We start from the raw sequence: 121,896 nt of genomic DNA, 5'->3' as shown, positions 1-121,896 counted from the left end.
GGCTTGGTGTTGGTCTGAGTATACCAACAACAGACAGAACTGTAGAGTAGTTTGTATAGCTTAGCTTCATCTTCTCAATGAGAGAAGTGGGTGACTGACTGACACTGGCTGTCCTCCAACTACCAAAGATCCCAATCCCCACCCTACCAAAGATCCCAATCCCCACCCTACCAAAGATCCCAATCCCCACCCTACCAAAGATCCCAATCCCCACCCTACCAAAGATCCCAATCCCCACCCTACCAAAGATCCCAATCCCCACCCTACCCCCTAAAAAAGAAAAAGGAAATGTTTTGCTATTCTTCCATAACCTTTCATCTGAGTTGGTGGTTTGTTGAAGCTTGTTATCCAAGCTGTATAGGTAACTGTATGTCATAAAAGCAGTACAGTACAGTACACGCATACTCAGGTCTAAAGGTGAGCAAAAAATACTTATTTTATGCTAATACAATTGCTTAGAGGAAGATACTTTATTTAACAAGTAATACAAAAAAATCTAAAAAAGATAGGGGTAAAAAATATTGGCACCCCTCTTTTCAATACTCAAGCACCCTCCCCTTGTGAGGATAACCACACTGTCTTTTTCTGAAATGTTTTATGAGATTGGAGAACATATTGGGAGGGATCTTAGACCACTCCTCCATACAGAATCTTTCCAGATCCTTGATATCCTTCATCTGCTCTTATGGACTTGCCCTCTTCAATTCAAACCACAGGTTTTCAATCGGGTTCAAGTCCCGAGAAATATAATATAGCTCAGTATTTGTGTTATTTATTGTATACAGTCTTTTTTGCTCATCTTTAACAAGGGTGCCAATCATTTTTGACCTGACTGTACATATAGTGCATACATACTGTATGTACATCCAGGCATTTGTGTAATAAGAATTAAGAAGAAGAAGGAAAAAAGGAAAGAAATCCTCAAAAGTTTTGCACAAAATGGAGTTTCGATATCATGTGAAGAAAAACTACTCACCAAATCAGAAAATACAATCTCACAAACTGGGCCCAGCTAACACAATTAGTTTATCTTCTAATGGGTCTCATGACTGACCCTGGCTGGCACTGATGGTATGTGGTAGTAGCCTACATGTTGTGTTGTGCCCCTGCCAAGCCAACCACTGAACTTCCACCCATATGTTGTAGCCTGATTCTCTATCGCAGCCTGTAGGAGCTGCTGGTGGGGCCACGAGGTGGGCTGAGCCACAGGAATGAACTGGATAGGCCTGGTTACACCAGGCAGGCCATCATATAATTTTCAGTAGAAATCCACACCATCACCATATAGGATTATAACATTCAGAGCTCAGCGAGCGAGCAAGGCTTAGACCAAGGCAACTGAGGGTTTGTTGATTGACTGATTGAACGACTGACTGGTTCGGTACCAAAGAGGCTGTTTCTGGGCTCCACACCTCCTCATATACCGCCAAGCCCCTCATCTGTAGCTTTACTGTTTCCCGACGCGTCGTGGTTAGTGGAGTTCCGGGGGTGGAACAGGGCCCTGGTCTCTTCCTCCTGGGTGGGGTACGTTTGACCTCTGAACTGTCCTGAAGTGAAGTACCCCCCTTCACCTGGCTCCACCCGCCAACGAGTCCCAGTCCGCCCCTCGCCCCCTTGCCCCTCCCCCGTGAGGATGCTGCCTAGCAGTAGGCTACTCTGGGTCTCCGCCCCCAAGCCCGGCTCACAGTCTGTGTGCTCATGGATTATGGGTATTCTCTGGCTGAGCTCGCCACAGCAGCCCTGTCCGGAGCAGGCGTCTGAGTCTGCAGCGTGGTGTGCGTACTGCACGTTCACGGCATAATCCTCGTTATAGCGCCCCCCTGTTGCCCGGTGGACCTTCATCTCCTTGTAGAAGAAGCAGGGCAGGCCCCCGTAACTCACCTGCTCCGACGGAGCCAACAGGTGCTCCCCCTGGCCGTAAAAGTTCTGCTGATGCTGAGAGGCGGAGCTCTGCTGATGGAACTCCGCCCCCCTGTGACAGCCACGCCCCGAGGAGGCCAGAGACCCCGCCGTGTCCGAGTCCTGCCCCTGCTGGCCTATGCACTCCATGTTGGGTGGGAGTACCTCAAAACAGCAGCTACACGCCCCTGCTCCTACTCCCCCCAGGCCATGATTCCCCCCCATCTCCTCCCCTGTCTGCCCCCCCTTCCCCCTGTCAGCGGCTCCCTCTAGAGGGCCGGCTGAGGTAGTGCTAGTGGTGCTGGTGTCCCTGGGTTGCTCCAGTGACGAGCGGCTGCTGTAGTTGGGCTCCAGACTGCAGCTGGAGAGCTGGTCCCCCGAGCCGAACCCACAGGCTCCTGGAGGAGGCTGTGGCTGCAGGTTGCAGCCATCTTGGCCCCCCGAGGGAGCTGGGGTTAGGGAGTCCTCGGCTGTGGAGGGACAGGTGGAGGCCCCTGCGGCTGTGGCCCCTGGCTCCCCTTGCGAACCCCTGCAGGGGCTCTTACTGCGGTAGACGTAGGGGTCGTAGTCAGAGCTCAGGGAGCTGCGGAAGGTAGAACAGGAGCCGTACACCCCCTGGTTGCTTACCTCGGTGCAGTCCAGCATAGAATCACTGGATGAACAGTGGCACTGGCCCGAACTGCTGCTGCTGCTGTCGCTGCCCGGACAGTCGGCCAGGTAACCGCTGCACACAGAGTGGTGGCCATGGTAACAGCCCAGGCCTGAGGCACCGCTCCCTGCCTCCCCTATCCTGGAGCTGGTAGCGGGGGCCATGTGGACCACCGTGGGGTAGAGCAGACCCCCCTGGAAGGCCCTGCTGTGGTGGCCCTTGTGGGGCCCGGCGCCCCCAGCCACCCCCACTACGCCTGCAGCCCCCTCACCCTGCTGGGGGAAGGTCAGGCCCTGGAAGTAGTAGTGTTGGTACATGGTCTCATACTGCGAGTAGCAGGCAGCACGCGAGAAGCTGCGCCCATGGAATTTGGGCCTCTTGAAGGCTCCATGGTGGGGCCCGGACTGCTGGTGCTGGGGGTAGGTGGGGGGGTTGAGGCCCAGGCCGCGGTGTTGGTGTTCCAGGCCACAGTGGTGGGGGTTGAGGGAGTGGTCCAGGTGCACGGTAGTGTGGGGGTGGTAGCCCCGGAGGAAGGCCCCGGCGTGGGCAGACTGGGGAGGGTACAGGCCCTGGGGGTCTGGGTGGTGGTCCACAGTGAGCATTGTGATGGGGTTACCATGGGGGTCCATGGAGGTGCGGGTGGGGTAGGTAGTCACCTGCCCAGCACGGTGCACCCTGCCTGGGTAGTGGACGGGCAGGACTACCCTCTGCTGCCGGCTGTGGACGGGATTGCCATCCATGCAGACAGGGCCGGGGTTTCCCTTCTTTTGCTCTGAGAAGAGGGGTGTGAAAGAGGGAGATTGTTTGATTAAGGTTAACCTAGAGAGTCAAAGAAGAGTCTTTCAAAGGTTAGCTTTGTTACAGTTAAAGTTTCATGTGCTGTAATATTTACTTTATTTAATGAAAAGGGTATTTTATATCAACTGCATTTTGCTTTTACTGTTTTAGTGGGTTGTGTAGTCTAACAAAAGTGCTGACTGAAAACTCTTATTAGAGAGCCACAGGTGCTCCCCCGCTGGCATCCTGTTCCCCATATAGTACACTACTTTTGACCAGGGCCCATGGGGAATAGTGTGCCATTTGGGATGCAGCCAGTGTGTACCAACTCACCGATAATGTTGTGTCTACAGTGAGGGCAGGTGTGGTGCTGGAGGAGCCAAGGGTCCACACACTTCTTATGGAACCTGTGGGCACAGGGGATGACCCGCAGCTCCTGTTGAGGGGAAGGAGAGGAGGAGAAGAGGAGGAGGAGGAAACAGGGGAAGAGGAGGAGAGGGGGAAGAAGAAGAGTTAAGCTTAGTTAAGGCTTATGATATCGAAGGACATTATTGCCGTTTGATGGATGAATGGCCAACAGGTGGCAGCAAAGCAGCAAGAAGGTTTCTCTTCTCACCGGTGTCACATTATACATCAGTATACAGCTACACTGAACAAATCCAACCTCACAATCAAACCCAAGACTACACTACTCATCATGGCAGCACAGAACCCTCAAACTACACCAGTCACCCTTATTCTCAAACCTGACACCATGCCGTTGGCCGAGCCAGAGAGAGCCTTATACAGAACACAGCAAGACTCACTGACACAAAGAAGGATCATTATTATTCAGTTCTTGGACAGAGATAGCTCAAGTTTTTCCCTCTGTCTCTCTCGCCGTTTCCCTCTCTCTCTCTCTCTCTCCCCCCTCTCCTTCTCTCCCTTCCTCTCTCACTGCCCCTTAGCATGACTCATCTCCTGTTTGGGCTCTATCCCTCCCATCTTTTGTCTTACTTCACTGCTCAAACCCCTTTGATGCCATTCAGCCTTTTATATCACTACTATGCTTTGTTGTGTGTTTTCTTCCCCTGGTTTCCCAAGACGACACATAACACACTCACTGGCTGACTGGGTCCCCTGGGGGCCCGGGGCTCTGGGTTGGTCCCCTGACGTCCCCAGGCTGGGCCATGATTAGCAATGGTGTTACTGTAAACCTTCAAAGGTCCCAAATTAGGGTCTAGGAAACATCTTTCTACAGTGACTTCAGAAATTCAAGTCAGTTTGACCATGTGCCTTAAACTCACCCCTTTCAAATACCACTCCGATTAAAATGCCACTCTCTGACATAACAAAGTCTCTCACAACTTTTTTTATGAACGGTATTCAGTGTGTGTGTGTGTTCTCTCTCGCACCTCTCCGTCGATGTACTTCTCCAGGCAGATAGCGCAGTCGGAGGTGGAGCTACTGCTCAGGGAATCCGATGCCCCGCAGCTGCTCTCGCGCTGCCCTTTGACCTTGGCCTTGAACTTCCTGGTCTCCATCTTCTCCAGGGCCTGGATGGCCATCCTGTTCATAGAACTCTGGAGATGGGGATAGAGTGAGAAGAGAGAGGAGGGATAGAAATGGTCAGGCTGGGAATAATGGTACACAACAGGTACATAAAGAGAGGTACAGTATTGGTAGATAATGTTGGTAGACAGGTAGAATGTTGGTAGACAGGTACATAAAGACAGGTACAGTGTTGGTAGACAGGTACAGTGATGGTCATGTAGCCTACATAGAGTCAGCAATATGTTGAGGACAGTGTCCTTAGCATGCCCCAGTGTGAACTCAACTGGAAAGAGGTTTCGTAACGTGTGACAAACTGCTATTTTAATTAACACTTCAAGGAAGTCGACATGGCTCATCAGGAACACACACACACACGCAAACAGAAACACGTGTGCACACACTGGCAGGTTTCTCTATATTAATCCCAAACGCGGTCCCCTTGAGTGTGTTCCTCTGTCTAACACACACAACATACACAGACACACACAGGTATGCTGGCAGGATTTCACCTGCTACTGTGCTGCTCACCATCAAGGTTAATTAGATGTTAAAAACCTGTTTTGGAGACTGGTTTTTGTTCGGAATTTCAGATGACTGACGTGCCCAAAGTAAACTGCCTGTTACTCAGGCCCAGAAGCTAGGATATGCATATAGCATTGGTAGCATTGGATAGAAAACACTCTGAAGTTTCTAAAACTGTTAAAATAATGTCTGTGAGTATGACACAACTGATATGGCAGGCGAAAACCCGAGGAAAATCCGTGGATTATCTTTTTTTCAGGTCACAGGCCATTTCAGTGCTAGCCTATGGGAAATACAAATAGATAGGACCCAGATTGCAGTTCCTATGGCTTCCACTAGATGTCAACAGTCTTTAGAAAGGGTTTTAGGCTTGTTTTTTGAAAAATGAGCAAGTAGTTGGGAAGAACTACAAGGTGTCTCTCATTAGAAAAGTAGTCTTGTTGGCGTGTGAAGGAGGTGCGCACTCTTCGTTATTTATCTTCCCTATTGAACATAGTATTCTCCATCTTAAATATTATCATTTATTTAGATATTAGAGTACCTGAGGATTAATTAGAAACATCGTTTGACTTGTTTGGACGAACTTTACTGGTAACTTTTTGATTTCGTTTGTATGCATGTTGAACGAGTGGATTACTGAGATCATTGGCGCCAACTAAACAGATTTTTTTGGATATAAAGAAGGACTTTATCGAACAAAACGACCATTCATTGTGTAGCTGGGACCCTTGGAATTGCAAACAGAGGACGATCTTCAAAAGGTAAGTGATTTATTTAATCGCTATTTGTGATTTTGTGACGCCTGTGCTGGTTGAAAAAGTATTTTGGTGTGAGGCGCTGTCCTCAGATAATCGCATGGTATGCTTCCGCCGTAATGCCTCTTTGAAATCTGACAACGCGGTTGGATTAACAAGAAGTTAAGCTTTTAAATGATGTATGACACTTGTATTTTCATGAATTTTTAATATTACAATTTTTGTATTTTGAATTTCGCGCTCTGCAATTTCACTGGATGTTGTTGTAGGTGTCCCGCTAGCGGTCCATGCGCCAAAAGAGGTTAATCCGGACTCATGGACCACTCCAGGCCTACACTACAGTAACATCCTGTTCAGAACACATCCATCAGCATAGCATCTAATGTCTCCAACCCTAGGTGAACTAGCATTATGAGGACATGGTGGAGCACTCTGTGTGTGTGGACGTGTTAGATGTGGGGACCAGAAGTCCACAAAAAGTCAAATGCTATTTCTATGGTTTAGGGTTAAGGTTAGAATTAGTGTTAGGGTTAGAACTAGGTTTAGTTTTAGGGTTAGGAACTAGGGTTAGGTTTTTGGGTTAAGGTTAAGGTTAGGGCACAGGGTAGGGGTTAGGGAAAATAGGATTTTGAATGGGACTGAATTGTATGTCACCACAAGGTTAGCTGCGCAAGACTGTGTGTGTGTGTGTGTGTGTGTGTGTGTGTGTGTGTGTGTGTGTGCGCTCACCTGGCTTCTCCTCTGTTTTAGTTTGATCTTGATGAGCAGTATGAGGCAGACCAGAGATACCACTACGAAGAAGGCCAGGAAGATCCCCATGTCAAAGTACTCCGTAGGCTGCTGTAGGGAGGGAGACAGGGGGAGAAGGGTTTGTTAAATGATGTCTATACAGCCAAAGGCAGACATCTCACACACATGCTTGCATACACACGTGCAGGCACACAGGCATTGAAGCACAGAACTGGGCATAGATGCACCCCTGTCACCATCCATTGATAAAATGACTGTGTGAAAATTGTTGTGATATAACGAAGAATAGAGAGCGAGAGAGAGAGAGAATAAAGGAGAGGCTCAGATTTCTCTTGAAGAATGTCTTCCCATGTCTGTAACTGTTAGCTGTGGGACTAGACTCACTATGGTGCTTTGTGAAGTGTGTAGGGTTTAAATAAGAGTTATGATCAAAATATGGTTTGGCTAGTCCATTCACTTGCAGTTGTGCGCGCACACACACACACACACACACACACACACACACACACACACACACACACACACACACACACACACACACACACACACACACACACACACACACACACACACACACACACCTAGCATCTTCCCAGTAGTTCTGGTTTGGCTTGTCAGGCTCTTACCCTTGGTGGTCTGTGCTGGATTCTGGCACGGGCCACTTTCTGCTTGTTGACTATGTTCATCAGCTTAACAGCATCGACCCCCTTCACATAAACCACTGGCCTCTTCAGAGGGTCCTCCGCTACCTGGTTCAGCTGCAGGAAAGGAGAACACACAACAGGTCAGCTATACAGGAGAACACACACACACACACACACACACACACACACACACACACACACACACACACACACACACACACACACACACACACACACACACACACACACACACACACACAACAGGTCAGCTATACAGGAGAACACACACACACACACACACACACACACACACACACAACAGGTCAGCTATACAGGAGAACACACACACACACACACACACACAACAGGTCAGCTATACAGGAGAACCGGCCCACACCACATCGGCCTTCAGTACTGTAAATGAAGAATAAGAACTGTGTCCTATCATCATCATACTCTCTCATTTTATTTCCCATTGAGAAAATAACCTGTAGGATAGATAGAGAGTGATGTGGAAACTGTGGACTGCCTCCTGCACTGAGCTCCTCTTTCTCCAGTTTGCTGTCGGCCTCCCTCCCTTCCTGCCCTCTCTAGTCTCTCTAGTCCATGTGTCAAACTCATTCCACAGAGGGACGGGTGTCTGTGGGTTTTAATGAATTCAAGTCCCCATTTTAGTAAGGAACAACCCTCACCTGGTTGTCTAGGTCTTAATTGAAAGGATAAACCCAAAACCCACAGACACTAGGCCCTCCATGGAATGTGTTTGACACCCCTGTTCTAGACTGTCGGCCTCTCTCCGTCCCTTCCTGCCCTCTCTAGTCTGTTGTCCTCCCTCCCTCCCCTGTCAGCCTACCTCCCCCGTCTGCCTCCCTCGTCTGTCAGCCTCCCTCCCTCCCCCTGCTCTCTAGCCTCTCCAATCAGTCAGCCTCCCTCCCTTCCTTCCCTATCTGGTCTCTCTAGTCTCTCAGCCTCCCTCCCGGTCCTCTCTAGTCTCTCCATTCTGTCGGCTCCCCTACCTCCCTGTTCTCTCGTCTGTAATTTAGAAAGGCCAGGGGAAATACCAGGGATATTCACTTTTCAATCTCTTCCCGTCGTCATGTTACCAAGTGAAATATGCTCTCTCTGGTTACAGTATAGCAAATGGCAATTTCACATCTCTGCCTCTGCTTGTGTTCTTTCCCACTGCAATCTACAAAGTTAATCTACACTAGACTCTCAAAAGTGCCAACACTGCTAGCTGCATGTGCTTGAATTGAAGAACAAAGTGAATTTGAAAGATGAGATACTCAACCACTCGAAGTCAAATGGAACTTAAACAAAGTGCTTCTCTATTATCAAAAACCATCATGTTTAACTCTACATTAAATTAAAGCCTTCGTAAAAGTAAATAGATGATGTAAATGGCAAGAACAACTTAAAGAAGAGATGTTAAAAACGTTAACTTTCTAACCCTCTGTAACTCCTCCTCCCTGCCCCTCGGCCTTGTGGGTCGTGTCTGTACCGATTGGGCAGCTGCGACTGGAAACCCTCTTAGGGGAATTTAACCCCGCGGGCCACACTGCCTTTCATGTGGTCCCTTCTCAAGCCTTTTATCTCTGTGGGTCGCTGCTACACTGCTGCTGTAGCCTACAGCCTGGAGGCCTGAACACAGAGAAACCTGCATGTCCGGGCCTGGTGCTCTGGGCCTGGCTGAATACCACAGGAGAATTCTTCTCTCTGACAAAGCTGCTATCTACGCTGCACCGGTGGAGGCTAGAGGGTGGAGGAGAGACTTCTGTATTACAGGCAGGGAGCTCACCAGCCAACAACATAGAAACAGGAACTAGCTCAGGTAGAATGGAAGGAGAGAGAGAGAGAGACAGAGGGAGAGAAGGAGAAAGAAGTAGAAAGGGAAAAATCAGAGAGAGAAGAGAAAAAAAAGAGTCAGAACGAGAGAGAGATAAAAGCGAGAGAGACTCGGATTATTCGGGGTACTAGGGGATGAGGTAACGTGTTGGTGTGCAGTAGCAGCTCTAAACTACCTCTGCAATTATGAGCTCCACAGAGCACGGTCCTGGTTGAGTAAAACCCTAACCTGAATATCAATTTAACGTCTTTCTCACACAGTACACTGTTCTTAAGGCAGGCAGGGTAGGACTCAGTCTGCATCCTAAATGGCACCATATTCCCTATATAGTGCACTACTTTTGACGAGAGCTCTATGCACCATATAAGGAATAGAATGCCATTTGGGAAGGGGTCCTTAGGCTAGACTCAAAGCCCCTAATAGTTGAATGAGCCTGCTTTATCCACATGGGTTTGACCAGAAAGAAAAAAAGTATATTGTTGGGCAAACACACAACCTGCTTGTCATAGCAGGGCATGTCTCAGTCAGTTGACAGTGGTCTGTTAGGACAGAAGGTCTTTGGAAAGAGAAGAAGAATTTGGGTGTTTGAATGGAGAGGAATCTGTTTTTAACCTTAGCACGTTGGCTTAGCTACTCTGTTTCCTTCATTGAATAAGTGGAGACTTCGGATGCGAGTGCTGTGTGTGTGTGTGTATGTATGTATACTGACCTGATCGATGGCATCAGGGTTTTCGGACACGTCAAAGATGACAGCCGTCGCTCCCCTCTGAACCGCTCGCTTCGCCTGCAAGAAACAGAGAAAAACACAATCAGGAGATATGCATAAATCATTCAAATGAAGGCACTACTTTCACTCTCTACATTTGTTTACAAACATCACCTTGAACTCAAATAAGTACATCTGAAACGGAAATTGAAACCGAGAGCCAGACAGACAAGATCTTTTGAGGTAGAAAAATAGACGTGTTGGCACCAAAACATAATGCACGCGCATAAATGTGGCATGGAAGGCGATGTGTTGTTATGATTCTGAACGGACAAATAGCTAGCAACGATGACAAGAAGCTGCCTTGTGGGGAATCCTAGGTGGCTCGTTTCAGCGCGTTGTATCTTGTTATAGCTAGCTAACCAACAACTGTAACAATGTGATTGAAAGACAACAAGTGTGTGCAAATGTGTTTATGTTTTCAATAAACATTTGGAGACGAAATATAGTTTACATGTTGCCAATAGTCTAAGACAACCCAGTCTGTTTTACCCCATAGTTGCGCACTCGTCAGTATTGTTGCTTAAATAACAACCAAAGTGTGTTTACACTGAGTGTACAAAACATTAAGAACACCTTCCTGATATTGAGTTGCACGCCTCATTTCTTCAGAACAGCCTCAATTCGTCGGGACATGGACTCTACAAGGTGTTGAAAGCGTTCCAGAGGAATGCTGGCCCATGTTGACTCCAATGCTTCCCCCAGTTGTGTCAAGTTGGCTGGATGTCCTTTGGGTGGTTGACCATTCTTGATACACACGGGAAACTGTTGAGCGTAAAAAACCCAGCAGCGTTGCAGTTTTTGACACAAGCCGGAGCGCATGTCACCTACTACCATACCCCGTTCAAAGGCACTAAAATCTTTTGTCAAGCCCATTCACCCTCAATGATACATACACACATTCCATGTCTCAAGGCTTCAAAATCCTTCTTTAACCTGTCTCTTCCCTTTTGTCAACACTGATTACATTTACATTTTAGCAGATGCTCTTATCCAAAGCGACTTACAGTAGTGAACACATACATTTCATTTCATGCATTTTTTAACATTTTTGGTTTATTTTTTTTGTACTGGCCCCCCGTGGGAATCGAACCCACAACCCTGGCATTGCACACACCATGCTGGCAGTGCAAACACCATGTCCTACCAACTGAGCCACAGGGAAGGCGTGATTGATAGAAGTGGAATTAACATGTGACATCAATAAGGGATCATAGCTTTCACATGGATTTACCTGGTCAGCCTATGTCATAGAAAGAGCAGGTGTCCTTAATGTTTTTTAGACTCAGTTGTTTCAATGTATTTTCCCCCCAAACACATTGCACTCTCACTCCCAGCCACTGGAGGGGGTTGTGTGACTTTGAATGGCCTGACTCCAGCAGCAGCTAGGCCCAGCGGCTAGAGAGAGAGAGACCGAGAGAGAGACCGAGAGCGCGAGAGAGAGATGACCGAGGGAGTCGACCCCAGTCCATGGAGAGGTAAACAACACGATGATAACTTTGGAAGGATGAGCACATGTGGTCTGTCTCAACTTTCTTTCTTACTACATGGTGTAACGTGACACAGACCAGTATACCAAATGACAGCCTATTGCCTATGTAGTGCACTTCTTTTGTCCAGGGCCCAGGTCTCTGGTTAAAAGAAGTGCACTATAAAAGGGAATAGGGTGCCATTTAGGACACACTAAAGAGCTGCCTGTTTTGGTGGGATGGTGTTTTGGCCTGCCTGGCGACATCACCAGGTGGTGAATTAGTAAACAGACCAATAAGAAAAAAAGAGTTCCAAAATTCTCTGCCAGTAACAGCTCGTTTTCAGTTCTCTTTTAATTATTCATTTTGATATCTCACATTTGGGGTTCACTAAGGACGGCCTACTCTCGAAAGTATCAATCTAAAACACTCTGTTGGAGACAGACAGGCAAAGCGGCGAATGAGGTGACCCTCACAATTCCATCAAAGGAGCCACTTTCCTGCCCGCTGGTTATTCTCACTTCTCTTCCTCAACAGAAGTATCACTACTCTAGTTCTCCTCATATCGACTGGATACCGGTTGCCAGCTCACAAGTGAACCGTGAAGGGTATCGCTGCCGAGCATAGGTCTTCAGACCCTGTTGAGAGGTTGACTTCTAACCAGGTTTTTGATTTAAGTACAAATGTCTACTTCTCAGTCTCCGTTAGTAGCTAGTGTCACTGCTAGCTATTGAGACTCAGTTAGCCCATGTTGCAAGGCTTCGGCTAACTTGGCTAGCTTGCTGAGAGGCAAGCAAACCTCACTAGCATACCCTACCTGCAACACGGTAGCTTTGCTAGCTCCCTTCTATAGTCTAGTTAAGCTACGTTCACCCGTTGTGTTAGCTAGACCGACCCTCTCCACCCTCACGGAACCGTCGGTCACGGGAGCTTTTTTCTCTGAATGCTAACTCGGTCACTCGGTTTCCTTCAGCCAGCACTGAGCTAGCCACAGCATACCTTCACCATGAGGTGGCTGCTAGCTAGCTTACGCCCCACTAGCCTCGCAACTATAGCGTTACAGAGTGCACCCACGTTCTTGTGCTTGCGGCTTCATGATAGCGGGGAAAGATTCCCCCCCCCCCATGCATTAACTGCTTGGGTAGGGAACATGCCTAGGAGGCGCTCGAGGACCCCGAGTCCTGTAAGCACTGCAGATTGCTTACTACAGCAGGTCTGAAGAGGAGGCTGAAATGTGCTTTTATCTCGTTAGCCCCTCATGCCTCCGAGCCAAAAGCGACAGCTGAGGCTCAGCTCCCCGCAACCGAGCCCAGTTGGGGCAAGGTCACGGATACCCTCGACTCCCTCCTCTGACTGTCTGACGAAGTAGTGTCAGGGGAAAGCGAGTTAGGGGACAACGAGGATGACGATGGGATCAAGTCACGGAAATCCTTGAGATAGCACAGGAGTTGGGGACTGATGACCCCGTTCTCCCATCCTCCAGTGGAGTTTGGGCTCCTTAACCTGTCTGGGCTAGGGGGCAGTATTGAGAATTTTGGAAAAATATGTTCCCATTTTTAACTGCCTCCTACACCAACTCAGAAGCTAGAATATGCATATTATTGTTCAGGTTTGGATAGAAAACACTCTGAATTTTCTAAAACTGTTTGAATGGTGTCTGTGAGTATAACAGAACTCCTATGGCAGGCAAAAACCTGACAAGGTTTCAAGCAGGAAGTACCCTGTCTGACAAGGAGTCGTGCGTCTTGCATCTTTTTATTGAAAAGTAAGGATCTTAGCTGTAACGTGACAATTCCCAGGGCTCCAATAGGCTCTCAGAGCCCGCGAAATAACTGAAGGTTTACGAGGGAACCTCAGGTTGAAACAGATTATCGCCTTTTGTAAGTGGCTGCTCCGAGGACCTTTGAATGATGCGCGTGCATGAGTCGCTTCTGAGGAGAAATTTTATTCGGCTGTTTAGGCTCAATGCATACTCCCGGTCGGAATATTATCACTTCTCTACGACATAAATGGCATAAAAATTGGTTTTAAACAGCGGTTGACATGCTTCGAAGTACGGTAATGGAATATTTAGACATTTTTGACACGCCAATGCGCCATGCGCGAAACCGGGAAGAAGCATTCTAGAACTCACGAACAAAACGTCGCTGTTTGGATATAACGATGGATTATTTGGGACCAAACCAACATTTGTTATTGAAGTAGAAGTCCTGGCAGTGTATTCTGATGAAGAACAAGCAAGGTAAGAACATTTTTCTTGTAGGAAATGTGATTTTGGTGGATGCTGACCTGGGTGGGTATCTAAATAGCTAGCCCTGTAATGCCGGGCTATGTACTTAGATTATTGCAAAATGTGCTTCATCCGAAAAGCTATTTTAAAATCGGACATATCGAGTGCATAGAGGAGTAATGTATCTATAATTCTTAAAATAATTGTTATGCTTTTTGTGAACGTTTATCGTGAGTAATTTAGCAAACTGTTAGTAAATTCAACGGAAGTTTGCCGGGGGTTATGCGTTTTCTGAACGTCACATGCTAATGCAAAAAGCTGTTTTTTGATATAAATATGAACTTGATTGAACAGACATGCATGTATTGTATAACACAATGTCCTAGGTGTGTCATCTGATGAAGATCATCAAAGGTTAGTGCTGCATTTAGCTGTGGTTTGGGTTTATGTGACATGATATGCTAGCTTGAAAAATGGCTGTCTGATTTTTTCTGGCTGGGCACTCTGCTGACATAATCTAATGTTTTGCTTTCGTTGTAAAGCCTTTTTGAAATCGGACAGTGGGGTTAGATTAACGAGATTCTTGTCTTTAAATAGCTGTAAAATAGTCATATGTTTGAGAAATTGAAGTAATAGTATTTCTAACGATTCAAAAATCGCGCCACTGGAATTTCAGTAGCTGTTACGTAGGTGGGACGAAATCGTCCCACATACCCCAGACAGGTTAATGTCTACAAGCGGACCTTGGCCAGATTCGAAATTGAGTGGCTGTCTTCTATAGGCGCTCAAGGCCTGTCAAGGTCACGGGGACCATTATATTGATTTATAATGGCAAGGGTGATAGCCTTCAGAGGGGCCTGGAAGGGCCCTCGCCTATAGAGGAGTTGACCTCTTGTGCACTGTTTTTGGGACATGTCTCATTATACTGATATTCCCAAACTTTGAGTTTTTTCCTGACGGGTTGTCCCTGCATCTTCTTGGTCCGTACACCCTTAGTTTCAGGACCAAGAAGATCCAGAATTCATCCAAAATTCCAAATGCTGCCCCCTACCCTAGTGAAGTTAACTGCCTTGCTCAGGGGCAGAACGACAGATTTGACCTTGTCAGCTCGGGGATTCGATCCAGCAACCTTTTGGTTACTGGCCCAACGCTCACTAGGCTACCTGCTGCCCCCTCCAATTAAGTGCAAAGAGTCAAATTCAATATTGCAAATGTGCAGCAGTAAGTCAGGCAAATACAGCAGAATACAGCAGAATTTCAGCATGAGCCATTAGCCCATATCTTCCTGCTTGCCATTCCATCAGTGGCTTCTGTTGAGTCGAATGGCAGCATTAGAGCTTCTAAGACTTAAGTGTGAGGAGAGGTTACTGCATACACCACCACATCACTGCCAATGAGGCAAGAAGGCCCAGCAAGGGCTTGCCAGTGCCAAACATTGGAGAGAAACAAGCTAATATTTTTTGATGAGGTACGACGGTTAAACTAACCTCATGAGGCATTTATAAGTTCAATTATTCAAGAAACAGTGGGATGGAGTTTTGGCTTGCCTGCTGACATCACCATGCGATAAATTAGTTAATAGGCCAACAAGAAAGAGTTACAAACCTCAATAACAGCTAGTTTTCAGTTTTCCCGTCCCCACTCAGACCATTCTCAGATGGTCTTAGCAAAATTCTTACTGTGATTGTTTTAATTAAAATGGTCAAAGAAACAAAAATCAAAAATAGCTTCTTAGCAAAGAGCAATTTGCTCTAGGACTGTCTGGGAGAGGTCTGAGTGGGGAGGGGAACCCCGGTTCTCTGATATTTTGAGTGTGATATTATGAGTGGGGTTCGCTAAGGACCGCCCTCTGATTATTAAGAGTGTGCAAAGCTGTCATCAAGGCTAAGGGTGGCTACTTTGAAGAATCTCAAATCTAAAATACATTTTGATTTGTTTAACACTTACTTGGTTACTACATGATTCCATATGTTATTTTATAGTTTTGATGTCTTCACTATTATTCTACAATGTAGAAAATAGTGAAAATAAAGAAAAACCTTGGAATGAGTAGGTGCCTCCAAACTTGACTGGTACTGTACATCTGTGTACTACAGGCCAGGCTGACTGGCGCCCCTCCACCTCAATCCACATTCACCTTAATTTTGACTAGAGGAAGTGTGCAGTGAGCTGGCACTGTGTGTGTGTGTGTGTGTGTGTGTGTGTGTGTGTGTGTGTGTGTGTGTGTGTGTGTGTGTGTGTGTGTGTGTGTGTGTGTGTATTCTTTAATACAGGTTCTCACAGGGTAGAAGGGGATGAATGATTCACTAATGCTTCACCATCGATCAACAACAAACTGACTCACAACAAAGTAGTACTCCACATAGGGAATGCAGTATGCAATCCACACACGGAGACCAACGAGTTGATTCTAATGGGGTTAAATAGAACTCCTTGGCTAGTCCTTTCTTTAGGTCGACAGTCGTGTCCACTTTATAGGAGCTAACACGTTTCTTTTTTCCCCAACTGCATAAATGCGTTTAAACTTCTGAGGCGAAGAGTGAATTCTCTTATTCTGTTCTCTGTGTGTTTCCCTCTCACCTAGTTTCAGCTCTCCATTGCCAGGCTCTGGCTGTAGTCCATTTAATTCAGACGCTTTGATGTTAGCCATCTACGTTAATAATTAATAGCTCTTGGTAAGACGCTTCAAGAAGAAAGAGATCCCCGCTAAAGAATCTCCATTTGGGCATGCGCTGCAGTGTAGGGACTCGCCTGCCTGATGACAGCAAAAATGTACCTACAGGCAAGCGCAGCTCCCTCTTTTAACGTAAAGCACACACACACGAGCACACACACACACAAGCACACAGGAGCATACACACACACACACACACACACACACACACACACACACACACACACACACACACACACACACACACACACACACACACACACACACACACACACACACACACACACACACACACACACACACACACACACACACACCACACACACACACACACACGTTGAGAGGAAGGATGAGGATTGGGTTGTTTACATCTCAACAAAAAAAAACGATTTCCCCTGAGCAGAGCAGAGTGGAGCAGAGTACAACAGAGCAGAGTTGAGTAGAATGGAGTAGAGCACAGAAAAACAGAGCAGAGTAGCAGTGTGCTCTAGTCCCTATGAAGAGAGAAAAGGCCGACCCACTACTCCACAACGTCATACGTCTTGTCACACTAAAACCTTCTACTCCTACACTTTCACACACTGTTCAAGGGTTTCTATGATGTAAAGAAAGAATATGCTGGTGTTGTACAAGTATAGCATCAGGCAAAAAAAAATCATGTTCTGATCAGTAATTCTGTTTCATCGATTCAAAACCGCTCTGGAATTTCAAGTAATGTTACTTCCACCGCTACTAGATAACAATGTGAATCTCCATAACATATTTGTAGGAGAACTATAGAAAGATATGGCCTTGTCTTTGCGTAAGTAAAAAGTGGCAAGGGTGACTGAAATAACAATGTAAAGATGCCAATGTAAAGATGTATGTTTTAAAGTAAACAAAACATGAAACTCACAGGTCAGAAACTCTAAACTCTAGCTCTCTGCCATGCCATGCATATGGCCTGTCTGTCATAAACACTTACACTTACCCAGAGCTAGTCGGAGTCTCAAATAGCACCCTACTCTCTACATAGTGCACTACTTATGATCAGAACCCTATGGTGCCAATTGGGACAGAGCCACTGACTTAAAGCCAGAGCCACAGTGTGCGGCCCAGCCGCTGGCTCAACGGGCTACATGTTGGCCCTGAGCATGAGAAAGAGGGTACAATCCAACCCAAGTGGACAGAAACCACAGCCTACAACGAGGAGAGGAGGAGAGCCTGGCGTCTAGACACAGAGGACAGAGAGGAAGAAGAAGCCTATGTTTAGAAACGGGTAAGTACATCTGCCAGCTTGTGTTTTTTTTAAAGGAAAGAAGATTTCACCATGCAGTCTGGAAAGGGACTTTTCTCAGGATAGATCAGCATGAACACTAGGTCCAACTGTTAGATACTGTATGTACACCAGTGGAGGCTGCTGAGGGGAGGGCGGCTCAGAATAATGGCTGGAATGGAGACAATGGAACGGTAACAGCCACATGAAAACCCTGTGTTTGATGTGTTTGATACAATTCCATTGACTCCATTCTAGGCATTACTATGAGCTGTGCTCCCCTCAGCAGCCTCCTGGTGTACACATAATGTGTGTAATCTGTACAGTTTCACTCTTTCATACACACACACACACAGTACAAGTTCATACACATAAACATGCGCCCAAGTGCGCGCACACAGGCTGCGTTTACGCAGGCAGCCAAATTCTGATCTTTTTTTTCATTAATTGGTCTTTTGACCAATTAGATCAGCTCTGAAAAAGATCTGATGTGATTGGTCAAAAGACCAATTAGTGGGAAAAAGATCAGAATTGGGCTGCCTGTGTAAACACAGCCTTAGCAGCGCGCACATGCACCAGGCTGTGTATACACCTGTAACCTGTATACTTAGCTAAGCTCTCATCAGAGTTTAACTCTCCATTTCTCACTCTCTCGCGCTCGCTCGCCCTCTTTTTTTCTTTCCTCTCTTTTCTCCCCCCCCTCCTCCCCCCCGCTCTTCTCTCCCCGCTCTGCTCACTGCTATAATTAAGTGAATTAAGTCTTCAGAAGGTTCTCTTCTCCTCTGCTATTACACAGTCATTTCATGTAGCCTCCTGGCTTCTCCTCCCTTTATTAAAAGATAAAGGCATACTTTTCTCCCATGGATTTTCTTACATGTGGTCAGCTTTTTTTCTCCCTCCTTTTCTTTTTTTAGAGACCGTGTGCCAGGGCATTATTTACATTCTGCTAAAATAAAATGAAAGCTCTGTTCTCAGAATGACTCTTCACCCGACGCATGCATATATGTAGACACGTTTCCCAATGGCATTCAAACCAACTGAACTTTGTCTCCCATATGTGACTAATTAACTACTATCCACAAACTATAGTAGATGACATCACTACTGAGCAAAATATCTCTGCAGTATACACCCGGCAGGAGACAGAAAATCCTTTAAACGCACCCAAACTAATGTTGTGAGCACAATAGTTTACCTCAATAACACTGTGTGAGTTAGTTTAGACTACACGTTTAGCACATACAGTTGAAGTCAGAAGTTTACATATACCTTAGGCAAATACATTTAAACTCAGTTTTTCAAAATTCCTGACATTTAATCTGAGTAACAATTCCATGTCTTAGGTCAGTTAGGGTCACCACTTTATTTTAAGGATGTGAAATGTCAGAATAATAGTAGAGAAAATGATTTATTTCATGATGCCATCTATTTTGTGAAGTGCACCAGTCCCTCCTGCAGCAAAGCACCCCCACAACATGATGCTGCCACCTCCAGTTGGGATGGTGTTCTTTGGCTTGCAAGCCTCCCCCCTTTTCCTTCAAACACAACAATGAGTTCTAAACAAACAGTTCTATTTTCGTTTCATCAGACCAGAGGACATTTCTCGAAAAAGTATGATCTTTGTCCCCATGTGCAGTTGCAAACCATAGTCTGGCTTTTTTATGGCGGTTTGGAGCAGTGGCTTCTTCCTTGCTGAGCGGCCTTTCAGGTTATGTCGATATAGGACTCGTTTTACTGTGGATATAGATACTTTTGTCCTTTGCTGTAGTTCTGGGATTGATTTGCACTTTTCGCACCAAAGTACGTTCATCTCTAGGAGACAGAACGCGTCTCCTTCCTGAGCGGTATGATGGCTGCGTGGTCCCATGGTGTTTATACTTGCGTACTATTGTTCGTACAGATGAACATGGTACCTTCAGGTGTTTGGAAATTGCTCCCAAGGATGAACCAGACTTGTGGAGGACTACCATTTTTGGCTGATTTCTTTTGATTTTCCCATAATGTCAAGCAAAGAGGCACTGAGTTTGAAGGCAGGCCTTTAAATACATCCACAGGTACACCTCCAATTGACTCAAATGGTGTCAATTAGCCTATCAGAAGCTTCTAAAGCCATGATATAATTTTCTGGAATTTTCCAAGCTGTTTAAAGGCACAGTCAACTTAGTGTATGTAAACTTCTGACCCACTGGAATTGTGATACAGTGAATTATAAGTGAAATCATCTGTAAACAATTGTTGGAAAAATGACTTGTCATGCACAAAGTAGATGTCCTAACCTGCCTAACTATAGTTTGTTAACAAGGAATTTGTGGAGTGGTTGAAAAACAAGTTTTAAGGACTCCAACCAAAGTGTATGTAAACTTCCGACTTCAACTGTAGCTTCAATAGCACACTTCGGTTTACTCTCATAACCAGTGATTGAGGCAGAATAAAAAAGAAAATAACCTGCACTGCTAAATCACGACTTGCTACTTCTGAGCTATACACATTGTCCAACCAATCGCACAGGGACATACCATACAGTGCACATGCACGCACACGCACATTAACCCCTTTCTCCTCATCCTCAGTGTCCTTCCTCACGGCCATGAAATCCCCCCCCCCCCCCGAAACCTCCACCTTGACTCTGTACGGCTCTCCAGTTCTATGGGGGGTAAAAACATCACGTCCAGATTCCTGACTGCATGTGGACTTTGTGTGCCCTTGACTTTTAAGTGACATTCTTTTGAAAAAACTCCGCGCTCCCTCCGTCCGTAATTCTCCTTTTTAATATCACTGGGGCAGCCCGTTAAGTTGAGTGTTTTACATGAGTTGAGGGGACGTCAACGATACAATTTCAAAGTATTTTTGGGGGATGTAAAAAATGTTTATGAAGCACATAAAAAGCCACTTGTGTTCCACTAGCCTTACAGCCCTCCTGGTGTAGGACCCAAATATCACCCTAATCCCTTTATAGTGCACTACTTTAGACCAAGGCCCATAGGGGCCTGGTCAAAAGTAGTGCACTAGTGTACTATTTGGGACACATTTCTTGTGTAAACTAGCAGTTTACCGAATGTAAATACGGACACGGGATCACTTGAACCACTCTGGGAGCCACGGCGACAGCCATTCATAACCCTGTTCCAGACGTGAGGTACACTGAGGGTCTGAGCAGAACAGAATCGCTGGTCTTGTTTGAGTATTTTTAACATGAATCCGTCCTTCGTCTCTTCCTTGAAGTAATCACTAATCTAAGACAAATGAATGGAGTTAGTACAGGTTTAAGTACATAGTTTTTATCTATCCATTATAGTCAGATCAGTATTTACTTCAAGGCAGGGTGGGGGATGTTTTGTTTTGTTGTGAATGGGGGCTCTGCCTCTTTAAAAGGGCTCCAAAAAGCAAAAGCAAAAGCTAGGCCCAGGCAGGCAGCTACAGTATGATGAGGGAAGATTCCCCTGATCAGTGTCATCTGCTTAGTCCAACTTGTAGTCAGACAATGTGATGGTCTCACCAATATGGAAATGGCAACGTCACAGAATAGTTTTCCAAAATTCTTTCAGCTTCACCACCTGATCGAGGCCCAGAGACAGAAATGACCCAGCATTAATTCTGGGGCCACCCCATCACCACACTGTCAGCACGTGTGTGAGGGTATGTATGGAACCTTACTCGGAACACAGTGGGTACGGAAGGGTACGGAACCTCGATCGGATAGAGAGATATAGAGAAAGAGAGAGACAGATGATGACCTCACTAGTAGAGAGACAAAGAGAGAGGGGGCCCGTCTCAGGTACAGTACTTTGGGGCTCTGGTCCTCTGGTCTCATACCGAACACAACATAGCCAGCTATGGGAGTGTGTGTGGCTGATGCTTATGCAAGTTGCTACACTAGATGCTAGCGCAAGGTGCTAATGCTATGTGCTACGCTAGGTACCACTAGACGCTAATGCTAGAACGTTAGAGACTATGCTAAATGCTAACACTAGATGCTAATACCAGGTGCTCCTCTCTTCTCCTCTCCCATACCTCTCTCCCATTGCTTTCCCATTCAGTCTCCCCTATCTCTAAAAGAGATCCTAATAGATCTTCTCAATCTCTCTCCCAAAACTCTTTCCCTCTGTCACCCCCCATTTCCCCCCCTTTCCTTACCTCTCTCTACCCCTCCCTCTCCCCTCTCTTTTCCTCTGTCTCTGCCTCAGCGCACAATGCGGGGTGGCCATTCAGCCAGCGTTACATAACCAAAATTATACAATTGAGTTGCACTGTGAGTGTGTGTATGTGCGTGCATGAGTGTGTGTCTGCATACTTGTGCCCGCGAGTGCTTGAATGACTGCGTGTGTGTGCATGAGCACCGAGTAGGTGTGTGTGCATGTTCATGTGTGTGAGGTGGGGCACCTCAGAGGGCCAGCCAGAGCAGTGTGACTTGGCAAACAGCAACAGACCCATTAACGCCTACAGTTCTGCAGGAGAGAACTCTCTCATCAGACAGTCTTTCGATCTACACCTCTCTTTACCTCTCTCCCTGCCCGTTGTCCTCCATAACACCAGTCCCTCTTCCCTTCCTCACCACTGAGTGTACAAAATATTAGAAACACCTGCTTTCCATGACAGACTGACCAGGTGAATCCAGGTGAAAGTTATGATCCCTTATTGATGTCACTTGTTAAATCCACTTCAAATCAGTGTAGATGAAGGGGAAGAGACAGGTTAAATAAGGACGTTTAAGCCTTGAGACAATTGAGACATGGATTGTGTATGTGTGCCATTCAGAGGGTGAATGGGCTAGACAAAAATATTTAAGTGCCTTTGAACAGGGTACAGTAGTAGATGTCAGGCTGGGTTTTTCACACTCAACAGTTCCCTGTGTGTATCAAGATTGGTCCACCACCCAAAGGACATCCAGCCAACTTGACACAACTGTGGGAAGCATTGGAGTCAACATCAGCCAGCATCCCTGTGGAACGCTTTTGACACCTTGTAGAGTCCATGCCCTGACGAATTGAGGCTGTTCTGAGGGCAAAAAAGGGGTGCCATTCAATATTAGGAAGGTGTTCCTAATGATTTGTACACTCCGTGTGTATACCCATCATCCCTATGCACGCTCTCTCTCTCTCTGTGTGTGTGTGTGTGTGTGTGTGTGTGTGTGTGTGTGTGTGTGTGTGTGTGTGTACGTGTGTTATCCACTGCCCAGTCCTTAGTTTTACTTAAAACACAGGACCTAATCAAGCACCCATCAGCCACTGCTCTTCCCTGTGTGTGGGTTCTGCCCTGTGGAGACCAAACGGAGAGAGAATGGACAACCGCTAATTAAATGTCCTCCACTTTTTCTCGTCTCGATCCCCCTGTTTTTGTTTTCTTACCGGTTTGCTTTTCCAGCCTTTGTGATCCGCGGGAAAATAAACAACCCTTCTGGTTGATGGTGGGTCAGACTCGGGAACGCTGCTGCCTTTTATAAAGTACACCCACCAACCAACCGACTGACCTCCTCTGACCTCCTCTACTGACCTCCTCTACTAGGATCACCAACGAAAAACCTGTATCCAATCCTCGGTAAGGGATGCATACATCTCCCAAGCCGTTATGACCGTATCACTGAATTATGGAAGTAATAATCATTTGTATTCCACAGGTCTCTGGAGATTCCTCTGCAGTGAATGTATTACCGATGTTCATTTACTACCATGTGTGGCTGAGCCAACGCTAAACAAAGAATCACATGACTAACTGCTGAAATAATACCAACTGGGCTTTTTTTGCTCACAAATCTACCAAGTCGACTTTTTTCTTCTTCTAGAAACTCATAACCCCCCTAGATGTCAGTACAAAACTGCAGTACTGCATTAAAGTTGTAGAAAGAAGTACTACAAGGAACTAGGCTATTTACTAGGAACATCCTAATGCAAGAACACTCTACTACAGTCAGGCAATATTTCTCATCAATTTGTAAGAAAAGGGTCCACAAAATCTTGAATCAAGGACATCCTTGCGGAACGTCCTCTTGGAAACATTTAAACCTATATATAGTCGAGAATAGAACACGTGTCCTTTGGCTCATCCGTAAATATAGAAGAGTGGTGAGACAGAATTGGAGGAAATTACAAAAGTGAAACACTCAACAGGAACGTAGTAAAGTCAGCCACTTATCAAAAGGTACACATCAAAACGACTGCGTTGTAATTCCAGTGAAAAGGCGAAGACTACGAGGAACTGGAGTTGGGTTCCTTTTCTTATTAAAACAGGACGTGTGACAAACAAACCTCTTACGTCATGTACAGTACGATAACATAAAAACCTTATCATCTAAATATTTATTTTTTTAAAACATGACTGCATGACAGCGGAGTGATGCAATGTTTCTGTGCATTGCATCATCAACGTGTGCCACAGTGTCACTAACTAGCTACCACAATCACACAACACGCTATGTTGACCAACTGTTACAATACCTCGCTGTTAGTTATCATAATAATGGAGCATTTAGTCATTGTCAGATAAGCATCCACTTTGGTACCTTTAGGGAAGGGAAAGGGGATACCTTGTCAGTTGCACAACTGAGCGCATTCAACCGAAATGTGTGTCTCTGCATTTAACCCAACCAGTCTGAATCGGAGAAGTGCGGCTGCCTTAAATCAACATCCACGTTAATTAATAAATAGGATTTGCTAAAGAACTCGGAAGAAAAAACTATTTATATAATCCTAGGATCTCAACTACCTCATAAGAACTGACCAATAGGAGCAATCGTTGTCCACCTGCAGCATTTTGCCCATTAAGCTGGGACGGCAGGTAACCTAGTGGTTAGAGCGTTGGGCCAATAACCGGAAGGTTGCTGGATCGAATCCCCGAGCTGACAAGGTAAAAATTTGGCGTTCTGCCCCTGAACAAGGCAGTTAACCCACTGTAGGCCGTCATTGTAAATAAGAATTTGTTCTTAACTGACTTGCCTAGTTACATAAAGGATAAATACAAAAAGCTCTTCACCTGACTTGCCTAGTTACATAAAGGATAAATAAAAAAAGCTCTTCATCTGCCTCTGTCCTTTTCTCGCCCCCTCCCTCCTTCCCTTTCAGGAGACAAACCAAACCCAGCAGCTGTTAAAAACCCAAATAATGCATGGAGAGCAGAATTAGTGCGATACCCGCTAATTATCAAAATCCAGAAAAGAGCTGTTAAATTCTACAACCACCTAAAAGGAAGCGATTCCCAAACCAAAGAGAGATGAACCTAGAGAAGAGTCCCCTCAGCCAGTTGGTTCTGGGGCGACAGAGAGATGAACCTAGAGAAGAGTCCCCTCAGCCAGTTGGTTCTGGGGCGACAAAGAGATGAACCTAGAGAAGAGTCCCCTCAGCCAGTTGGTTCTGGGGCGACAGAGAGATGAACCTAGAGAAGAGTCCCCTCAGCCAGTTGGTTCTGGGGCGACAGAGAGATGAACCTAGAGAAGAGTCCCCTCAGCCAGTTGGTTCTGGGGCGACAAAGAGATGAACCTAGAGAAGAGTCCCCTCAGCCAGTTGGTTCTGGGGCGACAGAGAGATGAACCTAGAGAAGAGTCCCCTAAGCCAGTTGGTTCTATGGGCTCTGTTCACAAATGCAAATAGACCCAACCAAATAATGAGAAAACAAAAAGATAATTTATTGTCACATTGGAAAGAACTAACCAAAAAAACTGAGCAAACTGGAATGCTATCTGGCACTAAACAGAGGGTACACAGTGGCAGAATACCTGACCACCCTGACTGACCCAAAAATAAGGAAAGCTTTGACTACGTACAGACTCATTGCTATTGAGAAAGTCCGCCGTAGGCAGACCTGGCATTCAAGAGAAGACAGGCTATGTGCCCACTGCCCACAACATTTGGTGGAAACTGAGCTGCACTTCCTAACCTCCTGCCAAATGTATGACCATATTAAAGACACATATTTCCCTCAGATTACACAGACCCACAAAGAATTCGAGAGCAAATACATTTTTTAGAAACTCCCATATCTATTAGGTAAAATACCACACTGTACCATTACAGCAGCAAGATTTGTGACCGGTTGCCTTACAAAAACACTATTTTAAATACAACCACTATTTATCTGTTCATTCATTTTCCCTTTCGTACTTTAACCATTTGAAACTCTTGTGAGTGTTTTGTTTACGGTTCATTTCTGATCGTTTATTACATTTTTGTTTATGTCACTTGCTTTGGCATTGTAAACATATGTTTCCCATGCCAATAAAGCCCCTTTGAATTGAATTGATTCCCCCCTCTACTGGCAGCCCCTTCAGAGGAGTAACAATAACTGGATGTAACTTAGCTCTCACTACTGCCCTCCCTCCTCCCTCCTCCCCCCACAAACCCTCTCCCCTTCTATCCCTAGCTACGGGCTCACATAAAGAACTCCCAGTCATGTCTGTCTCGCTCAGCCTCTCTCTCCATGGCTGCCAGGTGTGTTACTCACCACCCCCCCATCCCCCACCCCACCACCACTCCTCGAACTGTGATTCTCTTTTTTCAAGAGCTCTTCTTCCATTAGCTCAACCTCTCAAGGCATGGCTAGCTCCAATGGCACTTCTCACTCTCTCACACACTTACACACAAACTCTCAGGAGGGTGAACCAAACCCCACCTCTCTGAGGAGCATAAACTTCTTAAACCGATGGATGTTCTCTCACATGGACAGAGGAACCCCCCCCCCCCCACCACCACACCATAGAGAGGACAGGCAGCTGATCAGATTGAGTGTGTGTATGTGTGTAGCAGAGAGAGGCCCCTGGCTGCATGGGGCCCAGATCAGGCTCAGGCATGGTGGGCCCCGGCCCCGAGCAGCTCAGGCTCAAAGAGAACAGGGCCATCACACACAGAGCAGCCCAGTATGGAGGAACTCTCACAGAGAGCAACAAACGCACACGGGCTTAGCTATGTGGAGACCCAGGGAGAGAGAAGAGAAAAGGGTCGCTTTGGTGTGGGAGCCATGTCTGATCGTATCACTATGATACGTTTTTTTTTAATCCATGTTACCTCTTTTGATAGCTAGCCGTTGTATTTTTTGGCTAATAGCAAAAACCGTCAAAACTCAAAATTATATATATTTTTTAAATCACAAAAAAATGTAAACAAAAAAGTCGACTTTTTAACCGTTTACAATTACATACAAATTCAAGCATGTCGAAGAATTTATCATCTCAAATTAATCCATTTAAAAGACCCCCCCCCCCTCTTCTGTGGTTCTTCGCTCTTTCTTTTCCTCCCTTTCATTTCCACTCCCCTCTCTTTTCTCCCTCCCCCTCTTTTGCTCTCCCTCTTCTTCTTTCTCTTTTCTCCCGCTCCCTCTCTTTCGTCTTAAGTCCCCGGGGCTCCTTTATTCTCTCTTTAAATAGGGGCCCGACCAGGGCTGTGAAGTGTAATAATGGTCATTTTTCCTCTCCATTCAGCAGCGGGTAATTCCACCCAGGGACGGCTCACTTTGAGCCACATCACACAAGGAGCTTCCCAGTGACCATAGCAACGTGCTCAGTGGGATCCCGGGTCCGTGAAGCAGTGATTTGGGGGATTTGGTGGGGTGTAGGGCAGCCGGGGTGGCTGGGGCGGTGAGGGCCCGCAGAGGAGGAACAAAAAAGAAAACGTTGTCCAAAATGGAGAGAGGAGAAGAGAGAGAGAGCGAGAAGAGAGGCCCAGTCTAGGTGTAGAGAAAGCCTCCGACCGAGCGAGCGACACCCCACCAGGAAGAGAAGCCAAGATACTATCAGCAAGTTGAGTCGTACAAAACATGAAAGGAGCACCCAAGAGGCAGGCCTCCCTCATGGTGCAGGCAGCTCAACGCTTCACAGGGTTTCACTCTCTCCCGCTCTCCTCCCCCTCCCTCCTATTTTTTCCCCCCTCTTTTCTCCCCTCTCCCTCCTTCCGCCGTGGTACGGCAGTGTTTCTGTGATGTGGTGGTGTGGGGAGGGAGGGAGAGAGGGAACTGAAGGTAGTATGTGCGTTTTATTGTTGGTGCCAAAGTCTATTGATGAACTGATGCTTTCATTGATCATAAGGGAGGATACCTTGGCCTTCTGTTCACCTCTCAAAATCAGCCCCAGGACCAGTACATTCACATGGCCCTCCCTCCCTAACCCTAGAATGTGTGTAATCCACTGGTTAGTTATAGGGGAAACGCTGGATTACGGCTTCATAATAAATCGTCCTACTGCAACAACACCACCACCATTTCAGTCTTCATCACTTTAACTACCACAACGTCTGACAGTAACATGCACTTCTGTGGACAAGCTGTCCTCGTATGGCATGAAAAGAAGTAGGCCCTTAACTCCATTTGTGCGCCCACCTCTGAAAGGAAAGAAAATAGTCCCATCGACCCATCACTACTCCATCTATTCCCTTCCACCAGCAGAAAGCATTCTTCCATAAACGCTAGGTAATTACATTGGAATAAAAAGCTGCAGCTGCATCTTAACAATGCACTAAAACTATTATAGGTAATCAATCCCTATTATATTGAAGTTCTACAGCAATCTATCTACCAAAGCACTGTGCAAAACCACCTGGCCATCAAAACACAACACTTCTCTCTCCCTCTCTGCGACAGACAAGACACAGACAGACAGACAGACAGACAGACAGACAGACAGACAGACAGACAGACAGACAGACAGACAGACAGACAGACAGACAGACAGACAGACAGACAGACAGACAGACAGACAGACAGACAGCTTTATCAAAGCACAGCTAATCTCTCGGCCCCCAGATAAACAGTGGATGAGCTCACATGAACCACACAAGCACACACTTATTTTTTGACATTTTCATTAGCCAATCTTATCGTCCACCAAAAAAGAAAATGGTGTACAATACAACATAAAGGGTGCGACAGATCAGCACCCCTGCCAGAACCTACCCTATAAAACACCACAGTACGAGTTTAACAACACTCTGTGTGGCATAGCACCGCATTGGCATACCATACCATGTGGTCTGGCATTGGCATGGTCTCTAACAAACAGACCGACAGACACCTTTCCCAGGTCAGCTACAGGGCAGGGCATCCAAGGTTTACACAGCCAGAGGTGGGAACAGTTAACCTAACACAGGCCCCAGGCCAGACTGTGTGTGTGTGTGTGTGTGGCTAGCTGCCTCACTCTCATCTCTCTCTCTCTCTGGCTGAGATGCCAGACAGGGTAAGCATCCAAAAGCCACTTAGCAGTAAGAAGGTGCAGCTGTTTGCTGAGCTCCACAGCAGGCTGTGCCAAGAGAGAGAGAGGCAGAAACAGAAAGAGGAGAGGAGTGCCAGGCTAGGCTGCTAGCTAGTCACTGCAGGGGATCTATATCATAGAATTACAGTGCAGTCGGAAAGTATTCAAACCCCTTGACTTTGTCCAATTTATTTAAAGTTACAGCCTTATTCTAAAATGGATTAAATAAAAATGTTCCTCAGCAATCTACACACAATACCCAATAACAACAAAGTGAAAACAGGTTGTCAAATCTTTGCAAATGTATTACAAATAAAAAACATAAATACCTTATTTACATTGGTATTCAGACCCTCTACTATGAGGTGTATCCTGTATCGATTGATTATCCTTGAGATGTTTCTACAACTTCATTGGAGTCCACCTGTGGTAAATTCAATTGATTGGACATCATTTGGAAAGGCACACACCTGTCTATATAAGGTCCCACAGTTGACAGTGCAGGTCAGAGCAAAAACCAAGCCATTAGGTCGAAGGAATTGTCCATAGACCTCTGAGACAGGATTGTGTCGAGGCACAGATCTGGGGAAGGGTACAAAAACATTTATGCAGCATTGAAGGTCCCCAAGAACACAGTTGCCTCTATCATTCTTAAATGGAAAAAGTTTGGAACCACCAAGACTCTTCCGAGAGCTGGCCACCCGGCCAAACTGAGCAATCAGGGAAGAAGGGCCATGGTCAGGGAGGTGACCAAGAAGCCGATGGCCACTCTGACAGAGCTCCAGAGTTCCTCTGTGGAGATGGAGGACCTTCCAGAAGGAAGCCACTCCTCAGTAAAAGGCACATGACAGCCCGCTTGGCGTTTGCCGTAAGGGACCTGAAGGACTCTCAGACCATGAGAAACAAGATTCTCTGGTCAGATGAATCCAAGATTGAACTCTTTGGCCTGAATGCCAAGCGCCATGTCTGGAGGAAACCTGGCATCATCCCTACTGTGAAGCACGGTGGTGGCAGCATAATGCTGTGGGGATGTTTTTCAGCGGCAGGGACTGGGAGACTAGTCAGGATCAAGGGAAAGATGAATGGAGCAAAGTACAGAGACATGCTTGATGAAAACCTGCTCCAGAGCATTCTGGACCTCAGTCTGGGTCGAGGATTCACCTTCTAACAGGACAATGACCCTAAACACACAGCCAAGACAACGCAGGAGTGGCTTCGGGACAAGTGCTTCACGGTTGGGATGGTGTTCTCAGCTTGCAAGCCTCCACCTTTTTCCTCCAAACATAACAATGGTCATTATGGACAAACAGTTCTATTTTTGTTTCATCAGACCAGAGAACATTTCTCCAAAAAGTACGATATTTGTCCCCATGTGCAGTTGCAAACCGTAGGCTGGCTTTTTAATGGCGGTTTTGGAGCAGTGGCTTCTTCCTTGCTGAGTGGCCTTTCAGGTTATGTCGATATAGGACTCGTTTTTACTGTGGATATAGATACTTTTGTACCTGTTTCCTCCAGCATCTTCACAAGGTCCTTTGCTGTTGTTCTGGGATTGATTTGTACTTTGTCTCTAGGAGACAAAACACGTCTCCTTCCTGAGCGGTATGACGGCTGCGTGGTCCCATGGTGTTTATACTTGCGTACTATCGTTTGTACAGATGAACGTGGTACCTTCAGGCGTTTGGAAATTGCTCCCAAGGATGAACCAGACTTGTGAAGGCCTACAGGTCTTGGCTGATTTCTTTTGATTTTCCCATGATGTCAAGTAAAGAGGCACTGAGTTTGAAGGTAGGCCATGAAATACATCCACAGGTACACCTCCAATTGACTCAAATGATGTCAATTAGCCTATCAGAATCTTCTAAAGCCATGATATCATTGTCTGGAATTTTCCAAGCTGTTTAAAGGCACAGTCAATTTAGTGTACGTAAACTTCTGACCCACTGCAATTGTGATACGTGCTACCTGTCCCAGACCTGCTGTTTTCAACTCTCTAGACACAGCAGGAGTGGTAGAGATACTCTCAATGATCGGCTATGAAAAGCCAACTGACATTTACTCTTGAGGTGCTGACTTGTTGCACCCTCGACAACAACTGTGATTATTATTATTTGACCATGCTGGTCATTTATGAACATTTGAAAATCTTGGCCATGTTCTGTTATAATCTCCACCCGGCACAGCCAGAAGAGGACTGGCCACCCCTCATAGCCTGGTTCCTCTCTAGGTTTCTTCCTAGGTTCCAGCCTTTCTAGGGAGTTTTTCCTAGCCACTGTGCTTCTACACCTGCATTGCTTGCTGTTTGGGGTTTTAGGCTGGGTTTCTGTACAGCACTTTGAGATATCAGCTGATGAAAGAAGGGCTATATAAATACATTTGATTTGATTTGATACAGTGAATTATAAGTGAAATAATCTGTCTGTAAACAATTGTAGGAAAAATTACTTGTCATGCAGACTTGACAAAACTATAGTTCGTTAACAAAAAATGTGTGGAGTGGTTGAAAAACAAGTTTTAATGACTCCAACCTAAGTGTATGTAAACTTCCGACTTCAACTGAATATATATATATATATATATATATATATATATATATATATAAAAATTAGCAAAAAATAAATAAAAAAATTGCTTTGTCATTATGGGTATTTTGTGTAGGTTGATGAGGGAAAATGTATTTAATCCATTTTAGAATACCATAATTTATGTAAATTATAGGCTGATCTCAATCTATACCATGTTGGAGTGTGTGGAGAGGGGCTCTAGCACAGGGTAAACAGTCTAGAGACTTTGGCTCTTATGGTATTATTTTATTAAAAAGGTAGGGTTGTGACAGTAATGGTTTTTAGATGACGGTTATTGGTCAGTCAAATGATCGCGTCACCATAATAACCATTTGATGCTGGCCTTCTAGGCAGAGTTCCTCTGTCCAGTGTGTGTGTTCTTTTGCCCATCTTAATCTTTTATTTTTATTGGCCAGTCTGAGATATGGATTTTTCTTTGCAACTCTGCCTAGAAGGCCAGCATCCCGGAGTCGCCTCTTCACTGTTGACGTTGAGACTGGTGTGTTGCGGGTACTATTTAATGAAGCTGCCAGTTTAGGACTAGTGAGGCGTCTGTTTCTCAAACTAGACGCTCTAATGTACTTGTCCTATCGCTCAGTTGTGCAACAGGGCCTCCCAGTCCTCTTTCTATTCTGGTTAGAGACAGTTTGCGCTGTTCTGTGAAGAGAGTAGTACACAGCGTTGTACGAGATCTTCAGTTTCTTGGCATTTCTCGCATGGAATAGACTTCATTTCTCAGAACAAGAATAGACTGACGAGTTTCAGAAGAAAGGCCATTTTGAGCCTGTAATTGAACCCACAAAAGCTGATGCTCCAGATACTCAACTAGTAAAAGAAGGCCAGTTTTATTAATTCTTAAATCAGAACAACAGTTTTCAGCTGTGCTAACATAATTGCAAAAGGGTTTTCTAATGATCAATTAGCCCTTTAAAATTATAAACTTGGATTAGCTAACACAACGTGCCATTGGAACACAGGAGTGATGGTTGCTGATAATGGGCCTCTGTACACCTATGTAGATATTCCATAAAAAATCTGCCATTTCCAGCTACAATAGTCATTTACAACATTAACAATGTCTACACTGTATTTCTGATCAATTTGATGTTATTTTAATGGACAAAAAATATTAGCTTTTCTTTCAAAAACAAGGACATTTCTAAGTGACCCCAAACTTTTGAACAGTAGTATATATATATATATAAACTCAGTAACAAAAAAAAACGTCCTATCACTGTCAACTGCATTTATTTTCAGCAAACTTAACATGTGTAAATATTTGTATGAACACAAGATTCAACAACTGAGACATAAACTGAACAAGTTCCACAGACATGTGACTAACAGAAATTGAATAATGTGTCCCTGAACAAAGGGGGGGGGGGGGGGTCAAAAACAAAAATAACAGCCAGTACCTGGTGTGGCCACCAGCTGCATTAAGTACTGCAGTGCATCTCCTCCTCATGGACTTCACCAGATTTGCCAGTTCTTGCTTTGAGATGTTACCCCACTCTCCCACCAAGGCACCTGAAAGTTCCTGGACATTTCTGTGGGGAATGGCCCTAGCCCTCACCCTACGATCCAACAGGTCCCAGACGTGCTCAACGGGATTGAGATCCAGGCTCTTCGCTGGCCATGGAAGAACACTGACATTCCTATCTTGCAGGAAATCACGCACAGAACGAGCAGTATGGCTGGTAGCATTGTCATGCTGGAGGGTCATGTCAGGATGAGCCTGCAGGAAGGGTACCACATGAGGGAGGAGGATGTCTTCCCTGTAACGCACAGCGTTGAGATTGCATGCATTGACAACAAGCTCAGTCCAATGATGCTGTGACACACCGCCCCAGACCATGATGGACCCTCCACCTCCAAATCGATCCCGCTCCAGAGTACAGGCCTCGGTGTAACGCTCATTCCTTTGACGATAAACGCTAATCTGTCCATCCCCCCTGGTGAAACAAAACCGCGACTCGTCAGTGAAGTCCTGTCTGGCAGGTGTTGTTACACGTGGTCTGCCACTGCGAGGACGATCAGCAGTCCGTCCTGTCTCCCTGTAGCGCGGTCTTAGGCGTCTCACAGTACGGACATTGAAATGTATTGCCCTGGCAACATCTGCAGTCCTCATGCCTCCTTGCAGCATGCCTAAGGCACGTTCACGCAGATGAGCAGGGACCTTGGGCATCTTTCTTTTGGTGTTTTTCAAAGTCAGTAGAAAGGCTTCTTTAGTGTCCTAAGTTTTCATAACTGTGACCTTAATTGCCTACCGTCTGTAAGCTGTTAGTGTCTTAACGACCGTTCCACAGGTGCATGTTCATTAATTGTTTATGGTTCATTGAACAAGCATGGGAAACAGTGTTTAAACCCTTTACAATGAAGATCTGTGAAGTTATTTGGATTTTTACGAATTATCTTTGAAAGACAGGGTCCTGTTTCTTTTTTTGCTGAGTTTATATACATATTTTTTTCTCCCATTATATATATTTTTCTGCTGAAAACTTGAGGGGACAAAACTCTACTCTACAGCCTTGTGTATTTGCTGTATGCCCTTAAAGCCAGCTACAGGTCCTGAACCAGTCGAGCTTAGGTCTGTGTTTTTTGGGCTGTGATGATACCAGGTTCGTAATATAGAATTTTTTCCATGGGAAAAATGAAAACACATAGCAGACTGAACTCTTTGGTCCTTCAAAAACCCGCTGTGTGTAAAATAGGGTGTGCTATATCTTGGAAAATAGATCAAATGTGACTCTGGATGACAACATAATGGTGTTTGTTTCCAACATTAGGGCTGATTTCCTAAATATGTGAAATCCGCTTTGTGTTTTGTTTCCTTGCCAGAATACTAACGAGTATCACAATACTGGTATCGTCCCGGCCCTAGTGTTTTTGTAAGGGCAGAGTAGAGTACATGGCCCCTGTGTGTGTGTGTGTGTGTGTGTGTGTGTGTGTGTGTGTGTGTGTGTGTGTGTGGTGGGGTCGGAGAACATGAAAAGGCTGTGAGGGAGAAAAACCCCCAATAATAATTAGACATCCTCATATCCTGACACAAACCCCCCCTTCCCCTCTCACCCCCTCCATCACACCCTCAACCCTGAAAGAGCACCCCTCACACCCCTCCCTGTGTAGGGGGTGATGTCATGCCACAGGATGGAGGGATGAGGACGGGGATGAAAGGAAGAGAGGGAAAACCCTCATGCCGGTCAGGGCCCATGCGGCCGTTGGCGCGGCAACATGAAAAGTGGAAATATCACGCTGGCATGGCGACAAAAGGGAGCAGAGCCACCAAAGCCATGGCATGGTTACATGTTCCACGAGAGACGCCAATATCACACAGAGAGAGGGAGAGAGACTAAAGAGAAGGAAAGAGAGATAGAAGGAAAGAGAGAGACTAGAGAGAAGGAAAGAGAGAGAGAGAGAGAGAGAGAGAGAGAGAGAGAGAGAGAGAAAGAGGGATAGAGTAGAGGGCTAGAGAGAGAGGGGGTGGGTAGAGGAGGAGATTACCAGGAAGCTAGGAACATGTCACCCCAGCCAGGCTAGTTAGGACAGAAATACACCATTTCAAGACAGGCAGCACAATTCTGAGCACAAAGTTTGTTTTTTCACTAAATTGGTCATTTGCCCAATCAGATCAGCTCTGACAAAGATCTGATGTGAAAAGATCTGATGTGATTGATCAAAAGACCAATTAGGGGAGAAAAAAAGATCCGAATTGGGCTGCCCGTGTAGACGCAGCAATACTGTTCAACACTAAACTTACAAGAAACCATCATGTGAGGATCTATTCAACACTTTACACAAAACACCACAAGTCAACTTACTGTGCTATAACTCTTTAGTCTGCACAAATAAAATGTATAGGCATAGCTACAGCTCTCTGAACAAAGCTAAACCCTGCACGGAAATACAATGTGTAGATGTTACATGAACAGTTCAGTGGCTATCTACAACGCTACAAAAACAACTCTTCCACAAACACACAGGCAAAGACAACACAAGCTAGGACCCAATCTTCCAGCGCTTCCCTGCTTTAGAGGGAGCCGCTGTGTGTGCAGCACACAGGGAGGGGGGTAGCGGTGGGGGGGGGTCACAGGTCAACAGCCCAGCGCCTCTCATAAGAACCAGACAGGAAGAGCTGGAAAAAACTGTGTGCATATATACACCACCAACTGAAGTGGTGGGTTTGGCATCGAAAAACAAAAGCATATGCAGAAAAGTACCTCATACCTACAGTAAAGTATGGTGGTGGAGCTATTATGGGGTCATAGCTACTTCTATTGTAGCTGACCCACCATTAGAGGCAGGTTTGATGGACAGAAGGCAGGACTTACGGGAAAGGGTGAAAGGGAGGATTGAGGAGGAGGGTGAAAGAAAATGGAGGGGGGAGGGCATGCTAGCCTATGAAGTCCTAGTGCAGTAGAGAGAGCAGGCTTCCACACCAAACCGTGTCGTGTCACGTACAGTCAGGTCCATAATTATTGACACCCCTGATAAAGATAGAGATAAAGAGCAAAAAAGACTAAAAATATAATTACATTATTTTATACTTGTACAATTGCTCAGGGAAAGAGATTTTGTTTAAGAAGTAATAAAAAAATCTCAAAAAGATACAGGTCAACATTATTGGCTGTTTTTCAATGCTCTAGCACCCTCCCCTTGTGAGGATAATGACACTGAACCATTTGATGAGATCGGAGAACACATTGGGAGGGATCTTAGACCGGTCCTCCTTACAGAATCTTTCCAGATCCTTGATATCTTTCATCTGCACGTATGGACTGACCTATTCAATATAAACCAATGGGGTTCAAGTCCGGAGACTGACATTATTTTGATTTTGTGGTTGATTAACCATTTTCTTCTGGAATTTGATTAGTGCTTGGGGTTATTGTCTTGCTGGAAGATCACCTCGCGGCCAAGAGACATCCAGGTTTTTTGCTAAAATGTCCTGATACTTGGTAAAGTTCATGTTGCCGTTGACCATGAAAGGTCCCAGAGGAACAGTGGAAGCAAAATAGTAGTCCTGGCTGCTATGTTTTCCATTTCAGTAGAGAATCTACTAGTTAGAATTAGTGATAAAAACATCATGATACATAAAAATCATGAGCTGTCGCACACCCAGAGAAAATGATTTTATGTAGAGTTGCTGACTAACGGCGAATAAGCTATAAAAATAAAGAGAGTCACACACTATATATAAACTCCCAGTAATGTATTGGGTAAATCACCAACGTTTCGGCATCAATGTGCCTTCTTCAGGGTGAACATCATGATGCAAACAGCATATTCGGGGCTTGTAGCATATTCTAGAATTGGAATTTAGATCCAAAACTGGGCGGCAAAGTGTGTAGGAAACAGAGAGGAGGGTTGAGTATGGGGTTATACAGGGGGTAAGGCTAGACCAGGCAAGGCAGGGTGGGGTGAGGGGGGGGATATCTGAGCCTAGTAGGGACTACAGTCTGCTGGCACTAGGGGAGTATGGGGGCTGGCGGGGGCACTTGGGGCTGTGTGTCTGTCTGTACAGTAGAGTAGTGGCCGTGTCTGGCTCTGGGAACACTACAGGCCCCCAGCTGTGCTCGGGCCCAGGCAGGCAGAGTCTGGTCTGTCAAGATGGGCCAAACAACAATGAAGAGGCTTTCCCCTCTCCTTTCTCTCTCTCTCTCTTTACACACTAATTATAGACCGGCAATGTCCCACTGTCCCCTCAAAACAAACCAGGAAAGAGAATGGAAGAACAAGGCGCCTCCTCTTCTCCCTCCTCCTTTTCATCTCCACTCTAATGAGAGGATGGATACTGTCATCTAGATCACTTTCACAACACCTCCCCCTGAAAGAGGGCAACAGGTCTGCTGGATGGGCTCTGCTCCTGCACCAAACCAAAACATCCCCCCCCCACAATTCCAACATGGCCACCCGCCTACAAAGACAAGAGATCAGCCCTATGGTGGCCCCAGATATCAGCTCAGCAGAAGTTGAGTCAAGGCCTCACTGCAGTCCAATCAGAACACTACTGTACTCCAAAAACACTCGACTCGACACGTTGACTAAAACAAATGATACAGTCGGTACTTTCAAGAGAGGAGGAACCTATCGTCCACACTTGTTCCTATTCCCAGGTATAGTACAAGATTCTTCAAGTGTTTGAGTGCCTTCGTTCTAGCATTACCATTCGCTCAGCTTTCAGATCCTGGCGTGCTGCGTGTTCTGTTCTTCTCTGTCCTACTCGGTAGCTAGCATTGAACGCCAACCGACCGCTAACCGTCGCCGCCAGAGAAAGTGCCTCAGCCATTAGCATGTCTATACAGCTACAAGGAGCGCTCCTTCATTTATGAATGGCTGCCCTCTTTCTGTCACTGGGAAGGCGAGGCCAGGCGTGTACAGGATAAATGAGACGATAGCCTCCCCCCGTCCCTCAGGGACAAGTGGTATGTTCCATTAGGAAGGACACTTAATTAAAGCCATGATAAAATACCACTCTGGACACCAGAGGGGGGTCTAGTGGAGGGGTGGAGGGGAGAGGGGGAGAGACAAGGGAAGGCTTCAGTTCCTCTTCTGATTCTTGAAGCGAAAAGAGGAGAGGAGAAAAACAAAAACAAAACCTGTAAACGAACGGTTCCCTTGACAACCAGGGATCAGAGATAAATAATACTGACAACGTTTTAATTAAGTTGCTGAACACAAGTTGTCTTCACTTCAGAGCCAGGCTGAATCTGCCCATGCTGATAGGATGAAGGAGTGATGTTTTCTGGCATGTACAGGAGCTGATCCCAGATCAGCACTCCCACTCTGAGACACTTGATACATACGGGCCACAAGGTCTTGTTTAACATCCAGCACCTACCCAAAGGCATTGCGTCATGTTTGTTTGTGTACAACCTAGCTGTGTTGCTCACCTTTCCCAGGACAGTGAGACAGCTGGGGTCCAGCTCAGGCTGCTCCAGCTTCACCACTCCCACCCAGCCATACTCGTATAGGTCTTCCTCATCATTGTTGTTACACAGCCCCAGCGGATGCATCTGGAGACACGAGGAAAACCTTGGGTCAATATCACAACATATAAAACAGGACGAACAGTCTTTCACGACACAGCATAGGGTTAAAATCATTCTAGGGATCCTGGGAAAACATGCTCCTGCAAGAACCTAAATGTCCCTTATTATATTACGTACAAGCTGGTGCAGGTGTGTGTGTGTGTTTGCGGTCGGGCTCAAAGAGATTGCCGTTGAAGTGCGCTTTATACACTGTACCTATGAGCTAAGCAGCAGCGCTACGGGTTAACAGCCAGCCAGGCACATTCATATTACTATAAAAGGATGTAAGGCTTTAAATGAGAAAAAAAAGCCAATGGTAAAGTAGCTAAGTTCCACACCACTGCACATTACCCAGTGTCTAGAGTATCTTAAGTGGTCCCCCTATTATCCCTAAGGCTACTAAATGATCTTGGGGTTTGCAGTGCCATTCCTCAGAGCACAGAAAGAGAATGACTAGAACGGAAAAGAATCCCCCTTCAGACCACAGCAATACTTCAGGTCGAACGCACTGATTATAGGCCTAAGTTGAGCTGGATAAGTGTCCGCTAAATGACTACAATGTAGAATGTCTGTAATTGAAATGCCCAGTCTATTCTATGTCATTGTGTTCTTATGTCCTGAAGCAGAGGGAGGATGTCTGCAGAGTAGATTAGACCTGAGGACTGAGGATAGGAGGGCAGACATGACAGAGGCTGGCTGACTCACTCTCTCTGTGTGTGCATGCGTGTGTGTGTGTGTGTGTGTGTGTGTGTGTGTGTGTGTGTGTGGGCACGAGGCAGCCCCCTGTAATTACAGACTAATGCATCATGATTCATCTCAGAAAGCTCTTTAGCTACTTTACTTCAGACTTTCTCTTCTTTGATTACGTAGGGGGATTTAGAAATAGGCCTATACGTCTGCATCCCAAATGGCACCATGTTCCCTTCTATGGTACACTAGTTTTGATCGTCTGGTTTGGTGACCTACAGTATGTCGTCATCAAACATATCCCCCAATGGGAACAAAAACACAGAAACCACGCAAAAATAAATACAAATGTAAAAACAAAAAATGCATAAAAGGAACACTTGTTTTCTAGGCGTCTAACTTCAAGGAGCCTAATTTCCATTCCCCAAAACGCTTTAAGTATCGCACCAATATTTCCTGTGGTGATGACACGGACTGCTGCGGACTGGTATACTCTATATCTAAAAGCAGCCTTTCTTCCTTCCTGCTCTGTGGGGCCTCAGCCTGGCCTTGTAAACTCAACAGGTAAAGACCTGAAGAATTCATCATATTCCTGTTAGGCCTAAGCCAGTCAGGGATATACTGACCTTACTGTAAAAGGGCTCTCCACAGTGATTTCACCGTCTACGCAAAAATGTCAGCTGCACAAAAGTAAATGGAACGAGGGAGAGAGCTACGCAAACAAACCTCCGTCGGAGCTGTTGAGTAGACTGTTGTAGAGCCTTTAAGACTCAACATGGTAGGCCATCAAACTGAACCAAATCAAGACAAAAGTTACATTGAAATATAAAAACAAGACAACTACAGCAAAAGAAAAACCGACAGTGTAAACTGAACATATCTGTTGGAGCATAAAAAGTATGAGGGTAATTTCACTCCTTCTCCGATACCCAAAATTAGATTAAACGTCTTTTTAAAAAAAAGGTTGGAAGCTGGTGTCCTTAGGTCACAAAGACCCATCCCCTCCCCTCTCCACCCTGACCAGTAGCAGCAGCTTAGTGGACCCTCTGGGTCCGAGGATGACCCCAGATACCCTGTCTCTCCCTGCCATGACCACTGAACCCTACTTCATCACTTTGGGAGAGAGCTGCTCCGCTGGTTGGAGTTAGGGTGAAGCGTGCAGTAGGACCATTGAAAAGGTAGACTACATGGCCAAAAGTATGTGGACACGTGCTCGTCAAACATCTCATTCCAAAATCATGGGCATTAATATGGAGTTGGTCCCCCTTTTGCTGCTATAACAGCCTCCACAGGAAGTCAACTGACTAACTTGAAAGGTCACATCCTATGATGGTGCCACATTGAAAGTCACTGAGCTCTCCAGTACGGGCTATTCTACTGCCAATGTTTGTCTATGGAGATTTAATGGCTGTGTGCTCGATTTTATATACCTGTCAGCAACGGGTGTGGCTGAAATAGTCAAATCCACAAATTTGAAAGGGTGTCCATATACATTTGGCCATGTAGTGTATTTAGAGAGGAGGCTTGTCACGCCATCGCCATATGGCAAAGGGTGGGGGGGGGGGGGGGGGGCTCTGACCTGAGGGTTTTGGAGGAGTGTGCGTGTGTTGGGTGGGGGTTAGAGTTCGGGGGTTAAATGCAAATAGCCCAAGATGGCCATTGTGTGTCATAGGAAAGGAATGCGGACAAAGTGTGTAATGTCGTTTGAGAGTTCTCTCTTCTCTATGAAGTTCCCTATTTCCCCCCCTGAAGGATGTAATGTGATAGAGACATTGGATTCTCCACACGAACACCTCTCTATCATTAGTAGTCTAGAGGCATACTGGAACCACAGATGCTAAATTTGAGAAATCAAGAGCCTCGGGACAGCCATGGGGAAGGAATATTAAAGACACACACACAAACACGTAAAGCACACACACACACACACACACACACACACACACACACACACACACACTTAAGTGTACACAGACCAGGGTTTCTGTTAGCCGGTAATATCCGGCTTTTGGCCTACAGTACCAGTCAAAAGTTTGGACGCACCTACTCATTCAAGGGTTTTTCTTTACTTTTTCTACATTGTAGAACAGTAGTGAAGACATCAAAACCATGAAATAACACATATGGAATCATGTAGTAAGTAAAAAAGTGTTAAATCAAAATATATTTTATATTCTTCAAAGTAGCCACCCTTTGCCTTGACAGCTTTGCACACTCTTGGCATTCTCTCAACCAGTTTCATGAGGAATAATTTTCTTGATGGAGTTCCCACATATGCTGAACATTTATTGGCTGCTTTTTCTTCACTCTGCAGTCCAACTCATCCCAAACCATCTCAATTGGGTTGAGGTCGGGTGATTGTGGAGGCCAGGTCATCTGATGCAGCACTCCATCACTCTCCTTCTTGGTCAAATAGCCCTTACACAGCCTGGAGGTGTGTTTTGGGTCATTGTCCTGTTGAAAAACAAACGATAGTCCCACTAAGCCCAAACCAGATGGGATGTCATATCGCTGCAGAATGCTGTGGTAGCCATGCTGGTTAAGTGTGCCTTAAATTCTAAATAAATCACAGACAGTGTCACCAGCAAAGCACCCCCACACCATCACACTTCCTCCTCCATGCTTCATGGTGGGAACCACACATGCAGAGATCATCCATTCACCTACTCTGCGTCTCACAGACACAGCGGTTGGAACCAAAAAACTGATTCTTCTTATTGCTGTCCTTTGGTAGTGGTTTCCTTGCAGCAATTTGACCATCACGCAGTCTCCTCTGAACAGCTAACGTTGAGATATGTCTGTTACTTTAACTCTGTGAAGCATTTATTTGGGCTCTAATCTGAGGCTGGTAACTCTATTGAACTTATCCTCTGCAGCAGAGGTATCTCTGGGTCTTCCTTTCCTGTGGCGTTCCTTATGAGAGCCAGTTTCATCATGGCTCTTGATGGTTTTTGCGACTGGACTTGAAGAAAATGTTCATCAAAAAAGTTCTTCAAATTTTCCGGATTGACTGAACTTCACGTCTTAAAGTAATAATGGACTGTCATTTCTCTTTGCTTATTTGAGCTGTTCTTGCCATAATATGGAATTGCCATAATATATGGCAATAATATATTATATATAATATATTGCCATAATATGGAATCTTCTGTATACCACCCCTACTTTGTCACAACACAACTGATTGGCTCAAATGCATTAAAACCTGTTGGGGATAGGGGGCAGTATTGAGAATTTTGAAAAAAATATGTGCCCATTTTTAACTGCCTCCTACACCAACTCAGAAGCTAGAATATGCATATTATTGTTCAGGTTTGGATAGAAAACACTCTGAATTTTCTAAAACTGTTTGAATGGTGTCTGTAAGTACAACAGAACTCATATGGCAGTCAAAACCCTGAGACAAATTCTGACAGGAAGTGGATACCTGATGTGTTGAATTACATTTAAGCCTATGCCATTGAAACACACAGGGGCTTATTAATCGTTGAGCACTTCCTATGGCTTCCACTAGATGTCACCAGTCTTTACAAAGTTGTTTGAGTCTTCTACTGTGAGAACTGACCAAACAAGAGCCTTGGAACGGTGGTGGCCGATTAGACTCTGGCGCGCGAGTTCATGTTGGGTACTCTCGTTCCAATACGTTTAAAAGAGAATGCAATCGTCCGCTTTGAATATTATTCATGTTCTGGTTGAAAAAGGCACTAATGATTTATGCTATACAACGTTTGACATGTTTGAACGAACGGAATATTTTTTCTCCCCTCTTTCATGAAGAGAAGTCCGGCGGGCTTAGATCATGTGCTAACAACACGGAGCTTTTTGGACATAAATTATGAGCTTTTTCGAACAAAACTACATTCGTTATGGACCTGGGATTCCTGGAAGTGACATCTGATGAAGAGAATCAAAGGTAATGGATTATTTACATAGTATTTTCGATTTTAGATCTCTCCAACATGGCGGTTAGTCTGTATCGCAAAGCGTATTTTTCTGGGCGCAGTGCTCAGATTATTGCAAAGTGTGATTTCCCAGTAAGGTTATTTTTAAATCTGGCAATCCGGTTGCGTTCAAGAGATGTAAATCTATAATTCTTTGAATGACAATATAATATTTTACCAATGTTTTCGAATAGTAATTATTTAATTTGTTGTGCTGATTTGACTGGCGGTATTGGAGTGAAAAGATTTCCTCAACATCAACGCCATAGTAAAACGCTGTTTTTGGATATAAATATGAACTTGATAGAACTAAAAATGCATGTATTGTCTAACATAATGTCCTAGGAGTGTCATCTGATGGAGATTGTCAAAGGTTAGTGCATAATTTTAGCTGGTTTCCTGCTTTTGGTGACGCGTGTCTTTGCATTGACAAAACATTACACACAGCTATTTTCAATGTACTGTCCTAACATAATCTAACTTTATGCTTTCGCCGTAAAGCCTTTTTGAAATCGGACAACGTGGTTAGATTAAGGAGATGTTTATCTTTCAAAGGGTGTAAGATAGTTGTATGTTTGAGAAATTTGAATTATGACATTTAATTGTTTTCAAATTTGGCGCTCTTGATATTTCACCTGTTGTTGATAGGGTGTACCAGGGGTGGGACGCTTGCATCCCACATAGCCCAGAGAGGTTAAGAAGGAAAGAAATTCCACAAATTAACTTTTAACAAGGCACACCTGTTCATTGAAATGCATTCCATGTGACATCATCATGCAGCTGGTTGAGAGAATGCCAAGAGTGTGCAAAGCTGTCATCAAGGCAAAGAGTGGTTACTATGAAGAATCTCAAATCTAAAATATATTTTGACTTGTTTAACACTTTTTTGGTTACTACATGATTCCATATGTGTTATTTTATAGCTTTGATGTCTTCACTATTATTCTACATTGTAGAAAATAGTAAAAATAAAGAAAAATCCTGGCATGAGTAGGTGTGTCAATTTTTTACTGGTACTGTATATCTTTTTTTAAAGCAGATAAATAAAATTGGCACGGGTCAATTGTCCGGGAGAAGAAGAAAAAATCCCACTGCGAAATATACTTAAGCCTATTCATTGATGGAAATACCAAGCGATGTAAAAACATTTGACTGGTCAAGTTTATCGGTCTATAGTGACATTTGCATAATTTAGTGGAATTAAATTGCCGCGTCTGTACAGCATATTCGTTATGTATTTTATTTATCACACGGGTACAGCATACAGATCTTCTGAGTGGAAAATCTGTCTGACCGAGCGAGAGCTGCTGCTATAGCATCTCAAACAGGAAATGGTTAGGCTATGAACGGAAGACAGGCTTCATCAGCGCATCACACATCACTTTGCATTTTGAAAACATATTTACTCGTTTGAAACCTCAACGTTTTAATACATGAGGCATGTCTTACCTTGCATCAAAAGTAGCCTAGCCAAAATCTGGCCATATCCACGGAGGCAATTATTTTATATCAACTTTCTTTCATTGTCCAGTAGGCAAAGGCACAATCCTTGTCATATTAACAACCCATGCTAGTTGTTGTATATTAGATCACCCCTCTTTCTAAATGTCTAACGGATTTTGTCATCGCTGTCACATGAAACCGCTCGCATGTGCAGTGCCCTTTTGACAAAGGTGTTTGCCCGCTAATTGCATTGTTGAACGAACAACCTACTGCCTTGTACGCATCGCTGCGCTTACGTGAAGAAATACGTTTATTTTAAGCTAAACCTTCTGATCTGTTGCATCGGTTCCCGTTTTTTTATGTATCCTACTGGTTGTACGAATTTGGGCTCTATCATCCCACAACTGTCCCAGAATCTGTTTGGAATAGGCCCTTTCGTTCTCAACAAGCTGACCAATAAGGTCAACTTTTCTACAATGGCGGACAGTAAATTGACAAAGGCTAGTGATTTTGCTGTTCTTTGGCTGAGGAAAAGTAAATGCGGACAGTTATTCTAACATCTTCAAAGTGCACATCAGAACTCGGTAAGAAGGTCAACAAAAACATTGAATTACTAGGAAACTGTGGGCGAAAAAGAGGGATATTTTAAACAACACAGCACCAAGAAGGAAGCAGTGAAAGCAGCAGACCTTCATATTCAGAGAGAGAAAGAGGGCAATCAGTGAAGAACAAACACCATTGTAAATACAACCCATATTTAGGCTTATTTATTTTCCCTTTTGTACTTTTAACTATTTGCACATTGTTACAATACTGTACAGTATATAGCCGTAATATGACATTTGACATGTCTCTATTCCTTTGGAACTTTTGTGAGTGTAATGTTTACTGTTCATTTTTGTTTATTTCACTTTTGTTTATTATCATCTATTTCACTTGCTTTCGCAATGTAAACATGCCAATAAAGCCCTTTGAATGGAATTGAATTGAATTGAGAGAGAGAGAGAGAGATCTTCAGTATTCACTAAGCATTCTCTACACTGTCTCTCCTGTAAACTTAGAGAAGAGGCAGAGCAGTATAGAAGGCTCAGGCTGCCTGGCACAGATGACTGTAGACAGGTAGGTATTAGGTAGGTAGATTGATATTACTGTTGGTAGGAGAAGGGAGAACAGAGGTCTATGCTACACATTTGGCATGATAATTCCATCTTTGAAAACTGGGAGAGAAAAAAAATCAGGAGAGATATAAGCAGCTCTTTCCCCTGCGCATACATTAATCATCATGCTTTATTATTCCACTTCACAAACTGAAATCAACCGAATGAGGATTCATTCACTGCCCCGGTGTTGCTGTGGCAGACATATTGGGAAATGTGTCTAAAATGAACAGAGGGACGGAAGGAGAAATGGTGGGAGAACGGAGAGAATGAGCCCCGCCTGCCCTGCTCTACCCTGCCTGTCTCCCTGCCTGCCTGTCTCCCTGCCTGCCTGTCTCCCTGCCTGCCTGTCTCCCTGCCTGCCTGTCTCTGAGTCTAGAACACTGTTCTATTGTGTTGGTCCTTTCCCTGCACCTCTAAAGGGCCTTCCGTTGTTGTTATGGCCAGCGTTGTTATTTTAGAGGCTGGCCACCATTATCTCCATCTGTACTGCTGGTACACAGCTAGAGAGAGGCTGGTTGGTCATCGAGGGATGTAAAAACATGCCTTGATTGAGGGAAGGTTGTTAATACGGAGTTGGGATCGAATTAAGGGGCAAATGTTTTGGTGTCTGTGGCACACACACACACAGTGCAGAAACAGCAGAGCTTGTCATGTGCTCACTGCTCCAGAAGCTATCCTCTCTAGGTAGAGCTCTGCTACCCGACCTGAGCCCGACGGCCCCTGACATTATACATCAGGTTAGGGCAGGGTAGTGCCTGTTTTTTCAGGAATAACTACGGTACGGGCATAGCTCGGGTATCACCAAATTGTTAACTAACATTTTGAAGTGGAGCCCTTTGCTCGTGCTCTGCTGCGCAGTACATCTAACGAAGATCATAACGTGGCGTCAGAAGTGCTTCAACCTCGTCAAATATGAGACGGGAGAGATTATTCCAGAGAAACTAATAATATTCCTTGTGCTGTCGGAGTTTAGAGTGATGAAAAGTAGCTAAGAGCTAACTGCTCTCATGTGTCTTCATTGAGCAGGGCAACCCAAGCGGAGCCGTTGCTATGGATACTCAGACTCAGAGCCGCCATGAGCAGAGCGCATGGAGAGCGGGCTGCGGATGGGAGTGAGTGACAGACAGAGGAGCAGCTAATGGATTTACTAACGGAGGAAGGTATTTCTGATTTCAGTTTTCAGGCAGGGCCTTAAATTTGGCAGAAGCAATCGGGCATAGGTAGGGCTCAGACTTAAAATGTATGCCTGTGCAGGGCTTTACCTCTTGGCCACACAGCCGGGCAAGAGCACTGCCTACCATGACACTTCACTTTGCTTTGTGCCCTTCCTTCCTTCCCCTCCTCTCTTCTCCCTCCCTCCCTCCCTCCCACTCATCTCCTATCCCCCCTACTCTCTTCTACTCCTCTCCTCTATTCTCCCTTTCCCCCTCTCCTAGACGGTGTCTCCAGTTCTGCCCTGCTCGCCCCGAGGGGAGGCAGTCTTTCACATGGGTATCCCCTTACACCCAGCCAACACTCTCAATGAAATCATGGCAGTGATCTGAACCCAGCTTGTCACTCAACTGGTCCCTCCCCCATCCTCCATCTACAGAAAACACTGTAAAGACCTGGGTCGTATGCACTAGGGCCAGGCACGAAACGGAAGAAAACGGACTGAAACAGGGAGCGACTACCTGAACTTCTCCAATGAGAAAGGCTTGTTTTCGTATTTTCTCCGTAATCATTTGGCTGCGGCATGCACCAATGAATACAACCCTGAAGTTTGGTTTGGAACAGGTTGCGGCTTTGCCAACTAATACTGTATGTTTAAATCATCTCAATCAATAAATACAATACAGAGTTTAAAAAATATGGGTTATGGATGTTTGTTGATTTGTCTTAAGTGCTTTAAAAAAAAATGTCATAGCATTATGGGGGATGATATACTTTGTGAAGACGTGAAATGCAGTCAAATGAAAGGTGGGCCCCCACCATCCCCGAAATCCCACCCCCAGCTCTTTATCCCGCTCGCTCTCCCCTATAGGAGTGGACTGAGCCGATTTGGGTTTGTAATGGGATCAAAACAAGCCCTACTTCTAGGACTATTTCTAGTCCTCCCCTCTCAAAGGACATCTAAATGCAAGTCACACCATTCTCCTCTGTCAGTGACACAATTCACTCTTCCTTTGATCATTCAACAACATCTAATTCAGACCCCCCTCCCCCATCCCTCACTTTCCACCATCGCTTTGCACCCCTAGTTACATCCCCACATAGCACCACCCCTTGCCCCCCTCCCACATCCTCCTTTCCCGCAACCCCCAACATTTGAAATCGCTCCCCACGTTTTGTTGTCCGAGTCGCAGCATGCTATACCGCCCCTGCCTGAAAGAACTTGATAGGGTTCAGAGCTAGGAGGAGGAGGAGGAAACTCAAGGCAGGACAAGGCTAGCTAGCTTCCTCTACTGCTCTCCAACTAAACTCTCCACTTTCCTTCAGCCCCCCCCCCCATCTCTTTTATTAACTTAGGGCCCTCTAAAATCTAACTAAACGGAATAAGGCAACAGCAAAAAATCTCAAGTTTTGTTTTTCCAGGTTTCAGATCGCTCTCAAAACCACACTTTTATTAAATAGAAAAACATCAACATGGAATGTTCGAAGTCTACAACAATGCTTAAACCACATCAGGAGACCACTTTTGAAGTCTGGCAAATGTTTAAGACATTTTAAGTGTGCACCAGCAAGAGACTTGTTGGTTAACAGTGTTTCTGTAGCACACGTGAATGCAGAGAACGCTAAACAAATTGCCACTGGATTGATACAAATATTCATGGTATGGTTCTGCCAGGTAGGCATAGGCTACTTTGTAGTTAACATTTAATTGAGAAGGTTTTTGGGAAAGCCTCTCCATCTACCAGAAGACGTTTATCATTAGCATCATCCGTAACGGCTACACAAAGTGGTAGTTCTCCGCATCGTGGATTTTTATAGGGCCCTACTAATTTAAAGAAATGCTGTGTGGGTCAAAGATTTTACAAACATCCGCCCGGCCCCGGTTTAGAAAAACTAGATGCGTTTGAACCATTACAGCTTCAAAAGGGTGTGTGTGACTGTGGGAAGATGGTTGTGTTAGCTGCAACACTACATTCAGAGCACAGTGCTCCTGTACATGATCATCTTTAGACAGTGCTTCTGCTGATACACCGGGATGTCAACTTCAAACGAGCTGGCAGATTGGAGGACATAGCAGACAATTTGATTCCTCAGCTAAAATCATCACACGCACAGACTGAAAGACAGAGAGAGAGAGAGAGAGAGAGAGAGAGAGAGAGAGAGATTACACACGCATAATACCAACTTCTCGTTTATCCTGGATATGGAGCTGTGCTCAGCTAAACCAAAGGAACAACTGAAACGAACCCTCTGTTTATTCTCAAATCCCAGTTATGAAAGGAAATGAAACACAGACTTCTAAAAAAAACATCTTCGGCATTGGCAACAAAAAAAAAGCCACAAGCAAGCCCACTACCATGTCACAGAGCAGCTCAGCACAGGGACTTACAGTGTCCCAACTACTGTGCTTCTAATACAGTCTAACATTGTGCATGAAATCGCACCCTGTTCCCTTTATAGTGCACTACTTTCGACCAGGGCCCCTAGGGCTCAGTAGGGAATAGGGTGAATTTGAGACACAGTTTAGGGCACTATGGTACATCAGGTGACTGTCTGGTGATGACAGAATTTAGGTCGTGATGCAGATCGGTTTCACTGACAATCAGAAGGGAGAGAGCAAGCCCACAGGCACAATGTGCCATCACAAACTAGGGCCGGGGACAATACCAGTATTGCAATATTTTGTCCGTGGCAAAAGTGAAAGCACGAAGCAGAAGTCACTCTTTGGTCCTTTAAAAACCGCAGTATGGAAAATGTTGTGCTGTAGCTTGGAAAAGAAATACATGTGACTCTGGATGACAACATATTGGTGTTTGTTTCCAACATTAGGGCTGTTTTCCTAAATAAGGTGAAATCCGCTTTGTGTTTTGTTTCCATGCCACGATACTAACGAGCATCGCAATACTGGTATTGTTCCCGGCCCTACCACAAACACTATGCCATCCCACACACCATACCACCACAAACACTATGCCATCCCACACACCATGCCACCACAAACACCATGCCACCACAAACACTATGCCATCCCACACACCATGCCACCACAAACACTATGCCATCCCACACACCATGCCACCACAAACACCATGCCACCACAAACACCATGCCACCACAAACACTATGCCATCCCACACACCATGCCACCACAAACACCATGCCACCACAAACACCATGCCACCACAAACACCATGCCACCACAAACACTATGCCATCCCACACACCATGCCACCACAAACACCATGCCACCACAAACACCATGCCACCAAACACCATGCCACCACAAACACTATCCCATCCCACACACCATGCCACCACAAACACCATGCCACCACAAACACCATGCCACCACAAACACTATGCCATCCCACACACCATGCCACCACAAACACTATGCCATCCCACACACCATGCCACCACAAACACCATGCCACCACAAACACTATGCCATCCCACACACCATGCCACCACAAACACTATGCCATCCCACACACCAAGCCACCACAAACACCATGCCACCACAAACACCATGCCACGATAAACACCATGCCACCACAAACACCATGCCACCACAAACACTATGCCACCACAAACACCATGCCACCACAAACACTATGCCACCACAAACACCATGCCACCACAAACACCATGCCACCACAAACACCATGCCACCACAAACACCATGCCACCACAAACACCATGCCACCACAAACACTATGCCATTCCACACACCATGCCACCACAAACACCATGCCACCACAAACACTATGCCATCCCACACACCATGCCACCACAAACACCATGCCACCACAAACACTATGCCATCCCACACACCATGCCACCAAACACCATGCCACCACAAACACTATGCCATCCCACACACCATGCCACCACAAACACCATGCCACCACAAACACTATGCCATCCCACACACCATGCCACCACAAACACTATGCCATCCCACACACCATGCCACCACAAACACCATACCACCACAAACACTATGCCATCCCACACACCATGCCACCACAAACACCATGCCACCACAAACACCATGCCACCACAAACACCATGCCACCACAAACACCATGCCACCACAAACACTATGCCATCCCACACACCATGCCACCACAAACACCATGCCACCACAAACACCATGCCACCACAAACACCATGCCACCACAAACACCATGCCACCACAAACACCATGCCACCACAAACACAAACACCATGCCACCACAAACACCATGCCACCACAAACACCATGCCACCACAAACACCATGCCACCACAAACACCATGCCACCACAAACACCTTGCCACCACAAACACTATGCCATCCCAAACACTGCCATGAAAATACAGTGATCAAAAAGAGTTCCATCAAAACAATGCCATCGCAAAGTGACACCGCAAAATAGTGCCATCAGCTACAGTGCCATCAACAATGATATGGTCGTGGTGCCACCAGGCCCTGGCAGAGTGACAGGTTTCACTAGATGTTCTCCGGGTCAGTCTGGTCCAATGATTAACCACTAGAGCGGTCGGTTAAGGTTTCTAGGTTTCTCTCTTTATTTTGGGAAGGGGAAGAGCTAGCACCGTTTCACGTGTACACAGAAATATACCAGAGAAGAAGAACCTGGGAACCATGCCAGTCTACTGTACTTAGTCAATGCCACTTCGGCATTGCTCGTCCTAAAATTGATATATTTCTTAATTCCATTCTTTTACTTTCAGATTTGTGTATTGTTGTTAATTGTTAGATACTACTGCACTGTCGGAGCTACGAACACAAGCATTTCTCTACACCCGCAATAACATCTGCTAAACATGTGTATGTGACCAATAACATTTGATTTGACATTTTATTTTATTTGAGTCCTCTTCTCTTGTCTCACCCACCTGTGTTCCCTAAGCTAGGCTATAGATGTGTGTGTTCCAGTGTGTGTTTGAGGGAGGGAGGGAGAGCGTGTGTGTGTGTGTGTGCTTGCGAGGAGAAAGAGAGAGAGATCAGGGCACTACAGCTCTCAATGAATGATACTGGTACTGGTGAAGGCAAGTACGTGTCAATTCTCCCCAAAAGTCTTCCACCGTGAACTCAATGACCCCACTCCACACCCCCCACACACGTTCACACACGCATGCAAAAACACAGACCAGCTGCACTGACCCGGGGCATTGACGGGCTCTTTGACTCCCACTGCATCCCCCAACCCCATTCATCTTCAGAGAGGTGTGAGGTAGCCCTTACAATTATCCCAGCTTATGTGTGATACTATCGTAGTTGAACATTGTTGCAGGTTTGCAATGGGAGAGCTTACTTGCATTAGCATATCATCACGTCATAAAGTTATTGACACTCCCCTTACATTGTGTGGTTGGTGGATTTAATCAATGACCTGCGCAAACGTGTGTGAGTCTGCTCTGAACACACACATCAAATACCCTCAACCTCAAATGGCCCCCCAGCTGCCAAATACTTCCAGTGATACCTCATTCTCGGAACTGGATGCTCGCTCGCAATAACATGCCCACACATAGCGGGGAGAACTTTACCGAGAAAACACACACACACACACGTGACCTTGCCAGTTTCCTGTCGATGCATGTCATTTAAACTCTGTCCCAGGAGCCAAACAGTGATTTTCACAGAGAGTTATTGCCACACAATTCCACTCCATCTGTTTATCCATGAGGAGGACCGATCCATAGGAATAATCTCTCTCAGGGCCTCCCGAGTGGCGCTACGGTCTAAGGCACTGCATCACAGTGCTAGAGGCGTTACTACAGACCCGGGTTCATTCCCGGGCTGTGCCACAACCGGCCGTGGCCGGGAGTCCCTTAGCACAATTGGCCCAGCGTCGTCCGGGTTAGGGGAGGGTTTGGCCGGGGGGGGGGCTTTACTCTCACCCTAGCGACTCCTTGTGGCGGGCCGGGTGCCTGCAGGCTGACCCCAGTTGCCAGCTGAACGGTGTTTCCTCCGACACATTGGTGCGGATGGCTTCCGGGTTAAGCTGGAGGGTGTTAAGGAGTATGATTAGGCGGGTCATGTTTTGGAGGACGCATAACTCCACCTTCGCGTCTCTGAGCCCGTTGGGGGGAAATAAGGGGGTAAAAAAAAATTTGAATAACAAAAATAAATTCAAAAGTCTCTCTCTCTGATATTGCATGCTCTCTCTTTATCCAGCTCTTCTCGTTGTTGGGCTGTCAAGTCTGTCTTTTTCTCAATCAATCATGTTGTATCGAAAGCTTTTTCTCTCCAGTCTGAACAGTGACTAAGGACAGACGCACACACAGACCGAGAGAGCGAGCGAGAGAGAGAAAGGAAGAGAGAAAGATGAAAGTGAAAGAGAGAGAGAAAGAGAATGAATGACAGTGAGAGACCAAACCAAAACATTCTGACTGACCGGGCCTATGAAGTACTGTAGCAATTGAGTAGCTCTCTCCTCTTTCTACTTCATTTCCCAGCACTGTAAATAACTTCAAAAGGGGGCTGGTAGCCTTGAGGAGCGGAGAGAGAGAGCGAGAAGAGCGAGAAAGAGAGAGAAAGTGAGAGAGACAGAGAGGGGGGGATCCTGTTACAGGAGTAGCAGCTGGGAGGACCTACAGGTGGGGCCATCCCTCCCCTCTCCTCCTCTCCGCCTCCCTCTCTACTTCCCTCTCTCCTGAGGTAACCTGATCTCAGTAAAGGATCCCAGTGCTCCTCCGCTTTGTCTTCTCCTATCCACAGATGAGATGGAACAACATGCATAGCCTGATTAACTTCATGCCGTCGCTCTGAATGTCTGTGCAATGTAACATTCAATCACAGTTGATGATTAAAGAGACGTTTGAAGAAGGTAGTGTGAGTCCGAGGGAGTATGCTAACATTGGTGACAGTAGTACCAGTGTGTAATACAACTAGGGATGAAATGGTTACTGGTTTCACAATAAACCTTGGTCAAATTCCCGACGGTTAGTAATACCGTTTGAAATTTGAATTATCATAAAACCGTGTTTGATTACCGAGGTTTGAAAAACTCAAAGTAAATACTGTCCAACATCAACCAAAGTTAGCAACAGTCTGACGCAGGCACAGCATGTAACGTGGGTTATGTTTTGTGCGAAAACATGGCAGAAGGCAGTGACAGCGCTCTGGAGATTTTTCAGCCTTCTTAATAAGAGGACCAAATCTGAAGTGTGGTCACATTTTGGGTTTTACAAGACTGCTGAGGGAAACTTAATCGAAGATGGTCACCCTGTCTGCAGAACATGCACAACAACAACAAAAACGTTGCAAAAGGGAGCAACACTTCAAATCTCTTGAGTCATCCTCGTGACCACCACCCAGTACTTTATAGCCAATGCAAGGTAAGGTAACTTTTAGCTCAGTGCATGACGTGGGGACTTTGGAATGGGGGAAAATGTCATGGTTTGTCTGTCTAACTTGCTAATAGCTTGTCAATAATGTAAACTGAAGCTTTCAGCATTACCTACTTTTGTAACAACACTACACGTTGTTCTGCTGTTGTATGCGTCCTATGTCTGCAGACTCTATTCGCCCATTGCACACGATAGTGCTGCTAATTGTATTTGTTGTTTGTTGGTTTTCAATATAAAACTTGGTGAAATGATTTCAGTGTGTGTATGAGTACTTTTTGAACATTTCCAGTACATTTGAACAATACCGCGATAATACTGATCCCCGTGATTATTTTGGCCACTATAATCGTGATATGACATTTTCATACCGTTTCATCTCTAAAGGCAACTAGGGTTTTCTCTTAGAGGCCCAGGGGTAGCAGGCAGAACCAGTCTCTGCTTCACAAACTCCCCTCTCAGTATGCCTGTCTGTTTAAATGGCATTACCCTCCAGCTGGCGAGCCCACAAAATAAGCCGACCCACTATGTTACATGCTGAGAGCTTTGCCATCCCAACACTCACACCCCCTGCCCTTGTCCTCTCCTTAACCCCCCTAAACATCACCTCCGCCCTCACAACCGTCTTCATAGCAACGGGGAAAGCAAACAAGTGTGGTGGTTTCAGTGTGTATGGGGGACACTGGGAGAGGACACCTAATACCATGTCAATATTCTGATATGTAGCGCAGGACCCCGGAGCTGACAGCTTTAACACAGAGAGACAGGCCGCATTGGTGACTCTATTAGCTTAGAGCAGAGCCTGAGATGGTGTGTGTGTGAGTGTGTGTGTGTGGACTCAACTCCCTCTGTGGCGTCACTTTCGGTCTTCAAAGGCGGAACAAAGGCCGACAAAAGTTCATAGGTCAAAGTTAGTCGGATGCCATCATTTTGGGGAGTTGCAACATGCACACACACTCCCCCCTAAAGAGCAGCAGAGAATATCTACATGCATAGTGAGAGTAATAAGCATATTGTGCTAACTGCATTGGCAGTAAAAGTGGGTGAGTTGAGCATGATTCTCAATATGCATCAATTATTCACTGACTTCAAGGTGTCACAGAGACTTCATTAACATAGCTTACATACCATATCGCTGACAGAGACAACCGTGGAGGATGTTAATAAGTGATACAGTGCGCACACACACACACACACACACGCACACGCACACACACACAACCTAATAACTTATTTCTAGTTATGGTCTCGAACTGAAGGGCCCCTGACAAAAACTGGAACTTTGAAAGAGACCGACCTCTCAGCAGAGTTAGCTGTGTTAAAGGAACACATCATTAACTTTTTTACATGAATGATCAAACAAGAAGCACATTTCCAGAATAAAGCCAATACATTGAGGGTACACCCCCCTTCTGAAGCCTAACATTACTTTTCATTATCGTTTTACACTACACTAATTTCTCCCATACAACTAATGCTGCAGCTCTGTTGGATCTCCCTCCATAGTAAAACATCACCTAGCTCTCACCAGTCCCTCAAATCATGATTCCTGGGCCTAAAACCAGAGTGAATGTCACAAGTTAGTGGGTCCTGATTAATGCCACAGCCTGGCTATGGAACCCACCCGGACCCTGGGCTGATCTAAATATCTATCTGGAGGGCTGTGGCTCCAAGTCCGGAGGGGGGCTAAAAGTGGACCAGTGGCGGATTGCAGTGATCAACACCTAGCCTCAGCGTGGCCTTTGAAGTGGCTTGGGCCCTTTGATGGCTCCGCCGGGCGGGGGAGGGGAGGAGGGAAGGGGGGGGGAGGAATCTGTGGCGTTCTGCTCGCCCTCCTCTTGGAAAGCCCCCAAAGTTGTGGAATGCAGAGCAAGCTGAGCACGGAGAGCTATTGCTGCTGGTTGACCGACAGACAGTCCAGGCCAGAGCCTGCTGGAATGTGATTAGAGCAGAAAGCACAGAGCAGGCCCACAACCAGGCAGGCCTCCCTCCTCCCTCACTGACTCTCTCTCTCTCCCTTGGTCATTCACTCTCTCCCCCCTTCTCTCCCTCTTTACACGCACTGGAGTGGACAACATGGCTACCACAATATTGGAGTTGGGGGAGAGAGAGAGAGAGAGAGAGAGAAAGAGAGAAAGAGAGAAAGAAAGAGAGAGAGAGAAAGAGAGAGAGAGAAAGAGAGAGAGAGAGAGAGAGAGAGAGAGAGAGAGAGAGAGAGAGAGAGAGAGAGAGAAAGGAGACAGAGCTAAACTGGTTTGAGGCAGTGGGTAGAACGGAGGATTGGTACATGAGCTGGTCTTTATAGGAGCAGAGATGAAGTGAACGACATCCATCACTTCTACTTCAAACCTATCCCCTTCTAGAGTTCTCAATTTCAGCCCGAACCCGACGGGATCCGACAGGTTCAGGACGGAGCTTTGTTTTCAAGAATTGACTAATTACAGCGTGTGCCTACCTCCCTGTCAGCTGCAGGAGCAGGGACGGGCTGCGCTGTTTGTTGCGCTGTCCGGGTTGCTGAAGCTGCTATCTTTTTACACTTAACTATTTTTCTGACTGAAAAGTTGAAAGAAATCCCTCATTTCTTGAGAGAGCAAAAACATTCCCTATTGCTAAATGTGCCTTCCCTGCCATGCTCTTTTCATGTGACACATGCATGCACATGTGACTGGCCAATAGGGTAGGGTCTGAAGGTAGGATAGCCAATCATACAGTGAGTGTGCAAAACAATAGGAACATCTGCTCTTTCCATGACAGACTGACCAGGTGAATCCAGGTGAAAGCTATGATCCCTTATTGATGTCACTTGCTAAATCCACTTCAATCAGTGTAGATGAAGGGGTGGAGACAGGTTAAAGAAGGATTTTTATGCCTTGAGACAATTGAGACATGGATTGTGTGTGTGTGTGTGCCATTCAGAGGGTGAATGGGCTAGACAAAATATTTAAGTGCCTTTGAACGGGGTATGGTAGTAGGTGTCAGGCACACTGGTTTGTGTCAAGAACTGCAACGCTGCTGGGTTTTTCAAGAATGGTCCACCACCCAAAGGATTTCTAGCCAACTTGACAACTGTGGGAAGCATTGGAGTCAACATGGGCCAGCATCCCTGTGGAATGCTTTTGTAGAGTCCATGCCCCAACGAATTTAGGCTGTTCTGTGGGCAAAAGGGATGCAACTCAATATTAGGAAGGTGTTCCTAATGTTTTGTGCATAGTGTATATCACATCAATACATTGGCTACAACATCTCTGTTATATCATTATAACACGTTACAGCGAAATGGATGCCAAGGATATTAAAAAGAAACTTGCCATGGGGGAATGTATACTGATGGCTCAGGAGGGAAACGGGAAGTCAGATGTGTGGAAGTCATTTGACTTGGTTGTTGAAGCAACGAGAGAAACAACTGGCCATGTCAAGTGCAGAGAATGCGAGGCCTTTCTACGTTGTGACAGCAAGATGACCGGTACTTCTTCCCTGCAGTGCCATGTTGCACAATGCCGTGGCGCGACAGCCTCCTCCTCAGGCCAAGCTTCTATGACAGCTTTCATCAACAAAACGGTAACCGTCTCAAAGAAAACAAAACAGGCAGTGACTGACAAATGTGTCAGTTTTTGTTGCAAAGACGTCAGGCCATTTTATATCTGTCACAACGTCCACAGGTGGCGCCTCTCCCCGTTCGGGCGGCGCTCGGCGGTCGTCGTCGCCGGCCTACTAGCTGCCACTGATTTCCTTTTCTGTTTCGTTTGGTTATGTCTGGTTAGGGTACCACCTGTTTTGTGTTTAGTAATTAGTGGGGTATTTAGTCTGTTTTGTGTTTGGGGTTGTGCGGGATTGTGCGGGATTGTTTTGTGTCTGTTATCGTAGGTTGGGGGGGATTTCTTTTCTGGTCCTTTTTATATTTAGCGTTTTGGCTTTAGGGTTGCTGGGCTGCGTCCCGTTCTATTCCCAAGACTGTGTTAGTCTGCCTTTGTTGGAATATTTTTCCCTTGCCTTGTCGGCTTGATATTTTGGACTTGTTTTTTCTTCATTAAAATAACTACATGTTTCACGTACCTGAGACTCCTGCGCCTGACTTCACCCCTCCTGCAGAACATTATTTGACAATATCGTCGAAGGCCCAGGCTTTCAGGAGCTTGTCCAGGAGCTAATATACATGGGAACCACTACGGGAGGGTGTCTGCCAGCTCTGTTCTACCCAGCAACAACACCGTCTCTGCCAGGTGCAAGAGTATGGCAGAAGACAAAGGAAGAATTTACAGATAAGGTAAATGATATCCTGAAAGAGGGCACAGTGAGGATGATGACAGACATGTCTGACAATAACATGTCATTTCATAACTAAAAGGAGTTCCAGTTAATTGGAAGAAACATGACCACGGCTGTGTTTCCAGCTAAAGACTCAAAACTGGGGAGAATAGAGGGAGTTGCTGAAGCTGCTTGTGACAAAGTTTGACCTCGACGCTACGTCACTGAGCAGAATTGTTTAGGTGACTGACCAGGGCTCCAACATCCTTCTTGACCTTCGGCCATATCAGAGGCTGGACTCTCAGGACCACGTTCTAAACACGGTGCTATGTCATGACCTTGACAGAGCAGTACTGGCCATCGATGTGCTCGGCATCGCTGAAACCCTCACCGCAGCAAAGTCACTGGTCAGGTAGAATATGAGAATTAATTTGTGCTTTATATATGCCCAACCATGTCATACCAACAATACATTATAGGAATATAATTAATATAATGTTATGTAGCCTTCCATGTGGGCATTTCCATGTGGGTAAGCTTATTTCTCCATGCACCGGTTTGATGTGTTTATCATGCCCTCTATCAAGTATGTCTAGTAGTCTGGACTGGCTGTCCAACTCTATGACCCTGCTTCGGATGGGAGACACAAGATTTAGCACAGTGTACCTGACCCTGAAGTCTGTCCAGAACGTGTACAACGAAGTGCACGAAAATCAAATCGCCCGATTACTTGCAGTTCCTCCTGGAGTTCCTCCTGGAGTTCCTCCTGGAGTTCCTCCTGGAGTTCCTCCTGGAGTTCCTCCTGGAGTTCCTCCTGGAGTTCCTCCTGGAGTTCCTCCTGGAGTTCCTCCTGGAGTTCCTCAAGCCATTTTATGACTCACAGAAGGAACTGGAGGGGGAAAAATACCCCACTCTGAATGTTGTGTGTCTATGGTCAGAGAGACTAAAGCACTCTCCTAAAATACGTGTTCTTCTGTCTTAATATTTAAGCCCTAGGTTAGCCTATAGCTAATAATATCCAGAACATGATTTATTTATTATTTAACTATTCAAGGCTCCATTTGTTATTTTATTGTCATGTTGTTCTGTTCTGTTGTCTTAGCCAGAACATTTAATTTGTTATTTTATTTTCAAAATAAAAAGCTTGATTGTATTTAAAGGCATGACAGAATGACTTGTACTTACATAGGCTACTATAGTACTTAATAATAATCCTAAGGAGAAGGTGGCTCATTTTTACATTTACGTTCTAGTAATTTAACAGATGTTCTTATCCAGAGCGACTTACAGTAAGTAGTGAGTGCATACATTTTTCCTACTAGTCCCCCGTGGGAATCGAACCCACAACCCTGGCGTTGCAAGCACCATGCTCTACCAACTGAGCTACACAGGAGGACGTGGTGTGTGCGTGTGCCACTGCCAAATAGGTATTAGATTACCAAGTTTGTTTTCTGAACAGCGTAAACAACACCTAACAAATAAGAAATCACAATGAGAACTCTAATCCCTTCATCTCCCTCCTCTTCTCCTCACTGTGGATCCTTCTGAAGGCGAACATGACGGCCTTCGAAAATACATGATCAGGAATAATTCATGCTTGTAATTGTCGCTATCAGAATAAATCCACCAGCTTCAATAGGTAACTTTTATTCCATTCAAGTGCGGTCAATCTTCTTGGACATTTCAATATTCGAATGGGGATGTGTGTGTGAGAGAGAGAGAGAGAGAGAGAGAGAGAGAGAGAGAGAGAGAGAGAGAGAGAGAGAGAAAGCATTGCACCATGCAGAGATCAAACGTTAGCCAAGCGCTTTGTCTGTCCTTCATCAAATGCCACAGATCCCCTACCCTACATGAAGACTGAGATCACACACACACACACACACACACACACACACACACACACACACACACACACACACAGCTTTAGGTCTGCGTCCAAAATGGCAACCCATTCTCTTTATAGTGCACAACTTTTGACCAGGGCCCATAGCGTTCTAGATGACCAAAGCCACCTGCTGATTATGCAAACTCCTCTCTGACATCAAAGTGTCCTCTGCTAAATAAATAAATCACAAAGTGGCTTCTTTTGAATCCTCAATCAAACCAGACTTGTTGGCCTTCCCTTTGTGTGTGTGTGTACGACTCTGTGTGCGTGTCATGGTCTCCACAGGCTGTTAAGAGTACTGTATAGCAGCTGGAGGTAGAGGACTACTCTAATCAAGACTCCTCAGAGGAGGCAGACAGCCAGGGCTCTGTTAAAGATCACACCATCAGTTCCATACCCTCCCTTCTCCTCATCCCCCCTTCCTACATCGCTTCTCTGCACCACCCCAGACAGCACAGAGCAGCACAGACCGTGACCTTCTCAACAACTGCACAAACACAGCCATATGTACCGACTAGGGATGCACAATATATCGGTGGATATTAGCTAAAAAGGCTAGTTTAACGCCGATGCGCAAGACCGATGTCAAAGCTGACGCGCATACCTACATACCTATATAACGTAGGTACATGACGTAATGACGCCACGTAAAATGTTGTGCTACGCGTGCAACACAGCATTCCTAACCTAGCCCACAATGTCTGCTGTGTGGATCGAGCAGTCAACAAGTCGAGCAGTCATTTGAAAGAGTAATAACATTTCAGCGAGACAACTCAAAGGCGAAATCCATTAAATCCAAGATAATGGAATTCAATGCTTTTTACAATCAACTGTTCTCTGTCGTGGGTGATGTTGGCTTTCGCCGACAGGTTGAGCACCGGTACACACTATCAAGTGCTCTATTTTTCAGATGTTGCCCTACCGGAGTTACACAGTAATAGCGTCACTGCTATTAGCTTCACAACATACATACTATGGAACGCCGTTTGGGTCTTTGCGTGTCAAAAAAGATACAGTAGCACTATCAAAGCTGTACAAAAGTCTGCAAACAAGCAAACACCGGCCACGAGCGATGTGTTTTCAATACCGCATTAGTAATAAAGCATCATTTGTTCGACCGCAACTTCTGGGGGGTAGCTAGCTTTAGCTTGGTACCTAGCTAGCACCAATACAACCAGCCTGAAAACAATGACCAGTAGAAACTGCAGTCATTTTCATTATTCTTAGCAATGATTTAGGAATCCTTGTGAGTAAGTATCTTGGTTGCCACTTGGTGTTTGCCTATTGAAACTGAAATTCAGTTGATGAAAATAAATAGCTAGCCAGCTACTTAACCCTGCTGCTCAAAGCTAACGTTATAAGCAGCCAGCTAGCTTCATCTGGCTAGTGAGGCTCAACCGGACCGGGTTATGTGTTGTGAAGCTATCCACAATAAGGATTAGGCACAATAGTGGAATTTGCGGTTTGCTTTCAAAATAAAAGTATGGCATTGACGGTGACGCAAATGAATACAAATAGTATAATTATGCCATACTTTTATTTTGAAGGCTAACCGCAAAGTCCACTGTTGTGGCTAATCCTTATTGTGGCTAGCTTCACATTGATGGGTCCGACCACCATTAATCAAATAAGAACTGTCTTATAAATTAGGGTTATTTTAGATGATGTCACCTAGCTATGTAGTTAGCTACAGCTACAGAAACAGATTGTCATTTTGATATGTTTTTGGGGAAGAACATAGTTTGCATCCATGAGCTAGCTAGCTTTTTTATGACCAGCACTGTAGGTGCGCGAGACAACTTTACCAACATCATAGCATACGTATCGATGAATCGTTGTGACATATGAAATACAAGTGATTGTGTAATCAGTGTGTAATAACTACGTAAAAAATGTATGAACGCGTTAAATTATTATGTGACGTGCAGTCATATTCCGGTTCTGATTGGTCAACAAGCTTAAATGACACGTCAAATAGTGTTATTTGACACGTCAAATAGTGTTATATAGTATATTTTTTGACACGCAAAGACCCAAAAAGCGTTCCATAGAAATCCTGGTTGAGAATGAAACGACTGAACAAATGAACAATGAAACAGCACAGCAAGTAAGTGAAAGAAATATGTTTTGATTATGTTCTTCTGGTAATGGGGACATACGTAAATGCCCAAAAAATAACTTTTCGGTCAGTGTGCTGTGTGTGTAACCTTTATTTAACTAGGCAAGTCACTTAAAACTTGTTATGGATAGGGGGCAGTATTTTCACGGCCGGATAAAAACGTACCCGATTTAATCTGGTTATTACTCCTGCCCAGAAACTAGAATATGCATGTAATTAGTAGCTTTGGATAGAAAACACTCCAAAGTTTCTAAAACTGTTTGAATGGTGTCTGTGAGTATAACAGAACTCAAATGGCAGGCCAAAACCTGAGAAGATTCTGTACAGGAAGTACCCTGTCTGACCATTTCTTGGCCTTCTTTGTCATCTCTATCCAAAACAGAGGATCTCTGCTGTAACGTGACACTTTCTAAGGCTCCCATAGGCTCTCAGAAGGCGCCAGAACGTTGAATGATGACTCTGCAGTTACTGGCTGAAAAACAGTAGCGCATTTGGTAAGTGGTCGATCTGAGAACAATGAGACGGGTGCAAGCGTGCACGTGAAGAGTCCATTTTACTTTTTCAGTCTTTGAACGAAAACAACGACTCCCGGTCGGAATATTATCGCTATTTTACGAGAAAAATCGAATAAAAATTGATTTTAAACAGCGTTTGACATGCTTCGAAGTACGGTAATGGAATATTTTGAAATTTTTTGTCACGATACGCGTCCGCGCGTCACCCTTCGGATAGTGTCTTGAACGCACGAACAAAACGCCGCTATTTGGATATAACTATGGATTATTTGGAACCAAACCAACATTTGTTGTTGAAGTAGAAGTCCTGGGAGTGCATTCTGATGAAGAACAGCAAAGGTAATCCAATTTTTCTTATAGTAAATCTGAGTTTGGTGAGTACCAAACTTGGTGGGTGTCAAATTAGCTAGCCCGTGATGGCGAGCTATCTACTCAGAAAATTGCAAAATGTGCTTTCACCGAAAAGCTATTTTAAAATCGGACACCGCGATTGCATAAAGGAGTTCTGTATCTATAATTCTTAAAATAATTGTTATGTTTTTTGTGAACGTTTATCGTGAGTAATTTAGTAAATTCACCGGAAGTGTTTGGTGGGAATGCTAGTTCTGAACGTCACATGCTAATGTAAAAAGCTGGTTTTTGATATAAATATGTACTTGATTGAACAAAACATGCATGTATTGTATAACATAATGTCCTAGGAGTGTCATCTGATGAAGATCATCAAAGGTTAGTGCTGCATTTAGCTGTGGTTTTGGTTTTTGTGACATTATATGCTAGCTTGAAAAATGGGTGTCTGATTATTTCTGGCTGGGTACTCTGCTGACATAATCTAATGTTTTGCTTCCGTTGTAAAGCCTTTTTGAAATCGGACAGTGTGGTTAGATAAAGGAGAGTCTTGTCTTTAAAATGGTGTAAAATAGTCATATGTTTGAAAAATGGAAGTTTTCGGATTTTCAAGGAGTTTGCATTTCGCGCCACGCCCTATCATTGGATATTGGAGTGGTGTTCTGCTAGCGGAACGTCTAGATGTAAGAGGTTAAGAACAAATTCTTATTTACAATGACTGCCTACCCCGGCCAAACCCGGACGACGCTGGGCAAATTGTGCACCGCCCTATGGGACTCCCAATCACGGTCGGATGTGATACAGCCTGGATTCAAACCAGGGACTGTAGTGACAGCTCTTGCACTGAGATGCAGTGCCTTAGACCACTGCGTCCATGTATGTGTGTCAACTATCTAACTGTAATAGAATGCTTAAAAGGCCGCTAAAATTTTTAATATCGGTTATCGGTACAGGGTGTTTTGGCAAGGAAAATATTGGATATCGGTATCGGCCAAAAATGTAATATCGGTGCATCACTAGTACCGACTACTGAGTGTTTGACAGAGGCTATGTGCTGAACTCTGATTTGTGCTTGAAGTCGACTGGAATAGGCAGAAGTACTCATTCTAGGTGCCTACCTGTACTCTTTATATTTACAGTGCCTTCAGAAAGTATTCATACCCCTACAGCTTGAATTCAAAATTGATAAAATGTATTTTCTTAAAATCACACAATACCCCATAATGACAAAATGAAAACATAAATGGAGCCAAATACAGGCAAATCCTTGATGAGAACCTGCTTCAGAGTGCAAACGACAGACTGGGGCGAAGATTTACGTTCCAACAGGACAATGACCCCAAGCATACAGCCAAAGCAACACTGGAATGGCTTCAGAACAAGAATGTGAAAGTGGCCCAGCCAAAGCCCAGACTTGAATCCCTTTGTTGAAAATCTGTGGAAAGACTTGCAGATTGCTGTTCACCGCCTCTCCCCATCTAACTTAACAGAGCTTGAGAAAATCTGAAAGGAAGAATGGCCGAAAATCCCCAAATTCAGCTGTGCAAAGCCGATACAGACATAACCAAGACAACTCAAAGCTGTAATAGACGCCCAAGGTGCTTCTACAATGTATTGACTTAGGGGTGTGAATACTTATGTAAATGAGATTTATGTATTTCATTTTTAATACATTTGCAAAAAATGTCTAACAACATGTTTTCACTTTGTCATTAAGGGGTATTGTGTGTAGATGGAGAAAAAAATATATTTAACCCATTTGTAATTCAGGCTATAACACAACTAAATGTAGAATAAGTCAAGGGGCATGAATACTTTCTGAAGGCACTGTAGGTGCCAGTACTCATCACATTTTAGATCGTTTTACTCAAGCCATGGAACAAGGTAGTGGTGAGCAAACACATTCATATGCAGGCCATGCACCAGTCAAGCATAAATGTTTAACTAAATGTTGTGTACTTCCTTTGGCCCGTGTTTGAGCAGGGCCGAGAGCTACCCCTGAGAGTGGAGCAGGCGGGAGACAGGGGCGAGGGCTACCCCTGTCCGGGTCCCCTTGGCAGTGGGGTGCGGGAGCAGGCGAAAGGCAGATGGTGAAGGCAGGAGAGAGAGGCAGAGGTGGGATGGATGGAGGAGAGGTGATGCAGGGGTAGAGGGGAGAGAGGAGAGAGAGGGGAGAGAAGGGAGGCAAGCACTATTAGCGCTGGGTTCAGGTTTCATCTGCCTTGGTCTTGTTGTCTTTAGGAAGCACTAACTGGTGCTCATGGTACACCGCAAGGAAATTCTTGCCTACATCACTTCCGAGTCATACGGTCGAGGTCACGCTGACCCTCGTGGGAGAGAAGTGGGTCTGGAGGGAGGGAGAGGGAAAGAGGGAGGGGGGTACGGACAGACAGACCACATTTGGAACTCATAATGTCACCAGCAATTAACCCCTACGATACTTTCAAATATACAGACAAAAAAGAAAAACACAAAGGAAAAAACAGTACGACACTACTCTCTCTCCCCCTTGCTCTCTCTCTTTCTCAACCTCAATCTCTCTCTCTCCCCCTTGCTCTCTCTCTTTCTCAACCTCAATCTCTCTCTCTCCCCCTTGCTCGCTCTCTTTCTCAACCTCAATCTCTCTCCCCCTTGCTTGCTCTCTCTCTCTCTCTCGATCTCTCTCTCTCTCAATTCAATTTCAATTAAATATATGTTTACATTGCCAAAGCAAGTGAAATAGATCATCTCTCTCTTCCCGTTGAAACTACAGACACCTTCCTGGCTCAGTTTCCACCCTCTTTCTATTTTTTGTCTCCTTCCTTCCACGCTCTCTCGATTTTTGTGAATGGCGGCGGGCCATGGCGCGGTGGCGGCAGTGCTATCACCTTTCAAGACGACCTGGAAAGGAAGCGGTTCGGAGGCGGTCAGATCGGGAGGAAAGCCCTGCCCCACCATCCAAGAGGAACGTTAGGACGGGAGGCACTCCGACTCCATCTAATGATATTCCAGAGGAAATGAGAATGTGAATAAACAAAACCCAGGCTATTTCCTGGGAATAATGGAGAGACGGAAAGAGCGAGAGAGAGAGAGAGAGAGAGACAGAGGGGGAATGGGAAGCAGGTCTGTCAGGAGCCAGAGAGCCAGTGCCAGGAGAGGAGTAGTACAGGCCCTTTCAGGTCTCTAGTTATATTCCTTGAGGGAAAGACCTTGGACGACACGCACAGAAGCACCGGAAGCTATTTGGAAACACTTCAAACCAAAGACTTCTGTCTCTCTGCCATGGCTGGAGGGGGTTAGAGGGGCTGGAGGGGGCCAATTTGTGTGTGTGCGTGTTGGGAGACTGCATTATAAAAACTCTCAGCCATGTCTCCTCTTCCATATTGCAACCAGAAGACAACTTATTCTGAATTAATAACAACATATCACTCACTGCCTTGGATACTCCTTGCCCCCAAACTATGGGTGTGTGTACTATGTCACAGCGGTTATTCTATGGGTGAGGCAGAGGCAGGACTTTCAATAAAGCTGCACCATTTTCAGCATTGGAATATCGACAAGCCTTTCAACCAATTTTGTGTTTCCAAAAATACTACCAAACGTCAGAGACATAGAACCGAGTCCTTTTGTACGGCCAATCCCACTATTCAAGCGTTAAAGAATCTTTGAAACAAACCATGGAACCATTACCTAAGCCACAGAAATGTTTGTTTATTTTCACAAGAGTCTCAGATATGAAAGGTGAAACTAAACAAGGAATCATCTGATCTGCCAATGGGGTAGGAGTTTACCGCTGAGACCTAGACCATAGATCTATCTGCTTTCAAATGACACCCTATTCTCTATACGGCCCCTGATCAAAAGTAGTGCACCAAATAGGTAATTGGGACGCAACCAATTACCTCTCCCTCCATCGCTCTCTTATTCTCCCCAATGATCAGGTTAGGCAAGTCGCGCCATTCACCGCTACACAGTAATACCGATATCCCCCCAAAAAGAAAAAGAAAGATGGAGGGAAAAGAAAGAGAAAAATCTTATCAGAGATTAACTGGAAGCACCCAGACGAGGCTGTGCTGGGTTCAGTGTGTGTGTGTGTGTGTGTGTGTGTGTGTGTGTGTGTGTGTGTGTGTGTGAGTTTGGGGCGAGGGAGGGAGCCAGTGAACCTATCTTACCCACTCGTCTCTTGTTCTGAAGCAAAGCAAGGCACAGTCTCAAACAGCACCCTATATAGTGCACTACTTTTGGCCAGCCCCCATAGGGACTATATTAAGGTATAGGGTGCCATTTGGGATGGGACTCATGTCTTTGATACTTGACTAGGAGGAATCTGGAGGCGTTGCAGGTTTCTTTTGTACTTAGCGCTTGCCGTGCCACACAGAGAACCCATGTGTGTGTGCCAAGGCTGGGATTTCTTTCTTCTCTTTACCCCTCCCCATCCTCTTCCCTCCTTCCCCCTTCCCTCCGTCCTTGGCCTATCCAAAGCTCAAACCACTGAATCAGAAACTACTTTTTTTCTTCTTTTTTTGTCAAACTTTTTAATCTAAGGTTATAACTAGAGGTCGGCCGATTATGATTTTTCGACGCCGATACCGATTATTGGAGGGCCCAAAAAAGCCGATACCGATTAATCGGGCGATTTCTTCTTTTTTTTGTAATAATGACAATTACAACAATACTGAATGAACACTTGTTTTAACTTAATATAATACATCAATAAAATCAATTTAGCCTCAAATAAATAATCAAACATGTTCAATTTGGTTTAAATAATGCAAAAACAAAGTGTTGGAGAAGAAAGTAAAAGTGCATTATGTGCCATGAAAAAAAGCTAACGTTTAATTTCCTTGCTCAGAACATGAGAACATATGAAAGCTGGTGGTTCCTTTTAACATGAGTCTTCAATATTCCCAGGTAAGAAGTTTTAGGTTGTAGTTATTATAGGAATTATAGGACTATTTCTCTCTATACGATTTGTATTTCATATACCTTTGACTATTGGATGTTCTTATAGGCACTTTAGTATTGCCAGTGTAAGAGTATAGCTTCCGTCCCTCTCCTTGCTCCTACCTGGGCTCGAACCAGGAACACATCGACAACAGCCACCCTCGAAGTAGCGTTACCCATGCAGAGCAAGGGGAACAACTACTCCAAGTCTCAGAGCGAGTGACATTTGAAACGGTATTAGAGCGCACCCGCTAACTAGCTAGCCATTTCACATCGGTTACACCAGCCTAATCTTGGGAGTTGATAGGCTTGAAGTCATAAACACCGCAATGCTTGAAGCACAGCGAAGCACAACGAAAGTGCTGTTTGAATGAATGCTTACGAGCGTGCTGGTGCCTACCACCGCTCAGTCAGACTGCTCTATCAAATCATAGACTTAATTATAACATAATAACACACAGAAATACGAGCCTTTGGTCATTAATATGGTCGAATCCAGAAACTATCATCTCGAAAACAAAACGTTTTTCCTTTCAGTGAAATACAGAACCGTTCCGTATTGATCTAACAGGTGGCATCCCTAAGTCTACATATTCCTGTTACATTGCACAACCTTCAATGTTATGTCATAATTACGTAAAATTCTGGCAAATTAGTTCGCAACGAGCCAGTCGGCCCAAACTATTGCATATACCCTGACTCTGCGTGCAATGAACGCGAGAGAAATTACACAATTTCACCTGGTTAATATTGCCTGCTAACCTGGATTTCTTTTAGCTAAATACGCAGGTTTAAAAAGATATACTTCTGTGTATTGATTTTAAGAAAGGCATTGATGTTTATGGTTAGGTACAGTCGTGCAACGCTTTTTTCGCAAATGCGCTTTTGATAAATCATCCCCCATTTGGCGAAGTCGGCTGTCTTTGTTAGGAAGAAATAGTCTTCACATTTCGCAACGAGCCAGGCGGCCCAAACTGCAGCATATACCCTGACTCTGTTGCAAGAGAAGTGACACATTTTCCCTAGTTAAAAGAAATTCATGTTAGCAGGCAATATTAACTAAATATGCAGGTTTAAAAATATATACTTGTGTATTGATTTTAAGAAAGGCATTGATGTTTATGGTTGGAGCAACATGTACCTAAGCGATTATATGCAGGACAGGCTAGATAAACTAGTAATATCATCAACCATGTGTAGTTAACTTGTGATTATGATTGATTGATTGTTTTTATAAGATAAGTTTAATGCTAACTAGCAACTTACCTTGGCTTCTTACTGCATTCGCGTAACAGGCAGGCTCCTCGTGGAGTGCAATGTAAAGCAGGTGGTTAGAGCGTTAGACTAGTTAACCGTAAGGTTGCAAGATTGAATCCCCGAGCTGACAAGGTAAAAATCTGTCGTTCTGCCCCTGAACAAGGCAGTTAACCCACCGTTCCTAGGCCGTCATTGAAAATAAGAATGTGTTCTTAACTGACTTGCCTAGTTAAATAAAGGTGTAACATTTATTTTTTTATAAACGGCCAAATCGACGTCCAAAAATACCGATTTCCGATTGTTATGAAAACTTGAAATTGGCCCTAATTAATTGGCCATTCCGATTAATCGGTCGACCTCTAGTTATAACTAACTTTTTCTTTAGTGAATGTCCAGCTAGAGTGCTCTATGACCCTGCTTGCCATGGTGTTGGGTGTTCAGAGCGGCCATATTTGGGTGATGACGAGCTTCTGAGGGGTTTTCTGAAGGAAAAGAGGGTGGGGGGCGATTTTGGACGGCAGAAGGGGGTAGGTTTGACTCCCCTTTGAGATTTTCTTAAACCTATTACATCAGATTTTCTCTGCTTGATGGACTCAGAGGCCTGGGCCTTTGTGAGGGGAGAGAATGACCTAAACTGACATTCAGAAGGGTTGTGGTTGGTTGGAAGTGGTCAGGCGTTTACAAATAAAAGGGAGATTCCTGAAGCCTCCTGACCCTTCTGAAAATCATTGATCACTTAGTAAGTGCAGCTTCCCTTTGGACAGCAAAATAAACAGCTAACTACGTGAATGTGAGGATTTACTAAAACTGAAAATATGCTCTGAGGATTATTAGCCTAAATCACAGAAAGAAACCATTTCTAAATAAGGGGTGATAATATAGTCTGTTTCTGCTCTCTTGCCAACTTCTTATGGAATTATCATGATAAACATGGCATGACAATCACAATTGAGTAGGCAAAAGCGCAAACAGATCTAAGACCAGGCTAGTGACAACTAGCAACATCTGTCTCAACACCAGGTAAATAAAAACAACTTTTCCCATCTCAGCTACTTTCACCATAGAGGATGGATGCTCCATACAGATATTATGTTTTTGTTGTGCTAATGTTGACATTTGCAGCCAAGCTCAATGGACCAACAGGGCAGTTAACCTGTAGCCCAACATGATAAACAGACCCACAGTCGACAACAGGCTAAACTTACTGAGAGAAAAATAACTCTGGTGGGGCCAGACAAACTAATGGTCACCAAACAGGCACTATCAAAAGACCCTGGGAGACTCAAAGCTACCACTCCGTCTCCCCTACTGTGATCAAACAGCTACACTCGACAGAGAGGAGAGAGAGAGATGAAGAGAGAGGGAGAGCTTTTTGCACCACCACAAGCCAGCCACCAGCACAAAAAAACCCAGCAGCAGAGCATGGATAGAGAGAGAGAGGAATGAAGCAAGAAGAGAGGGGGAAGGAGAAGGGGTAGAGAGGTAGAGGGAAAGAGAGAGAGCATGTGGCTAAACGGTGAGGTGTAAGGGTTTACAGGGAACACGGATACTACTCACAGTGAGGTAGGTGTCACTGAGCAGTTGAGGGGTCACCTCAGTCAAGACGGAGAAAGAAAGAAAAATACTCTCTGTACCCTACTACACACACACACACTACACTAAAAACTCCAAAAAGGAGAGGGAAAGCCCCCCTCCTGAAGACTAGAAGCAGGAAAACACATCTGTAGTCAGGAAGAAAGAGAAGAATATATTATAATCTCCTCCCTGTCAGCTATCAATACAGACGGACAGGCATTACTTCAGCCCCCCTCCATGAAGTGTGTGTTCTGTGAAAGACTATTCCTGCTGGAGGGAGGATCCACACTGCGGCCTGTTTATCTCCCTCTCTCCGGGTAGTATCTGTTACACAGTCGTCCCCCCCCCTCTCGGGCTCTCTCCGGGTGTGGATCTGTTACACAGTCGTCGTCCCCCCCCCCTCTCGGGCTCTCTCCGGGTGTGGATCTGTTACACAGTCGTCGTCCCCCCCCCCTCTCGGGCTCTCTCCGGGTGTGGATCTGTGTGGCGGTGCTACTCTATCCCCTTCATCTCAGCAATGTCACCTCATACCCACCATGCCTGAGGACATAACTCATACATTCTGACATTCCACTGTGTGAACATTAGAGAGGGATATGGTTATAGTATGGAGACTAGAGAGATATACGGTTTACGGTTGGTTGTAGATTCTCCTCTTCTTAAGTGGTTTTGATTTTCAGGATTTCACAAGATTTTAGAAACCAACTAACAAACTAAAAAATGAAAAATACCAAATCCTTGTAAACAGATGTGTTGTTCAGGCTAGGAGAAATTAATCTTGAGGTAGGGTTTAAAAACATTATCTTCTCTGTTCAAAATATCCCCAAACATCAGGGACAAACATTCAGATATAGTGGGTCCAGCTGGACTGCCAAGTCTGCACACACACCTCCCAGCAAAAAGTAAAACATACATACGTTTGCAACTGACCAACAGAATGTTCCCTACTTACTGCCATACAGGAAGACAGTAAATAGTCTGCATGAGGGCAGCAAGGAAAGGGAAAAGTAAACTTGAATTAGTGTGGAAATTCCATGACCATATAGCCCCCTATAAAAAGGTGATGTGTTCTTTTGACAGGCTAGGCCAGGGCAGTTTGTTTCTGAAGTAGCTGTGGGATGGGCCAGCCCCAGCCCGGGCCGAGGGGCAAGGCCACTCACCAACCAGAATTCCTCCCAATATTTGTTTAGCAGCAGGTCGAGTGCAGAGCAGTGCACAAACGCAGTATTGTTCCTTCCCCCCTTCTCGCTCTCTATCTGGCCTCACTGTATAGCCAGAGTTAGGAGCTGCCTGACAGAGTCATTGGAGAAACTCCATGGTTGTCCCAAATGTCACCATATTCCCTATATAGCGCACTACTTTTGACCAGAGCCCTATGGGAGAATAGGGTGCCATTTGGGATGCAACCCTTCTCCATGCCTTTTTATGGAAGGAGGGTATTTAGAGAGTTGGAGGCGAGTTGGTTTATCTGCTCTGAGAGTTCATGACTCCAGTGTTGTAAACCTCCAGAGATCCACGTTATTTGATTTGTTTTTTTATTAGAAACAAGAAATCACTTAGCTGACTGTAACCTTTGGGGCATTTGGCCCAGCTTCAGACAGAACGAAAGGACTGTGACTCACTGCTGCTGCTCCACGTCGGTCACATTTTCTCCCCAAAGCGTTTTTTAAAATAGCTATAGCTGTCCTGCCCCTAACAGACACAGCCTGCATCAGGAGATTAAAAAAAAACAGAGGACGGAGCAGAGGGCAGTAATATGCTTAGTGAATTTATGCAGGATGAGATCATAACGCATCCAGAGCGAGAACCATGCAGCAATGTGTAGATTTGGCAACCCATATGTCAATAAATATACAGTTGAGGATTTCTATTATATTCAAGCCATTCTATCCCTCGAGTGTCTAACGTTATCATCATCCACCAACTCAGTCTCTCTCAGAGCAACTCTACTCCACTTCTCTGTGATTGAACTGAACTGTTCAATGTCGATACAAAAGTCAATACAAAAAGGTAGCCATTTGTCAAATGGAGGAATAGATTTTGCAGTACAGTGGTGAGTACAGTGAGAAGCTATTATTGGCACTTATCTGAACCATTGTCATTTCACAACACCCAGACCGATGAACGGTTAAAAACACAGAGAATGGCCGCGGTGTGTTGGCGAACATCTGCTGGGAGACGATTCAACATAATCGTCGGTAAATTAAGAAAATGATGGCAGATGTTTTGGTCAGAGGCGATTGGACAGCCACGCCACCAGCTGCTTTAAGCAGGTCGTCTTTGCGGTGTGTCTCTTCTCTTACGTGCAGCGAGGCAGCAGAACATTGTTGGGGTCAGAGGTTAGAGGTCAGGTGGATGCCAGAGAGAAACCACTAGATCCCAAAGATGTCTCCATACGACCCTCTGAGGACACCTTGAAGATGAATACTAAACTCTGAACATCATGAATGCCAATGAAGGACCACAGCTAGGGTTGCAAACGGTTGGAAACTTACCACGAAATGTCCAGAATTTTTCCATGGGAAGTTAAGCCCAGGAATTTTGGGAATTTTGCTTTAATCCAGCAACAAAGTTAGCTTATAACAGTAAACCTTTTTTTGTGGGATACACATAAGGCAATTCTAGGTCGTGTGGCATATTTTGGTTAAACTATCCCCAATTCAACGGAATTGCAACCCTCTGCATGCACAGTGCATTCTTCCATTACATGTGCAGTGCACTCTTCCATCACACGTACAGCTGATTCTCAAGATCTTGCACACTAATGAGATGCTATTGAGCCCACACTACTACACTGTCTGAGCCAAGGACTACATGCTTTCTGGTAAGTTTTGATTACAATACTGGGGGGGGTGAATATAGTTTATGTGATATACATGATATACTAGTAAATAGTAGCCTACAGCAAAGTGTGTTTAAATCATTTCTAACTTGTTAACAATTTATGCTAGTTAGTTTTTGCTGCCATGTGGGTTTTAGCTTGCTTGAGCCTGCTAACTGCGGAGTGTTAATTCATCTGTTTCCATACATTTCATTTTAAAACATTTATCTTACAAAGGAGTTGTTTAATCTAACAGCTTAACTATTTATCTGTACATGGAATTATATTTTGACTTTTTTGACTTTTTTTTTATCTTTACACGAAAATGCCACGGGCACTATCTGATGTGTGGAGACATTTCACCGCAGTTAATGGAGAAGGAAAAGCTGTGTACATTTGCAAATACTGTGCCAAATCATATGTGAAGAATGCAACAAAGATGCAGAATCTGGCCAAGTGCATAAAGTTCCCACAGCGCTCACAACAAGCAACCTCTGACAAAAGTCTCTCTACTTCTATTTGAAGTGAACATTATGAATCAGACACCTTATCAATAGCAACAGCTCAAGTTTTTTTGACTCAATGGAGGAATGTAGTCAGAGAAATTCTGATGAATGCCTTGCTCGAGCTGTGTATGCAACTGGTTCACCTGTGATGCTCACAGGCAATGTGTATTGGAAAATATTTCTGAATGTTCTTCGCCCAGCATACACCCCTCCAACCAGACATGCTTTATCTACTAATTTGCTAGTTGCAGAGTTCAACAGAGTTCAAGTGAAGGTGAAGCAAATCATAGAGAAAGCAGACTGTATTGTAATCATCTCTAATGGGTGGTCGAAAGTTTGTGGGCAAGGAATCATTAACTACATCATCTCCATCCCTCAAACAGTATTCTACAAGAGCACAGACACAAGGGACAACAGACACACCGGCCTCTACATTGCAGATGAGCTGAAGGCAGTCATCAATGACCTTGGACCACAGAAGGTATTTGCACTGGTGACAGACAATGCTGTGAACATGAAGGCTGCTTGGTCTAAAGTGGAGGAGACCTACCCTCACATCAAACCCATTGGTTGTGCTGCTCATGCATTGAATCTGCTCCTCAAGGGCATCATGGCACTGAAAACAATGGATACACTCTACTAGAGAGCCAAGGAAATGGTTAGGTATGTGAAGGGTCATCAAGTTATAACAGCAATCTACCTCATCAAGTGAGAAGAATAAGAGCACCACATTGAAGCTGCCCAGCAACACCCGTTTGGGTGGTGTTGTCATCATGTTTGACAGTCTCCTGGAGGGGAAGGAGTCTCTCCAAGAAATGACCATATCAACTGCCATTTACAACTGCCAGGTCGCAGTTGTAAATGAGAACTTGTTCTCAACTAGCTTACCTGGTTCAATAAAGGTGAAAAAAATAATAATTACAGTCTGCCGATATGTACAGCCCCCTCAAGGGGATCTTCCTGAATGATGTATTTTGGTAGAGAGTGGTAAGCAGCCTGAAACTCCTGAAACCTATAGCAGTAGCCATTGCACAGATTGAGGGAGACAATGCCATCCTGTCTGACTCTGCTTGCAGATGTAAGAGGAGAAATCCGTACTGCCCTGCCCACTTCCCTGTTGCTCCAAGCAGAGGAAACTGCAGTTCTGAAATACATCCAAAAGCATGAAGACTTCTGCCTGAAGCCCATACACACCGCATCGTACATGTTGGACCCCAAGTATGCTGGCAAGAGCATCCTGTCTGGTGCAGAGCTCAACAAGGCCTATGGTGTCATCACTATCGTGTCTCGCCACCTTGGCCTGGATGAGGGCAAAGTTCTTGGCAGTCTGGCGAAGTACACTTCCAAGCAAGGGCTTTGAGATGGAGATGCTATATGGCAGTCGTGCCAACATATCTCATCAGCCACCTGGTGGAAGGGACTTTGTGCATCTGAGGCTCTTTCCCCTGTTGCCTCCATCATCCTCCAAATCCCACCAACATCAGCCGCCTCAGAGTGCAACTGTGGCTCAGTTGGTAGAGCATGGTGTGTGCAACGCTAGGGTTGTGGGTTTGATTCCCACGGGGGGCCAGTACAACATTTTTTTTTTTAAATGCATGAAATGAAATGTATGCATTCACTACTGTAAGTCGCTCTGGATAAGAGCGTCTGCTAAATGACGGAAATGTAACACGCAACAGGCTGACCAATACAAGGGTTGAAAAATTGGTGGCCATCTGGGCAAATTTTAGGCTTTTTGAGCCTGACAACGAGCCATCCACAACAAGGTTGGAAAGTGACAGTGACGATGCGGCCTCAGAGTCTGATGTTCAAGAGGTGGACATTGAGGAGGTCCAGGGAGAAGACATGGAAGCCTGAGAGGAAGACAACCAAAGCTTTAGTTTCTAGACTATTATTTTACAGATGCATGTTGAAAACGTTTTTGGGAGACGCGATGGATCATTGGGGATCATTCAATATTCCCTTTCTTTTGTTGTTCAGTGAAATCATCCCATTTGAAGAGTCATCTCATTTAATTAAAGTTTATTTCTATTGGAAGTATTTCATAAATTTGCAATTATGTCTACTTATCATAAGGTAAAAGGTTAATATTTCTGTCTCCATATGATATGGTAAATATATCCAATGCAAAAAAACATCTACATTTAAATGGTATTAATATTAATTTGCATATATTCCCGTTAATTCCCACAGAAAGTTTCTGCCTCTGAATATTCCCCAAAATGTGCAACCCTAACCACAGCTATGTCCATTTTAACTAGAAGCCAGGAAACCTTGGTTATATTCATTAGGGCACACCCTAGCAAAGCATTTAGAAATGGGAAATAAAAAGTTATTGAACAAGCTTAGTCCCTCCCTGTTTGTCAGTTTTCTTCCATTTGGTGCCCTGGATGGCAGCGAACAAACGACGGCTGTCTGCATCGATCACTGAAGAGCCGGAAAGCTCTTTCTCAATGTGTCTTTTCTTGATTTCTTGGAACTTTAAAATTATTCTTCCAAAGTGGTCGAAAAGGAGGCGAGGAGATAGCATGCCAGGAATTGCGGAAATATGAATTACGAAAGAGCCCATGAGTGATTTAAAAATAGAGATGATTAGGCCAAGGGCATTGACCGTCTGGGAAAGTGCTGCTGGATCAAAGAGCCTCTTTTTTCATGCTCTTTACTTGTCAGTGTTCCAAACGGGACATTATTTGTCTTTAAACATGTAAACACCATCAGATAGAATTGATAGCAAACAGTGCACTGGAATGACAGCTCATAATCAAGTGCCTTTATCTCAGTCAACACCTATATTTTAGCTTTAAAAATGCAATAAAAAAGGGCATTTTCTCCTTACTGCCACAGATGAGCCAGTCACACTTCATATGGGCTGATAGCTAGCTAAGTGCAGACGCAATGTACACAACACTAAATGCTTCCTCCAATCTAGCTAACCACTGTAGCTAGAATTGACATTTTAATTAAATCACAATGATCAGCTAGTTTCCATGAAACAGCTGCTGAGTTAGTGTAGTGTCCTTAGCTAGCTAGCTATGTTGTGCTAAATGTTGGCTAGAAATACAGAAAAATATGAAAATGAAATACAACAATATGACATTTACATAAATATTCACACCCCTTAGTCAATACATGTTAGAATAACCTTTGGCAGTGATTACAGCTGTGGGTCTTTCTGGGTAAGCCTAAGAACTTTTCACACCTGGATTGTACAATATATATTTTTTAATTCTTCAAGCTTTGTCAAGTTGGTTGTTGATCATTGCTAGACAGCCATTTTCAATTCTTGCCATAGATTTTCAAGCCAATAGAAGTCAAAAATGTAACTACGCCACTCACATGTAATGTCGTCTTGGTAAGCAACACCAGTGTGTAATTGGCCTTGTGCTTTAGGTTATTATCCTGCTGAAAGGTGAATGTCTCCCAGTGTCTGTTTAAAACCAGACTGATTTTGCCTGTGCCTAGCTCTATTTTGTTTATTTTACCCCCCTGAAAAAAAGTCCCTATTCCTAGCCGATGATAACCATACTCATAACATGATGCAGCCACCCCCATGCTTGAAAATATGAAGAGTGGTACTCCGTGATGTGTTGGATTTGCCCCAAACATAACACTTTGTATTCATGACATAAAGTTCATTTTTTGCAGTTTTACTTTAGTACCTTGTTACAAACAGAATGCATGTTGGGGAATATTTGTATGCTGTACAGGCTTCCTTCATTTCCCTCTGTCAATTAGGTTAGTATTGTGGAGTAACTACAATGTTGTTGATCCATCCTCAGTTCTCTCCAATCGCAGCCATTTAAAGTCACCATTGGCCTCATGGCGAAATCCCTGAGTTAGGAGGGGAACTTGTACCTTTATAGTGACTAGGTGTATTGATATACAATCCAAAATGTAATTAATAACTTTACAACGCTCAAACGGATATGCTTTAAAAAAGAAATGTACCCATCTACCAATAGGTGCCCTTCTTTGCGAGGCATTGGAAATGTGTTTTAAATTCACTGCTAAAGTAAAGGGGTGTGAATACTTTGAGGCACTGTAGGTTGAACCATAGACCCAAAGCTAGGTTGAACCAGACATCTAATTAACAACTTTATTTGAAAATGTAAATAGTAATACAATCAATAAAGGTACTTCTACAAGCCTATTTCCCACCATTGCCTGCCGAATTGCAAGATAATTAAATAAGTTAATTTGTGCACAAATTAAAATGTGTCACTGACTCGCCTCTGAATTGATGTTTCAGCTTTGTCTCAATGGAGAGTTCGGCGTTCGATTAGCCATGTACAACATGCCCCGGCAGTTACAAGCCTGCTAGAGTTAGCGGCAAGCGGACAAGCAATATCCACTGTCGTAGTAAGGATGAAGCCTGAGCTGGAATGTGACGCTAACTGAAGCTGGCTAGCTGTAGAAAACCCTGAGTAGGCCTAGCTTCCTTCGTAGTATACCCCTCCGGTCTTGGCTGATGTGTGTACCTGGCGTGTCACAATAACAGAACAGAGAACAGAGTGTCTTTTGTAGACAGGTAGCGGGTCCATTATGCAGCCACCATCCACCATGCCCTAGCTGTAAGTAAGCCTCCCTGCCCCTATGAGCGCTGCTACGTGTTCTCCCTCGTCTCGACCATAGAAATATAATCCCTAGAACCGGTATCCCTATTGAAGTCAATTGGTGGGTGAAAGGTGGACGGGCAGCCATATTGAATGAATCCATAAACATAATTATATTTCTATGGTCCTCCTGGCCCCAGTGTCTCAGTGGCCCAGGCCAAACCCAGCCCGGACCAGGCTGCCTGCCTGGCTGTCATCACTGCCACAGAGGCCTCTATTCATTCTATTCATCCCGGAAAAGACAAAGCCCAAAGTGTACAGCAGCCATCCCAGGCATCCCAAGCATCCTGATATCCACCAGCGATATCATTTTAGGCTTTTGTGTTCCCCGTGCTTTGGTACGTTGCCTCCCTTCGTGTTCCACCCTCTCTGGCTTTCTCTCTCTGGCATAATCCAAGGTGTTGGTGCAATACCATTCTGCCACTATGTTGTTTGTTTTTATCTCGTATCGATACACACATTATAAGCATCATAACACAGCAACACAGATAAGGAACTGAGAATGTGTGGAGGACAAATGAGAAAGACACTCTGGTGACCTCTTCTTAAATACAACATCCTTCCTGTCCGCCTCGTTTTACCTTACCCCCACCACCACATTCTGGCCCTATACAGGCCCCTCTGGTTAGCCCTCCCCTGGCCATGTCAGTCCCCATTGGATCCTGGAGCCCAGTGGTGGACTTAATTCTCCAGCTGCAGATAGCATTATCACCCCCCCTCCACCACCAACCTTCCCACCTTTTCTCCGCTATGGTGGGCATGTGTGCCGGCCACTGATAAAGGAAGTGGAGATAAGAGGAAACACAAGCTGTGATGAGGAACACATTGCTGACAGAACAGAACAAAACTGCAGACGTGGAGAGGGAAGAGAATGAGAGAGAAAATGAAGGGTGGGAGAATGAGAGAGAGAGAAAGAAAGCATATGAGAGAGGGAGAGTGCATCACAGCAGCAAGATTTGTGACCTGTTGCCACAAGAAAAGGGCAACCAGTGAAGAACAAACACCAATACAAACCATATTTATGTTTATTTATTTTCCCTTTTGTACCTTAACTATTTGCCCATCGTTACAACACTGTATAAAGACATAACATGACATTTGAAATGTCTCTATTCCTTTGGAACTTCTGTGAGTGTAATGTTTACTGTTCATTTTTATTGTTTATTTCACTTTTGTTTATTATCTACTTCACTTGCTTTGGCAATGTTTCAAAAATGTAAAAGGAGAGAGAAAAGATCAGCCTGTGACATAAACAAAACAGAACAATAATAAATGTAAAGGGCTGAGAGTTAAATGACAGAATATTCCTGGAGGGCCATGCCGCTAAACTCCATACTGAAACCGTATTTTTGTATCTAGACCAGTTTGCGCTTGAGATGTAGGGACTCATGTGTGAATAAAAAGTCTGTATACATCTGAATAATGCCTAAGTGAATGCCGATAACAGAAATTTGAATAAGTAAACGTAGCTGTATTGTATATATGCTGCACCACACATAAACCACAAAGCATTTTTCTCTGACATTTACACTTTTCATTGTTCTCATTGTTAAAATTCCAAATTCCAAAATGCCAGAGGTGATTATGATTCTACTGAACTTCCCTACTTTCCCAAGAAGACAGAATGAAGATACATCTGTGCCAGCGTTGGGACTGAGTGGAAGGGACAGGTGCCACCCTGACAATGGTGACCTCCACCCTCCTGGGGACATACAGTATGTATATATGCTTCCCATAAAGCATCCAATAGTGCTGTGGTGTCCCCTTGCAAGATGGATGCCAAACCAGACCAGGCCTGCTGCCGTGTCGTGGTGTGGTCAATGAACGTATGGTAGAGTCGCCCTTTCAAAACACTACAGGCTTAGGCTACTTAGAGATGTATGGATGTAGACTACAGCAGATATGGTATTGTCATACAGAATACACTAGGCGAAAAGGGTCCATATCAGGGGATATCTTTACATCACACGTTTTTTGATATTCTGGAGAATACAGACCATTTCCCATGCATATTTTGACTTTTGTAGATATGCACCATAATCTGACAAATTCTGAATCCAGATGTGTCTTTTAGACATATATAATATTGGGATTACTCAGAATATTGCATTTCCTATGGCCGGATATGGACTCATTCAATATCCTGAGATATGTGACATCCTATTTTCTCTCTCCATGTTGACAAATACTGACTGTATGCATCGCATATCTTTGTTTCAAGATATCAAGCTACCATGGTGATTCCAAATATGCTTCTCTTGGCTGAGGTCCATATCCGGATCTTGATATACTTTTCAACATGCTGATAATGACGACGATTTCTGATTCATTTCTGTGTTGTCAGCACATGCTCAGTAATTTGACCAATATGAAATCCATATTTTTCTTTCATGCACAAATCATTTTTGGATTTCATCCAGATATCATGCATTGTATGGCCGGATATTGACTCATTAGATATCCTGAGATAGGCTTATGTGGACATCTTACTCAATAATTTGGCAAAAATAAAATCCATATCATTCTTTCAGACACTATAATTTTTGTATTCCCTCTGGATAAAGGCACATGCAACCCGGAAGCTAAAAGCACAAACTGGTAGCTTAGCAACAACAATGTATTTTTTTCATGTATTTTCTGCTGTAGAGTTCCAACTTTGGGCACCACAAATGAGTGTGTAAACGGTGTGTGGAGAAACAAAGAAGTGATAAGCTGTTCAGAAAATACCTCAAAAGAAGTAAACTCTAAAGTAAGTAGCTAATTTGAGATGTTTTATTTATCTTCCGAGTTGGATGACCGTTCAAAACGATTTTTCCCAACCGCCTCTCACGGTCCCTGCTCTCTCCTTCCTTTCCTCCGGTGAGACTGACCAGAGAGAAAGAAGGGACACCGTCTTCCACCTGATGGCGAAACTCAAGTCGCACCGCATCTGCCTCATGCACTAATTCATGTTGTTCCTATGACCAGAGAAAGTTTAATATTCCTTAATATTAAAATCTACACGACGAGCTGCTAATAATCATAAAACACAGGGCTATCAATACTTGGCTACTCATTCATTGCAGCTGCGGCCCGAGCAGATGTACGGTGAAGCGCGTTTTGTAATAGTGTTGATGAAAAACAGTGACAGTGCTGAATATAAACTTAAACATGAACTCAGTCATAAAAACAGCAGCTCTTTGCTGTATTCATTGACAGTCTCTCTGTGGTCATGGTTTTACAAGTTATTAAATCTTACGTAGCCTAGTAAATTTGGCTGTGGCCAGGGAAGCTCTGTAGCCACGGTGATTTGAGCTATGCGTTCGGGCAGCTCAGTAGGTGCACTCCATTTAGTCACAGATTTGCCGGTCCGCCGGGCAGGCGGAGTTTGTCTCACGGGAACACTTTGTTTACCCTGTGCACAGGACTTTTGAATCAAGTGCAACAGCTCAACACGATTTAAAAAAAAAAGGTGCGCAAGCCTTTAACGTTCGTTGGCTTTTCTACAGAAATATTTGGTGATCGACTAGGAATGCCTTGAAGGTAGACCCGTCGACCACTTGGAGACCACTGCAGTAAGGCTAGCTACTTATCTAGCTCAGTGGCGGTTCTAGACCATTTCAACTGGGGGGGCCAAGCTGGGGCCAGTTGTACTGTTAGAGGGGCCAGTTACATTAGACATTATTGTTGTCATATCGTTTTCTTCACTGCATTGCAGGCATTAGTTATGTAAAAATTATTTCATACTCAACATTTAGGGGGGCCACAAGGGGGTCCAAAATTGTTGTCACAGGGGCACTGGGTAACGTTAAAAGCTAACTGGTAGCCTAGCTAGCTAACAAATAACGAAATTGCCTTTTTCACCCCCTACCAAGCCTCAAGGTGACAGCTAACGCTTTAAAATGTTAAGGCGTATTTTGTATCATTGTTTAACATAAGCTCGTTAGCTAACTGACTAAGCTAACTAGCAACTTGGCTAGCTAGCAAGCTTGTTCAAGTTAGTTTTCTTGCCATGAATGAAGGTAGAGTAGCTACCTTGTGGTATGTATGGTTATATGAAATGACAATATTTTCTTGCAATATCAACAGTTTGGAGTGGATCACAGACCAACACTATCACCACATTGGGTCTGGACTGCAAGGGACCACCGCTGATGACCCAATCTGCACCCATCGCATTCATTGTCCATAACAAACAGGGCAGGGGTATTAAGGGTGTACAAATTGTATTTTCTGTTAAATGAATAAAATACATGTTTCTACAAAAAGATTGGCCTACATTTGCATCTTTACAGAAAACGTGTTTGATTGGACCACTGGATTTGCTTTGGAAGTCGCAACTTGGTTTAAATATGACGATGTTTGCCTTTCTGTGCATTGTATAACCTACTAATAAATGCTCAGATATGTCACCTTCATGTGAAGAAGCACAATGATTTCCGGGTGCTTGAACAGGTAAAATAATTTGGCCGCTGGACATTTCATATGAGTATGATTAAGCCCATTATCAGACACATGAGGATATTACATATCATGTAACAATATCTATTGATATTATGATTATTTTTTTTATATGGTACATAAATGATCAGGTAATGACTACAGATATGATACATTTCTAAAATATGTGGATTCGTTCATGTCTAAGTATAAAGGCTTAGATATGTCAGCATGTTGACACATACCCTTTCAGGAGATATTTATAGAATATTCCTTCGGAAAATATTCAGACCCCTTGATTTTTAGAAATTTAGCAAATGTATTAAATATAAAAAACTGAAATATCACATTTACATAAGTATTCAGACCCTTTGTTATGAGACTCAAATTGAGCTCAGGTGCATCTTGTTTCCATTGATCATCCTTGAGATGTTTCTACAACTTGGTTGGAGTCCACCTGTGGCAGACTGGACATGATTTGGAAAGGCACATAGTTGACAGTGCATGTCAGGGCAAAAACCGAGACATGAGGTCAAAGGAATTGTCAGTAGACCTCCTAGACAGGATTGTGTCGAGACACAGATCTGGAGAAGGGTACCAAAAAATTATGCCGCATTAAAGGTCCCCAAGAACACAGTTGCCTCAATCCTTCTTAAATGGAATAAGTTTTGAACCACCAACACTCTTCCTAGAGCTAGCCGCCCGGCCAAACTGAGCAATCGGGGGAGAAGGGCCATGGTCAGGGAGGTGACCAAGAACCCGATGGTCACTCTGACAGTGCTCTAGAGTTCCTCTGTGGAGATGGGAGAAGCTTCCAGAATCCAATCAAATTTTATTTGTCACATGCGCCGAATACTAACAAGCCCTAAGCCCTTAACCAACAATGCTTCAAAAAGTTTTCAAAATAAACAAATTTGTAAAAAATAGATAAGAAGGACAACCATCTCTGCCGCACTCCACCAATCAAGCCTTTATGGTGGAGTGGCCAGACGGAAGCCACTCCTCAGTAAAAGGCACACGACAGACCGCTTGGAGCTTGCCAAAAGGCACCGAAATACTCTCAGACCATGAGAAACAAGATTCTCTGGTCTGATGAAAGCAATATTCAACTCTTTGGCCTGAATGCCAAGCGTCACGTCTGGAGGAAACCTGGCACCATCCCTACGGGGAAGCATGGTGGTGGCAGCATCATGATGTGGGGATGTTTTTCAGTGGCAGGGACTGGGAGACTAGTCAGGATAGAGGCAAAGATGAACAGAGCAAAGAACAGAGAGATCCTTGATGAAAACCTGCTCCAGAGCGCTCAGAACCTCAGACTGCGGCAAAGGTTCACCATTCAACAGGACAACGACACTAAGCACACAGCCAAGACAAAGCAGGAGTGGCTTCGGGACAGGTTTCTGAATGTTCTTGAGTGGCCCAGCCAGAGCCCGGACTTGAACCCGATCAAACATCTCTGGAGAGACCTAAAAATAGCTGCGCAGCAAAGCTCCCCATCCAACCTGTCAGAGCTCGAGAGGATCTGCAGAGAAGAATGGGAGGAACTCCCCAAATACAGGTGTGCTAACCTTGTAGCGTCATACCCAAGAACACTCAAGGTTGTAATTGCTGCAAAAGGTGCTTCAACAAATTACTGAGTAAAGGATCTGAATACTTACATAAATGTGATATTTCAATTTCTTATTCTTTAATACATTAGCAAAAATGTAATTATGTGGTATTGTGTGTAGATTGATGAGGATTTAAAAAAAAATACAATTTAGAATAAGGCTGCAACCTAACAAAATGTGGAAACCGTCAAGGGGTCTGTATACTTTCCAAAGGCACTGTAAGCGGGTGCACGCACATCAGTGGTTAGAGCGTGGGCCAGTAACCAAAAGGTTGCTGGATCAAATCCCCAAGCTGACAAGGTAAAAATCTGTCATTCTGCCCCTGAACAAGGCAGTTAACCCACTGTTCCCTGGGCGCTGAAGACATGTATTTGATTAAGGCAGCCCCCCGCACCTCTCTGATTCAGAGAGGGTTAAATGCAGAAGACACATTTCAGTTGAAGGCATTCAGTTGTACAACTGACTAGGTATCCCCCTTTCCCTCTTGAACATATCTCACCCCAGATATCTCCCTGGACTCATTCGGTAGCTGGGAGATTTCTCAGGTCCGGATTGGATGCATGTAGAAACTTTCCCATTATGGAGAATATCCTAGGTCTGTATAAGAAATTAAGGACATTAATATCTGATATATGTCTACACCTTATATCGAATAAAATGATAGATATCTGTAAATCTATAGATAAAGCTATCCCCTGATATTGACCCTTTTCACCCAGTGATAGGGAATGGTGTCAGATCTATATGTTATTTCTATCTAACTGGCCTACTCAACGCACCACAGGGTTTGGCTACTCAGGACAGTGCAGCATTGCAGAATCTGAAACTTCAGATAGAAAATGTATTCTATAGAGCTAGAAAAGCTTCTACCCCTAAGCCATAGGACTCCTGAACAGCTAATCAAATGGCAACCGGGCTATGTTACAGCAGAAACTGACTCAACCACACGAATGCCCGGCCGTCCCGCCTTCAGTCAGCTGTTCTTACCACACAAAAACATTTTTTTTTTTTACAGTTATGACAGTCATTTTATTTTCATGGCGCCGGTCCATAACCGTCGGTTACACTGTTATACCATAATTGTGCCAACCCTAGTGTCAGGTCAATATGTTATATTTCTATCAGATTCTATCAGATTCTATCTTCTACGTTCTGAGCCATAGACCCATAGCCTAAGGAAGTAGGGGTGCGGCAGCACCCCCCGTGGTGAAATAGCAAAACGGCAGCACCCCCTGCAGAAGAGGTGTGAGAATGTGTGTTTTCACACGTATCAACACACTGGTGTGATCATTCTACAGTGGTCCCTGCAGCGTACGCTCAAACCGGTGTGATTAGAATGATTATTTAGAACGTCCAGTTTTGACTGATGAAACAGTCAGCATTTGAGCTAGCCACACTGTTTTATCACTGAAACATTTTGCACAAAACACAGTCCTTACAAAAGTATGTCCTGAATGTGACCAGTTTATTTTTGGATGCAATGTTCAGGCATTCACACAAGTAGCGACAGCATACACAATCATGCAAACCCCAAAAAATGTAGGCTACATTAGTCCTGGCACTAACTGAGGAAATATTGACGTAACACAAGTGGTCATATTTAGCTAATTCTGGGCTGACAGAAACCACAATATGAATTAGCTAATAGCATTTATTATTTATAATTCATCACATCACGGGTGAGCTCACCATTAATCTAAATAATTGAGTAAAACACTTTATAGAAATCGAAACTAATCCGACGATAGGTAGTTTGTGCGCGCCGCCATGTTTGTTTTTTCGCGTCAACCAAAGATAATAAGAGGAGACAAGATGAGTTTGGTCTGTTTGCAGTATGCATGTTGAAGGGGGTGTGTCGTCTACGATAATTCACTTCCGGAAGTTTACTTGAAAGATGTGAACCATTCCTTCACCTCATAACATCTTTGGTCTGACAGAATTTACGTGACAGCCAGAATGCATTGTATAATGTCAACAAACATGGCGCCACACATAGCTGGCAAACAGCTTAGCATTAGTTCATTGTTATCAGTACAACGTTCAAAAAAGTATTTACACACATCATAGGTGTCCATTACAATCTATGCAATAATCAGAATGCATATTTTGTCACCAGTACTTGAAAACATGTGAATAAAACTGTAAATACATTATGCTCCATACATACATACATACATACATACATACATACATGCTACAGTTGAAAGGACAACACGATATACAGAAAATAAGGCACTTACTTTGATAGGAACACACACGTCCAAAGTTATTATTTGAAAGGAAAACAACAATAAAGGCAATGGAAGCGCAGGTCAGAAAATGTGCCAGTTTGTGCAAGACTGCGCAAATATCTACATATTTGAACTGCAGAAACACTGGGGAAGTGCTTGGGATCTCCTCCAAGAGAGAAGTTAGTCCAGCTCAGTAAAGCCTCAAACATAAATTGTTCGCAACATTGAAATGGGCTACTTCTATGTGAATTAATGAGGAGGCGGAACACACCTCAATTTAAACTGTTTAAAAATGTCAAGTTGAAACATAGCCTACAGATAATTAGCAGGAAGCGCGTGTTAACTGTCCGGTTGCGTAACAATCACATTTTGGAACAGTGAGTGCATTTTGACATTACGTGCATATAACAACTTACGCTGGGGTGACCGTTAGAGATATTTGGAACTGACGTGAAAAGATGAATATGAATATAAATAATAATAATGGAATTGGGGTAGGGGAGAGAAAAAAACATGGGATGTAACAAATAATCATCTTCAAACTGTAGGCTAAAACCAATCATTGACAATACACACCGCAAGGTTTAACGTTTCCGGTTCATTCCTTCCTGTAGGTTTGCATTTAGCATTTACAAGATCAAGGTTAATAAAAAAATCTAAATATGAAAAATCCTATTATTTCGGATTTCTTCAATCCTGGTACTAGCCAACCAAAAAACCTGCCATCCCAGCAGCCCCAATTGACGCCCACTATCGCCACACAATGGAGAACGTAGTGGTGGAGAGGTGGAGATACGAGTTCTTTGAAGCGGTGGATCTGATGCAATCAGAAGTGGAAAGAAGATTCTGCCAGAAGGGGTAGGGATATCAGCAAGACAAGAGAAAACCAAAAGAAAGCATAACTCAACTGGATGCACAGTCCCTTGACTCCCTCCACCTCCCCGTTCAGCTAGACACAGGTCGCTTGCTGCATCAACACCACATGTTGGGAGACGTCACAAAAAATACCCCATGCAGCACTCTCTCAGAGGTGGCTTAAACTCTGGCCCAATTTCACCCACAAACAAGGTCTCTTCAGAGAAGTAGAAACCTTAATCCAACTGTGCCTTTGTCTTCCGATCTCTGTCACGTCCTCGAGAGCACGTTCTCCACCCTTCGCCGCCAGAAGCCTTGCCTGCGCAGCACAATGAGCCAGAAAAGGCTGACAAACCTTACCGTTATGCACATTCACTGTGAAACTTTTCATATGGTATTGTTTCGTATCGAGTATCGTGATACTAAACCTGGTATCGAAGTCAAAAATCTGGAATCGTGACAACACTTGGCTGCAGTGATACGGTTACCGAATCTTGTCCTATTCTTAGACTATTCACCACTTTAGGGATTGTATTTAATTGGTAGTCTGCATAGATGGATGTTATGCTTTATTATAAAGGTGATTTTCCCCCTCAATTTTCTCTTTCTTTTCAGTCAGCACCCCCTACTCAAAACTTCATCCCGCGGCTATGCATAGACCCCCACTGAGTGGCCAGGTTGGCCATGCCTCTTATCTCTTCAAACAGCGTCCCATTGGCTCACAGTCAAAGACCATGTCCTGTTAATCCAATCCAACAGTTGTCTGGTCTGGTCCCTCTGAAAGTGACCTCTGACTGAACAAAAAGGTTGCCTCCCAAATGGCACCCTATTCCCTAGTGCACTCCTTTGGACCAGGGCCCATAGGGTATAGGGTCCTTTTTGGTACATACCCACTAAGTGGCTGAGCACTAGACTAGCCTAGTGGCTGAGGAATCTCCAGGCTCCACATACCGGCTCCCGGATATCCTTTAGTTAAGGAGGCCCCTAAGCTAGCACCATGCATTCGCTTAGCTAGGGCAAGTAAGTGAAGTATCCTAGACACCGGTGATGCTTAAAAGGCTTTCGAGGTGACATCAGTGTCCCTGTGAGTCATGTAAGTCGCCACTAGCATGACAGACTAGACTATTGAAGCAAGACTATGGAAACCAATCCATTTCACTGCTCCTAGATCTTTGAAGCACTGTGTGTGTGTGTGTGTGTGTGTGTGTGTGTGTGTGTGTGTGTGTGTGTGTGTGTGTTCCCCTGGGCTAAGTGTGCAGTTGCTCCTGCTGTAAGCCCCTGGATCTCAGTCTGCTCTGTGAATGGCTTTTGTTGTGCACGCACGCACGCGCACACACACACACACACACACACACACACACACACACACACACACACACACACACACACACACACACACACACACACACACACACACACACACACACACACACACACACACACACAGAGGATGAGGGAGCTCAGGTTGCTCGAGCTCTCCTCTCCCCTCCTTCTGTTATTGGCCTCACCATTGTGTCTAATTATTCCAGTAAACATTGACACAGCATGTGTGGTCTCCCATCTCTCTGAATCCACCCGCTCCAGCCCAGAGAGAACAGACAATGTGTGTGTGTGTTCTGACATCATCTTCATCTTGTTGTTTCAATCAGCAAGAGAGAGAGAGAAAAAAACAAGAAAATGTCTTTACCAATGTAAGCTGTTAAATACATACACAGTCAGAGAAAACAAAAGCGATAAGAAAGAAAATTAGGGATTTTTTCGAGCTGTTGCCATGGGCAATTATCATAACTCCACACATAACTCCAGAAAAGAGTCATTACGACCAACGTATGTTCGCACCAGTCCAGTAACTCACCACTCACTAAATCCTCCGGAGTCTGACCTAAATACGCTACATGTGGTTTAATACCCTGGCTATAGGGGCCAGACAGAGGTAGAATTAGGCCTACTTTAGCCTGCTTAAAGCCCCTGAAATTGTTTTAACGTAACTGACGTAACTGTGGAATTCATTCAAAACCAATCAAACACTACCATAAAACATACTCTCGCTGACCCCACTGTTAAAACCCTCATTGACCCCATTGTTTTATCACACCTGGACTACTGCAACGCCATTCCCTTCGAACTTAAACACATTCAAAATTCAGCTGCACGTGACCTCACACACACATGCACGCGCACACACACACACACACACACACACACACAGACACAGACACAGACACACACACACACACACACACACACACACACACACACACGACTTTGGGACCACATCACCTCCACGCCCACCCTCATCAAACTCCACGGTCTCCCAGTTCAATACAGGTTTATCTTCAAACTGCTCTTGCTCACCTACAAAGCACTCAATGGATTGGCCTCCGCATACCTCACTGACCTCCTGCGCCCCTATACTCCGACCTGTTCACTGCACTCCTCTGACACTGTGCTCCTCACCATCCCTCACACCAGGCTCCACTCCATGGGAGACCGTGCTTTTTAACAGTGCAGCCCCCCAACTCTGAAACTCCCTCCCTCTCCATGTCAGAACCTCAAAATCCATACACATATTCAAGTCCACATTAGACACACCTCTTCACACAAGTGTACCCGGACTCTCTGTTGTCTTAGCTTTTATCCCGTGTAGTTCACTTCCCTGGTTAGTCTGTCCTAATGTTTAGTGTACTTGAATATACTTACTTATTTTTAAATGTAGGATTTTATAGCTTTTTATACTGCTGTTTATCTTGTGTATGCAAAGTGACTTTGGGTGTCTTGAATAGCGCTTAAAAGAAGAAAAAAAGAAAAAATAATAATATATATATATATATATGTATGTATTATTATTATTATACATGAACACAGCCACATTGTTAGGCATGGGCATGCAGATGAGGACAAATCTCTGAAGGTATTGATGCAGAATCTGTTGGTATGGTGTTTGGCCCTCACCTACCTACTCATGGGCCTTACGCTAGACGTCAGCGCTGCCCTGAAGTTACCCTACCCAGCGCCTAGCCTCAGACCCCACCTAGCAACCAGCTTCAGGTGGTAACAAGAAGGGAAGGACGGGGGCTGACTTGCATTGTTGCATTGGTGTTACTCACTGTCAATGTCGCTGTGTAGCGCTGCATTGGTGTCACTGTGGATGTTGCTGTTGTGGTGCTGTATTCAATTTCACTGTGGATGCTGCTGTGTAGTTTCGTCCTGTCAATTTGTTTATCTAACCGCAGCATGCCGTGCACTGAGCCATTTAGGGTGGATGTGATGTCACAGAACTTGGGTTGACAAGGCCAGCATTAGAGAGCCGTCTGTCACATCGATGGTTGACGCGCTGTTTGACTGTTCCAGTTATAAGACCTGATGTTGACGATGTCTCTGACTAAACAATCTCAAATTGAGTCCAAAATGGCACCCTATGCCCAATGGGCCCTGGTAAGAAGTAGTGCACAATATAGGGAATAGTGTGCCATTTTGAACGTAGCCACAGTCTCTCTCCGGCTATCGAAATTATGAAAACTGTCTGTCTCTCAGTCAAGACAACAACATCCGGTTCATGGACTCTGTATTCGGTGCATCTGGGGTTGAAAAAGACATGAAGCCGAGGAGCGCAGCACAAGGCATCTTTAGGACCTCGTCACGTAAAGATCCTTTCAATAAAAAGCCAAATCAGAACATGACACATCATTGGAGAAAGACCGAAATGGCAGAGAGAGAGCGAGAGAGAGAGCGAGATCCTTAAAAGTCTCGGTGAGGCCAGTGTCCAAATCTCAGGACCGCTTTCTGGCAACGTTTATTCGGGAATGCTCTGTTGCGGAATGTGTGTTGCCTCAGGAGCAACTATTTGACTTGTGTCACATGCCTGTGGGACGGGTATGACGGATGTGTTCTCTCTCTCCTCTCTTTTCTCTTTTGTCCTCCCTTTCCTTTGTCATCGCTCTCTCTCTCTCTCTCTTTTCCTCTTTCTCCCATCCTCTGAAAAATTACACTGGTCACAAGGATTCCAGACGTGGACTTCTCTGATAGAAACAAAAACTAGTGATGCGATTATAGAGAGAGGGTTTGATGGATGGCATGGAGGTAGACAGAGACACGATTGAACTGCTGTAATTGCCATGACCTTTCCTTCCGTACGTACGCTGTGCTCCAGGTGTGGACGTAGAGACCGAGAAGATTAACATGTTCTTACGCAGGTCAAAGTCATACTCAGTTATTTGGAGATTCAAGCACTAGATGGTCATTTTATAACCAAGTGCCACGCTCTACAAACTGTGACAAAGGCAGTAGGCATATTCTTCAATAGCAACAACCCGTATTGGCCCGTATTGAGAAAGCCTCTCAATCGGAGTAGGAGTGCTGATCTAGGATCAGTTTAGACTTTTACTTCATAATGAATAAGGCTATATGGACAGCGAGGACCTGATCCTAGATCAGCTCTCCTCCTGAGACGCTATGTGAATACAGGCCCGGGACACAAAGGTTAAAAAGAAATCTTGAACTCTGTGAACTCTAAATCAATACAAGCAGAGAAGCGTCACTGCTCAGTAACAACAAAGGGACAGAGAGGCACTATCTGGAAACCAAAAGAAAAGCTTCAAAACACACACACACACACACACACACACACACACACACACACACACACACACACACACAGGGTGTTATTCCAGTGCATTAATTAATTGAAGCCACCTGGTGTCCCAGATCTACATCAGTAGATCACCCTGACTAGAGGGGAACAATGAAAAAAGCAGTGGAACTGGCTTCAAGGCCCATAGTTGAGTTCGAGGGCTACAAAGTGACTATGGGGCCTGGTCAAAAGCAATGCACTATATAGGGAATAGGGTGCCATTTGGGAGGCATTCTTTCCTTCAGCGTGAGCTTCCAGCTGTCATGGGAGCTGTCAATGAGTTATCTGTCTGATGATCTTGGCGGCATTTTGAAAGCATCTGCAGTCACACATGCACATGCCTGTTCTGACACACACACACACAGACACACAGACACAGACACACACACACACACACACACACACACAGACACACACACACACACACACACAACACACACACACACTGCGACCATTTAGTCGCATTTTGCGACCATTTGACTTGGCTGTGCAAGTAAAAAAAAATTATATTGGTCACGTCGGTGCGAGCTGCACATTCTACATGGTCACCTCAACAACAAAAAATGGCATATTTTATGAAGGCTAAAACCCTTATGATTTGGTCAAACCGTAAAGTACGATTTTGTAATGAAAGTGGCTGCCTGCCCCTGTACCTGTTTGGCTGGGGCCTGCTGCTGTTAGAGCGAGCCAATCTCTCCCTCCTTTCCTGGGGGAAAAAAATGCTTGAGGAGAAAAAAAACGGTTGTGATTGTATAACATTTTAAAGTCCAATTGCCGGGAGAACACAGCTATTCCTGTTGTCACAGTATCCTGTGGGAGAGAGGAGGTTATCAGCTTTCTGTAGGTATACTTTTTATTTCTCAACTCTAAATTTTGAGCACAATAGCAACTATTTTACAAACAAGATATTTGATATGGCTTTGAGATAAGGAGCGAGCGAAATGCGCATTGGCCATTGCGAGTGCAGAGACCTTATTGGGCGGTAGGCTACAACTGCACAAAAAATGGGATATTAAATAGACTGTTAAATGAATATATGGCTCCTTCTCCGTGGCCGACGAAGCCGCGTCCTCGGGGCATGCGCAGACCAGCTGGCAGGTGTGTTTACGGACATATTCAATCGCTGCCTATCCCAGTCTGCTGTCCCCACATGCTTCAAGATGGCCACTATTGTTCCTGTACCCAAGAAGGCAAAGATAACGGAAATGACTACCGCCCAATAGCACTCACTTCTGTCATCATGAAGTGCTTTGAGAGACTAGTCAAGGATCATATCACCTCCACCTTACCTGTCACCCTAGACCCACTTCAGTTTGCATACCAACCCAACAGGTCCACAGACCATGCAATCGCCATCACACTGCACACTGCCCTATCCCATCTGGACAAGAGGAATACCTATGTAAAAATGCTGTTCATTGACTATAGCTCAGCATTCAACACCATAGTACCCTCCAAGCTCATCATTAAGCTTGAGGCCCTGGGTCTCAACCCTGCCCTGTGCAATTGGGTCCTGGACTTTGAAGGGCCGCCCCCAGGAGGTGAAGGTAGGAAACAACATCTCCACTTCGCTGATCGTCAACACTGGGGCCCCACAAGGGTGCCTGCTCAGCCCCCTCCTGTACTCCCTGTTCACCCATGACTGCATGGCCATGCACGCCTCCAACTCAATCATCAAGTTTGCAGACGACACAACAGTAGTGTGCTTGATTACCAACAACGCCGAGGCAGCCTACAGGGAAGAGGTGAGGGCACTCGGAGTGTGGTGTCAGGAAAACAACTTCTCACTCAACGTCAACAAAACAAAGGAGATGGTCATGGACTTCAGGAAACAGCAGATGGAGCACCCCCCTATCCACATCGACTGGACACCAGTTGAGAAGTTTGAAAGTTTAACCTCTTGTCGTTCGCCTAGGATAGGGGGCGCTACAGCGATTTTTGGAAAAAATTCATGCCCATTTTAAACGGCCTCCTACTCAAACTCAGAAGCTAGGATATGCATATAATTAATACATGTGGATAGAAAACACCCTAAAGTTTCTAAAACTGTTTGAATGGTGTCTGTGAGTATAACAGAACTCATATGGCAGTCAAAACCCCGAGACCGATCGTAACAGGAAGCGGAATTCTGAATTGCGGACTCAACTTCATCAGTTTGCCTGTAAATCACACAGTGAGCAATGGTTCATTGAGCACTTCCTATTGCTTCCACTAGATGTCCCCAGTCTTTACAAAGTGATTTGAGCCTTCTACTGTGAAAACTGAATGAATGAGACGCAGTGGAACGTGGTCACACGGAGAGGGCCATCACCATTATGACGCCGGCGCCCCTGGCTACCCTCCCCTTTCGAAACGTTTTGAAACACAATGCAATCGTCCCCCTTGAATCTTATTGGAGCTCTGGTTGAAAAAGGCCCTAAAGATTTATGTTATACAACGTTTGACATGTTTGAACGAACCTAAATAAAAAAAAATGAATTTTTTCGAAAGTGGAGTCCCGCGCACGACGGAACTTTTGGTGCAGCCTTCAGAACGCGCTAACAAGAACAAGCTATTGGAACATAAAGGATTAACTTTTTCGAACTAAAATACATTTGTTGTGGACCTGGGATTGCTAGAAGTGCTTTCTGATGAAGATAATCAAAGGTAAGGGATTATTGACAATAGTATACAAGACTAGATTTGATATGCGATTGTTCCAAGATGGCGCTGACCTGTAACGGTAGCCTATTTTCTGAGTATCGCATCCCCTTTTATCGCAAAGTGTGATTACCCAGTAAAGTTATTTTTAAATCTGGCATTACAGGTGCTTTCAAGAGATATTCATCTATAAATCTTAGAATGACAATATTACATTTTAAAAATGTTTTCGAATAGTAATTTAGTAAATTGTAGCGCTGTTTCACCGGATGCATTTGAGGGAAAATAGTTAGTCAACGTTATGCGCCGATGTAAAATGCTGTTTTTATATATAAATATGAACTTTATCGAACAAAAGAATGCATGTATTGTGTAACATGATGTCCTAGGGGTGTCATCTGATGAAGATTGTCAAAGGTTAGTGCTGCATTTAGCTGTTTTTTGGTTATTTGTGATGCATGTGGTTGGTCGGAATATGGCTATGTGGCTACTTTTACGATATACTCCTCTAACATAATCTAATGTTTTGCTTCTGCTGTAAAGCCTTTTTGAAATCGGACAACGTGGTTCGATTCAGGAGAGGTGTATCTATAAAACGATATAACATAGTCCTATATTTAAAAAAATAAAATAATTACATTTCGTTATGCTAATTGAGATAGGATTTTTCGCTGGATGTCCGTCCCGAGCCCGACAAGGGGTTAAATTGTCTCAGCCTACACATCACCTACAAACTGAAATGGTCCACCCACACAGACAGTGTGGTGAAGAAGGCGCAACAGCGCCTCTTCAACCTCAGGAGGCTGAAGACATTTGGCTTGTCACCTAAAACCCTCATAAACTTTTACAGATGCACAATTGAGGACATCCGGTCGGCTGTATCACCGCCCTCAACCGCAAGGCTCTCCAGAGGGTGGTGCGGTCTGCACAACGCATCACCGGGGGCAAACTACCTGCCCTCCAGGACACCTACAGCACCAGATGTCACTGGAAGGACAAAAAGATCATCAAGGACAACAACCACCCGAGCCACTGCCTGTTCACCTCGCTACCATCCAGAAGGCGAGGTCAGTACAGGTGCATCAAAGCTGGGACCGAGAGACTGAAAAACAGCTTCTATCTCAAGGTCATAAGACTGTTAAACAGCCATCACCAACACAGAGAGGCTGCTGCTACATACAGACTCAAATCATTGGCCACTTTAATAAATGAATCACTAGTCACTAAATAATGCCACTTTAATAATGTTTACATATCTTACATTACTCATCTCATATGTATTTACTGTATCTTATACCATCTATTGCATCTTGCCTATGCCGCTCAGTCATCGCTCATCCATTTATTTATATGTACATATTCTTATTCCATCCCTTTAGATGTGTGTATTAAGTAGTTGTTGTGAAATTGTTAGATTACTTGTTAGATATTACTGCACTGTCACACCTAGAAGCACAAGCATTTCACTACACTAGCATTAACATCTGCTAACCATGTGTATGTGACAAATAAAATTTGATTTGATAGCAGTGGGTATTATATTTGGAGTTAGTGAACTAGCTAATAATGTGTTTTGAATTTCCACTTCCACTTACTTAGCCCCAAATAAATTAGCCTATGATAAATGATGAATAAATGATGATGATGATGAATAAATTAGCCTATGATTTCTAATTAGCCTATTATTTTACATAAAGATGCAGGCAAATTCATCTCTTCTAAAAGAAAATATATATATTCTGGAGCCTTATTTTAACAGTAAAATATAACAGCCTAATTGTCAACACAAAATGCACGACAATCAATGGATTAGGTTGCACATTAAAATATTTTGAATCATAACATGAAAAGATGAAAACGTATTTCTTCAATACCATCTCAGTAGTGTTTTGCACTTTGTAGCCCTTCACACTCGTACCCCTATACGAGTTGAAAATGGCAGATTTGGACACTGATAAGTGCCTAAACTGGAACACAGTAGCTGTACAGTAATATGCTATAAATGACATCAGAGCACAGGGTCTCAGCTTCACAGCTCTGTATGGGTTTTGACTGACAGCCATTTTGAACTTGAGCCCCGTTTCTCGACAAGAAGTTGCACCCGTCCCTCCCACTATGTTTAGTTGTCTACGTGAGGTAAATGTTGTAAATTAAGAGGACTCAGTGTATTTTGAAAGATGTGACGTTGAGGATTAGAATAAATAGCGCTTTGATGTCATACAAGCAAGACAAACACCCGGGAGTTAAAATGTGCACTTTACATTTCCATACCATAAAACCCGTGCAAAATACAGTGTCAATGTTTATGATCACTATGTTTCATGTACAGTTACAAGATGACATGGTGTTATACCCTGGGTTGTCCCGAACAGAATTAGCCTGTTGTATTGAGAAGAAAACCTCCGTTCTATGTGCGCCAAAATTACGATCGGCTTCTCTGAATTACCTTGTGAAAACACTAAGGTCGCATGTTTCTAATTTAGCTAGTCGTGTTGCCAATAGAACAGCTTTCAAATGACGCCCACCTGAACCAGATTGCGATTTATAATGGGCTCTTTTTGGATTGTGTAAACAACAACATTAATTGTGTGTGATGGCGAGGATGCGGAGCTGAGTTTATTTAAGTCATCAAAGCGCATTGAAATGACTTAGGAACTGTGCACACTTTGGGGAAGTGTGTGTCCACTTGGAGACACCAGTTAGTCCTCTCACTCAAACCCCCTTGTCATGTTGCACCTACCCCAAATTTTATAAGAATATTCTAATCATGTTACTGAACGTATCCAGAGTGTTTTCAGATTGTTAACAACAAATGTGGTGAAAAGTACAGTAAATGTAAAATGCACATAAAATAAACATATTTGGATTCAGTCTTGTGTCTGGTGAACTGTTGTGTCCTCGCCTTTAGTCTAATAATTTTCCCGTAATCTCCAAACCGTTCCCTTTTCATTGCTACCATGGGTATGCATTTCATATTTCTTCTGTAAGAAACCTTTCAATATAGCCCTATCCATATATGGGCGCCCGAGTTGCGCAGCGGTCTAAGGCACTGCATCTCAGCGCAAGAGGCATCACTACTATATCATAACCACCATCGATAAAAGACAGTACTGTGCAGCCATCTTCATCGACCTGGCCAAGGCTTTCAACTCTGTCAATCACCGCATTCTTATCGGTAGATTCAATAGCCTTGGTTTCTCAAATGACTGCCTCGCCTGGTTCACCAACTACTTCTCAGATAGAGTGTGTCAAATCAGAGGTTCTGTTGTCCAGACCTTTGGCAGTCTCTATGGGGGTGCCACAGGGTTCAATTCTCAGGCCGACTCTTTTCTCTGTATATATCAATGATGTGGCTCTTGCTGCTGGTGATTCTCTGATCCACCTCTACGCAGACGACACCATTCTGTATACATCTGGCCCTTCTTCGGACACTGTGTTAACAAACCTCCAGACGAGCTTTAACGCCATACAACACTCCTTCTGTGGCCTCCAACGGCTTTAAAATGGCAGTAAAACTAAATGCATGCTCTTCAACCGATTGCTGCCCACAGCCGCCCGCCCAACTAGCATCACTACTCTGTACGGTTCTGACTTAGAATATGTGGACAACTACAAATGTCTGGTTAGACTGTAAACTCTCCTTCCAGACTCACATTAAGCATCTCCAATCCATAATTAAAACTAGAATCGGCTTCCTATTTCGTAACAAAGCCTCCTTCACTCATGCTGCCAAACATACCCTTGTAAACTGACTATCCTACCGATCCTTGACTTCGGCAATGTCATTTACAAGATATCCTCCAACAATCTACTCAGCAAATTGGATGTAGTCTATCATAGTGCCATCCGTTTTGTCACCAAAGCCCCATATACTACCCACCACTGCGACCTGTATGCTCTATTTGGCTAGCCCTCGCTACATATTCGTCGCCAAACCCACTGGCTCCAGGTCATCTATAAGTCTTTGCTAGGTAAAGCCCCGCCTTATCTCAGCTCACTGGTCACCATAGCAACACCCACCCGTAGCACACGCTCCAGCAGGTATATTTCACTGGTCATCCCCAAAGCCAACACCACCAAAAATCACAGAAGCTGGAGACTCAAGCATCAGCTGTCAGAGCAGCTTACCGATCACCGTACCTGTACACAGCCCATCTGTAAATAGCACACCCAACTACCTCATCCCCATATTGTTATTTTTATTTATTTTGCACCCCAGTATCTCTACTTGCACATCATCATCTGCACATCTATCACTCCAGTGTTAATGCTAAATTGTAATTATTTCGCCTCTATGGCCTATTTATTGCCTTACCTCCCTAATCTTACTACATTTGCACACACTGTACATAGATTTTTCTATTGTGTTATTGACTGTACGTTTGTTTATCCCATGTGTAACTCTGTGTTGTTGTTTTTGTCGCACTGCTTTGCTTTATCTTGGCCAGGTCGCAGTTGTAAATGAGAACTTGTTCTCAACTGGCCTACTTGGTTAAATAAAGGTGAAAAAATATATATATATATTTTCAACTACAGTCCCTGGTTTGAATCCAGGCTGCATCACATCCGGCCATGATTGGGAGTCCCATAGGGCAGAGCACAATTGGCCCAGCTTCGTCCAGGTTTGGCCGGGGTAGGCCGTTATTGTAAATAAGAATTTGTTCTTAACTGACTTGCCTAGTTAAATAAAGGTTAAATAAAAATACTATAAAAAAAATAGGCAAATTCCCACAAGTGTAAAGGGTTAATAAAGCACTGTGAATGACTTTATAAGATGACTCATTCTTTCTATTGCTTGACACCACAAAAAAAATTGGTGACACCAAATCATGGGCTGGTGCCACCAACTGAAAAACTTAGTGACACCAGTGCCACCAGGGGAAAATGTTAGTCTGGAGCCCTGCACATGCAAACACAAACACAGGCAGCCAAACACACACACACACACCAGGCAGGCCCTGTATAAACTTTACAAAGAACAGAGTCAACTGTGTTCCACCTGTTGTGTACTTTAGGAACGCCCAGTGGATTAGCCTGTTGAATAAGATAAAAACTCCCATCCAAGATCATCAGTCCAGCTCACCAGAGCTTCTCCAGTCCACAGCCCAGCGAGCCAATGTTCTAAAACACTAACTAAACTTTAGACATTTGAATCAAGTTCCTTACAGAGAACATCTAGGATTAAATCTACCCCTCCCTCCTCCGCCTACAGGGTGTCTGTAACTATGTTGGGCCTCAAACAAAATCTCACTGTTCACCAAAAGTATTTTTCCTTCCACTTGAGCAGGCAGCAGGTAGAGAGGGAACACCTCCACCTTTATTTGTAGGGGAGTGGAACAGAGCAAAGCGTAAGGATTTAGCCCCAGGTCTGACATTACATCATCGCGGGGTTTCTCAGCGGAGCGGTGTATCAGGGACCGGAATTATTCACTGAACCCTTTGAAGAACTCAGCCTGGCCCTGCCTCTCCCTCCCGCTCTCTTTCTTCTTCCTCTCTCGCTCTATCACCATGTGTCTCTCTCTCTCTCTGCCTCTCTCTCTCTCTCTGTCGCTGTCCCTCTCTCTTGTCCCTCTCTCTGCCTCTCTGTGTCGCTCTCTTTCTCTCCGCCTCTGCCTCAGAGCGGCAGGTCCTTTGATGCTAGTACTGTGAGCACGTTGCTGCCTCCCCGCCCGATACTATCTGCTCAGACGGCACATTCATGTGGTTTATCTATGCAGCACAGCCAGACTGCAGTAGCCTTTCACCCTCCCATCCTTCCCTGCCAACCACAGGCCCTTCCCTGTTCAGGGTCCAAAACTGGAAAGGTAGGTAGCCAGGCAGGGCAGGGCAGAAAAGCAGGCATGCAAGCAGGGCAGGGCACGGAGGTAGGTCAGGCAGCAGCATGGCTTTGATATGGTGTAGTGTAATCCTGTGTATTTGTGGGGGGGGCAGGAATCACACACACAATCAAGGGAACTACTTTTCCAGATGAGTAGACCCATTTCTCACTCCCAAGATCTGGGACACGTCACTTACATGAGTTCTGGGAAGATGAGGAAGGGGAGGAAGGAGATGGGGGACCAGAGATGATACATCTTCCTCCTGTACTCAGGGGAGACGACTGACTACGACGGCACTTCACCAGGGAAACAAATGAAGCTCCCAGCCAACCCAGTCTGGTCCAACCAGCCGGTCCCAATTCATCATACCTCAGGCCCCATTGTCGAACAGCCTCCTTGGTTGGCTGGGTCCTCCTCATTACTGGAACCGCCACCACCACCATCCCAGAAAATATCCTCCTGTCTGGGGGGGCACCAAGAGGGGGGATGGCTGGTGGAGGCCAGGGCTTCCACCTCCACCAAATAATCCCAGCCAAGCTATTTGTCCCCATAGGGCAGCCTTGTAAAATGACCCTTATACCACAGTTGTGTAAGAGTCCAAAAGAGGAAACGATGGCGGAGAGAGAGAAATGGCCAGGTTGTGACAGAGGATGTGTCAGCTTTTATGGTTTGTGCAGACCCTAATAACACCGATATGATACCTTAGTCTCGGGACAGATGGAGGCACAAAACCAATAATGCCTTCCACTGAGTAATAACAATATAATGCTAATAAGCCTGGAACACGGAAATGGCATCAAGGGACTTCCATTAGCCAAACTGGCTTACTATAATAAACCGGTATGAAAGAGCAGGGAACAATAGATATGGGATTTGATGATTATGAAACTAATAATTAATTCTCCTTACAATGAAGCACAGTGAGTCGAGGTTTATATAGATCAAAGGAAAGCAGTGGTAAAAACCTCTGAAAGACCTAAGAGGCTGATGTAATTTATGTAACGATGTACACAAAGAGAGACCTTTGAACACCGTGAGAGTGAGACAGATTTGTGATAAGGCTTCTCCTCTCATGACAGCGTGAGCAAACCAGGTTAACGGGCGCTAAGTGTGTGCGTGTGCGCACAATCCGAGCCTGTACGTACGTGCTTGTGTGGAGCCAGCCAGCCAGAGTGCAGAGGACTGAAAGGGACTCCAGGCCATGCAGCTAGCTAGCTACCCAGCTACCTTCCACAGTCAGTTCACAGTCCCAGAGTCTATCAGTCTATCTATCGGTGTATAGAAGCACAACAAAAGGGGGGCTGGACTGGTGTTATAGACCTCCCTCCAGTAGTCACCACATTCCTGACCAACAACAAAGCCTACCTCTGCTCTGCCTGGACCCGCCATGGAGAGAGAGCATTGTCATCTCCCTCCTAACCCCAACTCTAGCCCCCCTCGTAGCCCCACAGCCTTTGTTTTCTAGCTAGGCCCTCTGTGTCAGGGGATAGAAATGTAGGCTGACTGAGGCCGGATGCAGCCAAGTGATGGACTGGCCCTTGCAGCACGACAGTCATCAAAGAGGGGAACGATGACCATGATGGGGGCTTTTCAGAAGTTAATGCAACCCAGTCTCAGTCCCCTCAGTGTGGTTCTGACTCAACGACAGAGAGCGCTGCCTGCTAATCTCTCAGAGGGGAGCATCAAAGCCTCTCTCCCGCTCTCCGTCTCTCACTCAGCCCAGTGGAAAGTAACCTAGCTGTTGGGGCCACCAGAACTAACACGCACTTGGTACACACACAGAACGGGGGGGGGTGGGGGGGGGGAGAGAAGCAAGAGGCAGAACAGGTCAGAACAGGTCCGTGAAAACAGGAGACAGATAAAGTCAGTGTGTCGGCAGGTGGAAGACAGGGGGAGAGGTATGAGGGGGTTGAGCTGTTGGTCTGATTTAGAATGTCATACAACGCCTCCGACATCCATCAGCCCACGGTGCTTTGTGGCAGGCCGTGATGCAACAACGTACAGATTAGTGATAGGGAGTTGTGTTTCGTGACATACCGGTACACGTTTGTTGTGAAGGGAAGAGGCAAGCATTAGGGCCTGGTTTCCTCGTCTGTGTGTCAAAGGAGGAGTAGACGGCAGGGGAAGAAGAAAGCAAACGAGTGAGAGAGAGAGAGAGAGAGAGAGAGAGAGAGAGAGAGAGAGAGAGAGAGAGAAAGAGAGAGAGAGAGAGAGAGAGAGAGAGAGAGAGAGAAACTATTCTGTTCTATTCCGAAAAATACAAACGCAACCTCAAATGACTTTGGCTGGGACTTAAAAGCGGAGCCGGGTGGCGGTTAAAGAGACGATAGCACTTAAAATACAGCTGCCACCGCGAAACCAATAAATGGAGAAAGTAGGCGAGCAGGGCACTTATAACCTTTTAAACCCTACAGCTATATAGTGCTAGCTGCTTGTGTACTGCTTGTGTACTGCTTCTGTTGCTTGGCGGCAGGCGAGGCGGGCGGCGCTGGGAGGGGTCCTGTTCCGGGTACCTCCCGTCCTTTCTGGGCTTTGCCCATTATGGCCTCCTCTCTTGGGGTTTCCAGCCTGTGGTCGAGAAAGAGCGAGCGAGAGAAAGCAGCGCTGCCTGGATCCCTCAACCACACCAAGCTCTCATTATAGTCTAAATGCAGCGGAACATAACTCCTGCCTGGCCCGCTCGCTTTCTCTGAGCTGAGAGGAGGCATAGGCTTCAGTATATGGGTTTGGGATCCTCGTTTTCTAACTTTGTTGGTATGTGCAATGCGCAGGCTTTTATGAAAGTTACCAGTCAGATAAAGCTACTGTATAGACTATCCACTTCCAAGGAAATGACTCAATGTCAAAATATCAACATTTGATGCAGGTTATGGGTGGACTTCAAAAAGGTGACAGGTTGAGACAGCGAGTGAGACAAAGAGCCTCAGAGTCTCTGCTGGCTTTCTTCTGTCACTCTATTTCACAGGAGATTTGAGTCATTCCAAGGATGGAAGTGAGACAAAAGCCACATTCTGGTTCTGGTTTGAGTTCCATCTGGGACTGACAGATGCTGCCACAACTCTGTCCCTGCCTTGGTCCCTGCCTGCTCCTCTGTCCCTGCCTGCTCCTCTAGCATGCTGTGGACAGCATAGCCCTGCTGCAGGGAAATCAGACGCAGATGTGTGCTCTGCTCTGCTCAGGCCATGAGATGAGATGCAGGCAGCTTCCTTTGCCGGGCTAAAGGAACAGACAGCTTGGCCCGGGGAGAGACAATGTGGAGACAATAGGAGATATGATGAACAGATGCCTTCATTTTAACCTACTCAGAACCAAGCAGAGGCTAAATAATTAGGGAAAACCAATGCATTGTAAGATGTGTTATAAGCATATTTGAGCAATTATAATACTTTATCACTTCATAATAAAAAAAGTGTCATGCCACTGCATTTACTGATTGATATACAACCGATGTAAAAAAGGGCAACATAAGCGTTGCTATGGAGGCGGATTGTCGTAACTCTATGTGCATCCCATAATAAATGTGTATCCCAAACCAGGAAGTAGTATCAGTAGCTCCTACCCCCATGCAGATCAGGTTTAAGTCCCAAATGGCACCCTATTCCCTATATAGTGCACTACTTTTGACCAGAGCCCTATGGGTCCAGGTCCAAATTAGTGCAGTAAATAGGGAATAGGGTGACATTTGGGATGCAGACCAGATGGTGATGACTGATGGGGATACCCTCCAACTGTGTAAATATCGGTTGGCATCGTGATGGTGAATCTGAGCTCACTGTCGCCCGGATCGTCCACCTGGGTGAATCAGGCGGGGGTGGCGGTGTGGTCCCGCCATCATGGCCCTGTGTCATGGTCTTTACCGATGAGATGACACACTGCCTGTTGTTTACAGCAAGGTTTGGAGTTAAACACCATCACATTCACATTCACACACTGCCTCTTGTAATAGGGTTCAAAGTTAGTGGATTCCAAAATTATTCACACCCTTGATAAAGACGAGGAGAAATTACTATATAAAATAAATAATTCAAATACTGAGCTATATTTATATTGTATGCTAAAATACAAATTGGGAATTTATACTAATACAATTGCGAAGAGAAAGAGATGTTGTTTAAAACTTCTTGGTGACGGGGCAGTATTCGGAAATTCAGATGAATAACGTGCCCACATTAAACTGCCTGCTACTCGAGCCCAGAAGGTAGGATATGCATATTATTAGTAGATTTGGATAGAAAACACTCTGAAGTTTCTAAAACTGTTTGAATGATGTCTGTGAGTATAACAGAACTCATATGGCAGGCAAAAACCTGAGAAAAAAATCCAACCAGGAAGTGGTTTGTAGTTTTTCAAGTGATTGCCTATCCAAACTACAGTGTCTGTGGGGTAATTTTGCACTTCCTAAGGCTTCCACTACATGTCAACAGTCTTTAGAACTTTGTTTCTCATGCTTCTACTGTTACTGGGGAGAGAATAAGAGCTGACTCAACCAATGGACTGCCTGAGACCAATGAGTTGTTTACTGCGCGGTCACGCAGGTGCGCCCACGCAGGTGCGCCGTTCCTTCTTTTTCCTCTGTAATGAAAACACTATTGTCCGGTTGGAATATTATCTAATATTTATGATAAAAAGACCCTAAGGATTGATTGTAAACATTGTTTGACATGTTTCTACGAACGGTAATGGAACTTTTTGACTTTTCGTCTCGGGTTTTGCGCTCGCGCATTATGCCTTTGGAATAGTGATCTGAACGTGCGAACAAAACGGAGGTATTTGGACCTAAATATGGAGTTTATCGAAAGAAAAAAAAGCATTTCTTGTGGGAGTCCTGGGAGTACATTCCGACAAAGATCAGCAAAGGTAAGTGAAGATTTATAATGCTGTTTCTGAGTTTTGTTGACTCCAGAACTTGGCGGGTAACTGTATAGCTTGCTTTGATGGCTGAGCTCTGTACTCAGAATATTGAACAATGTGCTTTCGCCGTAAAGCTATTTTGAAATCTGACACAGCGGTTGCATTAAGGAGAAGTGTATCTATAATTCTTTCAATAACTGTTGTAAATTTGATCAACGTTTATGATGAGTATTTTTGTGAATTGATGTGCTCATTCACCGGAAGTTTTGGGAAGCAAAGCATTTTCTGAACATCACGTGCCAATGTAAAATGGGGGTTGTGGATATAAATATGAACTTTATCAAACAAAACATACATGTATTGTGTAACATTGAGTCCTGGGAGTGTCATCTGATGAAGATCGTCAAAGGTTAGTAATACATTTTTGCTGTATTTCTGGTTTTTGTGATGCCTCTCCTTGCTTGGAAAATGGCTGTGTGGTTTTTCTTGTCTCGGCGCTGTCCTAACACAATCTAATGTTATGCTTTCGCCGTAAAGCCTTTTGGAAATTGGACAATGTGGTTGGATTAACAAGTAGGATAGCGTACTGTACCTATTAAGCCCACTTCGATCTTTTGATTTAATGTTTCAACCAATGAATCTGTCTGTTATTATTCTAAGCCAAAAGCCAATCCGATGTTTTACTATCAAGTTATGTGCAAGTTCCCACTTGTGGACAATTTGAAAGCGGCAAAAAAACTTGTGTTGAGGCGACCTAAGACAAACGTGTTTTCCAGATATTTTGTGTACCTTCTCAGATAAGTGATCATACTTTATGTACAATTAAGGGAGGAATGTACTGATATGCACATGATAGCATATTTTATGTGCATTAATGACTATTTCTTGCAAAAAAAATCTGGGGTTTTCATGCTAGTCACAGTCACACAGTAGCAACATAACTTGGTGAACTGCAACACGATAATAGATTTCAGGCATTAACAGCTTACATTTTGAAATGCCTTTTGTCTTATTTAACTCTTAAATGAACCTTGCATTATTATGCATAGATTACATTTTTGTAAATTTGACATTTCTCAGGTGGGCTTAAAGGGTACAGTAGCACAAAAAGCACTCCCTCTATATAGAATGTAAACAGCAATAAAGAAACATTGTTCAATATGATAAATACTAAATTTGCATAATATTGTAGAATATAGTGTATATTTATACCCCAAACCATTGGTTTTCAAATATGTTATGAGTAGACGTTGCTATTCTGTCTTTTTAACAATAAATCCCTGTTGTTCCAAAAGCCCAGTATGCTCCTATTAAGACGAGTTTGCAGTGACACACACAGGGACAGTGTGTTGATAGCCGTAATATTCAATGATCATGAGCATAATAGTTTTTTGTTCAGATTTAAGTTGATTAAAACACAAAAACTACAGTTAGGCATATTATGGATTTAGCCATGGTGTCAATTAGAATCCTGTACTGTCTCCAAGACGTCTGGAGTGGAGAGTTGGAAAATTACAATATAGTGTAGCTCAGTACTGGTATTTTTTCTATACAGTCTTTTTTGTTCATCTTTATCAAGAGGGTCAATAATTTCACTGTATAATTTCACTGTAAATGGTGCCACAGTCAAACCCACACAATGTATTCATTGACAATGAAGACAGCCGTCACAAATTACTAAAAACTGCAAAGACAAAACATGAAGTGACAATAATGTATGCATGTTGTATTATATCTAAGGCTGTGGCTACAGTAGACCCATTCTTTATTTTCTTCCACAACACATCACACCAGTTGAACTTGAGGCCGGCAATTTGTATTTATCAGTGGAGGCTGCTGCGGGGAGGACGGCTCATAATAAAGGCTGGAATGGTATGGTTTCCATGTGGTTGATACCATTCCATTGACTCCATTCCAGGCATTACTATGAGCTGACCTCCCCTCAGCAGCGTCCACTGGTATTATATTCAGTGTTCTAAAATCTACATTCTATGTTCTAATTCTACGTTCCACATTCTAACGGCAGGTAGTCCGTCACAGGGTAGATGGGGAGGGGTCCGGCTCCACCTGCAGAGAGAATACCCCATATAATTTCACTCCCTGACTGAGGGTGATTTAAAGAGACATTGATACCTCCCTATTATGTAGTCAAATTGTAGGCAATCAGGGACCTGGGACCTGGGAACTGGCCTGGCTGGGAGGGAGGGAGGGAGGGAGGGAGGGAGGGAGGGAGGGAGGGAGGGAGGGAGGGAGGGAGGGAGGGAGGGAGGGAGAAAGAGAGAGGGAGGGATAAGCTGATCGTTCTGGACTCTGGCGTCTCATCCACATCAAGTCATCTCACTTTCCCCTTAACGGCGCAGAGCAAATAGAAAATTGACTTAACTTATTATTTTTGGCCCCCGCCACTCATGGGGCAGAGCTCAGGGGGTGTTCGCTTTGGGGAGCAGGAGAGTAAGGTGGAGAGCACAGTGGTTATTGAACCACTTTGCTCAGGAACCATGCCAAGCCCCCCCAGTCCTAACACCAACCACTACCTACTGAGGTCTGGAGACCACTGTACATAAGAGGTAGAGCAAACCCCCAGGGGCCAAACAGCTGGGACTGACTGAGGCCTGCCTTCCTAACCTGGCCGACTCGGCCCTGTAAACCACCTCTCAGACGGTGCCAAGTAAAGGCCTCCATTCACACTGACTGGGAGAATGCTGAAACAAAGACAGCCAACAGCGGCGAAGTGGAGTGGCTAAAGAGAGAGGGCAGTGTGGGAAATACATGGAGGGGACTAGTGATTTGGGGGTGAAAGCTATAATCCCTTATTGATGCCACTTGTTAAATCCACAAAAAATCAGTGTAGATGAAGGGGAGGAGACAGGTTAACGAAGGATTTTTAAATTGAGACATGAATTGTGTATGTGTGACATTCATTCGGGGTATGGTAGTAGGTGCCAGGCGCACCGGTTTGTGTCAAGTACTGCAACGCTGCTGGGTTTTTCACGCTCAACAGTTTCCCGTGTGTATAAAGAATGGTCAACCACCCAAAGAACATCCAGCCAATGTGACACAACTGGGGGAAGCATTGGAGTCAACATTGGCCAGCATCCCTGTGGAACGCTTTCAATACCTTGTAGAGCCCATGCCAAGGAATTGAGGCTGTTCTGAGGGCAAAAAAAGTGTGTGTGTGGGGGGGGGGGGGGGGGGGGGGGGGCGTACAACTCAATATTAGGAAGTTATTCCTAATGTTTGGTTTACTCAGTGTATTGAATCATGAGAATTACAATACATATCGGCACCTAAGTATCATGATAATATAGTATTGTGAGGTCCGTGGCCATTCCCAGCCTAGAGGGGATAATAGTGAAAGTATTTTGGTATGGTTATAGCAAGTCTTACAATTCATTATAACTAGGACTGGGATGATAGTATTGTGATACTCATTAGTATCAAGGAAACAGAACACAAAGCGGGTTTAACGTCAACAGGAAAACAATCCTAATGTTGGAAACAAACATCATTATGTTGCCATTCAACGTCACATTTTATAGATTTTACAAGCTGTAGCAAACAATATTTTACATACAGCAGGTTTTTAAAAGACCAATACTGGTATCTTCACAACCCTAATTAAAATTGCATCATAATGAATTATACCTGTGGGTACAAAGTAATCATTACAGAAACATAATAAGGTCTGATGCATACACAAGGTAGCATGCATGAGCACCTACCCAGTTTCATTGCACAAGGCTTACTAAGGCATAATAGCAAGGCCTCTATGGTTTGAAATGCCATTACTTTAACGATTCAAAAATGCAGTCTTAAGGTTGCCATCTCTCTTAGTCAATCATTCACAAAACACATAAACAACCATTAGCAACTACTGAAACAGAACCAGTTCGGACATGGTGATTCTGTCCTTCTGTACTGGACAAAATGTCCCTCCTCTTTACAAAGAAGGACAAAGAATACAAGCTGCCACACAGTGGTCATTATGTTAGCAAAGAAATGAAAACCTAAATAGACGTTTTCAATGCAAAGTTGAGGTCCCACATTTCTGTGTGGTTAGCAAGCCAAGCCAAAATGCCAACAAATGCTATATGTGTAGAAACATGATCCACAATGTGCTACTTTCATAGCAAAATATGACAAATTGTTGTTATTTTTATGAAAACACACTTGTGAGTACACACACACACACACACACACACACACAATTCATTCAAGTTCTCTTCAGGAAAGTGTATTCTTTGTGGCTCCGTAATGTAATCTTACTGCATGAGTTAGAAAGCAGTAATAAATGAGTTACAGACATCACTATAGATTCCTGCAACAATCCTAACAAGACCTGGATAAGGTATGTCATATATGAAGAGTAACGTGCAAACACCTCACACTGCTACTTCATTAAACATGTAGGTTAGCCCACTAATAGTCATAATTGGAGTCATCTTTGAAATTAGACCCTTTCTAGCTAATCACGGTCATGTGTAGGTTACTGTAGCAGTGCAAACCACTACTAGGCTGAGATAGTTCTCCAAATCATGACTGATAGTAATAGACCATACCAAAACGAAGTAACAAGCTGGTACAATTAAAATATATGGGGTAGTTTGTTCAATTGTTATGTTGTTACAAAATATCCACACACAATCACTTAACTTCAAAGAAATTGTCTGTGTGAAAGATTGATAATGTATCTTCGCACCGTGGCGGTACAGTAGTTAGGAGGTTTAGTTATATTGGTTGAACTAAGAATATAAAAATAAGTCAATAATGAAAACAAACAACCATCCATAATTGGAAACGAAATGACCTATAGGCGTACTGCTGAATCAAATCATTAGACGTTATTTGACAAAACGTTTCTTGATTAGTTCCAGACAATCTCCTATTTGATGGAACTGTGACCAGCCATCTATCAGTTGTAACTCTGATCCAAGTTATGATGAACAACTTCTATGATTTTCCTGGGAACGTTTACAAGTGTAATAACCATGCTAATCCGTGGGGGAAAAAAAGGTTATTGAATGTATATGCCATGGCAGATTCTGGGTGAATCTGAGCTTTTATCCCGAAAAGAACCTGCAATGTACATGTGAAGGAGTTCCAAAAGATAGAAGCCATCTTGTAATCACATTTGGTAGCAATAGGACGCTAGTACCATCCTCACACACAACACACACAGTGCAACTCAACCCCCCCCCCCCCTCCTCCTGCTTCGATAAAGTTTTAGAGTAGAGTAGCAAAGTAGAATGAACGCCCAGGCTCTACTGATAAGCAAACAGAGCCGTAGCAACATATTGTATATGTCCTTCCCACAACTTAACTGAGTTGTACATACTTGCACGATCTCGCCCTCCGCGCTGATAGTGGCTCCTGCCTTTGAGAATCGTCCTTGCAACCCCGTCGTGTATGTAGTATAATCTCCATTTGGACTTGACTCAAACAGCACTACTTCCACAAAAGCCGTATCCTTGGCGAAAACCGTTCCAAGAGAAGTGGTGACCACGAAGATCACCAAGACCACCGAATCGGCTACACACTCTAACCTTCTCCTTGGTAAAATCATCATCTTGCCGGTTGGATATGCGCCGATCGGAACATAATTTCCAAGCGTGATTAGGTGATGGTGCTGAAATTCTGGGAATCGAATCTGAAGCGAGATCGATGCGTCAAAAGAGCGCCGTGTTTTCGCAATTGTGCAACGAAAGCTGTGCGTTGGCCGAGAGTGTTTATTTCACCATTGCAGCCTTGTCAATTACGTTGCCTGCTTGCTCTCGCTCTCTCTCTCTCTCTCTCTCTTTCTCTCTCTCTCTCTTTCTCACTCCCTCTCTCTCCAGCTCTACAAAGCGGATCTCCTTTGATCTCCAAACACGTGATTGTTTTAGTTTTTTTCCCGTGGAAAAGGGTTATCCCCACCCACCAATTTTCCTGACCCTCTACTTTCCACTCCCCGCGTTCGAGTGCCAGCATTCTGTTAAGGACGCACGACGCATTCATCGTTAACACTTCATATTTAGGAGCCTTATAGGTCGACAAAGTATGCCTCGAATTGAAGCCAGACATTTTATCAAACGTGATCCGTTTGAGTCGACATAGCCTAATCGAGGTTTAGTTTGGCTATGGACGAGAGATTTAACAGCCAACGTGGTTAAAATGTTCATAAACACTGTCTTTTAGAAGGGGTCATTCGCTCAGGGTTGAAGCCCTTGAAGATAGGAACGACCTTAAAATAATCATTACCCTCTTCAAAACAATTCATTATTTAACCCGGCTAATTTTTCAATTTCATTTCTGATATATCTGTGTCACTAGGCATTAATGGTAACTTGTTACATTAATGATACATCTGCCCCTATTGTGAGATGAAAAAGTTACTACGCAGCCTGTAGTTGCCGGTAGTTTTTGAGGAATAGATCACGAAGCATGCCGCGTGTTCGTGTTTAAGAAATAAAAGGGACAATTTAACCAACACTTTATACAAATCATGAATAAGGGCCTTTATAAATGGTTCATCAACGCTTATTTATGAAAAGTATTATAAAGTGTTATTTTTGGCATTATTAACACAATATGCATTACAAGTGGTCAAATACCCATGTCAGTGTTTTGTCTAGCTGCATTCCTCTCATCTTCAAAGGGTTCTTACCCTAATTGTTATTAAGACTGAGGTATGACAGGCTAATTACACGTACTTTCAGTAATTGAGAGAAACAGCCGTCACAGGTGTTTAAAGCATATCAAGGGTTATTTGTAACAGAAATATATCATCACTTTGGTGTTTTTTACACACTGTGAACGATTGAGGTGAGTAAACTATTGTAAACCATAACACAAACAATTACACGAAAATAGAGGACAAACATAAATATAGTGTATTTAGTAAAAAAATATAATAAGAATTAAATAAAGTATATTGTTACATGGATTATTTTTCAGTAGACAATAATATTGCTGTGAATAATATAATGGTGTTTGGACAGAGGACCAGTCTGATGTCTTGTCTTGAATCCTTTATCCAGACAGATGTGTGAGAGAGGCGTTTGTTTGTGTGCTGCATGGGACATGGCAGTGCCTGGGTGCTGGAGGATCACAATTCTAAGTCCCAAATGGCTCCCTATTCCTAGTCCCATAGGGCTCTGGTCAAATGTAGTACACTGTGTAGGGGATATGGTGCCATTTGGAACACAGTCTTAGCCTGGGAGGAAGAGAGGTTTGTTTCGAAACAGACAGATCTTATGTATAATTCCAGTGTCTGAATCAGAGGACCTCTGTGCAACATTTTATTTTTTCAATGCATTTAACAAAATGCAGGCCTACATGGGCTACAATATTTATTATAGAAACAGATTTTAAATTGGAATCAAGTGACATTTAATTTGATAATAACTGCATTGATTATCTACCCCTATCTTGTAAACAGCTTTTTCATCCTTGACTGATCTCATTTCAGCTGCAAATAGATAAATTGCTTTATCATCAAGTAACATGATTTTAAGTGTAAAATCTACTTAATGAGACGGTATCCTTATTACCACAGTGCTAGATGTAAAAAAAAAAAAAAACAGAAGCAAGGTCTCATCTCACAACTCTGTCAGTTGAGTCGCAGGGTGATTATGAAAACCAACTGCACGAGATGGAGACTAGAGGCCTTTTTAGGTCAAAAATGCAGCAGCCTTTGGAAAAAAAGCTGCTTTCTGGTCAACATATGTTCTTATTCAAATGCCGGCAATGCAGAGGAGCAAAAAAATTCGAAGGAGTTGAAGCTAGCAAGCTGATTTTTAAGATGTTTTTTTCTTCTTCCACCCTCAAGCATGACAATTATTTACAGATCACCTTTGCCTGGTGATGTCACCATTGATTGTGATCAAGTCCACATCTGTGGACTATCTGTCCTGCAACACACAGATGGACACACACACACACACACACACACACACACCAAAGTCATCTTTAGCTATTTCTAGTCTTGTCATCTGAAGTGGTCAAAATCACTCAATTATTAAATACTTAGCTTTCAAATGTAAGATGTGCCGTTTGTTTGAGCACCCATCAAAATATTTTTATGAATCTTTAAAGGTATAGCAGCTCTACACTACACAGATGCTCCCGAGTGGCGCAGCAGTCTAAGGCACAGCATCTCAGTGCAAGAGGTGTCACTACAGTCCCTGGTTCAAATCCAGGCTGTGATTGGGAGCGTGATTGGTGCACAATTGACCAAGTGCCTGGTTAAATGTAAAAATGTTTCTGGGATTTCCCAGTATTTGTAAAGACTGTTTTGATATACTCCGAACACTGTCTGTCATTGACTGTATACACCACTGACCACAGTTATTGAACATGTTCTCCTAAACAATACTGATTATAAATAATAATGCAAGATGCCAATACATGATCAATATAACATTCCGTTGGCGCCGTCTCTCATCTCGAGTTATTTCAAATAAATGTAGATTATTTTCCCATAGAGGTTCGGTGTTGAAGAAACATGAAGCTACAGTGTAGCATTATCATTTTTGAACAGGTATAATACAATGACATCAAAACACAACATTATCAATAAACCAGTAGACAAGGGGAACTTATTTTGTCTACAAGTCAGCAGATATTGCTTCTCATAACGGTAGATTTAAGTTTTTACATCAAGCCTGCCCTCTGCTGGTTTGTAAAAGACCTGCAAGCACAATGACATGAGCCCCTGGGTTTGTCCCAAGTGTGCAATCGTTCACTACTCCCCACACATTTTCAAGCATTTGATTCGTGTTGGAATGGGCTAGAGGGAGTTTCCATACATACCACAATTTTCCTTCCAAGTCAATGAAAGGGAGTGAACAAGTGCACAATTCAGGAGAGAGGAGATTATTGGGATGCAACCCTTAGCTAACCTGCAAGGAACTTGAAGTTGATCTGAACAAATGTAATCTTGTCAGCTCGGGGATAACCTTGTCAGCTCAGGGATTTGATCTTGCAACCTTTCAGTTCCTAGTCCAACTCTCTAACCACCACCCCAGGGTAGGGCCTATGGTCTAGAATAGGGTCTAGGGGTTGTTTCTACACTGATAAAAAATACAAACGCTCCAACGATTTTACTGAGTTAGAGTTCATACAAGAAAATCAGTAAATTAGGTCCTAATCTATGGATTTCACATGACTGGGCAGAATGCAGCCATGTGTGGGACTGGGAGGGCATAGGCCCAGCAAATCAGAATTAGTAGAAAGCTGTCTGTAGAAAGCCCCACAAAAGGGCTTTCTACAGACAGAAATGCTCCTCAGTTTAATCAGCTGTCCGGGTGGCTGGTCTCAGATGATCCCGCAGGTGAATAAGCCGGATGTGGAGGTCCTGGGTGGCGTGGTTACACTTGGTCTGCGGTTGTGAGGCTGGTTAGACGTACTGCCAAATTCTCGAAAACAACATTATGGTAGATAAATTAACATTACATTCTCTGGCAAGAGCTCTGGTGGACATTCCCGCAGTCAGCATGCCAATTGCACTCTCCCTCAAAACTTGAGACATCTGTGGCATTGTGTTGTTTGAAAAAACTGCACATTCTAGAGTAGCCTTTTATTGCCCCCAGCACAAGGTGCACCTGTGTAATGATCACACTGTTTAATCAGCTTCTTGATATGCCACACCTGTCAGGTGGATGGATTATCTTGGCAAAGTAGAAATGCTCACTAACAGGGATGTAGCCAAATTTGTGCACAACATTTGTGAGAAATAAGCTTTTTGTGCAAATGGAACATTTCTGGGATCTTTTATTTCAGCTCATGAAACATGGGACCAACACTTTACATGTTGCGTTAATATTTTTGTTCAGTATAGATCAATCCCTTCCTCTGTCTTTAAAGGTCAACTGCCCTTGAAAACCAACTTCTCCTTTTGAAAAACGGCCTATGTGGCATTGATATCAGTCAGAAAAATGTATAAAAGTATCATAATTGACTACAAAGTGTAAATAGCATATTATTTTGTTGATATAGTCAGGTCGTCCAAAACTGATTCTTGTAAGTGAGTTCATCACAATTTACTGGAGGGTTGGGTATGGATTACTTACATGCCCACTTTCGCCAATGATGCCCAATTCAATCAATTCATCAATCAAATGTATTTATAAAGCCCTTCTTACATCAGCTGATATCACAAAGTGCTGTACAGAAACCCAGCCTAAAACCCCAAACAGCTAGCAATGCAGGTGTAGAAGCACGGTGGCTAGGAAAAACTCCCTAGAAAGGCCAGAACCTAGGAAGAAACCTAGAGAGGAACCAGGCTATGAGGGGTGGCCAGTCCTCTTCTGGCTGTGCCGGGTGGAGATTATAACAGAACATGGCCAAGATGTTCAAATGTTCATAGATGACCAGCAGGGTCAAATAATGATAATCACAGTGGTTTTAGAGGGTGCAACAGGTCAGCACCTCAGGAGTAAATGTCAGTTGGCTTTTCATAGCTGATCATTCAGAGTATCTCTACCACTCCTGCTGTCTCTAGAGAGTTGAAAACAGCAGGTCTGGGACAGGTAGCACGTCCGGTGAACAGGTCAGGGTTCCATAGCCTCAGGCAGAACAGTTGTAACTGGAGCAGCAGCACGACCAGGTGGACTGGGAACAGCAAGGAGTCATCAGGCCAAGTAGTCCTGAGGCATGGTCCTAGGGCTCAGGTCCTCCGAGAGAAAAAGAGAGAGAGAATTAGAGAGAGCATACTTAAATTCACACAGGACACAGGATAAGACAGGAGAAATACTCCAGATATAACAGACTGACCCTAGCCCCCCGACACATAAACTACTGCAGCATAAATACTGGAGGCTGAGACAGGAGGGATCAGAAGACACTGTGGCCCCATCCGATGATACCCCCGGACAGGGCCAAACAGGCAGGATATAACCCCACCCACTTTGCCAAAGCACAGCCCCCACATCCCTAGAGGGACATCTTCAACCACCAACTTACCATTCTGAGACAAGGCCGAGTATAGTGCACGAAGATGGGGGAGGTGCTAACCCAGACAGGAAGATCACAATCACAATTGCCTAGAGACAACACTTTGTGGTCTGCCCCCAACCGCAATGTGGACATTTGCTGTGAAGTCTGCGTAGGGGTGCAACGCACTCACATTTAGTTTGGCAAATAGGGGGTTCCATAAAGTTGATACAAACTTCCAATGCATTTCAACAATATCGCGAGTGAATCGGACTTAAATTATTAACCCTTAAAACAACTAAATAACATAATAAGAAAATCCCCATCAACATCTGTCAATTTAAGCTAGATATCTGCATGGGCTGCGTCTCAATTCACAGCATCCGCCCATGTCAGCCTTCCGCATCTGCAGTGGAAAGTGGCAGAGCTACAGCGCTGTTTGTCAGATCAGGAGACATCCCAAAAATCTTCTCACAAAAACATTTGTAGCATCCCAACAGTTTGGCCTACTAACTAAAATGGCTACTCTAAGGAAAGATGAGACTGCGATTTGCTCTATGACCCTCACAAGTGTCATAGGACTAGTCTGAAGGTAACCTGGTACTGGTTTAAAAAATGTACGATAGTACGGAAGTAGATTTGTGCCAACATAAAAAAGGGTTAATTATGTGTTGAAAAAAACAAAAATATTTCCAGTGCTTTCTTATATCTCCTAGTTATAGGACAGACTTCAAAACCTTATTCCTTATGATTTATTTTTTGACTGTCTGTTTTGCTATTTATGAATGTAGTATTCAATGCGTTTTTATGTGTTAAAGTTATAGACTTTTAGTTAAGCCTAATGAAGAGTCATAAGAATTGAATTTACATGTACTCTCAATGGAGACACGTTTCAGTCGCATGTCAGTTTATTATTTAAGATTTCACCATGAATGTAGTGGAAGCTGCTGAGGGGAGGACGGCTTATAATAATGGCTGGACATTGGAGAACAGCTTTTTCCTGCAATCTAGAGCCATAATCCTTATGATTATTTCTATGTAAAAAGATACAGTTGAAGTCGGAAGTTTACATACACTTAGGTTGGAGTAATTAAAACTCCTTTTTCAGCCACTCCACAAATTTCTTGTTAACAAACTATAGTTTGGCAAGTCGGTTAGGACATAAACTTTGTGCATGACACAAGTAATTTTTACAACAACTGTTTACAGACAGATTATTTAACTTATAATTCCCTGTTTCACAATTCTAGTGGGTCTGAAGTTAACAGTTGACTGTGCCTTTAAACAGCTTGGAAATTCCAGAAAATGATGTCATGGCTTTAGAAGCTTCTGATAGGCTAATTTACATAATTTGAGTCAATTGGAGGTGTACCTGTGGATGTATTTCAAGGCCTACCTTCAAACTCAGTGCCTCTTTGCTTGACATCATGGAAAAATCAAAATAAATCAGCCAAGACCTCAGAAAATAAATTGTAGACCTCCACAAGTCTGGTTCATCCTTGGTAGCAAATTCCAAACACCTGAAGGTACCACGTTCATCTGTACAAACAATAGTACGCAAATATAAACACCATGGGACCACGCAGCCATCATACCGCTCAGGAAGGAGAGGCGTTTTGTCTCCTACAGATTAATGCACTTTGTTGCGAAAAGTGCAAATCAATCCCAGAACAACAGCAAAGGACCTTGTGAAGATGCTGGAGGAAACAGGTACAAAAGTATCTAAATCCACAGTAAAACGAGTCCTATATCGACATAACCTGAAAGGCCACTCAGCAAGGAAGAAGCCACTGCTCCAAAACCACCATAAAAAAGCAAGACTACGGTTTGCAATTGCACATGGGGACAAAGATTGTACTTTTTGGAGAAATGTCCTCTGTTCTGATGAAACAAAAATAGAACTGTTTGGCCATAATGACCATTGTTATGTTTGGAGGAAAAAGGGGGAGGCTTGCAAACTGAAGAACACCATCCCAACCATGAAGCACAGGGCTGGCAGCAACATGTTGTGGGGGTGCTTTGCTGCAGGAGGGACTGATGCACTTCACAAAATAGATGGCATCATGAGGAAGGGAAATGATGTGGATATATTGAAGCAACATCTCAAGACATCAGTCAGGAAGTTAAAACTTGGTTGCAAATGGGTCTTCCAAATGGACAATGACCCAAGCATACTTCCAAAGTTGTTGCAATATGGCTTAAGGACAACAAAGTCAAGGTATTGGAGTGGTCATCACAAAGCCCTGACCTCAATCTCATAGAAAATGTGTGGGTATAACAGAAAAAGTGTGTGCGAGCAAGGAGGCCTACAAACCTGACTCAGTTACACCAGGTCTGTCAGGAGGAATGGTCCAAAATTCACCAAACTTATTGTGGGAAGCTTGTGGAAGGCTACCCAAAACGTTTGACCCAAGTTAAACACCTTCCCTGTGGCTCAGTTGGTAGAGCATGGTGTTTGCAATGCCAGCATGGTGTGTGCAAGGCCAGGGTTGTGGGTTCGAATCCCACAGGGGGCCAGTACAATTTTTTATTTTTAAATGTTTCTACAAACTGTAGTATAACTTTTTAGACTTTTCGTCTGGACTAAGTAAGCACACGCGTAGTGGATTTGGATAGTGAACCTAACGCGCGAACAAAATGGATTATTTGAAAATAAATATGAACTTTATCGAACATTTATTGTGGAGCTGGGATCCCTGGGAGTGCCTTCTGATGAAGATAATCAAAGGTAAGTGAATATTTATAATGTAATTTCTTAGTTTTATTGACTCCAAGATGGCGGGTTTCTGTTTGCTAGTTGTTAGTGTCATCTGGGCTGTACTCAGATTATTGCAAATTGTGCTTTCGCCGTGAACCTTTTTTGAAATCTGACAAAGCGATTACATTTAGGAGAAGTGTATCTATAATTCTGTGCATAACACTTCTATATTGACCAATGTTTACGATGAGAATTTACGTACTATGTGTGCTCATTGTGCTCATTCAAGTATGGTTGGAGGGAAAGTATGCTTGGAGGGAAACATTTCTCAACATTACGCGCCAATGTAAAATGCTGTTTTTGGATATAAATATGAACTTTTGTTGTGTAACATAATGTCCTAGGAGTGTCATCTGATGAAGATCGTCAAAGGTTAGTGCTTCATTTAGCTGTGTTTTGGGTTTTTGTGATGCAGATAGTTGCTTGGAAAATGGCTGTGTGGTGTTTCTTGTGAAGTTTATGTCCTAACATAATCTAATTTTATGCTTTCGCCGTAAAGCCTTTTTGAAATCGGACAATGTGGTTAGATTAACGAGAAGTTTATCTTTAAAATGGTGTAAAATAGTTGATTGTTTGAGAAAATGGATTTTAGCTGTTTTAAATTTGGCGCTCGGATTTTCCACTGGCTGTTGTCAAAATCAATCCCGTTAAACGGGATGAGAACAGGAAGGGGTCCCATAGAGGTTAAAATAAACAAAATATGATATTTGTGAGTTATTGTAAATAAGAATAGAATATGTTTCTAAACACTTCTAAATTAATGTAGCTGCTGCCATAATTACCGATAGTGCTGAATGAATCGTCAATAATGATGAGTGAGAAAGTTAGTGACTCCAACATGTACCAAAAGTAATGTAATTTCTTAACGGTTCACCCGATATGGATACAAATATCCTCCAAATGAATGGGGACAGTCTGCACTTTAACCTCAGTCAATGTATCATTTAAAATCCAAAGTGCTGGAGTACAGAGCCCCCCCCCCCAAAAAAATATCACTGTCCCAATACTTTTGGAGCTCACTGTGGAAGTATAGGGTAATTTTTCTGCACACAAATGTATGCCAGGCCTATAAAAGTGGGGATGTTTGGGAAAAATTAGCTTTTTCTGCATATGGAACATTTCTCGGATGTTTTATTTCAGCTCATAAAACATGGGATCAACACTTGTTGCGTTTATATTTTTGTTTTAGTATAAATATATAATAACAGGGTATGGACAGATGCTGGCCTTCTAGACAGAGTTCCTCTGTCCAGTGTCTGTGTTCTTCTGCCCATCTTAATCTTTTATGTTTATTGGCCAGTCTGAGATATGGATTTTTCTTTGCAACTCTGGAGTTGTCTCTTCACTGTTGACGTTGAGACTGGTGTTTTGCGGGTACTATTTAATGACACTGCCAATTTAGGACTTGTGAGGTGTCTGTTTCTCAAACTAGACACTCTAATGTACTTGTCCTCTTGCTCAGTTTTGCACCAGGGCCTCCCACTCCTCTTTCTATTCTGGTTAGAGCCAGTTTGTGCTGTTCTGTGAAGGGAGTAGTACACAGCGTTGTACCAGATCTTCAGTTTCTTGGCAATTTCTCGCATGGAATAGCCTTCATTTCTTAGAACAAGAATAGACTGACGAGTTTCAGGAGAAAGTTCTTTGTTTCTGGCCATTTTGAGCCTGTAATTGAACCCACAAAAGCTGATGCTCCAGATACTCAACTAGTCTAAAGAAGGCCAGTTTTATTAATTCTTTAATCAGAACAACAGTTTTCAGCTGTGCTAACATAATTGCAAAAGGGTTTTCTAAAGATCAATTGGCCTTTTAAAATTATGAACTTGGATTAGCTAACACAACATGCCATTGGAACACAGGAGTGATGGTTGCTGATAATGGGCCTCTGTACGCCTATGTAGATATTCCATTAAAAATCTGCTGTTTCCAGCTACAATAGTCATTTACAACATTAACAATGTCTACACAGTATTTCTGATCAATTTGATGTTATTTTAATGGACAAAAAATGTGCTTTTCTTTCAAAAACAAGGACATTTCTAAGTGACCCCAAACTTTTGAATTGCAGTGTACATAGATACACTAGCCTATTAGCCACATTATGA

At 44.1% G+C, this 121,896-nt stretch overlaps 1 protein-coding gene across 2 annotated transcripts; it reads right to left on the bottom strand.

Moving 5' to 3' along the window:
• Positions 1-787: 787 nt before the first annotated feature.
• On the bottom strand, positions 788-112,094 carry znrf3 (zinc and ring finger 3). Of its 2 annotated transcripts, none has more exons than XM_029716296.1 (8): positions 111,461-112,094; positions 38,385-38,507; positions 10,085-10,159; positions 7,512-7,643; positions 6,865-6,972; positions 4,720-4,887; positions 3,659-3,761; positions 788-3,320 (listed from the first exon to the last, which is right to left on the bottom strand). In XM_029716296.1, exons 1-8 carry the CDS (start codon positions 111,689-111,691, stop codon positions 1,417-1,419), a joined length of 2,844 nt encoding a protein of 947 aa, XP_029572156.1. In that variant the 5' UTR covers positions 111,692-112,094; the 3' UTR covers positions 788-1,416. The 2 variants fall into 2 exon arrangements, with proteins under 2 accessions (XP_029572156.1, XP_029572155.1); XM_029716295.1 differs by having other exon boundaries at positions 6,865-6,975; positions 111,461-112,092.
• Between the last annotated feature and the right edge of the window lie 9,802 nt (positions 112,095-121,896).

The sequence above is a fragment of the Salmo trutta genome, chromosome 27 (genome assembly GCF_901001165.1).
Source record: "Salmo trutta chromosome 27, fSalTru1.1, whole genome shotgun sequence".
Classification (NCBI taxonomy): Eukaryota; Metazoa; Chordata; class Actinopteri; order Salmoniformes; family Salmonidae; genus Salmo; species Salmo trutta.
The sequence above is the reverse complement of the archived record's forward strand: the minus strand, read 5'-3'. Positions and strand labels throughout refer to the sequence as shown.

What these genes read in the sequence shown, in the direction of transcription:
- znrf3 (XM_029716295.1), bottom strand. Translation starts at nt 111,691, where the DNA reads ATGATGATTTTACCAAGGAGAAGGTTAGAGTGTGTAGCCGATTCGGTG. An exon ending in AGAAGTACATCGACGGAGAG is followed by an intron (nt 3,762 to 4,719) that starts GTGCGAGAGAGA and finishes TCCCCTCAACAG; the next exon opens with GAGCTGCGGGTCATCCCCTG. An exon ending in CTGTAGACACAACATTATCG is followed by an intron (nt 3,321 to 3,658) that starts GTGAGTTGGTAC and finishes CCCTCTTCTCAG; the next exon opens with AGCAAAAGAAGGGAAACCCC.